The sequence below is a fragment of the Triticum urartu genome, chromosome 3A, assembly GCF_056163025.1.
Source record: "Triticum urartu cultivar PI428250 chromosome 3A, HENAU_Tu73, whole genome shotgun sequence".
Taxonomy (NCBI): domain Eukaryota; kingdom Viridiplantae; phylum Streptophyta; class Magnoliopsida; order Poales; family Poaceae; genus Triticum; species Triticum urartu.
The window spans coordinates 183,658,955-183,803,133 of record NC_141875.1 but is presented as its reverse complement, the minus strand read 5'-3'; the positions used below and the strand labels follow the sequence as shown (position 1 = coordinate 183,803,133).

Sequence of the window (144,179 nt, the reverse complement as noted above, 5' to 3'; positions counted from 1 at the left end):
ATGCCAACACCAAGCTGGACGTCGAACTTAAAGATGTTCGTGGCTAGCTGTCGGATTCCACGAAGGAGAATCAGCAGCTTCGACGCGGCATTTTTAGTAAGTGCTTGAACGAACTTTGAAAAAAGAGTTCGCGAGGAAGTCGACTAACAGAGTAATGTCTGTAGGTATGCTCATAGGTCGTCCTGCAGAGGAGATGCCCGGTTCTACGGGTGACCTTCTTCCCAAACTCATGCAACAGCACGAGCGAATTCGGCAGGCGATGCGAGGTGTTGCCCAAGCCTTATGGCCTGCCCACTCCATGCCCAAGGGCCTTGGAGAGCTTGCGGAGAAGCTGAAGGGAGCTCGGCGGCGCTTCCGGTTGTGGAAGATATCGACCTGCCGACAAGGCGCTAGGGAAGCCTGGGCCATGGTGAAGACCCGTTTTACAAAGTCTGACCCAAACCACATGGCCGAGGTCGGACCAGTGGGGCCTGACGGGAAGGAGATCCCGGTGAGCTTAGTGTACGGCCAAGTAGAGTTGGCCGCGAAGTATTCCCAGCAGGACTGTAAATTAGACAGCTTGTTAGATGGTATAGAAGAGGAATACAATCAGTCAGAATGACTATGTAATTTTGAATTGACATGTGTAATGCCTTCTAGACGGATTGTAGATCGTTTGTCGTTGCCGACCTTTTCGCTTCAACCTCGGGACCTGACGGTCCGGAGTGTGTCTGAATACCATAGCGGTTATATAAGAACCGTGGTATGCGTGGAGACCAGGCGTAGGGGTCATTAGTGCTTTATCAGACAAGTGCCCAACTAGTTATGTTATATTACATGGTTAGTAAGAAACATCTTCCAGAGAGAATAGTTCCGTTAGGGGTTCCTTTCACTGGGAGGCATGCCCTAAAGTGCATGTCCGGACTGCGTAAAAAGACACAGAAAAAAGCATCTGGGGGCGCATATAAAAAAAGAAAAAAGATCATCTTTTATCTCACCGACCGAATATTCCCTTAAGAATGCTAGCTTTCGGCTTCACCCAGTCTGAGGTACACATCCGGCTGACCCGGCAGTAACAATCGTAGAGGTGCTCCCTTTACCACCTAGCCGAACAATCGGGAACGTAGGGGTAAGCACAGGAGCCAGGCAACCCAGCTTAGCCAAAACTTAAGTCATATCGATGCATATAATGGTGAAGAAAAAGGTACATGCGGAAGTTTGACGCATGTGTTGGGCATGAAGCCCATATAAATAAGCTTCTGTTAAAGAAGCCCCCAGGTTTAATGAGCGCGAGTGGCGCGTCACTAGATAAGCCTTTAAGGGCTATAAAAGAAAAGAGGGGAAGGAGAGAAATGTAAGACAGAAAAATGCAAAAAATGGACAGAGGAAGGAGACGAACATAGAGTCCGGCGCTAGGCATAGAATCTTCGGAGACGGGTGGCGTTCCATGGGTTCGGCTCGAGTCGGTTATCCGACGCATCTCGCAGGCGGTACGCCCCGCCAGTCAGGACTTGGTCGATTATGAATGGACCTTCCCACTTGGGCTTGAGTTTGTCCTTTTTCTTATCCGGCAGGCGTAGAACTAGTTCGCCAACATTGTAATTTTTGGCCCGTACTTCTCTGTTTGATATCTTCGGGCCTGCTGTTGATAAAATGCAGAACGGGCTTTTGCCACGTCATGCTCCTCCTCCAGGGCGTCCAAGTTGTCCTGCCGATCGAACTCGGCTTATCTTTCTTCGTACATGCGCACTCTAGGTGAGTCATGAATTATGTCGCAGGGCAGAACTGCCTCTGCGCCGTACACCATAAAAAATGGTGTGTATCTGGTGGTGCGGTTTGGCGTGGTCCGCAGCCCCCATAGCATGGAGTTGAGCTCCTCTACCCAGTGCGTGTTAGATTCCTTGAGGGACCGCACCAGTCTGGGTTTAATGCCGCTCATTATAAGACCATTTGCACGTTCGACCTGGCCGTTGGTTTGTGGGTGATAGACGGAAGCATAATCGAGCTTGATACCCATGTTTTTGCACCAGAGTTTTTACCTCGTCGGCGGTAAAGTTTGTACCGTTATCGGTTATGATGCTGTGGGGGACGCCATAACGGTGTACAACCCCGGATATGAAGTCTATCACAGGTCCGGATTCGGCCGTTTTAACAGGCTTGGCTTCTATCCATTTGGTGAATTTGTCCACCATGACCAGTAAGTATTTTTTCCTATCGGTTCCACCTTTAAGGGGTCCGACCATGTCAAGCCCCCAGACTGCAAAAGGCCAGGTGATGGGTATAGTTTGGAGTGCGGTGGGTGGCATATGGCTTTGGTTGGCAAAAAGTTGGCAACCAGCGCATCATTGGACTAAGTCCTGAGCGTCTGCTCGGGCCGTCGGCCAATAAAAGCATGTATGGAAAGCCTTGCTAACAAGGGACCGAGCAGCGGCGTGGTGACCACCGAGTCCGGCATGAATTTCAGCCAGAAGGTTCCGCCCTTCCTCTTCGGAGATGCACCTTTGAAGGACTCCGGTAGTGCTTTTCTTATAAAGCTCTCCCTCATGGACTCTATAGGCTTTATATCGCCGCACTATGCGGCGGGCCTCGTTTTGGTCCTCCGGGAGTTCCTGCCTAGTAAGGTAGGCTAGGAATGGTTCTGTCCACGGGGCGATGACCGCCATTATTACGTGGGCTGAAGGTGTAATTTCATTGGCAGAGCCTCCAATTGTGTTAGATTGTTCGGCGTCGAGTGGTGCGGCTGGGTCTGGGCTGTTATTTCTGGGTTCCCCCTCCCATGCTACGGATGGCTTGAACAATCTTTCCAAAAAGATGTTGGGGGGGACTGCATCGCGTTTTGCTCCGATGCATGCCAGGACGTCCGCTGCTTGATTGTTTTCTCGGGCTATATGGTGAAACTCCAGCCCTTCGAACCGAGCTGACATTTTTAGGACGGCGTTGCGGTAAGCTACCATTTTTGGGTCCTTGGCATCGAAGTCTCCATTTATTTGGGATATCGCGAGGTTTGAATCCCTGCGTACCTCTAGGCGCTGGATACCCATGGATACTGCTATCCGAAGACCATGTAGGAGGGCCTCATATTCGGCTGCATTGTTGGAATCCATGTACATGATCTGGAGCACATATTGGACTGTGTCTCCTGTGGGGGACGTCAGGACGACGCCAGCCCCCAGTCCGGCCAACATTTTGGAGCCGTCGAAATGCATAATCCAGTTTGAATATGTGTCGTACTCTTTAGGGAGCTCGTACTCTTTAGGGATCCTTTGGGCAAGCCTTGTTAAGGTCTTTAAAATCGACACACAGGCGCCAGGATTTGTCCTTCTTTGGTACCATCACCAAGTTTGCTAGCCAGTCCGGATGTTTTATGTCTCTAATGAATCCGGCCTCCAATAGCTTGGCTAGCTCTTCTCCCATAGCCTGTCTCTTGGGTTCGGAAAAACGCCGAAGGGCTTGTTTGACAGGTTTGAATCCTTTTAGGATATTTAAGCTATGTTCGGCCAGCCTGCGTGGGATCCCTGGCATGTCTGAAGGGTGCCAGGCGAAAATGTCCCAGTTCTCTCGTAGGAACTCTCGCAGTGCGGCGTCTACATCAGGGTTCAGTCGTGCCCCGATGGAAGCTGTTTTATTGGGGTCCGTTGGATGGACCTGGAATTTGACTATTTCGTCAGCTGGCTTGAAGGATGTGGATTTGGATCTCTTATCGAGTATCACATCATCCCTGTTAACCGTGGAGCACAGCGCAGTCAGTTCTTCGTCCGCTAAGGCTTCGGATAGTGCTTCAAGGGCTAATGCAGCCATCTTGTTTTCGGCGCGGAGTGCTATGTCCGGATCACTAGCTAGAGTGATAATTCCGTTCGGCCCGGGCATCTTAAGCTTCATGTACCCGTAATGGGGTATTGCTTGGAAGATTGTGAATGCTTCCCGTCCCAGTAAAGCGTGATGTCCACTCTTAAACGGGGCCACCTGAAACGTGACTTCTTCGGACCTGTAATTATCCAGCGTGCCGAACACCACATCTAGTGTGATTTTTCCTGTGCAGCGCGCTTCCCGACTGGGGATTATTCCTCTAAAGGTTGTGCTGCCTCGCTCGACACGGTTCCAGTCTGTTTCCATTTTTTGAAGGGTTTCCTCATAAATGAGATTCAGTCCGCTGCCTCCATCCATGAGCACCTTGGTGAGGCGAAAGCCGTCCACTATGGGACTGAGGACCAATGCAGCTGGTGCTCGGGCTGTTCAGAATCTAGGTTCATCACTTGCGTTGAAGGTAATAGCAGTGTCGCTCCATGGATTTATTGTTGCAACTTGATAGACTTCGGCGAGGCTGCGGAGTGTTCTTTTTCGCACATTGTTTGATGCGAAAGTCTCGAAGACTGTGAGAACGGTACTGGTGTCCTCGGGCTGGCTTTCTGCGGCCTCCAGGATTAAGAGGTCCTCGCCAATTTTGGCCACCTGCCGGAGTATCCAACATGCTCTGAGGTTGTGAGTTGGTGTGGCGTCCTCTGTACTGTGAATTCTACAGGGTCCATCAAGCCACCTTTCCAGTACCGTTCCATGCCCCATAGAGGGTTTTGGCTTTTTGGTGTTTATCCCGGCTGTCCTATGATGATGCACCCTCTTAGTTCGGACGGGATTACTATTCAAGGCCGGATTATCCCAAAAGTTTATTTTAGTTTTCCAGGCGCTTTCCATCGCACAGTATTTTTCTACTATGGACGCCAAGTCAGCGAAGCATGTAATATCACGACGACTTACGGCATTAAGGATTCCCTTGTCCGTGCAATTACTGCAGAAAATTGAGATTGCGTCTCCCTCGCGGCAATTCTTTATCTTGTTCATAACCAGGAGGAATCTGGCCCAGTAATGATGTACTGTTTCCTCGGGCCTCTACCTAATTTGGGAGAGATCGCTTATGTTCGGGTGGGCGGGTGTCGTTGAACCTGAAACCTCACCCAATCCAAGATTCGGAGGCGGAAGAGTTTCTGAACTCTGAAGTTCGGACTCTTGGATGTTGTCCAATGAATCTATCCCGTTGCCTGATCCTAAGCTCAGGTCTTGAGTTACATCCTCCTCTCTGCGGGTATCCGGCTTGGAGGGTCGGGAATTCGGACGTAGCTAGTCCTTAAAATAGATGAAGGGTCGCCGCACTGCGCCTCTACCATGGCAACGTCGTGGGTGACTTGGGGAGAGTTAATTTCTCTTAGATCGGGTTTAAGCCCAACCTGGTCGTAATCCGTAGCGACCCCCAGGGCGGCTATGCGATCCAAGAGCTCGTTTACGGAAGAGAGCTCCATTGGATCTAGCTGCTCGACGAGCTCCGAGCTGACGTGTAGGTTGCTTTTGATGACCCGAGAGGTCACCATCGGCGCAACAGCCGAACAGGCGGTCATGAGGAAACCACCTAGCCGGAGGGTTTGGCCGACAGCCAAGGCTCCCTTAGCAACGGCGCCGTCTTTAAAGACGGGAGAAGGCATCCTTCCTGATTGTGACGGAACAGAGGAACTCTCAATGAAAGCACCAATGTCGGTGTCAAAACCAGCAGATCTCGGGTAGGGGGTCCCGAACTGTGCGTCTAGGCCGGATGGTAACAGGAGGCAGGGAACACTTTGTTTTACCCAGGTTCGGGCCCTCTCGATGGAGGTAATACCCTACTCATGCTTGATTAATATTGATGATATGGGTAGTACAAGAGTAGATCTACCACGAGATCAAGGAGGCTAAACCCTAGAAGCTAGCCTATGGTATGATTGTTGTGTATGGAATTGATCGCCTACGGACTACAACCCTCCGGTTTATATAGACACCAGATAGGGTTAGGGTTACACAGAGTCGGTTACAATGGTAGGAGATCTTGAATATCTGCATCGCCAAGCTTGCCTTCCACGCCAAGGAAAGTCCCATCCGGACACGGGACGAAGTCTTCAATCCTGTATCTTCATAGTCCAGGAGTCCGGCTGAAGGTATAGTCCGGCTACCCGAACACCCCCTAATCCAGGACTCCCTCAGCTGCGCTGGCGGAGTAGGGAGTGGCGGCGAGGTAAAGCACCAGGGGCTCTTGAGGGCGCGGAGCCACCATGACCGGTGGACTGGTCAGGTATCTCTTGAGATCCTGGAACGCCTTGTCGGCCTCTTCAGTCCACTCGAAGGGCACCTTTCTCTTCATTAGCTGGAAGAAGGGTAGCGCTCGCTCCCCCAACTTGGAGATGAAGCGCCCTAGCGCGGTCACGCGCCCCGTGAGCTTCTACATTTCTCTGAGGGTCTTTGGCGGGCTCATGTCTTCCACTGCCTTGACCTTCTCCGGGTTAGCCTCGATGCCTCGGTGGGACACAAGGAAACCCAAGAGCTTGCCCGAGGGGACTCCGAACACACACTTCTCTGGGTTGAGCCATAGGTTCACTGTGTTGAGGCTCGCAAAGGTTTCCTCCAGGTCTTGTATCAAGGTCCTGGCCTCCTGAGATTTTACCACGATGTCATCGACGTAAGCTTCAACATTCTTCCCGAGCTGCGGGCCCAAGGTGATGTGCATCAGCCGCTGAAAGGTCGCCCCCGCGTTACGCAGCCCGAATGGCATGCATGTGTAGCAGTACACCCCACACGGGGTTAGGAAGGCTGTCTTCTCGACGTCTTATACCGCCATCTTGATTTGGTGATACCCAGAGAAGGCATCCAGGAATCATAACAGGTCACATTCCGTAGTGGAATCGACGATCTGGTCGATGCGGGGGAGCAGGAACGGATCTTGCGGGCACGCTTTGTGGAGGTTGGTGAAGTCGACACACATGTGTTCCTTCCCTCCCTTCTTTGGCACAACGACAGGGTTGGCCTACCAATCTGGGTATCGGACCTCGCGAATGACCCCAGCGGCCTCTAATTTGCGGGTCTCTTGGACGATGAAGGCCTGCTTTTCTGTGGACTGCCGCCTGGCCTTCTGCTTCACAGGGCGCATGTTGGGGCACACGTTGAGGTGATGCTCGATTACACTCCTAGGGATCCCTGCCAACTGGTCTGGCTCCCAAGCGAATACCTTCTTGTTTGCGCGCAGGAACCCGACCAGGGCCTCCTCCTGCTCGGGTTTGAGGTGGGCGCCTATGGTGAAAGTGGCGTCGGTGGACCCGTCCTCATCGACGGGTATCTGCTTGGTTTCTGCCTTGTCTTGGGTGAACAACTGTTTCTTCTTGGCGGGCGCAGCTCCCTTGGGCTCGGGGGCCTCCGAGTCGGCGGGTTGTGCCGACGCCACTGTCTTGAAGACGAGCTTGAGCACCCGCAGAGCGTCCCCGGTGTCCCCGTGCACGGTGAGGACACCGCTGCTCCCGGGCATCTTCATGAGGTTGTACGCCGGGTGCGTCGCGGCCATGAACTGGGCCAGCGCTGGATAGCCGAGGATGGCGTTGTACGGGAGGCCAATGGGGGCGATGTCGAAGTCGACCAGCTCCGTGCGGAAGTTGTCGTAGGTGCCGAAGGTTACTGGGAGCCGGATCTGTCCCAAGGAGCTGGACGACTCGCCCCCAATGCCTGAGAAGGGCCGGCTGGGTTGCAGCCGTTCCAGGGGTATGCAGAGGAGGTTGAAGGCCTCGACCGAGAGCATGCTGAGGCCCGCGCCGCCATCAATGAGGGTTCTGGTGATGGCCACCTGGCAGATGGTGGGGGTGCACAACATGGGGAGCGCACCCGAGCAGGCCGAGTTGGAGGGGTGGTCCTTCGAGCTGAAGGTCAGGCTGGTCTCGGGCGCTGCCCGGTCCAGGGGAGCCCCCTGCCGTGTGGAGGCGGCGCTGACCCGGCGGATGAACGGCTTGACGTGGTGACTTGTAGGCGGCGCCTGCGAGCCGCCCAAGAGGGCCGTGACGACCGGGGGTGTTGGTGCAGCGGGATAGGCGGGGAGAGGTTGCGGGGCTCCATGGGCGCGCGGAGCACGCAGGACGAAGAACCAGCTGGGGTGAGCGAAGGAGTTGTGGTGCGGCCGTCTTGCTGCACGGACAGATGCTGGGATGATGCTTGCTGCTCGTCCCCCGCCGGGCCGGTGGTGGCGTTGACGGCAGGTGACGGGGAATGGCGAGGACGCCCGCCGACAGGGGCCGTCTGGGCGACGCGGGAAGCGGGTGCGGCCCGGCGCTAGGCGCGGGCCCGACGAGCGTCAGACATGGGCGTGATGGTCGGAAGAGAACGGGGTGGTGGAAGACGAATCCCGGCGCACCCCTACCTGGCGCGCCAAATGTCGGATTTCGGGTTCCGGCAGACCCTTGAGGTTCGAACACTGGGGTGTGCGCGGAGATTTCTCCTCCTACCAACCTACGCCCCTCCGCCATGCTAGGATCTAAACTATGGAAAGAACAACACAAGAGACACCGGGTTTATACTGGTTCGGGCCACCGTTGTGGTGTAATACCCTACTCCAGTGTGTGGTGTGGTGGATTGCCTCTTGGGCTGATGATGATGAACAATACAAGGAAGAACAGCCTCGTGAGGGTCTGTTCTTGGCTGGGGCGGTGAACTGCTCGGAGGAGTTCAGTCACCTTTCTCTCTCTCTCTCTCTCTCTGGCTGCTTCTCGGCCAAAAACTCTTCTCTTCTCTCCTGGCCGACCGAACCACACCCTTTTATGTGGGTGGCTGATCCTATTTATAGAGGCCCTGGTCCTCTTCCCAAATATCGAGCGGGAAGGGAGCCAACAATGGCGGGCTAATTTTGAAGGGGGACAGCAAGTACTAGCTACCCTGACAAAAGTAGTCTTCGCCTACACAAAGCTCTGGTGATGACGCCGTCTCGGGCTCCACGATGACCTCCATCTCGTAGTCCTCTTGGTCTTGGTCTCGTTGCTCCAAAATGGCAACCTTTGCCCGATGCCTCGGTACTCCGCGGCTGCGCTTGCCCACTTTGCACCAAAGAGGAAAGGAGGACACTGCGCGGGCTGGCACCTGCCTGGCGCCCTGAGTCGTCATGGTTTGCGTCACGGGCACCTCGTGAGGTACCCCGCCTTGATCTCTCCGCCTCCTCGTGAGCCAGCCTGACGAGGCCGTGCCTAAGGAAGCTCCGCGTCATCCGCCCCGCGAGGCTTGGCCCCTCGCGTGGGTCTTGGGTTTGTGTTGGTGAAGATGGGCCGTGCTGGGCCCCCTTTTGAGCCACGCCGCAGGCCGTAGGCAGGCAAGTCTGGGGACCCCCGTTCCCAGAACGCCGACAGGTTTAAGTGCTTCCTCCTCTAAACGGGGTAGCAACCTGCACTTAGGGTAGCTCTTGGAGGGGCGTTCGAGCCTGTATTCCTCGGCCGCAAGGACTTCTGTCCATCTGTCGGCTAGCAAGTCTTGGTCAGCTCTAAGATGTTGCTGTTTTTTCTTAAGGCTACTCGCCGCAGCCATAAGCCTGCGCTTAAAGTGCTCTTGTTCGACGGGATCCTCAGGCACAACAAATTCGTCGTCGCCGAGGCTTGCCTCGTCTTCGGAGGGAGGCATGTAGTTATCATCCTCTTCCTCTCTGTCTGCTGCTCTCTCAGGGGGGCTGGCTTCTCCATCCTCCTGCGCTGAATTTTGCTGGAGGGAGTTGTCTTCGGCACTGTCCGGGGTGTTATTATCTCCCGTGTCGGTATCACCGTTTTTGCTTTGGCAGGACTTAGAGCGGCGCCGCTGACGCCGGCGCTTGGGTTGCTTCTTGGAGGGGTCATCCCCCGTTGTTCTGTCGCCATTGTCTTCTTTGGGTGTATCCACCATATATATGTCATATGACGAGGTGGCTTTCCAGTGCCCTATAGGCGCTGGTTCATGTTCGTCTCCTACATCGTCGTCCATACCGTCGATGTCTTCGAAGTCAAAGTAGAGCTTGTCGGTTAAATCATCGACAGTGGCTACGAAGTGGGTGGTGGGTGGGCGTCGAATTTCTTTGTCGTCCGCATCCCAATCCTGTTGGCCATAGTCCGGCCAGGGCTCTCCTGACAAAGAGAGAGACCTTAGTGAATTCAGAATGTCGCCGAAGGGCGAGTGCTGAAAGATATCCGCCACGGTGAATTCCATGATCGGCGCCCAATCGGATTCGATTGGCAGGGGCGCGGAAGGTTCGGAGTCCGGAAAAGAGTCCGGCTACTTGGAGTCACGGGCTTCAAAGAGGATGAGGCTGGTGTTTGGCTCGATCGCCGTTGAGACTGCAGCCCCCGAGGCAGTGTCTAGCCACCCATCCTCGATCGGCGCAGTTGGCTCCGAGCTAAGGGTCGGAGCTGATGCGGGCGCAGCCTCCAGGGCACTGTTCGGTGGCAGAGTTAGGTCGTACCCATCATGACAGTGCGGCGCGCTCAGCTGTGGCTCGAATCCGTCAAAGATCAAGTCTCCGCGGATGTCAGCCGTGTAGTTCAAACTTCCAAATCTGACCTGATGACCAGGGGCGTAGCTTTCAATCTGCTTTAGATGGCCAAGCGAATTAGCCCGCAGTGCAAAGCCGCCGAGCACGAAGATCTGTATGGGGAGAAAGGTCTCACCCTGGACCGCATCATTGTTGATGATCGGAGGAGCCATCGGGCCTAAAAGTGATGACACAGAGGAACTCTCAATGAAAGCACCAATGTCGGTGTCAAAACCGGCGGATCTCGGGTAGGGGGTCCCGAACTGTGCGTCTAGGCAGATGGTAACAGGAGACAATGGACACAATGTTTTGCCCAGGTTCGGGCCCTCTCGATGGAGGTAAAACCCTACTCCTGCTTGGTTAATATTGATGATATGGGTAGTATAAGAGTAGATCTACCATGAGATCAAAGAGGCTAAACCCTAGAAGCTAGCCTATGGTATGATTGTTGTTCGTCCTATGGACTAAAACCCTCTGGTTTATATAGACACCGGAGAGGGCTAGGGTTACACAGAGTCGGTTACAATGGGAGGAGATTTACATATCCGTATTGCCAAGCTTGCCTTCCACGCCAAGGAAAGTCCCATACGGACACGGGACGAAGTCTTCAATCTTGTATCTTCATAGTCCGAGAGTTCGGCCAAAGGTTATAGTCCGGCTATCCGGACACCCCCTAATCCAGGACTCCCTCAAGTCGCTTCTCTCAAGATAGCATAAGTATTACGGTGGGTGAACAAATTACTGTCGAGCAATTGATAGAAAAGCGAATAATTATGAGAATATCTAGGCATGATCATGTATATAGGCATCACGTCCATGACAAGTAGACCAACTCCTGCCTGCATCTACTACTATTACTCCACACATCGACTGCTATGCCACATGCATCTAGAGTATTAAGTTCATAAGAACAGAGTAACGCATTAGGTAAGATGACATGATGTATAGGGATAAACTCAAGCAATATGATATAAACCCCATCTTTTTATCCTCGATGGCAACAATACAATACGTGTCGTTTCCCTTTCTATCACTAGGATCGAGCACCGCAAGATTGAGCCCAAAGCTAAGCACTTCTCCCATTGCAAGAAAGATCAGTCTAGTAGGCCAAACCAAACTGATAATTCGAAGAGACTTGCAAAGATAACCAATCATACATAAAAGATTTCAGAGAAGAATCAAATGTTGTTCATAGATAGACTTGATCATAAACCCACAATTCATCGGATCTCGACAAACACACCACAAAAAGAGTTACATCGAATAGATCTCCAAGAAGATCGAGGAGAACTTTGTATTGAGATTCAAAGAGAGAGAAGAAGCCATCTAGCTAATAGCTATGGACCCGAAGGTCTGAAGTAAACTACTCACACATCATCGGAGGGGCCATGGACTTGATGTAAAGGCCCTCCGTGATCGATGCCCCCTCCGTCGGAGCTCCGGAAAAGGCCCCAAGATGGGATCTCTTGGGTACAGAAGGTTGCGGCGGTGGAAATAGGGTTTCGTGGTGCTCCTCGATGTTTTCGTGGTATATGAACATATATAGGAGGAAGAAGTAGGTCGGTGGAGCCACGAGGGGCCCACGAGGGGGGAGGGCGCGCCCCCTGCCTCGTGGCCACCTCGTTTGTTGCTTGACGTCTACTCCAAGTCCTCTGGATCACGTTTGTTCCAAAAATAACTCTCCCGAAGGTTTCATTCCTTTTGGATTCCGTTTGATATTCCTTGTCCGCGAAACACTGAAATAGGCAAAAAAACAGCAATTTGCACTGGGCCTTGGGTTTGTAGGTTAGTCCCAAAAATAATATAGAAGTGTAAAATAAAGCCCATTAACATCCAAAACAGATAATATAAACAATCAAAAATTATAGATACGTTGGAGACGCATCAGCAGCCAAGCAGTAAAATACTAAATCTTTATGGCACGAAGGAACTGGGCATCGGAGCAACTATGTGCTCCGGAGTCCGGGTCCCTGATTTTTTTTCGCTGCATCGGCTCGCCAGTTCAGGGAACCGGTGCGAGATGTAGCAACAGTTGTCTTTACACCAGTTTTGGCATACATAGTGGACGACCTTTGTGCTATTAGTTCTATGTTACTGAATTTGTGCATGTACATACCTGTTAGTATCAATTTTCTGCCATCCAAACAATGTCGCTATGTTGTTGCGGTTATATTTACCTTCCTCATAAAATGTTCAATTTCTTATTTATTGTACATGAGTAAGAAGTTGTAGCGTCATTGTAGTTAATTATAGCTTCTGATGTTCCAGAATTTACTTGTTGTCTCAGTACCAATTATTTTATTTGCACATTGCTCTTTTTGAGAAGATATGTCATAATTAACATGTTCGTTCAATTTTTCAAAATAAGCATTGGTGATTTTCTATGTTTTTATAAACCCATTTCCCCTACAATTGTTACTGATCTAGTTTTAAATATTATAGGATGAACGGAAGTGTTCTTATTTGGAGTGGGTTGATCAAGAGTGGCCATAGTCTTTGAAGACGTGCCTAATGAAGCTCTGGAGCATGTATGAGGAAGTGAATACAGCTAGGCTTAGAGAAAGGCTTGTCAACGCTGAAGCATATTTCAAGATGCCGAATAAAATGTTGAAGGTGGAGAATGAGCTCAGATTTTTTTAAAGACTTTGCTAAGATGGTGTTGGCGAAGGAGGAGGCACTTTCCCAGTTGGCCCGTGCAAAACGGGTTCTTACTTAACTAAAAGCAGAGGTGGATAAGACGAGTCTGGATGATCTCGATTAGGGAAATGAATATATTATTCTTATGAAGTTGAACTAGCTACATGTTGTACTGTGTTGTTTTCATGTAGCTACCATACTATGATGTTATAATATATTTATGTGCCTGATATGAAATTTGCAAACAGCTGTTCGATATGAAATTTGAATTTGCGTAATACTGAAATTATTAATTATAAACTAATAAACCTGCTAAATGTGTCATGGACCTTTGCAAATGGTTCTAGTAGTAAAAGCGGCTGCGATGGATAGCCCAATGCCACACAGTTTTCTTCATCAAATCGTGTGTGATATAGTTGATAAAAGCAAACAGTTAACCAAGGAAGACCATGTGTGATAGTTACACCTTTCACACACGAGCCTACACATAAAACTGTGTGGGATTTACGTTCGACTGGAAACGTTTTCCCTGGATTGACTGTGTGGGATGTACATAAGAACGGAAACGTATTCCTTGGCTTGACTGCGTGTGATAGACATACGAACGGAAATGATTTTCTCGGATTACCATGTGGGGTGTACATACCTACGGAAATGATTTCTAGGATTCATCGTGTGGGAGGTACATACCTACGGAAATGATTGGGTTTCGATGCCTCGCCCAATCGCACACGGCCCCAGCCTGGGTCCCAAGAGGGCCTACCCTCGACGATTTCTGGGTCGTGTGGGAAGGACACCCTATCGCACACACTCACTTGGCGACGGTTCCAAATGTCGTCGCGGAAAGGGGTAAAAATTGTTTGTTTAGGACCGATGCGCACAAGTGTGTCCATTTTGCATCATGTTTTCTTACTATTATTTATGATGTTTTTATGCATAATAATGCTTTTTGGAGTAATTCTAATGCCTTTTCTCTCATAATATGCAAAGTACACACAAAGAGGGAGAATTCCGGCAGCTGGAAATCTAGAACTGGAAAAGCTACGTCAGGCTACCTACTTTGCACAACTCCAAACAAGCTGAAACTTCACGAGGATTTTTTATGGAATATTTGAGGAATATTGGAGCCAATAAGTACCAGAGTGGGCCCACCAGGTGGGCACAACCCACCTGGGTGCGCCAACGAGCCCAGGCGTGCCCTGGTGGGTTGTGCTCACCCAGGCCCACCTCCGGTGCCCATATTCTGGTACATAAGTCATTTTGACCTAGAAAAAATAAGGGAAAGACTTCCGGGACGGAGCGCCGCCGTCCCGAGGCGGAACTTGGGCAGGAGCACTTTTGCCCTCCGGCAGAGCGATTCCGCCGAGGGAACTTCCCTCCCGGAGGGGGAAATCATCATCATCATCATGACCAAAAACTCTCCCATCATGGGGAAGGCTATCTTCATCAACATCTTCAACAACACCATCTCATTTCAAACCCTAGTTCATCTCTTGTATTCAATCTTGTTACCAGAACTATAGATTCGCGCTTGTGGGTGACTAGTAGTGTTGATTACATCTTGTAGTTGATTACTATATGGTTTATTTGGTGGAAGATTATATGTTCAGATCCAATATGCTATTTAATACCCCCTCTGATCTTGAGCATGATTAACATTTGTGAGTAGTTACTTTTGTTCTTGAGGTCACGGGAAAAATCATGTTGCAAGTAATCATGTGAACTTGATATGTGTTCGATATTTTGATAGTATGTATGTTGTGATTCCCTTAGTGGTGTCATGTGAACGTCGACTACATGACACTTCACCATATTTGGGCCCAAGGGAATGCATTGTGGAGTAGCAATTAGATGATGGGTTGCAAGAGTGACAGAAACTTAAACCCCAGTTTATGCGCTATTTCGTAAGGGACCGATTGGATCCAAAAGTTTAATGCTATGGTTAGAATTTATTCTTAATACTTTTCTCATAGTTGCGGATTCTTGCGGGAGGGTTAATCATAAGTAGGAGGTTTTTTCAAGTAAGAACAACACCTAAGCATCGGTTCAACCACGTATCAAATTGTCAAAGTAGCAAACACAAATCAAACCAACATGATGAAAGTGACTAGATGAAAATCCCGTGTACCCTCAAGAACGCTTTGCTTATCATAAGAAACCATTTTGGCATGTCCTTTTCCTCAAAAGGATTGGGATACCTTGCTACACTTTTGTTACTACTATCGTTACTTGCTCGTTACAAATTATCTTGCTATCAAACTACTATGCTACTTACAATTTTAGCACTTGCAGACATTACTTTGCTGAAAACCACTTGTCATTTCCTTCTACTCCTCGTTGCGGTTAGTTAGAGCCCAACGCCTCACTCGGGTTCAGTTAGAGCCCAACGCCTCGCACACACGCGCGTACTTGTATGAGATAAACACGTAATCCCTCTGTGCATCGCTCGGCCCCGAACACCCACCGTTACCAGGAGCTCCCTAATATTTTCCTCGCCCTCGCTTCTACCACGATTTTTTCCCATGGGTGGCCCAAAGAATGTCATGCAGGTGCGTCTCCGGCCCACCCAGGATGAAAATCTCATTTTCTGTCATGATTTTTTGTCATAGAAGTAGGAGCCCACCACATCTATGATGATACTGGGTTTTGTCACAATTATCGTCATAAAAGTGTCATAAGCATGATGGGAAAAAAATTGTTCGGCCCAAAATGTCACGGATGTGTCATTTTTTTGTAGTGTTGGTTGGCAAGAAATGAAGCTAGGGATGGGAAGAAGATAGCGCCTCCACATGAAATCATAGGCACAGTGGTGTCTCACATGAATGAGTGGAAGGTTGGCCATGCATGTGATGTGAATCCAGCAGTGCCTCAAGTCAAAGAAAAGTGGCGGCCGCCTGATGATGGTTGGCTCAAGGTTAATTTTGATGGGGTTGTGTCAAGAGGTGGCAACAAGGGAGGAGCTGGAGCGGTCATTCGAGACCATGAAGGAGCGTTTAGATCTGGTCTTTGTCATGTTTTTTAAGTCATTGTGGACCCAGAATCGGTAGAAATCTTGGCATGCAAACATGATCTTCAAGTGGCGCAGGAGATCAACGCCGACAAGGTCCATATCGAGCTAGACTCTCAAAGTGTTGTCCACATGCTGAAGAATCAACAAAACGATATGTTGAATGCAGGTCCGTGGATACATGAAATCAAGATGATACTTGCATCTTTCTCTGATTTCAAAGTGTCTTGGGTTCGTCATTCTGCTAATGTTGCCATGCATAAGTTAGGTAGAGTCGGTGTTGGTGATGAACTTTGTAAGGTTTAGTTGGAGACTACCAGTGACTGTGTGCTTGATGTAATCCGGACGAGATTCCGAATGCATATGATTAAATAAAGCGGCAACATTGATCTTAAAAAATATATTTTCGAAAAGTTGGTACTTGCAGCATTTGACATTCCCAAACGTTGTTACTGTTGGTTGCTCATATGATTCCTAGGCTGAAATTATTTGCCGTGTTCAATGTCTGGTGAACATCGCAGGTAACAGGAGTTGTAGCAGTGCTTGTTATATGTCTACACATCGCTGAAGTTTACTCGATTGGCCCTAGTTTTGGCAGTGTGTGTAGTCGGTACACGCTGGAAGGATTTAAATAATTAGGAGTATTTTCCTTCGACTACACGCCTCTAATATGTAAGCCAGTGGCGAACCAATATGTGGTTGGATGGTTAGGTGGACAATGGTATCCCCAGCCTATCAGGGTTCAAGTCTTGGTGCTCGCATTTATCCTGGATTTATTTCAAGAATTCCGGTGATGCACATTCAGTGGGAGGAGACGTCCCCGTCGACTACGAGGTGCCTACGATGACTTCGTAAAATCTCAAGATGATATGTCAGCTCAGTCTATTGGAGGTGCTCATAGGGGTAGGATGTGCGTGTGTGCGTTCATAGGGGTGAGTGTATGCTGTGAGCGCTTGTGTCTGTACTGTGTTCAAAAATAATAATATGTAAGGTAGTGGCCCCTGACCCAGGTCCTTTGTTATTCCCACCCTCGCGCTACCCGCACCTCACTTTCTTCTTCCTCTCCAGTGCGGTGATTTGGTGCCCTTTCTATTTCAAATTGGGGTATTGTTCATCAGGCTCATCTAAGCACGGGCTCTGCCTTCAATTATCACTTTTGAGTGCGGCGATTTGGTGTCTGGGCTCAGATGAGCCCGGGCATGAACAGTACATTGATTTGACATAGAAAAAAGTTCAAAATATTTTAAATTTTTATAGGTGAAAGATGCTCATGTGTGTGACCTCCGTGCAAAATTTTGTGAAGTTTGGACATTCGAGAAGCTCATGGCAAAAAATTGGACATTCACGATGCTGCCACGCGTGCGAAGATTGCCACCTGTGCTTGCCACCACCACTTCCAGTCTGCCACTGCTGGTTGCAAGCTGGAGGGTTGGCAATCAATATGTCGTTGTCGTGGCTCTAGTCGTGTCGCACATAACCCGCTTGACCAAATTCCTCAATATGAGGAGGTCAATTTGAGATGCTTGGATGTGAAAGCGGGCAAATAAGGGCTCAAAGCAGACGCGCCGAGACACTGGCCGGGCACGTCAGCGGTCATTTAGGGGGTCCAAATTAGATGATTGTCGTTGTAGATGCTTTAAATATACTTCTCGAAAAGGTAGGATATTGCGAACCAATCGATGGTTGGATGGTTAGAGGGACTATGGTATCCCCAGCCCACCAGGGTTCAAATCCTAGTGCTCGCTTTTATTCCTGGATTTAATTTAGGATTTCCGGCGATGCACATTCTGAAGGAAATATGCCCTAGAGGCAATAATAAAGTTATTAATATTTCCTTATATCATGATAAATGTTTATTATTCATGCTAGAATTGTATTAACTGGAAACTTAGTGTATGTGTGAATACATAGACAAACAAAGTGTCACTAGTATGCCTCTACTTGACTAGCTCGTTGAATCAAAGATGGTTAAGTTTCCTAGCCATAGACATGAGTTGTCATTTGATTAACGGGATCACATCATTAGGGAATGATGTGATTGACTTGACCCATCCGTTAGCTTAGCACGATGATCGTTTAGTTTGTTGCTATTGCTTTCTTCATGACTTATACATGTTCCTATGACTATGAGATTATGCAACTCTCGAATACCGGAGGAACACTTCATGTGCTACCAAACATCACAACATAACTGGGTGATTATAAAGGTTCTCTACATGTGTCTCCGATGGTACTTGTTGAGTTGGCATAGATCAAGATTAGGATTTGTCACTCCGATTGTCGGAGAGGTATCTCTGGGCCCTCTCGGTAATGCACATCACTATAAGCCTTGCAGGCAATGTAACTAATGAGTTAGTTGCGGGATGATGCATTACGGAAGGAGTAAAGAGACTTGTCGGTAACGAGATCGAACTAGGTATTGAGATACCGACGATCGAATCTTGGGCAAGTAACATGCCGATGACAAAGGGAACAATGTATGTTGTTATGCGGTTTGACCGATAAAGATCTTCGTAGAATATGTAGGAACCAATATGAGCATCCAGATTCCGCTATTGGTAATTGACCGGAGACATATCTCGGTCATGTCTACATAGTTCTCGAACCCGTAGGGTCCGCACGCTAAAAGTTCGGTGACGATCTATTATGAGTTTTTGCATTTTGATGTACTGAAGGTAGTTCGGAGTCCAGGATATGATCACGGACACGACGAGGAGTCTCGAAATGGTCGAGACGTAAAGATCGATATATTGGACGACTATATTCGGACACCGGAAGTGTTCCGGGTGGTTTTGGAGAAAACCGGAGTGCCGGAGGGTTACCGGAACCCCTCGAGAGAAATAGTGGGCCTTATGGGCCTTAGTGGAGAGAGGTGCTTAGGCGAAGCCCTGCGTCGGCATCATCACCATCACTGTCATCACGCCGTCGTGCTGACGGAACTCTCACGTGAAGCTCTGGTGGATCGGAGTTCGTGGGACATCATCGAGCTGAACGTGTGCTGAACTCGGAGGTGCCGTGTGTTCGGTACTTGGATCGGTCGGATCAGGAAGACGTACGACTACATCAACCGCATTGTGCTAACGCTTTTGCTTCCAGTCTACGAGGGTACGTGGACACACTCTCCCCTCTCGTTGCTATGCATCACCATGATCCTGTGTGTGCGTAGGAATTTTTTTGAAATTACCACGTTCCCCAACAGTGGCATCCGAGCGTGGTTTATGCGTAGATGTTATATGCATGAGTATAACACAAAGGAGTTGTGGGCGTGGGTATATACATATTTCTTGCTATCACTAGTTGATTCTTGATTCAACGGCATTGTTGGATGAAGCGGCCCAGACCGACATTACGCGTACGCTTACGCGAGACTGGTTCTACCGACGTGCTTCGCACACAGGTGGCTAGTGGGTGTCTGTTTCTCCAGCTTTAGTTGAATTGGATTCAATGAACAGGGTTCTTTCTGAAGATCAAAAAGCAATCACTATACCGCGTTGTGGTTTTTGATGCGTAGGTAAGAACGGTTCTTGCTCAGCCTGTAGTAGCCACGTAAAACTTGCAACAACAAAGTAGAGGACATCTAACTTATTTTTGTAGGGCTTGTTGTGATGTGATATGGTCAAGACGTGATGAGATATAAATTGTTGTATGAGATGATCATGTTTTGTTTAAGTTATCGGCAACTGGCATGAGCCTTATGGTTGTCTCTTTATTGCATAAGATGCAAGCGCCAAATAATTGTTTTACTTTATCGCTATGCGATAGCAATAGTTGCAAGAGCAATAGTTGGCGAGACGACCATGTGATGACACGTTGATAGAGATCAAGATGATGGAGAAATCATGGTGTCATGCTGGTGACCATAGAGATCATGACGGTGTTTTGGAGATGGAGATCAAAGGCGCAAGATGATCATGGACATATCATGTAACATATTTTGATTACGTATGATGTTTATCCTTTATACATCTTATTTTTCTTAGTTCGAAGGTAGCATTATAAGATGATCTCTCACTAAATTTCAAGGTGTAAGTGTTCTCCCTGACTATGCACCGTTGCGACAGTTCGTCGTGCCGAGACACCACGTGATGATCAGGTGTGATAAGCTCTACGTTCACATACAACGGGTGCAAGCCAGTTTTGCACACGCGGAATACTCGAGTTAAACTTGACAAGCCTAGCATATGCAGATATGGCCTCGGAACACTGGAGACCAAAAGGTCGAGCGTGAATCATATAGTAGATATGATCAACATAGTGATGTTCACCATTGAAAACTACTCCATCTCACGTGATGATCGGACATGGTTTAGTTGATTTGGATCACGTGATCATTTAGATGACTAGAGGGATGTCTGTCTAAGTAGGAGTTTTTAAGTAATTTGATTAATTGAACTTTAATTTATCATGAACTTAGTCCTGATAGTATTTGCATATCTATGTTGTAGATCAATTGCTTGTGTATAGCTTCCCCGTTTTTTTTTGATATGTTCCTAGAGAGAAACTAAGTTGAAAGATGTTAATAGCAATGATGCGAATTCGATCCGTGATCTGAGGATTATCCTCATTGCTGCACAGAAGAATTATGTCCTTGATGCACCGCTAGGTGACAGACCGATTGCAGGAGCAGATGCAGATGTTATGAACGTTTGGCGAGCTCGATATGATGACTACTTGATAGTTTAGTGCACCATGCTTTACGGCTTAGAATCGGGGCTTCAAAGACGTTTTGAACGCCACGGAGCATATGAGATGTTCTAAGAGTTGAAATTAGTATTTCAGACTCATGCCCATGTCGAAAGGTATGAGACCTTTGACAAGCACTTTGCCTACAAGATGGAGGAGAATAGCTCAACGAGTGAGCATGTGCTCAGAATGTCTGAGTACTACAATCACTTGAATCAAGTGGGAGTTAATCTTCCCGATAAGATAGTGATTGACAGAGTTCTCTAGTCACTATCACCAAGTTACTAGAACTTCGTGATGAACTACAATATGCAAGGGATAACGGAAACGATTCCCAAAGCTCTTCGCGATGCTGAAATCGGCGAAGGTAGAAATCAAGAAAAAGCATCAAGTGTTGATGGTTGACAAGACCACTAGTTTCAAGTAAAAGGGCAAGGGAAAGAAAGGGAACTTCAAGAAGAATGGCAAGCAAGTTGCCACTCCCATGAAGAAGCCCAAAGCTAGACCCAAGCCTGAAACTGAGTGCTTCTACTGCAAAGGAAATGGTCACTGGAAGTGGAACTGCCTTAGATATTTGGCGGATAAGAAGGATGGCAAAGTGAACAAAGGTATATTTGATATACATGTTATTGATGTGTACTTTACTAGTGTTTATAGAAACCCCTCAGTATTTGATACTAGTTCAGTTGCTAAAGATTAGTAACTCGAAACAGGAGTTCCAGAATGAACAGAGACTAGTAAAGGGTGAAGTGACGATGTGTGTTGGAAGTGGTTCCAAGATTGATATGATCATCATCGCACACTCCCTATACTTTCGGGATTAGTGTTGAACCTAAATAAATCTTATTTGGTGTTTGCATTAAGCATGAATATGATTTGATCATGTTTATTGCAATACGGTTATCCATTTAAAGTCAGAGAATAATTGTTGTTCTGTTTACATGAATAAAACCTTCAATGGTCATACACCCAAGGTGAATGGTTTATTGAATCTCGATCGTAGTGATACACATATTCATAATATTGAAGCCAAAAGATGCAAAGTTAATAATGATAGTGCAACTTATTTGTGGCACTGCCGTTTAGGTCATATTGGTGTAAAGCGCATGAAGAAAATCCATGCTTATGGGCTTTTGGAATCACTTGATTATGTATCAGTTGATGCTTGCGAAACATGCCTCATAGGCAAGACGACTAAGACTCCGTTCTCCGGAACAATGGAGCAAGCAACTGACTTATTGGAAATAATACATACTGATGTATGCGATCCGATAAGTGTTGAGGCTCGCGGCGGGTATTGTTATTTTCTAACCTTCACAGATGATTTGAGCAGATATGGGTATATCTACAAAATGAAACATAAGTCTGAAACATTTGAAAAGTTCAAAGAATTTCAGAGTGAAGTGGAAAATCATCGTAACAAGAAAAATAAAGTTTCTACGATCTGATTGCGGAGACGAATATTTGAGTTACGAGTTTTGTCTTCATTTGAAACAATGCAGAATAGTATCGCAACTCACGCCACCTGGAACACCACAGCGTAATGGTGTGTCTGAACATCGTAACCGTACTTTATTAGATATGGTACAATCTATGATGTCTCTTACCGATTTACCAGTATCGTTTTGGGGTTATGCATTAGAGACAACTGCATTCACGTTAAATAGGGCACCATCTAAATCCGTTGAAACGACACCATATGAACTGTGGTTTGGCAAGAAACCAAAGTTGTCGTTTCTTAAAGTTTGGGATTGCGATTCTTATGTGAAAAAACTTCAAACTGATAAGCTCGAACCCGAATCGGAGAAATGTGTCTTCATAGGATACCCAAAGGAAACTATAGGGTACACCTTCTATCATAGATCCTAAGGCAAGACATTTGTTGTTAAGAATGGATCCTTTCTAGAGAAGGAGTTTCTCTCGGAAGAAGTGAGTGGGAGGAAAGTAGAAATTGATGAGGTAACTGTACCTGCTCCCTTATTGGAAAGTAGTTCATCACAGAAACCGGTTCCTGTGACATCTACACCAATTAGTGAGGAAGCTAATGATGATGATCATGAAACTTCAGATCAAGTTACTACCGAACCTCGTAGGTCAACCAGAGTAAGATCTGCACCAGAGTGGTACGGTAATCCTATTCTGGAAATCATGTTACTTGACCATGGTGAACCTATGAACTATGAAGAAGCGATGGTGAGCCCAGATTCCGCAAAATGGCTTAAGGCCATGACATCTGAGATGAGATCCATGTATGAGAACAAAGTATGGACTTTGGTTGACTTGCCCGGTGATCGGCAAGCCATTGAGAATAAATGGATCTCCAAGAGGAAGACGGACACTGATAGTAGTGTTACTATCTACAAAGCTCGAATTGTCGCAAAAATGTTTTCGACAAGTTCAAGGTGTTGACTACGATGAGATTTTCTCACTCGTCTCAATGCTTAAAAGTTTGTCTGAATCATGTTAGCAGTTGCCGCATTTATGAAATCTGGCAAATGGATATCAAAACTGCATTCCTTAATGGATTTCTTAAAGAAGAGTTGTATATGATGCAACTAGAAGGTTTTGTCAATCCTAAAGGTGCTAACAAAATGAGCAAGCTCCAGCGATCCATCTATGGACTAGTGCAAGCATCTCGGAAGTTGGAATATATGCTTTGATAAAGTGATCAAAGCATATGGTTTTATACAGACTTGCGGTGAAGGATGTATTTACAAGAAAGTGAGTGGGAGCACTACATCATTTCTGATAAGTATATGTGAATGACATATTGTTGATTGGAAATAATGTAGAATTTTTTGAAAAGCAGAAAGGAGTGTTTGAAAAGAGTTTTTCAAAGAAAGACCTTGATAAAGCTGCTTACACATTGAGGATCAAGATTTATAGAGATAGATCAAGACGCTTGATAAGTTTTTTTTCAATGAGTGCATACCTTGACAAGATTTTGAAGTAGTTCAAAATGGAACAGTCAAAGAAGGAGTTCTTGCCTGTGTTGCAAGGTGTGAATTTGAGTAAAGACTCAAAACCCGACCACGGCAGAAAATAGAAAGAGAATGAAAAGTCATTCCATATGCCTCAGTCATAGGTTCTATAAAGAATGCTATGTTGTTTACCAGTCCTATTATATACCTTAGCATCATTCTGGCAAGGGAGTACAATAGTAATCTAGGAGTAGATCACTGGACAGCGGTCAAAATTATCCTTAGAGGACTAAGGAAATATTTCTCGGTTATGGAGGTGATAAAAGATTTCGTCGTAAAGAGTTACGTCGATGAAAGCTTTGACACCGATCTGGATGTCTCTAAATACATATTTAAAGTGGGAGCAATTAGCTAGAGTAGCTCCGTGCAAAGCATTGTAGACATAGAAAATTTGCGAAATACATACGGATCTGAATGTTGCAGACCCGTAGACTAAACTTCTCTCACAAGCAAAACATGGTCACTCTTTGGGTGTTAATCACATAGCGATGAGAACTAGATTATTGACTCTAGTAAACCCTTTGGGTATTAATCACATGGAGATGTGAACTAATCACATAAAAATGTGAACTAGATTATTGACTCTAGTGCAAGTGGGAGACTGAAGGAAATATGCCCTAGAGGCAATAATAAAGTTATTAATATTTCCTTATATCATGATAAATGTTTATTATTCATGCTAGAATTGTATTAACCGAAAACATAGTAAATGTGTGAATACATAGAGAAACAAAGTGTCACTAGTATGCCTCTACTTGACTAGCTCGTTGAATCAAAGATGGTTAAGTTTCCTAGCCATAGACATGAGTTGTCATTTTATTAACGGGGTCACATCATTAGGGAATGATGTGAATGACTTGACCCATCCGTTAGCTTAGCACAATGATCGTTTAGTTTGTTGCTATTACTTTCTTCATGACTTATACATGTTCCTATGACTATGAGATTATGCAACTCCCGAATACCTGAGGAACACTTTGTGTGCTACCAAACGTCAGAATGTAACTGGGTGATTATAAAGGTGCTCTACAGGTGTCTCCAATGGTACTTGTTGAGCTGGCATAGATCAAGATTAGGATTTGTCACTTCGATTGTCCGAGAGGTATCTCTGGGCCCTCTCGGTAATGCACATCACTATAAGCCTTGCAAGAAATGTAACTAATGAGTTAGTTGCGGGATGATGCATTACGGAACGAGTAAAGAGACTTGCCGATAACGAGATTGAACTAGGTATTGAGATACCGACGATCGAATCTCGAGCAAGTAACATACCGATGACAAAGGGAACAACGTATGTTGTTATGCGGTTTGACCGATAAAGATCTTCATAGAAAATGTAGGAACCAATATGAGAATCTAGGTTCCGTTATTGGTTATTGACCGGAGACATGTCTCGGTCATGTCTACATAGTTCTTGAACCCGTAGGGTCCGCATGCTTAAAGTTCGGTGACTATCTATTATGAGTTTTTGTGTTTTGATGTACCGAAGGTAGTTCAGAGTCCTGTATATGATCACGGACATGACGAGGAGTCTCAAAATGGTCGAGACGTAAAGATCGATATATTGGACGACTATATTAGGACACTGGAAGTGTTCTGGATGGTTTCGGAGAAGACCGGAGTGCCGGAGGGTTACCGGAACCCCCCGGGAGAAATAGTGGGCCTTATGGGCCTTAGTGGAGAGAGAGAGGGCTGGCCTAGGGCAGGCCGCGCGCCCCTCCCCCTCTGGGCCGAATTGGACTAGGAGGGGGCGCCCCCCTTTCCTTCTCCCTCTCCCCCTTCCTTCACCCCTCCTAGTAGGAGTAGGAAAGAGGGGAGTCCTACTCCTACTAGGAGGAGGAACTCCTCCTCCTGGTGCGCCTACAGTGGGCGGCGGGCCTCCCCCCTTGCTCCATTATATACGGGGACAGGGGCACCTCTAGACACACAAGTTGATCTGTTGATCTCTCCTAGCCGTGTGCGGTGCCCCCCTCCACCATAATCCACCTCGATCATATTGTAGCGGTGCTTACTGCGTCGGTAGCATCATCATCACCGTCATCACGCCGTCGTGCTGACGGAACTCTCCCGTGAAGCTCTGCTGGATCGGAGTTCGTGGGACGTCATCGAGCTGAACGTGTGCTGAACTCGGAGGTGCCGTGTGTTCGGTACTTGGATCGGTCGGATCGTGAAGACGTACGACTACATCAACCGCGTTGTGCTAACGCTTTCGCTTCTGGTCTACGAGGGTATGTGGACACACTCTCCCATCTTGTTGCTATGCATCACCATGATTATGGGTGTGCGTAGGAAATTTTCTAAAATTACCACGTTCCCCAACACATTTAGTGGGAGGAGACGTTCCCGTCGATGACGAGGTGCCTACGGTGAGCTCGTAAATTTCAAGCTGATATGGCGGCTCAGCCTTTCGAAGGTGCTCATAAGAGTAGGGTGTGCGTGTATGCGTTCATAAAAATGAATATATGCACGTGTATCTGAACACTTGCGTCTGTATTATGTTAAAAAAAGATAGAATATTTGGCCGATTTGGTACTCTAAAATAGGTAATGGTTAGACATGCCTAAACCTGCAACAAACGTAGATATATAGTGGAAACATTTGTACCTCGATGCAACTAAACCATTTAACAAAATTTTCGATGCAACTAAATCATTTAACAAAATTTTCCCTTCCTGGACGTCGGTTCAGAGCATTTCTAACAAATGCCCAACGCGTCACGTGCTAAAAACTATTTTTCCGCGTGCCCATCATCTGGTTTGGCGCGGGCAACACTGGCTTCAGTAGCCGCGCTAAAATGCAGCATGCAAAAATACAGAACGTGCGATTTTCCAACAAACAACATATGCATTCCAAACACAAGCAAAAAGATCAAACACAAACAAAATAAATTAACAATAAATAGTTCAATTTCATTATTACAACTCAAACAAATAGTTTATCATTCAATACAACAAATAAATAAATTAACAATAAATAGTTCAATTTCATTATTACAACTCAAACAAATAGTTTATCATTCAATACAACAAATAGTTCAATAATACAACATCAAACACACAAATCATGATGCTCTTTGTCGGTCATTCCAAGACCACCACTTCTCAACAAGATCCTTCTGAAGATTATCATGCGTTGCGGGATGTCGAACGGCATAATAGGAGGCAACAAAACGGGCCACCCTTTCAGCCCTCCGTCACACTCGCACGGGATGTCCCAAGAGCTCATATTGAGAGTAGTTTATATCTTGACCACGCTCATTCTCGATGATCATGTTGTGCATGATCACACAAGCGTGCATGATGTACCAAAGCATCTTTTGATCCCAAAATCTAGCCGATCCTCTCATAATAGCAAATTGGGCTTGCAAAATCCCAAAAGCTATCTCCACATCTTTTCTAGCTGCCGCCTGAGCATTGTGGAAATCAAGATTTTTCTTTAGTTCCGGTTTTTTCAATGGCTTCACAAATGTTTGCCACTTTGGTTAGATGCCATACGGAAGATAGTAGCCATAGTTGTATGTACAAACATTTGCTACAAACTGCACCGGTGGCAAATTACCATTTGTAATCTTATTCATCAGTGGTGACCGGTTGACAACGTTGATGCGACGCCCGGATAATCATGTTACAGTAATCTCACGTTAATGGTGACACATCACCTCTGTCAGTTTAGTTAATCTCGGGTTAGTTCAAAACCGTTTCAAATTCAAAATTCAATTAAAGGCAAATAATAAAAGTTTTCAAACAATGAAACCAAAATGTTCAAGGTGGGTCAGATAAATCATGTGTAAATACGATGGAGAAACCAAACCTTAATAAAATGTTTAAGGGCTCTAAACTAATTAAAACAGTAGTGAAAACAATTAAACAAATACCTATTGGATTTTATAAAATATTAAAAATATTTTATTATGGGTTAAGAATTGATGTGACAGCAATTTGTTTATAAATACTACTTTAGATACTAGTGGTGATTTTTGTAAAAACTAAAGATTAAAAGAAACTAGAAATAAAACAGAAAAGAAAATAAATAAAAAGAAAAGGTCTAAACAAAAACAAAACAACAAAGAAAGAAAAGGAAGAAAGACTCCCCACCCACGCTAGGCCTCAGCCCAACTGGCCATCCAACCGGGCCGGCCCACCTAACCCCTCCATAACCCCCCCCACCCCACAGACGGAAACCCTAGCCCGGTCCATCCCCACCGCTCCCGCACGATCTCCACTCTTCCCCCCCTCCCCCCACGTCTCTCTCCCCCTTGTCCCGATCTAGATCGGGGTCGCGCCCGATCCCGACGCAGGAGCCATCCCCGACTGCGCCGACGCCGCCCAAGAACCTCGCGCGCCTGATGCTGCCGCCGACGCTCGTCACAGGGCCTCCTCCCCGCCGCCGCCCCGCCTCTGAAGCCGCTGGACCTCGCCGCCACCTCGCCCCGAAGTCACCCCGCATCCCTGACGCCGCGTCGCCGGACCGCCTGTCTTCGTCCTCCTCCACGACCGGCCTCCGCACGCCTCGTCGCCCCCTCTCCCCATCAACGTTGGTGAGGCCCCGGGCCTCTTCCCTTCTCTGCCTCGCCCCTCGCTCGCGGTCACCGCACGTTAGACCGCCTATGCGTGCACCTGCGGTGAGCACGCGCTCACCGCGCCCTCTGCGCCGTCCTCGCCGTGCGCCGCCTCCCCGTGCCCGCCCACTCCGGTCGCTCGTTGCGCTCGCGTGCCCGCCTCCGCCTTGAACCGCTCCCGCCGCCCCCGCCTTTACTGGTCGTCGCGTCGCACGCCGCAGCGGCGCGCCCCGCTGCTGCCCTCCTGGCCATGCGCACACGCGCTGGCCTCGCCGGCCTCGCCCACCGCGCGCAGCCCTGGCCGCCAGCACCTCGTCGTGGCAATCCCTCTGCCGCCTCCTCTGGCCCTGGCCGCCGGCGCCGGCGTGCGCCGTGCGTACCCAGCACCCCTCGGGCGTGCGCCCGATCGGGCAGCGCCCGTTCGCCCGCGCCCGTTTGGCCCTATGGGCCACTGCCCAGTGGGGCCCCCACCCACGCCCCTTTTAAAAAAAGAGAAGAATAAAAATATATAATTAAAATAATTAATTACTTAATTAGTTAACTTAATTAGGTCTGTTAAATTAACCTAATCACTGTTTAAACTAATTAATCTGTTTTAGATAAACTCAGTCAATGACAGTGGGACCCACGTGTCAGCTTGACCAGTCAACGGTCAGAGTTGACTGCTGATGACATGCTGACGTCATAAATGCAATTTTGAATTAAAATAATATGTTAATCCTAGAAAATGATATAAAACTTTAAAAATTAATATATAATAATCCGTAGCTCGGATGGAAAAACTTTGTACATGAAAGTTGCTCAGAACAACGAGACGAACCCGGATACGCAACCCGTTCGTCCGCCACACATCCCTAGCATAGCGAACACGCAACTTTCCCCCTCCGGTTCATCTGTCCGAAAACGCGAAACACCGGGGATATTTACCCGGATGTTTCCCCCCTTCACCGGTATCACCTCGTACCGCGTCAGGCCAAACCTAGCACAACGTAATGCCGCGTCTTGCTTTTTGTTACATTGATTGCTCTGTTATTTATTGTGTTCCCCCTCCGTTACTTCTTTCCGGTAGACCAAGAGACTGCCGGAGACCCCCAGTACGACTATGGTGTTGACGATCCCTTCTTGCCAGAGCAACCAGGCAAGCCCCCCCTTCGATCACCAGATATCGCCTACTCTTCTCTATACTGCTTGCATTAGAGTAGTGTAGCATGTTACTGCTTTCCGTTAATCCTATCCTGATGCATAGCCTGTCCTTGCTACTACTGTTGTTACCTTTACCGGCAATCCTAATGCTTAGTATAGGATGCTAGTTTATCATCAGTGGCCCTACACTCTTGTCCGTCTGCCATGCTATACTACTGGGCCGTGATCACTTCGGGAGGTGATCACGAGCATATACTATATACTTTACACTGTTACATTACCGATGATACTGTTTGGAGATTGGGGCTGAAGGGGCAGGTAGCTCCATCCAGGTAGTGGTGGGCCTGAGTTCCCGACGGCCCCCGACTGTTACTTTGAGGCGGAGCGACAGGGCAGGTTGAGACCACGTAGGAGAGAGGTGGGCCTGGCCCTGGTCGGCGTTCGCGGTTACTTCAAAATAACATGCTTAACGAGATCTGGGTATTTGATCTGAGTCTGGCTACTGGCCTATACGCACTAACCATCTACGCGGGGACAGTTATGGGCACTCGACGTCGCGGTATCAGCCAAAGCCTTCGTGACGTCAGCGACTGAGCGGCACGCGCCGGGTTGGACCGCGTAACGCAACTTCCTTTGTAATGGAGGTTGCTAGGTCTGCTCACCGGCCGCATTCGCAACGTGCAGGTGTGCAATGGGCGATGGGCCCAGACCCCTGCGCCATAGGATTTAGACCGGCGTGCTGACCTCTCTGTTGTGCCTAGGTAGGGCTGCGACGTGTTGATCTTCCGAGGCCGGGCATGACCCAAGAAAGTGTGTCCGGCCAAATGGGATCGAGCGTGTTGGGTTATGTGGTGCACCCCTGCAGGGAAGTTAATCTATTCGAATAGCCGTGTCCCTCGGTAAAAGGACGACCCGGAGTTGTACCTTGACCTTATGACAAATAGAACCAGATACTTAATAAAATACACCCTTCCAAGTGCTAGATACAACCGGTGATCGCTCTCTCACAGGGCGACGAGGGGAGGATCATCGGTTAGGATTATGCTATGCGATGCTACTTGGTGAACTTACCATCTACTCTCTTCTACATGTTGCAAGATGGAGGTGGCCAGAAGCGTAGTCTTCGACAGGACTAGCTATCCCCCTCTTATTCCGGCATTCTGCAGTTCAGTCCACATATGATACCCTTATTCCATTTGATACCAATGCATACATATGTAGTGTAGCTCCTTGCTTGCGAGTACTTTGGATGAGTACTCACGGTTGCTTTGCTCCCTCTTTTCCCCCTTTCTATACTCGATTGCTGCGACCAGACGTTGGAGCCCAGGAGCCAGACGCCACTGTCAATGACGACTACTACTACTCGGGAGGTGTCTACTACTACGTGCAGCCTGCTGACGGCGACCAGGAGTAGTTTAGGAGGATCCCAGGCAGGAGGCCTGCGCCTCTTTCGATCTGTATCCCAGTTTGTGCTAGCCTTCTTAAGGCAAACTTGTTTAACTTATGTCTGTGCTCAGATATTGTTGCTTCTACTGACTCGTCTATAATCGAGCTCTTGTATTCGAGCCCTCGAGGCCCCTGGCTTGTAATATGATGCTTGTATGACTTATTTTATTTGTAGAGTTGTGTTGTGATATCTTCCCGTGAGTCCTTGATCTTGATCGTACACATTTGCGTGTATGATTAGTGTACGGTCAAATCGGGGGTGTCACAGTTGATGCCATTCAAAGATCCAGGCATTCCAAAGAAAGCATACCAAATTCAAGTCTTTTGATCGACCATCGCTTCAAGGATTATAGTGGAACCCTTTTTGGCCGTGGAATTGCCCATGCCATTCCTTTGGACAATTCTTCCAACTCCAATGCATGCAATCTATTGAGCCAAGCATACCTGGGAAGCCGCGAGCTTTCTTCATCTCCAATAGCCTTGCGGCGTCTTCAGCATTGGAAGATCTCAAATACTCCTGGCCAAACACTTGAATAATTCCGACTGCGAAGCGCTTGACACACATGATGGCTTGGCTCTCACCCATGGCCAAGTGATCATCAACTAGATCAGCCGGGATACCGTATGCCAACATACACAAAGCGGTTGTCACCTTCTGAAAGGTGTTATGCCCGAGCTCTCCGACGGCATTCTTCCTTTGCTGAAAAAACCAATCATGGCTCGCTAGTTTCTCTGCAATGCGCCTGAACAACTCGGTGCTCATCCTAGACCGGCGACGAACGTACAACTCCGGGTATGTGGGATTCTCCGGCATTGATCCTATCCCTCCAAATTTTCTGCCGACCCATAATCGAACCACCGTGCTTCGGTTTTTTATTGATGTACATAGCTAGGATCATTGCAAGATCCTCCTCCTCTTCCATTTCAAATTCTTCTTCGGAAGAATCATACGACGAACTCATCTACAATGTTCAATACTAGGCTATAAAAACTACAATCAACATGCATCAAATTCATGAAGTTTGAGCAATACATGCCTTTCGGGCGTTTTGTCGAACACCTTGCGAGCGTCGAGCGGCAGTGAGCGGCCGGACGCTGTTCGTTGGAGGACTGCCGCGCGTGAGGGGCGGCGGTGACTAGAGGGAGACGGAGAAAGCCGCCGCAGCGCAGGGATAGGCCGAGGAAGCGCCGGAACGGTCGCCGGAATAAATGGGGTGGCGCGGGCAGCGGCGGCGCCGTGACTGGATGGGGTAGATGGAGTTGCGAGCAAGCGTTCGAGAGTCCAGCGCGCGGGAGCGGGTGCAGCAAATAAGCGGCATGCTATGGCGTTTCGGCCCGCGCGCTGAATTAGATATGCCGCGCGCGTGATTTTTACGCCTCGCCTGGAACGGTAGCTCGCACAAAAAACACTAATTTTTCAGCACGGTGCTTATATAACGCGGTTGTTGGAGACGCTATCAGAAAACAGACATGTCGGCTTGCAGTTAGGGAAGTTTTGAAGCACACGTGGACGGACCCGTTCTGACGGAGGTGGGGGGGCATATTCGACGGTGACCATGGAAGATGCCCACTTTTGCAGCAATGTCGAGGCAACCTTGCTTGTGTTTATCCTGCTGTTCCAAAGTGGGCGGCCGGACGGGACGTCACCGAGTTGCCAATTCCAGAGAATGCAACAAGATCACCAGATTCGACTTCACTCCCATCCTTCTCTGCTCGATTCCTATAAATTTTCCCACAAAATCGTCCCAATTCTCTCCATGCCAATCTCACCTCGCACTGCTCTCCTTTCGATCCCGACGAAAGAGGGAGCGCCCGCGGCACCAAACGACTATGGGGATTTGGAGGGGGTCGCTGCCGCTGCTTCTGCTCGCCGCCGCGGCGGCGGCTGAGCCGGCTTCGACGCTGGAGGGACCGTCGTGGCCGGTGACGGTGCCGCTGCGGGAAGACAGGGGCCACGCGGTGGACCTGCCGGACACGGACCCCCGGGTGCAGCGTCGGGTCACAGGCTGGGCTCCCGAGCAGATCGCCGTCGCGCTCTCCGCCGCTCCCACCTCCGCCTGGGTCTCCTGGATCACAGGTAGTTGAGCTAATTTCACTGGAATGTAATGCCTTTGGTCAGTTCTGAGATGGCATTGGCTGTTGGTTCCGCAGGGGATTTCCAGATGGGCGGCGCCGTCAAACCGCTGGACCCCGGCACGGTCGGCAGCGTCGTGCGCTACGGCCTCGCCGCCGATTCTTTGGTCCGCGAGGCCACCGGCGACGCGCTCGTGTACAGCCAGCTCTACCCCTTCGAGGGCCTCCAGAACTACACCTCCGGCATCATCCACCACGTCCGCCTCCAAGGTCGATCCCCTGCTCCACAATCCAAAAACAAACAAAAAATGCAGTTTTTACAGCTACCAGAAGCAAACGTGGGACTGAAATTCTCGCCGCAATGCAGGGCTTGAGCCTGGGACGAAGTACTACTACCAGTGCGGCGACCCAGCCATCCCGGGTGCGACGAGCGCCGTGCACGCGTTCCGGACGATGCCGGCCGTCGGGCCGCGGAGCTACCCGGGGAGGATCGCCGTGGTCGGGGACCTCGGGCTCACGTACAACACCACCTCGACCGTGGAGCACATGGCGAGCAACCAGCCCGACCTGGTCCTCCTCCTCGGCGACGTGAGCTACGCCAACCTGTACCTGACCAACGGCACCGGAACGGACTGCTACTCCTGCTCGTTCGCCAAGTCCACCCCCATCCACGAGACGTACCAGCCGCGCTGGGATTACTGGGGGAGGTACATGGAGTCCGTGACGTCGACCACGCCGATGATGGTGGTCGAAGGGAACCATGAGATCGAGCAGCAGATCGGCAACAAGACGTTCGCGGCTTACAGCGCGCGGTTCGCGTTCCCGTCCAAAGAGAGCGACTCCTTCTCCCCCTTCTACTACTCGTTCGACGCTGGCGGCATCCATTTCATCATGCTCGCTGCCTACGCTGCCTACAGCAAATCAGGTGCTCACACAATTCAATCCAGTTTAGTTCTGAACTGAACTGTATTTGATTAGTGAAAGGAAGCTGAAACTTGGTGGACTGAATCTTGTGCACAACAAATAAATTCAGGAGAGCAGTACAGATGGTTGGAGAAGGACCTGGCAAAGGTGGACAGATCGGTGACCCCGTGGCTGGTCGCCGGGTGGCACGCGCCATGGTACAGCACCTACAAGGCTCACTACAGGGAGGCAGAGTGCATGAGAGTGGCCATGGAGGAGCTGCTCTACTCCTACGGCCTCGACATCGTTTTCACCGGCCATGTATGTAACGTAACACCGTCTGACTTACAGTACCTCTGAAGTCTGAACATTAATTGGCAAGCAGCTGAGAGTGGCTTTGTGTGAGGTCTGGCAGGTGCACGCGTACGAGCGCTCCAACCGGGTGTTCAACTACACGCTGGACCCGTGCGGCGCCGTGCACATCTCGGTGGGCGACGGCGGGAACCGCGAGAAGATGGCCACCACCCACGCCGACGACCCAGGGCGCTGCCCGGAGCCACTGTCCACGCCTGACGACTTCATGGGCGGCTTCTGCGCCTTCAACTTCACGTCCGGCCCCGCCGCCGGCAGCTTCTGCTGGGACCGGCAGCCGGACTACAGCGCCTACCGGGAGAGCAGCTTCGGCCACGGCATTCTCGAGGTAACTGCTGCTCCGTGAAGAAATACCGAGAGTAGCTTCTGACCTTGTAGATACATACTGTACATAGTTGGGTGACTGAGGAGCTAATAATTTGTTGGTGCAGGTGAAGAATGAGACGCACGCTCTGTGGAAATGGCACAGGAACCAGGATCTGTATCAAGGTGCTGTCGGAGATGAGATTTATATCGTCCGGGAGCCGGAAAGATGCCTGCTCAAATCCAGCATAGCGGCATACTTTTGATCTAACACTAGCCAAATCAAATTCACGTGTATAATGTGTAGTACTAGCTGGTAGGTACTTCGACCTGTGGTCCAAGCGAACTCTCTATTCTTTCACGAGCTCTCTGCGAGCTCTGACGAGATTAAGATAGGTTGAGATTTGTGGGGTAGCATGAAAGACTTGTGATCTAGTATCAGTCTATACACTGATAAATAAAATTGGTACGTATCGTTTTTCAGATGAACAGGCGAACTTCGCCCTGCTTTTTCATTATTATAGCTGGGAACGGAACAGGCTACTGGGTTGGCACTTGGCAGTCACAGTTTACAAGGTGAATTGTACAGTATGATTTGTACCACAGGGCGGGACTTGGCTGCTGTTGGTAGAGTGGAAGAGGAAGAGGAGCGTGGCCAGCTTCGGTGGAGAGCACCGCGCAGGCGCAGCTGCTCGGCCGCTCGGACCGGAAATCGGCGCTCCGAGTCCGAGGGAAGCACGCCACGACCACCGTGGCAGCCATGAATATACCTACCCGGAGGGAGCTCTTCCTCCTTGCAAAGCTTTGGAGTTTTTTTTTTGAAAAGATAAAGCTTTGGAGTTGAAGAATGTAGAAGGTGAGATGAGAGTGCGAGTGGAAACGGAGCACACAGGCAGCTTGTCTTTAGTATTAGGAGGCCTACGCCATGAAGGAACACATAGTTTTTACAGGGAAGACAAAAAACAGAGGGGGGGGGGGGGGGGGGGGGATGATAGGTATTTCCAGCCGTAGGTACTCTCTGAACTAACCATGCAAAAAAAAGGTACTCTCTAAACTCTGAAAAATAGAGCTAATTGCATCTATAGTCCTCGTAGTCGATCACAACATCCAACTTGGTCATGGAGGTTGTAAAGTGCTCCAATACGGTCCTGGTACATGCAAATATGTGATCAATACAGTCTCTGAGGTTGAAACGCCAGTCCTGGCTCTACACGTTGCATATGTACTATGTATTCCGTCATATGCCACATCAGGCTGGCCCCGCTCGTCAGATTGGACCCACCCATCAACTCGAGGAGTTGGTTATTTTGCAATTGCCTCCCTATCTTTCTATCTTCTCGGTGCCTCTCCTCTTCCTCCCCCACCGCGAAACAGAGTGCATCCCTAGCGGTGAGGGGGTGCGATAGCGGATGATCGGCGTTCCGGCCACCCTCTATTCATAGTTCGTGCGGCGGCTGAAGCGAGTTGGATGACAGCTTGTCGAAGCCAGCGCTGTTTGGCGGCGATGCAGGTCCCTCGACGGTGGCCCGACGGTGAGGCGGCTCCGGCATACGGTACATCACTTTACAATGTCACTAGGTCGATTCGATGCACTTTTGGAGCGAAAAATGGTTCCTTATTGTGATTAGGCCGTTTTGCACATGCTATTTGTGTGAATATGTCGATTGGATGCAATTTTACCCCAATTATTCTAGTGTTTTAGTATCTTCAGTGCACAAATTTTAATTATTGTTGTATGTTCTATTTTTCAGAGAAAGGCAGTGGATTTTTCACTTTTGAGGAGGTTCTTTCTTCGGGAGTGGGCAGAATATGTGCTATTTGAATGGTCATAAGGTTTGCTATGATTACTATCATGTGGAAAGGGCGTATTACAAAATGTTTGAAGAAATAGTTGAGCACTTGGGTTATGAAAAGACAGGTATGAAGGAAATATGCCTTAGAGGCAATAATAAAGTTGTTATTTTATATTTCCTTATTCATGATAAATGTTTATTATTCATGCTAGAATTGTATTGACCGAAAACCTTAATACATGTGTGAATACATAGACAAACACTAAGTCCCTAGTAAGCCTCTACTTGACTAGCTCGTTGATCAACGATAGTTAAGGTTTCCTAACCATGGACATGAGTTGTCATTTGATAACGGGATCGCATCATTAGGAGAATGATGTGATGGACATGATCCATCCGTTAGCTTAGCATATTGATCGTTCAGTTTTATTGCTATTGCTTTCGTCATGTCAAATACATATTCCTTCGACTATGAGATTATGCAACTCCCGGATACCGGAGGAATGCCTTGTGTGCTATCAAACGTCACAACTTAACTGGGTGATTATAAAGATGCTCTACAGGTATCTCCGAAGGTGTTTGTTGGGTTGGCATAGATCGAGACTTGGATTTATCACTCCGAGTATCGGAGAGGTATCTCTAGGCTCTCTCGGTAATACACATCATAAGAAGCCTTGCAAGCAATGTGACTAATGAGTTAGTTGCGGGATGATGTATTACGGAACGAGTAAAGAGATTTGCCGGTAACGAGATTGAACTAGGTATGACGATACCGACGATCGTATCTCGGGCAAGTAACATACTGATGACAAAGGGAATAACGTATGTTGTCATTATGGTACGACCGATAAAGATCTTCGTAGAATATGTGGGAACCAATATGAGCATCCAGGTTCCGCTGTTGGTTATCGACCGGAGAGGTGTCTCGTTCATGTCTACATGGTTCTCGAACCCGTAGGGTCCGCACGCTTAACGTTCGATGACGATTTTGTATTATAAGAGTTATGTGATTTGGTGACCGAATGTTGTTCGGAGCCCCAGGTGAGATGACAGACATGACAAGGAGTCTCAAAATGGACGAGAGGTAAAGATTGATATATAGGACGATAGTATTCGGACACCAGAAGTGCTCCAGGGGTACCGGGTACATATTGGGTCATCGGAAAGGGGTTCCGGGCACCCCCGACAAAGATATGGGCCTAATGGGCCAAGAGGGAAAACGCAGCAGCCAGCATGGGCTGCTGTGCCCCCCATATAGGCCGAGCCTGGAAGGGAAGGAAAGAGGGGAAGAGAGAAGGAAGGGGAGGGATTCGGCCTCCCCCCTCCTTGCCCCTCCGGAAGTTATGGTAAGGGGGGCGAATTGCACTAGGGCCCCAAGTAGGATTCCTCCTACTTGGGCGCATGTCGGTGTCAAAACCGGCGGATCTCGGGTAGGGGGTCCCGAACTATGCGTCTAAGGTCGATGGTAACAGAGACAAGGGACACGATGTTTACCCAGGTTCGGGCCCTCTCTATGGAGGTAATACCCTACGTCCTGCTTGATTGATATTGATGAATATGAGTATTACAAGAGTTGATCTATCTCGAGATCATAATGGCTAAACCCTAGAGGTCTAGCTTGTATGGCTATGATAATGAGTATCCCCTATCCGGACTAAGTCCTCTAGTTTATATAGACATCGGAAGGATCTAGGGTTACATAAGGTCGGTTACAAAGAAGGCAATCTACATATTCGGTCGCCAAGCTTGCCTTCCACGCCAAGGAGAGTACCATCCAGACACGGGTGTTGTCTTCGGTCTTTGTATCTTCATAGCCCATCAGTCTGGCCCATAACTAACAGGCCGGACGCCCGAGGACCCCTTAGTCCAAGACTCCCTCAGTAGCCCCTAAACCTGGCTTCAATGACAAGGTATCCGGCGCGTAGTGCTGTCTTCGGCATTGCAAGGCGGGTTCCTCCTTCCGAACTCTAGAATAGTCTTCGGATGAATAGATCGTGTCCGGACCTGTAACACACACCACACACCACCGTAGAGAGAATATAATAATACACGAGTCCAATCCGTTGACAACTTTTACAACATGACATTACATCCATCCGGTCATAATTTCAAACTGTTTTTTGCCTGCCGCTCCATGTTTCGAGACGCGGTTGCCATTGGCACGTCTTGTCAAAGCAGAGATCATGTCCCCTTATTACGAGATTCTCATCAATACGGGCGTGGGTAACCCAACCGTGCCATTTACACAGCCCTTGGGAGTAGGCGAATTTTGAGGCGAGTGGGGTGGCGTTCAATATTCACTGCCCTTATGAGGAGATAAGATTCCTCCTTCTTCCACCACGCCTTCTTCTTGCCTTTCCCCATCCATTCTAGAGCTCCAGCGCCCAAGCCTTAGCTTCCTCCGCCTGAGAAAACGCTCCAACCATGTCCGGGTCCGAAGCTAGTGGCAAGTGGATGGCTTCTTCTGTCAAGGAGAAAGACATCAAGGAGCTTCGAGAGGCCGGATACCTGGCCAAGGAGATCGTTCACCGTCTCCCGGCCGAAGGACAGATCGTCCCTACCCCAGAGCCCCATGAGAGGGTTGTTTTTCTTGCACATTTCGTCTATGGGCTGGGATTCCCTCTCCACCCGTTTGTCTGTGGACTGATGTTTTACTACGGGCTGGACTTCCATGATCTAGCCCCCAACTTTATCCTCAACATCTCAGCATTTATAATCATTCGTGAGGCCTTCCTCCATATCCCGCCTCACTTCGTCCTATGGCTGAAGACTTTCAATGTAAAGCTGAAGGTGGTGAAAGGCCAATAGGCAGGGTGCGGAGGCGCCATGGTGGGCAAGATGCCCAACGTTATATGGCCCGAAGGTTCCTTCGTGGAGACGGTGAAGGGGTGGCAGTCGGGGTGGTTCTACATCACCGAGCCGCGCAACACCAACTGGGCAGCAGCCCCCGAATTTCGATCCGGAGCTCCACTGTGACTTACCTCCTGGCAAGAGAAGGGCCTCGCCTGGGGCTCTTCGAGCGAGCTGATTGGGCTCCAGACGTGCGTTCAGAACATGCTAACCAAGAGGACCAAACTTGTAAACGTGATCCAGGTTATGCTCATTCGTCAGATCCTTCCGTGCCAAGACCAGACTTTTTATTTGTGGGAATTCGATCCGGCCAAGCATCAGACGCTATGAGAGCTTTTCGGCACAACACACGAAGATATCTGGAAAGTGCTCTTCAAGGCCGGCGAGACACCACCGCCCACAACCGAAGATCATGGGCTCAGCTTAAAGCGCCAGGCCAATTCGGTAAGTAATTTCATGTATTCAAGGTATAGCCTTCACTGGCATATTTTGGGAAGGAGTCTAAGCCTTCGTATCAATTTTCAGGCCTGGATCAACATAGCGGAGCGGATTAATTGTCCCGCTCCACTCCCCGAAGACGAGGAAACCCCACTCCTAACGAAGATGCTATTTTCGACGCCTTATGATGTGCCGGAGAAGAAGGCCAAGAAGACGGCCAAAGGGAGCAGGAGTGACCTTCGCCGAAAGGGCGCTTCGGACATGTCGTCCGAAGAAGAGACTGACTCTTCGGTCGCTAAAGACGACGGCGAGGAGGAAGAAGAAAGCAGCTTCCCCCCGGAGGGGGGAAAGAAGAAAAGAGAGGCCTCCACGAATCTGGAGGCGAAGGCGTCCAAGAGGGGAAAGGGCTCCCTTGCGGATAACTTCGCATGGGACGTCGAAAGCAGTCCGGAGCGAATGCCCCGGACCAAGCCTCAGGCTTCCTCATAAGTACCAATACCCTACGCACCTCCCAATACCTGGCCTTTCCAGTTTATAATATTAATATCTTTAAACTGTGACATTACTGTCCGGCCCGCGATGGCTCCCCGCGATCCTCGACAGAGGATTCGCTAGACTCAAAGGAGATGGCTATCATGTCTCCGCCGCCCTCTCATTCTACCTCACCCAAGGGTGATGACGAGGTGGCGTCTCAAAGGATCTTCCCAGACCGGGGGGGGGGGAGATTCCAGAAATTGTCTAGGCGGCGCCGCAGGATGACTCCTCGGCTGCCGGACACGAGGGGAAAAAAGCCCCTATGGGGACTGGCAGTGGAGGCCAAGTTCTCTTCGTCCCTCAACCGAATACCATTCCGGAGACCTACACGGCTCCGGAGTCCGGCGAACGGCCTTCCCTGAAAGGAGGTGTGCCTGTCCCACTGATGACCTCTGTCCAACCAGAGGCATCGGACAATCTGTTGGAAGCGCTGCGAGGCGTCACCATTATGGATGAGCACTATGTCCTTATGGGTACGATGATCGAAAAGTTTCAGTCCGCCAAAAGCGAACCGACCGAGGCCTGCACTAGCCTTTTAACAGGTTTTGAGGTAACAATTGTAGAAAAAATATCACAATGTGGACAGTATCCCCTGATGATCTGTTCGGTGTCTGGAAAGGAAAAGCCGAACAAGGGATCAAAATAATTTCACAGGAGTCTAACATAATATGTCTATGTGAATAAGCAGGCGTCGCTGCTGGCTGCTGCCGCTCACACTGCGGAGGTCTCCAGACTGAAGCAGAACCTGGAACGGGCCGAGAAAGAGTTTGGCCTCGTGAAGAAACAACTGGAGGACAACAAAGGTATGCAGTAACCTGCGTGTATGTTTAGGAAGGATGAATGGTTCGTGCTGACTAAAGTGCCATGAACTTTATTAGGGGCCACAACTGAGGTGGCGGCCCTCAAGAAGGCATTAGAGAAGGCCGAGGACAAAGCGTCCAAGGAACACACCACGCGCGAGAAGCACGAGGCCCGGATCGGCGAGGTTCAGCAAGACCTCATGGACGCCGTCAAGAAGTGCGAGTCCTTGGACCGTGATTCTAAGACGCAAGCGTCCGAACTTGCGAAGGCCCTCCAGAGCACACAGGAGGCTCGAGCTGAAGCCCAGAGCGCCCTCCAGGAAATCCAGGTGGCCCGGAAGATCACGGTGGTAAGGCTTTCATTATGCAAAGCAAGTCTATGAAGGAAGCGTTCCTTTTACTTACCCGAATTTGGGGCTCTCCAGGGGCATTTACGGATTTGCCGCGCAGCGTATCAGATGCTGCCAAGTTCTATTGAGCCGGGGAGGGGAGTTCTATGGAGAAGCTGTTCTGGTCTCAATATCATGTGCCCGAAAATCCGGTGTCCTTCAGCGACCAGCTGAAATAGCTGGTCGAGCTGCACAAGGCGAACGAGCTAGCCATGAAGGAGCTGATAGTCCGACTATGGCCTGCCGCGCCGATACTGTAACACCCTCGATGCGGCTATATCTCCCACGTGTCGAAGCATGACTTAGAGGCATAACCGCATTGAAAGCAATGTCGCAAGTGAGGTAATCTTCGCAAACAACCCATGTAATACAATAGGGGAAAAGATACATAGTTGGCTTACAATCGCCACTTCACACAAATACATGAATACAGCATTACAACATCCAAATACAATCAAGGTCCGACTATGGAACCAAAATAAAAGAAGAGCCCCAAATGCGACAAGGTCCCCGATCAACCCCAACTGGGCTCCACTATTGATAAACTAGAACAAAACAACACAAAGGACAAGATCTTCATCGAGCTCCTCCTTGAGCTTGGTTGCGTCACCTGCTTAGTAACATCGGCACCTGCAAACTGGTTTTGGAAGTAACTGTGAGTCACGGGGACTCAGCAATCTTACACCCTCGCGATCAAGACTATTTAAGCTTATGGGTAAGGTAAAAGGTATGAGGTGGAGCTGCAGCAAGCGACTAGCATGTTTGGTGGCTAACATACGCAAATGAGAGCGAGAAGAGAAGGCAAGGCACGGTCGATAAAACTATGATCAAGAAGTGATCCTAGAACAACCTATGTCAAGCATTACTCCAACACCGTGTTCACTTCCCGGACCCCGCCGAGAAGAGACCATCATGGTAACACACGCGGTTGATGTATTTTAATTAAGGTCAACTTCAGGTTTTCTACAACCGGACATTAACAAATTCCCATCTGCCCATAACCGCGGACATGGCTTTCAAAAGTTCAAAACCCTGCAGGGGTGTCCCAACTTAGCCCATCACAAGCTCTCACGGTCAACAAAGGATATTCCTTCTCCCAAGACAACCCGATCAGACTCGGCATCCAGGTTACAAGACAACTTCGACAAGTTAAAACAAATCCAGCAACACCGCCCGAATGTGCCGACAAATCCCGATAGGAACTGCACATATCTCGTTCTCAGGGCACACTCAGATTGTCTAAACTTCCGGTAGGCCAGCCCAGAGTTGCCCCTGGTGGCCACTGGCGGCTGACGAGGTGGACCAACACTCAGAGGAGCACTGGCCCGGGGGGGGGGGGTTAAAATAATGATGACCCTTGAGTCTGCAGAACCCAAGGGAAAGAAAAGGCTAGGTGGAAAATGGTAAAACCAAGGTTGGGCATTGCTGGAGGAGTTTTATTCAAGGCGAACTGTCAAGGGGTTCCCATTATAACCCAACCGCGTAAGGAATGCAAAATCCGGGAAAATAACAGCGATATGACGGAAACTAGGGCGGCAAGAGTGGAACAAAACACCAGGCATAAGGCCGAGCCTTCCACCCTTTACCAAGTATATAGATGCATTAATTAAATAAGCGATATTGTGATATCCCAACAAGTAAACCTGTTCCAACAAGGAACAACATCTCCATATTCCAACAAGGAACAAACTTCAATCTTCACCTGCAACTAACAACGCTATAAGAGGGGCTGAGCAAAGCGGTAACATAGCCAAACAACGGTTTGCTAGGACAAGGTGGGTTAGAGGCTTGGTTCAACAATATGGGAGGCATGATAAGCAAGTGGTAGGTATCGCAGCATAGGCATAGCAAAAGAGCGAGCATCTAGCAAGCAAAGATAGAAGTGATTTCGAGGGTATGGTCATCTTGCCTGAGATCCCACAAGGAAGAAGAACGAGTCCATGAAGAAGACAACCGGACATAGTCGAACGGATCCTCACAAACGCGACGTTATCAGAACTAACCCGAAGAAGCAACACCAGAAAGAAGCAAACAACATAGTAAACAACCATCACATAAACATGGCATGATGCACAACCAAGTATGATGCATGTCTGGTTTAATGAAGCATGGCATGGCAAGGTGCACAAGCAACCCTACAAATTAAGTGGAGCTCAATATGCAACGGAGTTGCATATTGAAGAAAACACCACATGACTTATTTAGTTCTCTCTCATTTAGGTACCCAACAAGATTAAATGTTGTTACCATGGCAAGAGGTGAAGCACAACAAAACTACCTATCTAGGCAAGTTTAAATGAGGCCGGAAACAACGAACAACAAGTCCGGAAACTCCTCATGTGCATAATAATGAATTAGGTACTTTTTTGCCCTAAACACAATTTTAGGGTTGTTAAACATGCAAAGTGATGCCACCATGTTAAACTAGGCATTTTTCTACCCCATTTACATATAAAGATTATTAAATTTGGAGCTACGGTTAAATAGTTATGAATTAAATCATTTTAACATGGCAAGAGGCAAAAATATAGGCAAACATCACCTTAAACATTTTTTTAACATGGATGAAAGTTGCATATTTTTAAACTAGATGAAATTCTAAGCATGTTTCATATATGACATGTTTTATTTGGATGCACGGATATTTAGTTATGAACAAATCAAAATGACGGCATATTCTGTAAATATGCATGCCCTTGGAATTAGATAAATCGCAGCGAACAAAAAAAATGTGGGCTGAATGCTGCTCACTATGGAAGCCCAACAGCAGATCTGGCCACATCACCTTAAACATTTTTTTAACATGCATGAAAGTTGCATATTTTTAAACTAGATGAAATTCTAAGCATGTTTCATATATGACATGTTTTATTTGGATGCACGGATATTTAGTTATGAACAAATCAAAATGACGGCATATTCGGTAAATATGCATGCCCTTGGAATTAGATAAATCACAGCGAACAAAAAAATGTGGGCTGAATGCTGCTCACTGTGGAAGCCCAACAGCAGATCTGGCCACATCACCTTAAACATTTTTTTAACATGGATGAAAGTTGCATATTTTTAAACTAGATGAAATTCTAAGCATGTTTCATATATGACATGTTTTATTTGGATGCACGGATATTTAGTTATGAACAAATCAAAATGACGGCATATTCTGTAAATATGCATGCCCTTGGAATTAGATAAATCGCAGCGAACAAAAAAAATGTGGGCTGAATGCTGCTCACTGTGGAAGCCCAACAGCAGATCTGGCACGCGCTATTAACCAGATGGGCTACGATGGAAGTATGGTAAAAAGGTCTTATGCTCGAGATGAACCATACCCTGGCGCTGATCTGGCTTACCATGGGCTTGGCCCGTTCAAAAGAACATAGAGGAGGCCTGGCGCTGGAGGAGAGGTAGGCCGTGCGGGGCTCGCAGGAGAGCCAGCTGGGCCTTGCTCGACGCGGTGGGACGAGTCGATCTGGATCGGCTGCGGTCAATGCGAAAGAAACGAGCGAGTGACTCTGCTCTCGTCTCTGAAGAACGAACACTGCAGCGGGGGGTGGGGTTCAGAGGTAACAGCAGCAGCAGAGACGAGCGGGTCCAGGGCGGGGCGTCGTTCTCCGGTGAGGAGCAGGCAGATGGCGGCAGAAACAGGGCGGCGGTGCTGGTATCCTACTCCGGCGAGGTACTTGGCAGGGCGGCGGGTCTAGACGACGGGAACGGCGCGGATGGAGGTCGTAGGCGGCGGGGGCTCCTCCTGGATCCGCGCGACGAGGAGGAAGACGGGACGGCAGCGAGCACGGGAGGTGCAGAACCTTGAACCGGCGACCAGGACAGCAGGGGCGAGCTCCGTTTGTTTCCTGGCAGAGGAGAAAAACAACCGAGGGCGGGAGAGAATTTAGAGGAGGTAAGAGAGGAAAACAGGGGAGAGGACAAAGGAAGCCGGCGGCGACTCATCTGTTGGGTTTTTGCTGGCGACGAACGGTGCGCGGCTGTGGTCAGGGACGAAGGAGCTGCGTGCGGCCGAACTTGCTCAGGATGCAGGGGCAGAGGCGTGCGAGGTTGTGGCCTCGATCCATCCTGGATCGGGCGCCAACTGGTTGCGGGGAAGATCGAGCGTGGGGGGGGGGGAGGACCGAATGTTGGACCGGGGCGGATGAGACTAGTTGGTTCGGCGCTGAAAACAAAGGGAGTGGCGGCGGCGTGGGGATTGGATGGATGGGACAAGGTCCCTAGAATTTAGGGTTAGGGGCTATATATAGCATGTAGGTGAAAAGAGAGGGATCTAGATCATCGGATCGAAATTCGACGGACGAGAATAAATATGCTAAAGAGTCCAATAAATAAAATGATGATATTTTGTAGATGTTTGGGGATGTTCCCGACCCAACGGTGACGACTCCCCGGGTCGGGTTCGGGACAACTTCCGGGCGCGCGCGAGGAGGACCGCGGGCTGACGAGAGAGATTAGGTTGGGCCTAACGGTGGTAGTGGACTGTGAAGAAGGCCTCAGACTGAGAAAAGAGAAGAGCGAAAGGCCCGGCGACTGTTTCCGGAGACCGAAAATGTCCGACGATTGGCCGTCTATACTGCCGCTATAGTTTAACGGTTGGGCTATCAAACGAACTCCAAACGTGATGAAATTTGACAGGCGGTCTTCCTACACTAAAATAAGACCACACGCCAACTTTCATCCCATTCCGAGAACATTTTCTAGCCACTTATGAAATAATATTTCGGACATGCCACGGGCGCGTGCAAGTGTGGCTGGGCTCAGAACGGACAACAGAAGGAACTGGGGGAACCCGGACGAATGCAGGTTTTGAAAACATGATGATGCAATGCACATAATGACATGATATGGAATGCATGACACGCAAGCAATGACAAGGCAACAACAGCGAATAACCGCAAGACACCTGGCACATCGGTCTCGGGGCGTTACAACACTCCACCACTACGAGAGGATCTCGTCCTGAGATCTAGAATGGCATCGGAGGGAAAACGGAAGAGATAAAGAAAAGGTAAAACTAAGTTGCTCCTTTGACAAATGAGTGAAACCAACGAACCTTGAAAAGGTTAAGACATTTCGAGAAAAGAATACAATGGAGAAGAACGAAGCTGAAAAACACCCCGTTAAAAAAACAAGGAAGAACAAATTCGAACAGCTCTCCGGTTGGAAAGATATGCAAGGCTTGATAAAATGAAGAACTTGAGCAGCGGGCACACAATCCGGTTAAAAGTATAAGCACGAAAAGAACATGATATTTGAGCAAACGAGATGATGGGTGAATATAGCAGCAATACAAAGCCTCCGGAAGAAATGAAAGAATAGAAGATGGATCGTCAGAACAAAAGAACGGAGAAGAAAACAACATATTCTACCTCCGATGAGCTTGAAAAGCATTTTAAAGAGAAGGGTCGCACGGAGTTGTTGGAAAACCAACAACGAAAAGAATAAGCTTGATATGGTCTTAAGGAATACATCTCAAATTATGAGGTGACAACCTGCCACTCACGGGAAAAGAATTGGATTGATAAGAACAAGGAGACGAGAAAGCTATATCACCGGGAGGATAAAAGAAGAACTTGGGTCATTTATAAGCACCATAATAGCAACAAACCTTAGAGAAGGCTTTAGGTGAAGTATAAACCCAAAATAACTCCAAAGAAGAGATTGATGGATTTAGAATACCTCATTCTTAACAACATGTGAATCATGAGACATGAACTCAAATTATCAAGAATGACATAATACCACCTCGAATGATACGGTTGAAAGAATTGCACTTTAAAATGCAAGATAAAGAATACTTGAGCTCCTCTGAAAAGAATCTCGATGAACACTTCGAGAAGGAAATAAATCCTTGGTGAACCATCATGTAGAGCCTCCATGAAGAATTCCGGTAACAAAAGAATGATCAAACGAAAGGAAAGATAAGTAGAGAACACAAGGTGAAGCCTTGCAATGCTTAGATGGATCTTCGCAATGAAATAATTGAGAAAACTTGGAACTCCGGGAAAAGAATAGATAAAGCATCTCGAACCGAGAATTTGATGAGCCTCCGGAATAAAGAATTAATCATTTGGGTGAATCAAGAATAAGAATTATGTTATGCTCCTCCTTCACCAATTAAATTGATGACGAGCAAACGGATTGCATACAACTTATTCTCGAAGAAAGGATTAGGATAGATACGGTGCCAACTTGAGAAGGTCTTCAACTAACCACCGGTGGAATCGAAACAACGAATGAATTGGTATGATAAAGAAGGAAGATAAATCTTAAACGGACCACCGTAAGGATTGAAAAAGAACGAATAAAAGATAACGAATTACCGGGAAGAATTATGAAATGAACGAAGATGCTTGAGAGGATTTAGATACATGAGAACGAAGAGATCACGAGCCGATTAAAGATCACTTGAATGAAGCACCGGTAAAATTGGAGAATGATAGCTGAAAGCTGAGAATGAATAATACCGAAATGATGGCCTTCGGAGAATCAAACTGAAAAGACTCCTGAATTACTCCGGATGGGTGAGAAAGAATTCTGACAATCGAAAACAATTATGAGAGGATGGAAACAATCTCGAATGACGAATCTTGAAGAGAACGGAGCAAGGTTGAAAGAAGAATCTTCTTCGGTCTTCCAAATTGAGAATGACGACGAGAAATACCATCATGACTTATTTAGGCACTCCGGAAGAATCAAAACGAAGAGGTTGAGCCAACGATGAAAAGAATTTGAAAGATCTTGGATAAACCCTCTGACTGATGAAAATTCATTCTTACGTCACACTTCGAAAAGAAATTTGGATAGCTCCGGGAAAATAAGAAGAGTCAGGTAAGATCTTAGAAAAAGACCTGTGGGTTAGGGCCACTCAAAAGAAACACCGTAGAACGATTGCTTGGAAGAGAGATTTGTATCGGTTAAATAAAATGACTTGAATGAGATAACAACCTCGAAATAACTTGAATGGCTCGAGAATGTAACCGTGAGTCTTCTAAGATATCTTCAGCACTCCGGAACAATTGAATAACGAGAAGTGAATGATAAAGAGGTGCACCGGCATGAGAAGGTATTTGAAACGAGGAAAAAGGGATATGAGATCAACACCGAAAGCTTGATTTGAATCCACCGGAGAAGAAAACGAGTGAAGAGTGACGAACTTGAAGCTCCGTTAGAATCTTCATGAGAATCACCGGGTAAGAACATGAAGGAAAAGAATGGAGAGACTTCACATGAATAAAAAGATACTTGATTAAGAAATCCGAGTCCTTGAAGAAACATGGGTGGGAGGGCGGGAAAAACAAAGGCAACTTGGAGACGGATGAAACAAACACCGTTCAGAAGAAACTGATACTTGATCTTGCGGATGTTGAAATGATCGGATCCACTTGAAGAGAAGCACACCGGTGAAAAGGATTGACATGACAAACTCGATGATCGAGAAGGATTAGTATTCACATATAAATATGAGAACACCACTTAGGAAAAGTATGGAATCAACACTTGACTTCGAAGCAACTCGAATACCACAACTCAAAACAAAACAAAGGATTGACTTGCAAAATAAGCCGGAACAAACATATGATAGAGATTTCGTCCGAAATTTTCATGGTGGGGCCTACACGGGCTCGATCGTACAGCACCATCATGTACAAGGCAGTGCACATGACATACGAAGCGTCCCCGAGTCGGCATAGCCAAGGACTCTTTAAGACACAACGAGACCACTGTAAAACCAACCGTGAATAGGCGGACCACTAGACGTCGAACCCCAATTTCGTATCATACATATGTCGGAAAGATATCCTAAGAGCTACTTGAATTCCCACTTATAAACTTCCGAAATTTTCCGGTTATGCAATCAGGTGTTGGGGATACAGGGGAAGCATAATATCTCACCCAAAACTAGCAAATCCTACATCCAGCTGTATCCATCCTTCAACACATAACCAAGAAACCTTCGGAAATCGTTTACCTCAACCTTCGAAAAGCATCCGTTATACGAGTTATGGCAATACTCCCGAACTCCCGCCCCAGTACTCGGTGGCGTCGAGGTTATCTCACCAACAACTGCATAAAAGAGATTTTCGATGTCGACGAAACTAAACTCAGGTATTCCAGAACTGCAACGATAAAATTGTGCCGACAACACCTCGGAGCTCAACTCCCCGGGACACTGCCACAACCCCTAAATGTCAGGAGGCACCAAGAACAATGTTCTCGTCACAAAACCATCGGAATGATTCCAAGATACCCGCGTGATCCTAAATTTTTTTTTGTGAAAATTTGAGAAGAGAAGAGTCAAAACTCTACGTCAGGATGCTTTACCAGAGTGATGAGGGGACTGGGGAGTAAAAAGAATTCCTAAACTCTCCGATATATAATTCCTAAATGACTCAAAACATTTTCTAGACTCAACTCGTCCGCTAATTCAATCAAGCAGTGGGGCTCCTAAGGTTGGGGAAGGCTCTGATTACCAACTTGTAACGCCCTCGATGCGGCTATATCTCCCACGTGTCGAAGCACAACTTAGAGGCATAACCGCATTGAAAGCAATGTCGCAAGTGAGGTAATCTTCGCAAACAACCCATGTAATACAATAGGGGAAAAGATACATAGCTGGCTTACAATCGCCACTTCACACAAAAACATGAATACAACATTACAACATCCAAATACAATCAAGGTCTGACTACGAAACCAAAATAAAAGAAGAACCCCAAATGCGACAAGGTCCCCGATCGACCCCAACTGGGCTCCACTACTGATCAACTAGAACGAAACAACACAAAGGACAAGATCTTCATCGAGCTCCTCCTTGAGCTTGGTTGCGTCACCTGCTCGGTAACATCGGCACCTGCAAACTGGTTTTGGAAGTAACTGTGAGTCACGGGGACTCAGCAATCTTACACCCTCGCGATCAAGACTATTTAAGCTTATGGGTAAGGTAAAAGGTATGAGGTGGAGCTGCAGCAAGCGACTAGCATGTTTGGTGGCTAACATACGCAAATGAGAGCGAGAAGAGAAGGCAAGGCACGGTCGATAAAACTATGATCAAGAAGTGATCCTAGAACAACCTACGTCAAGCATTACTCCAACACCGTGTTCACTTCTCGGACCCCGCCGAGAAGAGACCATCACGGTAACACACGCGGTTGATGTATTTTAATTAAGGTCAACTTCAGGTTTTCTACAACCGGACATTAACAAATTCCCATCTGCCCATAACCGCGGGCACGGCTTTCAAAAGTTCAAAACCCTGCAGGGGTGTCCCAACTTAGCCCATCACAAGCTCTCACGGTCAACGAAGGATATTCCTTCTCCCAAGACAACCCGATCAGACTCGGCATCCAGGTTACAAGACAACTTCGACAAGTTAAAACAAATCCAGCAACACTGCCCGAATGTGCCGATAAATCCCGATAGGAGCTGCACATATCTCGTTCTCAGGGCACACTCAGATTGTCTAAACTTCCGGTAGGCCAGCCCAGAGTTGCCCCTGGTGGCCACCGGCGGCTGACGAGGTGGACCAACACTCATAGGAGCACTGGCCCGGGGGGTTAAAATAATGATGACCCTTGAGTCTGCAGAACCCAAGGGAAAGAAAAGGCTAGGTGGAAAATGGTAAAACCAAGGTTGGGCATTGCTGGAGGAGTTTTATTCAAGGCGAACTGTCAAGGGGTTCCCATTATAACCCAACCGCATAAGGAACGCAAAATCCGGGAACATAACACCGATATGACGGAAACTAGGGTGGCACGAGTGGAACAAAACACTAGGCATAAGGCCGAGCCTTCCACCCTTTACCAAGTATATAGATGCATTAATTAAATAAGCGATATTGTGATATCCCAACAAGTAAACCTGTTCCAACAAGGAACAACATCTCCATGTTCCAACAAGGAACAAACTTCAATCTTCACCTGCAACTAACAACGCTATAAGAGGGGCTGAGCAAAGCGGTAACATAGCCAAACAACGGTTTGCTAGGACAAGATGGGTTAGAGGCTTGGTTCAACAATATGGGAGGCATGATAAGCAAGTGGTAGGTATCGCAGCATAGGCATAGCAAAAGAGCGAGCATCTAGCAAGCAAAGATAGAAGTGATTTCGAGGGTATGGTCATCTTGCCTGAGATCCCGCAAGGAAGACGAACGAGTCCATGAAGAAGACAACCGGACATAGTCGAACGGATCCTCACAAACGCGACTTTATCAGAACTAACCCGAAGAAGCAACACCGGAAAGAAGAAAACAACATAGTAAACAACCATCACATAAACATGGCATGATGCACAACCAAGTATGATGCATGTCCGGTTTAATGAAGCATGGCATGGCAAGGTGCACACGCAACCCTACAAATTAAGTGGAGCTCAATATGCAACGGAGTTGCATATTGAAGAAAACACCACATGCCCAACAAGATTAAATGTTGTTACCATGGCAAGAGGTGAAGCACAACAAAACTACCTATCTAGGAAAGTTTAAATGAGGCCGGAAACAATGAACAACAAGTCCGGAAACTCCTCATGTGCATAATAATGAATTAGGTACTATTTTGCCCTAAACACAATTTTAGGGTTGTTAAACATGCAAAGTGATGCCACCATGTTAAACTAGGCATTTTTCTACCCCATTTACATAGAAAGGTTATTAAATTTGGAGCTACGGAGTTATGAATTAAATCATTTTAACATGGCAAGAGGCAAAAATATATGCAAACATCACCTTATACATTTTTAACCTAGATGAAAGTTGCATATTTTTAAACTAGATGAAATTCTAAGCATGTTTCATATATGACATGTTTTATTTGGATGCACGGATATTTAGTTATGAACAGATCAAAATGATGGCATATTCTGTAAATATGCATGCCCTTGGAATTAGATAAATTGCAGCGAACAAAAAAAATGTGGGCCGAATGCTGCTCATTGTGGAATCCCAACAGCAGATCTGGCCCGAAGTGGATGTGGCTGTGTGCGTGCAACAGTATACAGGAAAAACAAGTGGATGTGGCTGTGTGCGTGCAATAGTATACAGGAAAAACAGAGCAAAAATTGGGGCACGTGGGACTCGAACCCCAGACCCCTTGGATGTGTGCACGCGCTGTTAACCAGATGGGCTACGATGGAAGTATGGTAAAAAGGTCTTATGCTCGAGATGAACCATACCCTGGCGCTGATCTGGCTTACCATGCACTTGGCCCGTTCAAAAGAACATAGAGGAGGCCTGGCGCTGGAGGAGAGGTAGGTCGTGCGGGGCTCGCATGAGAGCCAGTTGGGCCTTTCTCGACGCGGTGGGACGAGTCGATCAGGATCGGGCTGCGGTCAACGTGAAAGAAACGAGCGAGAGACTCTGCTCTCGTCTCTGAAGAACGAACACTGCAGCGGGGGCGGGGTTCAGAGGTAACAGCAGCGGCAGAGACGAGCGGTTCCAGGGCGGGGCATCATTCTCCGGCGAGGAGCGGGCAGATGGCGGCAGAAACAGGGCGACGGTGCTGGTAGCCTACTCCGGCGAGGTACTTGGCAGGGCGGCGGGTCTAGACGACGGGAACGGCGCAGATGGAGGTCGTAGGCGGCGGGGGCTCCTCCTGGATCCGCGTGACGAGGAGGAAGACGGGATGGCGGCGAGCACGGGAGGTGCAGAACCTTGCACCGGCCACCAGGATAGCAGGGGCGAGCTCCGTTTGTTTCGTGGCAGAGGAGAAAAACAAACGAGGGCGGGAGAGAGTTTAGAGGAGGTAAGAGAGGAAAACAGGGGAGAGGACAAAGGAAGCCGGCGGCGACTCATCTGCTGGGTTTTTGCTGGCGACAAACGGTGCGCGGCCGCGGTCAGGGACGAAGGAGCTGCGTGCGGCCGGACTTGTTCAGGATGCAGGGGCAGAGGCGTGCGAGGCTGTGGCCTCGATCCATCCTGGATCGGGCGCCAACTGGTTACGGGGAAGATCAAGCGTGGGGGGAGGACCGAATGTTGGATCGGGGCGGATGAGACTGGTTGGTTCGGCGCTGAAAACAAAGGGAGTGGCGGCGGCGTGGGGATTGGATGGATGGGACAAGGTCCCTAGAATTTAGGGTTAGGGGCTATATACAGCATGTAGGTGAAAAGAGAGGGATCTGGATCATCGGATCAAAATTCGACAGACGAGAATAAATATGCTAAAGAGTCCAATAAATAAAACATTGATATTTTGTAGATGTTTGGGGATGTTCCCGACCCAACGGTGACGACTCCCCGGGTCGGGTTCGGGACAACTTCCGGGCGCGCGCGAGGAGGACCGCGGGCTAACGAGAGAGATTAGGTTGGGCCTGACGGTGGTAGTGGACTGTGAAGAAGGCCTCAGACTGAGAAAAGAGAAGAGCGAAAGGCCCGGCGACTGTTTCCGGAGACCGAAAACGTCCGACGATTGGCCGGCTATACTGTCGCTATAGTTTAACGGTTGGGCTATCAAACGAACTCCGAACGCGATGAAATTTGATAGGCGGTCTTCCTACACTAAAATAAGACCGCACACCAACTTTCATCCCATTCCGAGAACATTTTCTGGCCACTTATGAAATAATATTTCGGACATGCCGCGGGCGCGTGCAAGTGTGGCTGGGCTCAGAACGGACAACAGAAGGAACTGGGGGAACCCGGACGAATGCAGGTTTTGAAAACATGATGATGCAATGCACATTATGACATGATATGGAATGCATGACATGCAAGCAATGACAAGGCAACAACAGCGAATAACCGCAAGACACCTGGCACATCGGTCTCGGGGCGTTACAGATACGTAGCAGCTACTTCGGACTTGTGAAGCGGCTTGTTGATGCCTGCCCCCGGCTTGAGGTTATAAAGCGGTCGGTCTGTATCGAAGGTGCATGGATGGCCTTTGCCCGCGTCAAAATGCACTGGGCGAAGATGGATGCCCAGAAGCGAATGACCGAGGGGCCACCTGAGGGCAAGGAGCACCGCCGACCTGAGTTGTATTTTGATGGTGTCCTGGAGGGATCCCGCATTGTTGCGGATCACTGTACGAAAGACACTATCTTTGAATGAATGTATGCGATCTCCCTCTACCTTGTATGGTAAAACAAAGTGTTTATGCAATATAATGCTTGTTGTGTTTTTAAATTTTTACTTCCTGTGCGGCTGTGTCGTATAAAATCTGAGGCTTAACTAGTTGTCGGCTTCTGCCCCCACGTAGGTAGTACGGGGGTGTTCGGGATGGAATCTAAACAATCTTGATCCAATTAGATGGTCCTTGAAGGAGTTGTTTAGCGCGACGAACCAGGCAACCAGACTATGCGGCTGTAACGCCCTCACTTAGCCATAGGAGCGCGACAATAAAAACATGGGCGTAGCCCCTAGTATCCGAACTGGAGTGCTATAAGCACCTAATCGGGAAGTACCAATCCTTCGCGTAATGCGGAAGAAATCTCCAACGATTTGCAACCTCCGAACAGCTGACCGGCTCTCGCCGCATCATGACAGTCAGTTTTCGGCTTTCTCTATTGAGGTGCTCCTTTGGATAAATCAAGGCACAATCGCAGTAGTTCTCCCTTTACTACCTTAGCCGATGTAGCAGAACATAATGTAGCAAGCACAGGAGCCAGGCAACCCAACTATTGACCAAAGACATGATTCGGAGCCAATGCAAATAATGCTAAATTCGGGGTGCTGAACTATACTTATAAAAAGTGTTCGGACTTTTTTTGCCGTGATGTGGGGTGCTATGAAGCCCCTGGCAAGCATCGAGGGTACCAAAGTGTACAGGTGCTACCTGATTGGATTATCCATAGGGGAGCTGGAAAAAAAAGAAAACAGAAAAGGTACAAAGGTAAAAAGTTGGAGTCCTACAGCTCCAGCCGCAAACTATTCTCATTGTAATTTAATTAGTACGCCAAAGCACATTGATACAGGTAGTGCAATAAGCAATAGGGTATTTGACATGCCGAAACCAAGGGAGAGCTGCATGTGGGTCCTGAAAAACAGGTAAAGTTATCGTTAACGGAATCACCTAAAAGTCCCTCATATGTCTGCATTTCTCATCGTCTTGGTGTGTTTATCCTTCAAGAGGACCGATGACCATGCCATCGGATGGTGCCTATGGGATTGAGACCTGAAAAGGAAACAAGTAAAAGTGAAAGTATATGTGTATCCGACGTCGGTTGAGCCGTACTACGGACCACAAGCTAGCCATGCCTCCGCCGATGCCCATAGGATTTTGAGTGCGTAATTATGAACGCGTGGCACGAATGCCACCACTTGATCGGAACTGTGATGGAGGCCAGACTGCTAGTCGAGCTCCTGGCGAGCCGAGCTTTCCTGCAGCAGAGTAGTTCGGACCCTCTTAACGGTGTCCGCGGGCATGGCAGCCGAATTAAGGTTCTGCTTGAGAAGGCCGCTCTGTACTTCTGCTGCTAAGGCAGCTGTGTGCTCTTCTGTACGAAGGGAGCGTTCCGTATTTCCGTTGACTATTATGACGCCATGTGGACCGGGCATCTTGAGCTTGAGATAAGAATAATGCAGTACTGCGTTCAATCGAGCAAACGCGGTTCGTCCGAACAGTGCGTGATAGCCGCTGCGAAAGGGGACGATATCGAAGATTAGCTCCTTGCTTCGGAAGTTGTCCAGAGTTCCGAAGACAACCTCTAGTGTGATTGAGCCCGTACAGCAGGCCTCTACACATGGTATGACTCCTTTGAAGGTAGTCCTGGTGGGCTTGATCCGAGATGGGTTAATGCCCATTTTTCGCGTTGTATCCTAATAGAGCAAATTAAGGCTGCTACCTCCATCCATAAGGACGCGAGTCAGGTGGAACCCATCAATTATTGGGTCTAGGACCAGTGCGGCTGAGCCACTGTGACGGATACTGGTCGGATGATCCCGTCGATCAAAAGTGATCAAAAGTGATCGGGCATGACGACCATGGATTAAATTTTGGGGCGACTGGCTCTATCGTGTAGACGTCCCTGAGCGCCCGCTCCCTCTTGGGGATGTGGGTAGCGTATATCATGTTCACCGTTTTGACCTGAGGGGGAAACTTCTTCTGTCCCCCTGTGTTCGGTTGATGGGGCTCTTCGTCATCGTCCTCGCTTTGCGATCCCTTTTCCCTATTCTCAGCGTTTAATTTGTCGGCCTGTTTAAAAACCCAACAATCTCTATTTGTATGATTGGGTGGCTTGTCTGGGGTGCCATGAATCTCGCACGGACGATCGAGTATGCGGTCCAAGCTGGATGGGCCTGAATTGTTCTTTTGGAACAGCTTCTTCCGCTGACCGGACTTAGGGCCCTTGAATCCGGCATCGACTGCCGTGTCCTCGCTGTTATCACTATTGTTTCGACGCTTTTATCTATTGCGTCGAGACTTGGCTTTGCTAGTTTTAGCTTCAGGGGTGCTGGCGTCGCTTGCGTTGTTTTTGATATGGGCCAACCAACTGTCCTCCCCCGCACAAAAGCGGGTCATGAGTGTCGTGAGGGCTGCCATGGATTTTGGCTTTTCTTGGCCGAGGTGGCGAGCGAGCCATTCATCACGGATGCTGTGTTTGAAGGCTGCTAGGGCTTCGGCATTCGGACATCAGCGTCCGGAGGCCGAACATATTCACGGGTTTGAACCCTTTCAGGAATTCATGATCCAGGACCTCAGCAGTGAAGCAATGAGGGTGTGCGGCGCCTCTATATCGGGTCATATCACGACGTAGCTCTGATTGAGTCCGTCTACGGTTTTTGGCCCGCGCATGACTAAGTTTTTCACGTCCGAATAGATGGCCGTCGTCGCGTGTCGAGGCACGCCCTCGCGGTCCGTAGATTGATCTAGTATGTCCTGCTTTATTGTTCAGGTTTTGCCGGAGGTCATACGTATGACCGTGGGCTAATTTACCTCTACCTGTGCGCTGAGGCGGGGCTGGCTAGTGTTCAGCGTGAGTTGCCGTTTTGTCTCGGCCACGTGGTGGCCGGTCTACCGCACTGTACGATAGGGGGATGTATTTCGGCGCCTCCTCGTCAAACTGAGGTAGCAATTTGCGCTTTGGGTAGCTTTTGGTGGGCGCTTCAGGCCGTATTCTTCGGCTGCTAGGACATCGGTCCATTTATCATTGAGCAGATCTTGGTCAGCTTGAAGCTGTTGCTGCTTTTCTTTCAGGCTCCTTGCAGTGGCGATTAGCTAGCGCTTGAAGCACTCGTGCTCAAGAGGTTCCTCAGGCATGATGAAATCCTCGGTGCCAAGGCTCACCTCGTCCTCGGAGAGCAGAAGGTAATTATCGTCCTCCAAATCATTGTGCGTGGCCTGCTTGCCAGGGCTAGCCTACCCATCTTCCCGTTTATCTTGTTCATTAGCTGTTTCAACGGGGTCTTCGTTGTCTGTGCCACCTTCTGGAGTATTATCTTCTCCTGTGCCGGTGTTATTGTCTTTACTCCAGCGTGACATAGAGCGGCGGCGCTGCCGCCGACTTTTGGACTGTATTTCTGAAGGTTTATCCTCAGCTGGATCTTCCTTGTCCTCGCCGCTGTTCTCCTTTTGGTGCATCCACCATGTATACATCATACGAGGAAGTGGTCGTCCAGCGTCCGGTGAACGGTGGGTTCTGGGCCTCCTCTTCTCTGGCATCGTCGTCGGCGGCGCTGCCGCCGACGTTTGGACTGTATTTCTGAAGGTTTATCCTCAGCTGGATCTTCCTTGTCCTCGCCGCTGTTCTCCTTTTGGTGCATCCACCATGTATACATCATACAAGGAAGTGGTCGTCCAGCGTCCGGTGAACGGTGGGTTCTGGGCCTCCTCTTCTCCGGCATCATCGTCCATACCGTCGATGTCTTCGGAGTCGTAATCAAGTTCGCCGGTCAAATCCTTGACCGTGGCTATGAAGTGGGTGGCGGGTGGGAAGCAAAATTCTCCACCTTAGCCCCTAGTTCGAGCCAGATATAGTTCGGCTGTGAGTCCTCCGCGAAGGATAGGTTTTTTAATCAGTTTAGCACATCGCCCAAAGGCGAGTGCTGGAAGATGTCCGCGACGCTGAATTCGAAGATCGACAAACGATCAAGCTCGGCCTCCGCGAGCTCACGTGGTTCGGAACTTACGACCGGAGACGAGTCTGGGGTTCCGCTGACAAAAACGCCATGAGAGGTTAAGTCTATGTGCAGCTCCAACACCGTGGACTCTGTGGCCTCCGTAGTGGGGTTGATCCTCCCGTCCTTGGATGGCGCAGCTTGATATGTCTCCAACGTATCTATAATTTTTGATTGTTCCATGCTATATTATATCCTATTTTGGACATTATTGGGCTTTATTATACACTTTTATATTATTTTTGGGACTAACCTATTAACCGGAGGCCCAGCCCAGAATTGCTGTTTTTTTGCCTATTTTAGGGTTTCGCAGAAAAAGAATATCAATCGGAGTCCAAACGGAATGAAACCTTCGGGAACGTGATTTTTGGAACGAACATGATCCAGAGGACTTGGACCCTACGTCAAGCAATCAACGAGGAAGGCACGATGTAGGGGGCACGCCTACCCCCCAGGCGCGCCCTCCACCCTCGTGGGCCCCACATTGCTCCACCGACGTACTCCTTCCTCCTATATATACCTACGTACCCCCAAACAACCAGATACGGAGCCAAAACCCTAATTCCACCGCCGTAACTTTCTGTATCCACGAGATCCCATCTTGGGGCCTTTTCCGGAGCTCCGCCGGAGGGGGTATTGATCACGGCGGGCTTCTACATCAACACCATAGCCTCTCCGATGAAGTGTGAGTAGTTTACTTCAGACCTACGGGTCCATCGTTATTAGGTAGATGACTTCTTCTCTCTTTTTGGATCTCAATACAAAGTTCTCCCCCTCTCTTGTGGAGATCTATTCGATGTAATCTTCTTTTGCGGTGTGTTTGTTGAGACCGATGAATTGTGGGTTTATGATCAAGTTTATCTATGAACAATATTTGAATCTTCTCTGAATTCTTTTATGTATGATTGGTTATCTTTGCAAGTCTCTTCGAATTATCAGTTTGGTTTGGCCTACTAGATTGATCTTTCTTGCAATGGGAGAAGTGCTTAACTTTGGGTTCAATCTTGCGGTGTCCTTTCCCAGTGACAGTAGGGGCAGCAAGGCACGTATTGTATTGTTGCCATCGAGAATAACAAGATGGGGTTTACATCATACTGCATGAGTTTATCCCTCTACATCATGTCATCTTGCTTAAAGCGTTACTCTGTTCTCTTGAACTTAATACTCTAGATGCATGCTAGATAGCGGTCGATGTGTGGAGTAATAGTAGTAGATGCAGGCAGGAGTCGGTCTACTTGTTTTGGACGTGATGCCTATATACATGATCATACCTAGATATTCTCATAACTATGTTCAATTCTGTCAATTGCTCAACAGTAATTTGTTCACCCACCGTAATACTTATGCTCTCGAGAGAAGCCTCTAGTGAAACCTATGGCCCCCGGGTCTATTTTCCATCATATTAATCTTCCAATACTTAGTTATTTCCTTTGCCATTTATTTTACTTGCATCTTTATTTCTCTTTATCATAAAAATACCAAAAATATTATCTTATCATATCTATCAGATCTCACTCTCGTAGGTGACCGTGAAGGGATTGACAACCCCTTTATCGCGTTGGTTGCGAGGAGTTTATTTGTTTGTGTAGGTGCGAGGGACTCATGCGTGGCCTCCTACTGGATTGATACCTTTGTTCTGAAAAACCGAGGGAAATACTTACGCTGCTCTGCTGCATCACCCTTTCCTCTTCAAGGGAAAACAAACGCAGTGCTCAAGAGGTAGCAAGAAGGATTTTTGGCGCCGTTGCCAGGGAGCCTACGCAAAAGTCAACATACCAAGTACCCATCACAAACCCTTATCTCCTGCATTACATTATTTGCCATTTACCTCTCATTTTCCTCTCCCCCACTTCACCCTTGCCATTTTATTCGCCCTCTCTCTCCATCCTCCCTCTCTTTCTCTATTCGCCTCTTTTTGCCCGTTTCTTGTTTGCTTGTGTGTTGGTTTGCTTGCTTGTCGTTATGGCTAGTCCCCTATCTTCTCCGTTGTCTCCCGAAATTGAAGTTCTTAATTTTAAGCAAAGGGAAGGAGAAAACCTAAAAGATGCTTGGTATAGAATTTGCAATGCTCAAAATAGATCTACCAGGAAGCAATCTACTTATATTCTTCTTCGCAATTTTTATGTAGGTGCTATTCCTTGGCACAGATATGTCCTTGATACCATTACCAGAGGGAACTTCTTGGGTAGCCACACTTTTGATTCCTATACTGCTATGATAGATTTGTTTGGCTCACCCCCTCTTTTGGTTAATGGAACTATGTTAACTTTCGAGCATGTAATGCAAAAACTTGAAATTATTGAAAATAAAGTTGCTACCATAGAGTTAATTGAAAATTTTGATAAAAAGATCCACAACCAAATTACTCAATATGGATCTAAAGTAGGAGTCACTTTGAAAAATATTAAGGAGAAGGAACCCATAGTTAATGAAAGAATAAATCATGATTCCACTAGAATCGATAAACTTGAGGGTATCATTACCAACTTGGGAACCGCTCTTTCTTCCGTAAAGAATACCCCAAGTCCTCCAACTAAAATTTCCAAGCTTATGTATGTTCCTAAAAATAAGGGTGAATCCTCTAGCAAAGAAACTGCGGATCTCAAATCTATAAGTATTCATCCTAATATTTTTACTATCATTAAGGAACCATTTGCTACTAATGATTTTTTCGATTTTGTGCCTAGAAGTTTGATTATTGATAAAAGGAAAGAAACTCCTAAAGGGGATAGATGTCTCATTAAAGAATTACCAACTAAAGATACCTAGATCTATCTTCGCTTTTATGCCTAGCTAGGGGCGTTAAACGATAGCGCTTGTTGGGAGGCAACCCAATTTTATTTTTATTCCTTGCTTTTTGCTCATGTTTAGTAATAAATAATTTATCTAGCCTCTGTTTTGTTTTTGTTCTTTGTGTTTAATTAGTGTTTGTACCAAGTAGAACCGTTGGGAAGACTTGGGGGAAGTCTTTTTAATCTTGCTGTAAAAAACAGAAACTTTAGCGCTCACGAGAACTGCTGCCATTTTTATTTGGAAAGTGCTATTTAGTTAATTCGTTTTGCAGATGATTAATACATAAATTCCTCACGTCCAGGAATTTATTTTAGAATTTTTGGGGTTCCATATCTTGCGTTAGCTACAGATTACTACAGACTGTTCTGTTTTTGACAGATTCTGTTTTTCGTGTGTTGTTTGCTTATTTTGGTGAATCTATGGCAAGTAAAATAGTTTACAAAACATATAGAAGTTGGAATACAGTAGGTTTAACACCAATATAAATAAATAACGAGTTCATTACAGTACCTTGAAGTGGTGTTTTGTTTTCTTTCGCTAACGGAGCTCACAAGATTTTCTACTTTAAGTTTTTTGTTGTGAAGTTTTCAAGTTTTTGGTAAAGATTTGATGGATTATGGAACAAGGAGTGGCAAGAGCCTAAGCTTGGGGATGCCCATGGAACCCCCAAGATAATCTAAGGACACCTAAAAGCCAAAGCTTGGGGATGCCCTAGAAGGCATCCCCTCTTTCGTCTACTTCTATCGGCAACTTTACTTGGAGCTATATTTTTATTTACCACATGATATGTGTTTTTCTTGGAGAGTCTTGTATTATTTGAGTCTTTATTTTTTATTTTTCCACAATCATCCTTGCTGCACACACCTTTTTGAGAGAGACACTCATGATTCGGAACGTGTTAGAATACTCTATGTGCTTCACTTATATCTTTTGAGTTATATAGTTTTTGCTCTAGTGCTTCACTTATATCTTAGCACGTTGGTAGATTTGTTTTATAGAAACTTTTGTTCTCTCATGCTTCACTTAGATTATTTTGAGAGTCCTACAAAACAGCATGGTAATTTGCTTTAATTATGTTAGGCTTCAAGATTAATAATAAAATTTTCTTATGAGTGTGTTGAATACTATGAGAAGTTTCAAACTTGATAATTGTTTTGAGATATGGAGATGGTGATATTAGAGTCGTGCTAGTTGAGTAGTTGTGAATTTGAGAAATGCTTGTGTTGAAGTTTGTGATTCCCGTAGCATGCACGTATGGTGAACCGTTATGTTAAGAAGTCAGAGCATGATGTATTTATTGATTGTCCTCCTTATGAGTGGCGGTCGGGGACGAGCGCTGGTCTTTCCTACCAATCTATCCCCCTAGGAGCATGTGCGTAGTACTTTGATTCGATAACTAATAGATTTTTGCAATAAGTATGTGAATTCTTTATGACTAATGTTGAGTCCATGGATTATACACCCTTCCACCATTGCTAGCCTCTCTAATACCGCGCACCATTCGCCGGTATCATACACCCACCATATACCTTCCTCAAAACAGCCACCATACCTACCTATCATGGCATTTCCATAGCCATTCCGAGATATATTTCCATGCAGCTTTCCACCATTCCGTTTACTATGACACACTCCATCATTGTCATATTGCTTCGCATGATCATGTAGTTGACATTTTAGTTGTGGCAAAGCCACCGTTCATAATTCTTTCATATAAGTCACCCATGCATCATTGCTATCCCGGTACACCGCCGGAGGCATTCATATAGAGTCATACTTTCTTCTAGTATCGAGTTGTAATCATTGAGTTGTAAATAAATAGAAGTGTGATGATCATCATTCATAGAGCATTGTCCCAATAAAAAAAGAGAAAGGCCAACAAAAAGAAGGCCCAAAAAAAGAATAAATAAAAAGGGGCAATACTACTATCCTTTTTTCCACACTTGTGCTTCAAAGTAGCACATTGATCTTCATGATAGAGAGTCTCTTGTGCTATCACTTTCATATACTAGTGGGAATTTTTCATTATAGAACTTGGCTTGTATATTCCAACGATGGGCTTCCTCAAATGCCCTAGGTCGTCGTGAGCAAGCAAGTTGGATGCACACCCACTTAGTTTCTTTTTGTTGAGCTTTCATATACTTATAGCTCTAGTACATCCGTTGCATGGCAATCCCTACTCACTCACATTGATATCTATTGATGGGCATCTCCATAGCCCGTTGATATGCCTAGTTGATGTGAGACTATCTTCTCCTTTTTTGTCTTCTCCACAACCACCATTCTATTGCACCTATAGTGCTATGTCCATGGCTCACGCTCATGTATTGCGTGAAGATTGAAAAAGTTTGAGAACACCAAAAGTATGAAACAATTGCTTGGCTTGTCATCGGGGTTGTGCATGATTTGAATACTTTGTGTGGTGAAGATGGAGCATAGCTAGACTATATGATTTTGAAGGGATAACTTTCTTTGGCCATGTTATTTTGAAGAGACATAATTGCTTAGTTAGTATGCTTGAAGTATTATTATTTCTATGTCAATATTAAACTTTTGTCTTGAATCTTTCGGATCTGAATATTCATACCACAATTAAGAGAATTACATTGAAATTATGCCAAGTAGCATTCCACATCAAAAATTCTATTTTTTATCATTTACCTACTCGAGGACGAGCAGGAATTAAGCTTGGGGATGCTTGATACATCTCCAACGTATCTATAATTTTTGATTGTTCCATGCTATATTTTATCCTGTTTTGGACATTATTGGGCTTTATTATACACTTTTATATTATTTTTGGGACTAACCTATTAACCAGAGGCCCAGCCCAGAATTGCTGTTTTTTTGCCTATTTTAGGGTTTTGCAGAAAAAGAATATCAAACGGAGTCCAAACGGAATGAAACCTTCGGGAACGTGATTTTTGGAATGAACATGATCCAGAGGACTTGAACCCTACGTCAAGCAATCAACGAGGAAGGCACGAGGTAGGGGGCGCGCCTACCCCCCCCCCCCCAAGCGCGCCCTCCACCCTCGTGGGGCCCATGTTGCTCCACTGACGTACTCCTTCCTCCTATATATACCTATGTACCCCCAAACTACCAGATACGGAGCCAAAACCCTAATTCCACTGCCATAACTTTCTGTATCCACGAGATCCCATCTTGAGGCCTTTTCCGGAGCTCCGCCGGAGGGGGTATCGATCACGGAGGGCTTCTACATCAACACCATAGCCTCTCCGATGAAATGTGAGTAGTTTACTTCAGACCTACGGGTCCATAGTTATTAGCTAGATGGCTTCTTCTCTCTTTTTGGATCTCAATACAAAGTTCCCCCCCTCTCTTGTGGAGATCTATTCGATGTAATCTTCTTTTGCGGTGTGTTTGTTGAGATCGATGAATTGTGGGTTTATGATCAAGTTTATCTATGAACAATATTTGAATCTTCTCTGAATTCTTTTATGTATGATTGGTTATCTTTGCAAGTCTCTTCGAATTATCAGTTTGGTTTGGCCTACTAGATTCATCTTTCTTGCAATCGGAGAAGTGCTTAGCTTTGGGTTCAAACTTGCGGTGTCCTTTCCCAGTGACAGTAGGGGCAGCAAGGCACGTATTCTATTGTTGCCATCGAGGATAACAAGATGGGGTTTACATCATATTGCATGAGTTTATCCCTCTACATCATGTCATCTTGCTTAAAGTGTTACTCTGTTCTCTTGAACTTAATACTCTAGATGCATGCTGGATAGTGGTCGATGCGTGGAGTAATAGTAGTAGATGCAGGCAGGAGTCGGTCTACTTGTCTTGGACGTGATGCCTATATACATGATCATACCTAGATATTCTCATAACTATGCTAAATTCTGTCAATTGCTCAACAGTAATTTGTTCACCCACCGTAATACTTATGCTCTCAAGAGAAGCCTCTAGTGAAACCTATGGCCCCCGGGTCTATTTTCTATCATACTAATCTTCCAATACTTAGTTATTTCCTTTGCCATTTATTTTACTTGCATCTTTATTTCTCTTTATCATAAAAATACCAAAAATATTATCTTATCATATCTATCAGATCTCACTCTCGTAGGTGACCGTGAAGGGATTGACAACCCCTTTATCGCGTTGGTTGCGAGAAGTTTATTTGTTTGTGTAGGTGCGAGGGACTCGTGCGTGGCCTCCTACTGGATTGATACCTTGGTTCACAAACACTGAGGGAAATCGCTGCTCTGCTGCATCACCCTTTCCTCTTCAAGGGAAAACCAACGTAGTGCTCAAGAGGTAGCACAGCTTGCTCTGAATCTAGGGCCAGAGCGATTACAGGAGCAATCTCCTGGATGAGGCCTCATGACAGATTTAGGTCATGATCATCGGGGTGACCGGGAGCGGCTACCATGGTCTCGAATCCGTCGAAGATCAAGTCTCCATGGATGTCCACAACATAGTTCAAGATCCCAAATCTGACCTGATGGCCAGGGGTGTAGCTTTCGATCTTCTCCGGATGGCCAAACGAGTTGGCCCACAGTGCGAAGCCGCCGAACACGAAGATCTGTCTGGGGAGGAAAGTTTCTCCTTGGACAACGTCATTATTGACGATCGAAGGGGCCATTGAACCTTTTGGCGACAACACAGTGGAACTCTCAATGAAAGCACCAATGTCGGTGTCAAAATCGGTGGATCTCGGGTAGGGGGTCCCGAACTGTGCGTCTAAGGTCGATGGTAACAGGAGACAAGGGACACGATGTTTACCTAGGTTCAGGCCCTCTCTATGGAGGTAATACCCTACGTCCTGCTTGATTGATATTAATGAACATGAGTATTACAAGAGTTGATCTACCTCGAGATCGTAATGGCTAAACCCTATAGGTCTAGCTTGTATGGCTATGATAATGAGTATCCCCTATCCGAACTAAGTCCTCCGGTTTATATAGACATTGGAAGGATCTAGGGTTACACAAGGTCGGTTACAAATAAGGGAATCTACATATTCGGTCGCCAAGCTTGCCTTCAACGCCAAGGAGAGTCCCATCCGGACACGGGTGCTGTTTTCGGTCTTCGTATCTTCACAGCCCATCAGTCCGGCCCATAACTAATAGGCCGGACGCCCGAGGACCCCTTAGTCCAGGACTCCCTCAGCGCCCCCTTGGCTTCTCCATCTCCCTTCCACCTATATATATGAGGGGGGAGGCGCCTAGAACACACAACAACATCTGTTATCCATGTGCGGTGCTTCCCTCCACAGATTACACCCTCGGTCATATTCATGTAGTTCTTAGGCAAAGCCCTGCGTGGATCACTTCACCATCACCGTCACCACACCGTCATGCTGACGGAACTCGCCCTCGATACTTTGCTGGATCAAGAGTTCAAGGGACGTCATCGAGCTTAATGTGTGCAGAACTCGGAGGTGATGTGCATTCGGTGCTTGACCGGTCGGAACGAGAAGAAGTTCGACTACATCAACCGCGTTATCAAACGGTACGTATACACACACTCTCCCCTTCTCGTTGCTATGCATCTCCTAGATAGATCTTGCGTGAGCATAGGAAAATTTTGAAATTGCATGCTACGTTTCCCAACAGTGGCATCCGAGCCAGGTCTATGCGTAGATGATATGCACAAGTAGAACACAAAGAGTTGTGGGCTATGATCGCGATACTGCTTACCACCAATGTCTTATTTTGATTCGGCGGTATTGTTGGATGAAGCGGCCCAGACCAATCTTACATGACCACGTTCATGAGACCGGTTCCACCGATAGACATGCAACTAGTTTTGCATAAAGGTGGCTGGCGGGTGTCTGTTTCTCTAACTTTAGTTGAATCGAATTTGACTGCACCCGATCCTTGTTGAAGGTTAAGACCGCAAACTTGATAAATCACCATTGTGGTTTTGATGCGTAGGTAAGAACGGTTCTTGCTAGAAGCCCGTAGCAGCCACGTAAAACTTGCAACAACAAAGTAGAGGACATCTAACTTGTTTTTGCAGGGCATGTTGTGATGTGATATGGTCAAGACATGATGTGATATACGTTATTGTATGAGATGATCATGTTTTGTAAAAGTTATCGGCAACTGACAGGAGCCTTATGGTTCTCGCTTTATTTTATGAAACGCAAACACCATGTAATTGCTTTACTTTATCACTATACGTTAGTGATAGTTGTAAAAGCAAAAGTCGGCAAGACGACCACGACGCTATGATGGAGATCAAGGTGTCAAGCCAGTGACAATGGAGATCATGACGGTGCTTTGGAAATGGAGATCAAAGGCACAAGATGATGATGGCCATATCTTGTCACATATTTTGATTGCATGTGGCATTTATCTTTTATGCATCTTATTTTGCTTAGTATGGCAGTAGCATTATAATATGATCCCTCACTAAAATTTCAAGGTATAAGTGTTCTCCCTGAGTATGCAATGTTGCGACAGTTCATCATGCTGAGGCACCACGTGATGATCGGGCATGATAGGCTCTACGTTCACATACAACGGGTGCAAGACAGCTTTGCACATGCAGAATACTCGGGTTAAACTTGACGAGCCTAGAGTGTACAGACATGGCCTCGGAAAACTGGAGACCGAAAGGTCGAACGTGAATCATATAGTAGATATGATTGTTGGGGAACGTAGTAATAATTCAAAATTTTCCTACGTGTCACCAAGATCAATCTAGGAGACACTAGCAACGAGTGAGAGGGAGTGCATCTTCATACCCTTGAAGATCGCTAAGCGGAAGCATTACAAGAACGCGGTTGGTGGAGTCGTACACACAGCGATTCAGATCGCGGTCGATTTCGATCTAAGCGCCGAACAATGGTGCCTCCGCGTTCAACACATGTACAGCCCCGGGACGTCTCCTCCTTCTTGATCCAGCAAGGGGAGAGGATAAGTTAAGGGAGAACTCCGACAGCACGATGGCGTGGTGGTGATGGAGCTCGTGGTTCTTCGGCAGGGCTTCGCCAAGCGCTATGGAGGAGGAGGTGTAGGAGAGGGGGAGGGGCTGCGCCAGGGGAAGGGTGCGGCTTCCTTCTCTCTCCCTCACTATATATAGGGGAAAGGGGGAGGAGGAGGCACCCTAGGGTTCCCCAGGGGAGGGGCGGCGGCCACAGCGGAAACCCTAGATGGGTTTGGGCGCCCCCCCTAGGAAACTTGCCCCCCAAGCCGGGAGGGGCGGCTGCCCTAGGAGAGGCGCCCCCACCTCTCTAGGTTACGTGAGATGGGGTGGGAGGGGTGCACAGCCCCTTAGTGGGCTGGTGTGCCCCCTCCCCTTGGCCCATAAGGCCCCCCAACTCTTGCCGGGGCCTCCGAAACTCCTTTCGGTCACGCCGGTCGTCACCCGGTACTCCCAGAACAATTCCGGACTCCAATACCCTTCATACAATATATTGATCTTCATATCCGGACCATTCCGGAGTTCTTCGTCACGTCCGGGATCTCATCCGGGACTCCGAACAACCTTCGGTAACCACATACTATTCCCATTACAACTCTAGCGTCACCAAACCTTAAGTGTGTAGACCCTACGGGTCCAGGAACAATGCAGACATGACCGAGACACCTCTCCAACCAATAACCAATAGCGGGATCTGGATACCCATATTGGCTCCCACATGTTCCACGATGATCTCATTGGATGAACCACGATGTCCGGGATTCAATCAATCCCGTATACAATTCCCTTTGTCCATCGGTATGTTACTTGCCCGAGATTCGATCATCGGTATCCCCATACCAATCCCATTATTGGAAAGTCTCTTTACTCGTTCCGTAACGCATGATCCCGTGGCTAAATCCTTAGTCACATTGAGCTCATGATGATGATGCATTACCGAGTGGGCCCAGAGATACCTCTCCATCATACAGAGTGACAAATCCCAGTCTCAATTCGTGCCAACCCAACAGACACTTTTAGAGATACTTGTAGTGCACCTTTATAGCCACCTAGTTACGCTGTGACGTTTGATACACCCAAAGCATTCCTACGGTATCCGGGAGTTGCACAATCTCATGGTCTAAGGAAATGATACTTGACATTAGAAAAGCTCTAGCAAACGAACTACACAATCTTGTGCTATGCTTAGGATTGGGTCTCGTCCATCACATCATTCTCCTAATGATGTATCCCGTTATCAACGACATCCAATATCCATGGTCAGGAAACCATAACCATCTATTGATCAACGAGCTAGTCAACTAGAGGCTTACTAAGGACATGTTGTGGTCTAAGTATTCACACATGTATTACGGTTTCCAGTTAATACAATTATAGCATGAACAATAGACAATTATCATGAATAAGGAAATATAATAATAACCATTTTATTATTGCCTCTAGGGCATATTTCCAACAATGATCAACATAGAGATGCTCACCATTGATGAGTACTCTATCTCACGTGATGATCGGACATGGTTTAGTTGATGTGGATCACGTAATCATTTAGATGACTCGAGGGATGTCTATCTAAGTGGGAGTTCTTAAGTAATATGATTAATTGAACTTAATTTATCATGAACTTAGTCCTGATAGTATTTGCATATCTATGTGGTAGATCAATAGCTCGCAATATAGCTCCTATATATTTTTGATATGTTCCTAGAGAAAAGTTGAAAGGTGATAGTAGAAATGATGCGGACTGGTTCCGTGCTCTAAGGATTATCGTCATTGCTACACAGAAGAATTATATCCTTGATGCACCGCTATGTGACAGACCTATTGCAGGAGCAGAAGCAGACGTTATGAACGTTTGGCAAGCTCGATATGATGACTACTTAATAGTTTAGTGCGTCATGCTTTACGGCTTAGAACCGGGACATCAAAAACGTTTTGAACACCACGGAGCATATGAGATGTTCCAAGAGATGAAATTGGTATTTTAGACTCATGCCCGTGTCGAGATGTATGAGACCTTTGACAAGTACTTTGCCTACAAGATGGGGGAGAACAACTCAACCAGTAGGCATGTGCTCAGAATTTCTGGGTACTACAATTGCTTGAATCAAGTGGGAGTTATCATCCAGATAAGATAGTGATTGATAGAGTTATGTAGTCACTATCACCAAGCTACTAGAACTTCATGATGAACTATAATCGACGAAGGTAGAAATCAAGACAGAGCATCAAGTGTTGATGGTTAAAAAACCACTAGTTTCAAGAAAAAGGGGCAAGGGACAGAAAAGGGAACTTCAAGAAGAACATCAAACAAGTTGCCGCTCCCATGAAGAAGCCCAAAGCTAGACCAAATCCTGAAACTGAGTGCTTCTACTACAAAGGGACTGGTCACTGGAAGCGGAACTTCCCCAAGTATTTGGTGGACAAGAAGGATGGCAAAGTGAACAAAGGTATATGTGATATACATGTTATTGATGTGTACCTTACTAATGCTCATAGTAGTGCCTGGATATTTGATACTAGTTCAGTTTTTCATATTTGTAACTCGAAATAGGGGCTACGGGTTAAATGAAGATTGGCTAAGGACGAGGTGACGATCTGCGTCAGGAATGGTTCCAAGGTCGATGTGATCAGTGCCGGCACGCTACCTCTACATCTACCTTTGGGATTAGTTTTAGACCTGAATAATTGTTATTTGGTGCCAGCGTTGAGCATGAACAGTATATTTGGATCTTGTTTGATGCAAGACGGTTATTCATTTAAATCGGAGAATAATTGTTGTTCTATTTATATGAGTAATATCTTTTATGGTCATGCACCCTTGAAGAGTCGTCTATTCTTATTGAATCTCGATTGTGGTGATACACATATTCATAATATTGATGTCAAAAGATGCAAAGTTGATATGATAGTGCAACATATTTGTGGCACTGCCGTTTAGGTCATATTGGTGTAAAGCGCATGAAGAAACGCCATGTAGATGGGCTTTTGGAATCACTTGATTATGAATCATTTGATGCTTGCGAACCATGCCTCATGGGAAAGATGACTAAAACTCCGTTATCCGGAACAATGGAGCGAGCTACTGACTTATTGGAAACAATACATACCGATGTATGTGGTCCGATGAGTGTTGAGGCTCGCAGCGGGTATCGTTATTTTCCGACCTCCACAAATGGTTTGAGCAGATATGGGTATATCTACTTAATGAAACACAAGTCTGGAACATTTGAAAAGTTCAAAGAATGTAAGAGTGAAGTGGAGAATCATCATAACAAGAAAATTAAGTTTCTACGATCTGATCGCAGAGGCGAATATTTGAGTTACGAGTTTGGTCTTCATTTAAAACAATGTGGAATAGTTTTACAACTGACGCCACCTGAACACCACAGCGTAATGGTGTGTCCGAACGTATTAACCGTACTTTATTAGATATGGTGCAATCTATGATGTCTCATCCCGATTTACCACTATCATTTTGGGGTTATGCATTGGAGACAGCTGCATTCACTTTAAACAGGGCACCGTCTAAATCTGTTGACACGACACCGTATGAACTGTTGTTTGGCAATAAACCTAAGCTGTTGTTTCTTAAAGTTTGGGGTTGCGATGCTTATGTGAAAAATCTTCAACCTGATAAGCTCGAACCCAAATCGGAGAAGTGCGTCTTCATAGGATACCCAAAAAAACTGTTGGGTACACCATCTATCACACATCCGAAGGCAAGAACTTTGTTGCTAAGAATGGATCCTTTCTAGAGAAGGAGTTTCTCTCAAAAGAAGTGAGTGGGAGGAAAGTAGAACTTGATGAGGTAATTGTACCTTCTCTCAATTTGGAAAGTAGCGCGTCAGAGAAATCCGTTCCCGTGATGCCTGCACCGACTAGAGAGGAAGTTAATGATGATGATCATGAAACTTTGGATCTAGTTACTACTGGACCTCGTAGGTCGAACAGAGCATGTTCCGCACCAGAGTGGTATGGTAATCTTGTCCTAGAAGTCATGTTACTAGACCATGACGAGCCTATGAACTATTAAGAAGCTATGGTGAGCCCAGATTCCGATAAATGGCTTGAGACCATGAAATCTGAGATAGGATCCATGTATGAGAACAAAGTGTGGACTTTGGTGGACTTGCCCGATGATCGGCAAGCCACTGAGAATAAATGGATCTTCAAGAAGAAGACAAACATTGATGGTAATGTCACCATCTACAAAGCTCGACTTGTCGCGAAAGGTTTTCGACAAGTTGAAGGGGTTGACTACGATGAGACCCTCCCATCCGTAGTGATGCTAAAGTTAGTCTGAATCCTGTTAGCAATTGCCGCATTTTATAATTATGAAATTTGGCAAATGGGCATCAAAACTACATTCCTTAATGGATTTCTTAAAGAAGAGTTTTATATGATACAACCAGAAGGTTTTTCGATCCTAAAGGTGCTAACAAAGTGTGCAAGCTCCAGCGATCCATCAATGGACTGGTGCAAGCATCTCGGAGTTGGAATATACGCTTTGATGAGGTGATCAAAGCATATTGTTTTATACAGACTTACGGTGAAACCTGTATTTGCAAGAAAGTGAGTGGGAGCTCTGTAGCATTTCTGATATTATATGTGGATGACATATTGTTGATCAGAAATGACATAAAATGTCTAGATAGATACTTGAATAGGAATTTTTCAATGAAAGACCTCGGTGAAGCTGCTTATATATTGGGCGTCAAGATCTATAGAGATAGATCAAGACGCTTGATAGGACTTTCACAAAGCACATACCTTGATAAAGTTTTGAAGGAGTTCAAAATGGATCAGTCAAAGAAAGGATTCATGCCTGTGTTACAAGGTGTGAAGTTGAGTAAGACTCAAAACCTGACCACGGCAGAATATATAGAGAGAATGAAAGTCATTCCCTATGCCTCAGTCATAGGTTCTATAAAGTATGACATGCTGTGTACCAGACCTGTTGTGTGCCTTGCCATGAGTTTGGCAAGGGGGTACAATAGTGATCTAGGAGTAGATCACTAAACAATGGTCAAAATTATCCTTAGTTACCTAAAGAGGACTAAGGAAATGTTTCTCGGTTATGGAGGTGATAAAGATTTTGTCATAAAGAGTTACGTCGATAACTCTGAGTCTCGATCTAGATACATATTGAAAGTGGGAGAAATTAGCTAGAGTAGCTCCATGCAGAGCATTGTAGCCATAGAAATTTGCAAAATACATACGGATCTGAATGTGGCAGACCCATTGACTAAACCTCTCTCACAAGCAAAACATGATCACACCTTAGTACTCTTTGGGTATTAATCACATGGCGATGTGAACTAGATTACTGACCCTAGTAATCCTTTTGGATGTTGCTCACATGACGATGTGAACTATGGGTGTTAATCACATGATGATGTGAACTATAGGTGTTAATCAAATGGCGATGTGAACTAGATTACTGACTCTAGTGCAAGTGGGAGACTGGAGGAAATATGCCCTAGAGGCAATAATAAAGTTGTTATTTTATATTTCCTTATTCATGATAAATGTTTATTATTCATGCTAGACTTGTATTGACCTGAAACCTTAATACATGTGTGAAAACATAGACAGACACTGAGTCCGTAGTGAGCCTCTACTTGACTAGCTCGTTGATGAAAGATACTTAAGGTTTCCTAACCGTGGACATGCATTGTCATTTGATAACGGGATCACATCATTAGGAGAATGATGTGATGGAAATGACCCATCTGTTAGCTTAGCATATTGATCGTTCAATTTTATTGCTATTGCTTTCTTCATGTCAAATACATATTCCTTCGACTATGAGATTATGCAACTCCCAGATACCGAAGGAATGCCTTGTGTGCTATCAAACGTCACAACATAATTGGGTGATTATAGAGATGCTCCACAGGTATCTCTGAAGGTGTTTGTTGGGTTGGCATAGATTGAGACTAGGATTTGTCACTCCGAGTATCGGAGAGGTATCTCTAGGTCCACTTGGTAATATACATCATAAGAAGCCTTGCAAGCAATGTGACTAATGAGTTAGTTGCGGGATGATGTATTACGAAACGAGTAAAGAGACTTGCCGGTAACGAGATTGAACTAGGTATGAAGACACCGACAATCGAATCTCAGGCAAGTAACATACCAATGACAAAGGGAATAATGTATGTTGTCATTACAGTACGACCGACAAAGATCTTCGTAGAATATGTGGGAACCAATATGAGCATCCAGTTTCCGCAGTTGGTTATTGACCGGAGAAGTGTCTCGGTCATGTCTACATAGTTCTCTAACCCGTAGGGACCGCACGCTTAACGTTCGATGACGATTTTTTATTATATGAGTTATGTGATTTGGTGACGGAATGTTGTTTGGAGTCCCGGACGAGATCACGGACATGACGAGGAGTCTCGAAATGGTTGAGAGGTAAATATTGATATATAGGACGATGGTATTCGGACACCGGAAGTGTTCCGGGGGTATAAGGTACATATCGGGGCACCAGTAAGGGGTTCCGGGCACCCCGACAAAGATATCGGCCTAATGGGCCAAGAGGGGAAACGCAGAAGCCAGCATGGGCTGCTGCGCCCCCCATATAGGCCGAACCTATATGGGAAGAAAAGAGGGAAGAGGGAAGGAAGGGGAGGGATTCGGCCTCCCCTTCCTTCCCTCCTCCCTCCTCCTTCCTTCCCCCTCCGAAAGCTATGGTAGGGGGGCGAATTGCACTAGGGCCCCAAGTAGGATTCCTCCTATTTGGGCGCCCCCTTGGCTGCTCCCTCTCCATCCCACCTATATATATGAGGGGGGCGCCTAGAACACACAACAACATCTGTTAGCCGTGTGCGGCGCCTCCCTCCACATATTACACCTTCAGTCATATTCACGTAGTGCTTAGGCGAAGCCCTGCGCGGATGATGTCTACTACGCAACTTTATTCTTGTATACACATGTTGGGCCTCCAAGCGCAGAGTTTTGTAGGACACTAGCAATTTTCTCTCAAGTGGATAACCTAAGGTTTATCAATCCGTGAGAGGTGCAGGATGAAGATGGTCTCTCTCAAACAACCCTACAACCAAATACAAGATATCTCTTGTGTCCCCAACACACCCAATTGTAACATCCCAAAATTCTAAATTTTGGAATGTTATATTAAATAAATAGTTTTGATTGATTATTTGATTTGTGGTGTGGTTGCTCGAGTGCAATTGAGTGAAATTTGAAACTTCGGAAAGTTAAATGAGAGGGAATAAAAGGACTTTCCGAAACTTTCACTTTGCATTTTGATCTCCATGAATTCAAATTTTTTTCATCACAAAACCCTAGAGAGAAGATGACATGACTTCTTCCATTTAAATAAATGTAAGGGGTTTTGAAAAGATTTGAATTTTATTTGGAAATATTTTTCCAATTCAGAAACTTTAAGCAACTCAATGATTTTCATGAGAGAAGATAAAATGACTTCTTCAAATCATACGGAATATGAGTTGGGAGTTAAAAGAATCAAATTGGAAGTCCCTTTTGAAATTATTCTCGTTTTGGAGTTATTTGGATTTTATTCAAATTATTTTTCTCCAAAAATAAAATATATGGAAATTAGGGTAAAATGATTCCCTACATTAGAAAATTGGAGAGAAATAAATTTGAATTTATTTAGGTATTTTTAAAATGATTTTTATGAGGTTTTATTGCAGCAGTAGCACTATTGGAGTTATTTGAATTTTTATGGATTTTATTTTGCACTAGAAAAATGTTCATGTTGTAGAAAATCTATTTCTAAAATTTTTGTTATATAATATGCCTATATAAAATTTTATTTTTCGTTATTTTGTTTTCCTTCTATTTCTATTTTTTTAAATGTATGCGTGGCCCATAATTATTTGTCGCCCACACGCGTAGCATGGGTGCCTCATCTTATTTTTTTCTCCTAAATGGGCTAGGCCCAGCCAACCATAATCCCTTCCAGTTTTTTTTCTTTTCTTCTTTAGCCAAAAAAAAACCTGCAGCGCGCAGTGTATGCCTGCGGCCGACCCGTGTTGCTTCTTAGCCCATGCGGTTCCTTTTTTCTTTTCTTTTCATCTACTTTTAGTTCCACATTGCCTAGTCTTTGACCCCTAAACCTCTTTTCCACTTATAAATATAGACCTATGGAGCCTCCAAAAATCATCCGATTCGGGTTAAATCAATATTTTAATTTGACTAGATTCATTAAAGAAAAATATTTTTTCTTCTCTCCGGTGGGACTTCTAAAAATTGTCTCCTCTCTCCAAAGTCGTCTTTTCTCTACCTTATAAAGCTATCTTTCTTCGTTTTTTTATACTTCCATAGTTTATTATTTTCCAGACTAGTACGGTAGAATAATTAGATTATTAATTAGTCTCTCTGTTTATATATTAGACTTAGAATTTTTTTTTAGCCATACATATTTTTCCTCCGTAAAACAGCTTGGCCCTGATTTTTCAAATAGCCATAACTTTTCACTCGTTTTATCCAAATTAGATGAAACCAACGCCTATAGCTTCGTCTTATTCTCATCTATCCAGTGAACCTGTCACATCAACTTTTTGAAAATTTCAAATTTCGAAATTTGTTCAGATTCATATTCAAACTTCTTTTTATCATAACTTGAGTTTTATAACTCTGTTTGAGTTGATTCTTTTTGCAAATCGAAACTCTTGACCTAAACTTTCTAATAAGGCCAAATACACCTAATTTTGGTACCGTTAGAAATTGTTTTATGTTGCAAGAGTTATTTGCTTGTTTTTGAAGTTTTTCCAAGATCTTTTCTTCGATTCTTTTGCATGAGTGCTTATGTATGCAACTGCTTGCTCACGATAGATTGAACGGAGTGTGACGAGTAAAACTAGCAGGAGTTATGAGTGCGAATCATCTTCATCAACAGTACAAGGAAAGTTCACACTTTGATCATATCCCTTTCATACCTAGTTTTTATGCATTAGTTTCACCCTCAAACATTGCATGAGTATGATTGATAACATGTGGGTATTGGGAAGTAGTTGATGAGGTAGGAACCTATTGTCTTGCATTCAAACCCTGGGAGTTACTATGTTACGCTTATTGCCATGCTATGCTCGTAGACGTGGATTGGGTTTGAGTGTATCCATGACAGATGTGAGATTGTTAATTAAGGTTTAACTTAAGGTGGATACTTTAATACACATATGGGTGGATTGGTTGGGGCACCTTGGAGTACCAGTGGTTTGCCCGGGCACCTGGAGAACCCAGTTCTTGCCCAAGGGGATCCCGGAGTACCCGTGTGATCACACTATGGAATGCCACCCAGGCTCAAAGGGATCATAAGATTATTCATGCTAGAAAATTCCGTGTGCAGCCTATTATGGGCTCTAGCATAGTTGAGTAAGTTTCATGACCTCTTCCAGTGGTAGTCTAGCAAATGTAGGGGATGTAGGTTGGTACGGTCTACCAGGGATTAGAGTTAATACTTCTGAAAGACTGTGTCTCGGTCATCCGTTTCTCAAACTCCATGTAGTGCGAGAAATCTAATGGAGGAGATCGAGTCTTGTGTGGAAAAGTGCGCAAATCTCTGCAGAGTGTACAAACTAATCATGGTTAACCGTGTCCGTGATTGTCGGTGTACTAGAGTAGGGGTACCCTTGTACCCCGAACTTGTGCACGTGCAGTCGCAGCGTCCCGCGACAAGGCCTGCCAGGTCACCGCCAAGATTCCCCGTGGTCCCTCTGAAGACCATTCAAGAACAAAGTACTCAAGACAAGACCCCGGCAAGAGGAGCTTGCCGGGAAGAAGGCAAGACCCCGGCAAGAGGAGCTTGCCGGGAAGGCCATCAGAAGCGTCCCAAGACCCCGGCAAGAGGCGCTTGCCGGGAAGGCCGTCCGAGGCATTCCAAGGAACTTGCCGCGGCGCGCTACGCGCCCCAACAAGGCCCGGTGAGCGACAAGCTCCCGGAAGCGACAAGTCGACGGCCGCGACAAGGCGCTTGCCACGGCAAGCCCCCACTCCACGCCCGCGCTCCAGCACATCCACCCACGTATCGCTCCGGGGCCCCTCCCAAGCGCACGTGGCAGGAGGCTGTGCAGCTAGGGGCGTGCGGTGGCACGCAGGCGCTGACAAGACTACCATCGTGGCAAGACGGTGGCGTCCCTAGCGGTCCCTTTCAGTGCCGTCTAGGCGACACAGACGGGCATTTAATGCCCTTGTCCCCTGCCGTCAGGGTTAGGTACGATAACACTGTAGCAGCTAGCTGTGCCTACTACAGCACCTAGCTGTGCCTACCCACGGCACCCTTTCCATTTTTGCCCTTGGCCCCCGTTGCTCTATGTCGGTAACCCCTTGAGTATAAAAGGAGGCCCGTGTGCAACATAGAGGGGGTCGGCCACCTCGAGAGCTCTCGCGAGGTTCAGCAATTCCACACACTCACGCTCGCTCCCGAGCTAGAAATCAATACCAATCCACAAAGCAGGAGTAGGGTTTTACGCATCCTTGCGGCCCGAACCTGGGTAAATCGCTCGCGTGCTTCGTCCTCGATTTACTCCTTGCACGACCAACCGCCCGCTTGCTTCGCCTCGATCTGCTCTTTGCGCAACCTCCGCCCCCCGCCGAACCAAAAGGGACCCGGTTCGCCGGTCCCATAGGTGCCCGTGGATCAGAAACCCCGGCATCTCTGGCGCGCCAGGTAGGGGGCGTCGAAGTTGTGTGAATCAGATCTGGCGTTCTTGCGGGCTAGATCTTTATCTTCTTCATCGATCTTCACCATCTTCATCAACATGCCGCCGAAGAAGAAAGTTTCGGAGGCAGCTGCTCCGTCCGCGCCGAGCCACCCACCGCCGGAGCAAACGGACGGTGGGGCAGGCGCCGGCGGAAGGGCACGCATCGACGAGGGAACTCTTGGTGTTGCCAGGTCCCAGGGCAAGGCTGCGCTGCCCATCGGCGGCGTGGCCGGCTCCCACAACGACCGAGCGCCCTCCAAGACCTCGGCGTCCGTGCATGCACCGCGCCCATCTCAGGAGGCGCGGGACCGGCAGCGTCATGGTACTCACGGTACCATGCGCTCGCTGGATCAAGATCGAGCTGGTGGATCCCGGAGCACCCAGGACCACCATGCGCGTCAACAAGCCGGCGCGAGCGAGGCACGGTCGCCTGGACGGGATACTGCTCCTTCTAACGTGGTTAGGAGTCCGAGCGTATCCCGCTCCTCGCACCGTTCGCTACCGCCGCCCGCCACCGCAGCGGAAGCTCTGGCACGAGCTCAGCTGCTCCTAGACTACCCTCCAGCGGCGGACAAGATCGACGACTGGAGGGCCACTATCCAGAGTCTCATCGGCTTCGCCAACGGCGACACTCCTCGGCAGCTGAGCACGTTGCAGCCGCAGCGAGTCAGCCAGGCGCGAACCGGCGGAGACAAGACTGGTGGGGGTGCAACTACTATGCACTCCCCACCCCGAAGGCCAAGATCGCCGACCCGCCAGATCCGCCACGACAGCGACTCCACCGCGTCGTCGGATCCGCGAGCTCGTCGCGACCAACGACAAGTTCTTCAAGAACGGCAGCGGGAAGACGCTCCTACACGCATCGAGCGCCGGAGAGAAGCGCGACGTCAGTCAGACCAGCGCGCTGGGCCCTCTGTCGACATGCATGCACCAGGGGAACCAGGCGACCTGCCGTACCCGGTAGGTTGCCCTGCGGTCACTCGTGAGCTGCGGCAAGTCCAGTGGCCCAGTACGAAGAACTTCAAGCCCGACGTACCAGAGAAGTACGACGGCAAGTTGCATCCGTCAGAGTTCCTCAGCATCTACACCATCGCGGTGCAGGCTGCTGGGGGGTGAGACGACAAGATCCTTGCCAACTACTTCCTGCTGGTACTCAAGCCCAACGTCAGGTCCTGGCTCATGCACTTGCCGGACAACTCCATATCCTCTTGGGCTGAGCTGTGCCATCAGTTTGTTGGCGCCTTCACAGGCGGCCACAAACCTCATGGCCAAGAGAGCGATCTTCATCTGCTCGTCCAGAAGGAAGGAGAGCCCCTGCGCCAATACATCCAGAGGTTCAGCCGTGTACACCACAACATCCCAAATATCCACCCCGTCACGGTAATCAGCGCGTTCCATCAGAACGTGCGTAACCGCAGGATGCGGGAGGAGCTGGCGATGTGCAAGATTCGGGACGTCAGCGAGCTTTATGCCCTGGCCGACAGATGTGCACGCGCTGAGGAGGGGAGGAAATTCCCCGGAGAAAGCACTGGAGCAGGAGGATCTGATAGTGAGGATGCCGCCCCGGCAAAGAGAAGCCGGCGGCGCAACAACAGGAAGAAGCAGAACAATGAGGTGCTGGTCGTTGAGCAGTCCGGCAATGAAGGTGACGCCACGAAGGCTACAGTTGGTAGCTCCGGCAAGGAAGTTGCCGCGCGCACCAACTGTCAGGCCGTGGCGGTCACCGACAAGCGGGACGGCTCCGGCAAGAGATACTGTAAGATTCACCGCACCAAGGGCCATGACCTCCAGAACTTCAAGAAGGTCGAGCAGCTCGTCCAGCAACAGAGGGCTGAGTACGAGCGGCGCGACAAAGAGAGAGCCCAAGGGGGTGCCGAGAAACCTCGCCAGAAGCGCACCGGCCAGGAAGGACGCCGCGGCAAGGCCAAGCAGCGGCAAGGAGACAGACCTCCCCGCGGTCGCGACGACGACGACGGCGAGGATGAAGACATGGATGACGTTGAGACCAGTGAGCAGGAGTTTCAGAAAGCGACAGAGGTCTTGTGCGTTGACGGGGGTGCTTCCCTGCATACCTCGCACCGCCAACTCAAACAGTGGGTGCGGGAAGTCAATGCAGCGGAGCCACCCATCGAATCGCGCAAGCTTCTGAAGTGGTCCAGCACGCCTATCATCTTTGACATTGAGGACCACCCTGATCGCACAACCGCGGTCGGGTGTCTGCCGATGTTGGTTTCACCAACCATCCGCAACCTCAAGGTCACCAAGATGCTAGTCGATAGCGGGGCCGGCTTAAACCTGATCTCCTCCGCTGTGCTCCGAAAACTCCAGATCCCTGACGGCGAGCTCGAAGAGACCGGCACATTCCAAGGAATCAACCCGGGAAGGAGCAAGCCGAAGGGGAAGGTCACGCTACCGGTAACATTCGGCAGCGAGTTAAACTTCAGGACTGAGAGGGTCACGTTCAACGTTGCCGATATCCCGTTGCCTTACAATGGGATACTTGGCCGTCCAGCGCTCGCCAAGTTCATGGCGGCCTCTCACTACGCGTATAACGTGCTGAAGATCCCAGGCCCGATAAGCGTCATTTCTGTCCCTGGCGACAAGAAGGACGCTCTTATCTGTGCCGACAAGATCTACCGGGAAGCAGCAGCCACGGCAGACCGCGATCCACTTGCCGCTGAAGCTCCCGGGACCAAGAAGACCAAGTCCGGCAGGGACTCTGGTGCCCACTCCGGCAAGCGCACCTCTTCGGAGTGCTGCGCTGCCGTCGAGGACGCGCCATCGAGCTCCACCGGCAAGAAGACCAAGTCCGGCAGGGACTCTGGTGCCCACTCCGGCAAGCGCACCTCTTCGGAGTGCTGCGCTGCCGTCGAGGACGCGCCATCGAGCTCCACCGGCAAGAAGACCAAGTCCGGCAGGGACTCTGGTGCCCACTCCAGCAAGCGCACCTCTTCGGAGTGCTGCGCTGCCGTCGAGGACGCACCATCGAGCTCCACCGGCAAGAAGACCAAGTCCGGCAGGGATTCTGGTGCCCACTCCGGCAAGCGCACCTCTTCGGAGTGCTGCGCTGCCGTCGAGGACGCGCCATCGAGCTCCACCGGCAAGAAGACCGAGTCTGGCAAAAGCTCTGGTGCCCACTCCGGCAAGCGCGCCTCTTCGGAGTGCTGCGCTGCCGTCGAGGACACACCATCGAGCTCCGCCGGCGAGCACAAGAAGACGATGGCGGCTCCGCCAGAGACGAAGAAGGTGTCCGCCAAGGAGGATAGCGCTGGTGGTACCTTCACCATCAGTGCCACGCTTGACCCTAAATAGGAAAGCGCGCTCGTTGCTTTCCTGCGGGCGAACGTCGACGTGTTTGCATGGCAACCGTCTGACATCCCCGGTGTTCCCAGGAAAGTGATTGAGCACCACCTTGCCGTCTGTCCTCATGCGCGGCCCGTCAAGCAGAAAGTCCGGAAGCAGGCGGTGGAGCACCAAGAATTCATTACGGAGGAAATCAAGAAACTGGAAGCAGCAGGCCTCGTCAGAGGAGTGCTCCATCCCACGTGGTTGGCCAATCCTGTAGTCGTGCGCAAGGCAAACGGGAAATGGAGGCTTTGCATCGATTTCACCAATGTTAACAAAGCTTGTCCCAAAGACCCATTTCCTTTGCCGCGCATTGACCAGATTGTTGACTCCACAGCTGGGTGTGATTTGCTTTCATTTCTTGATGCATACTCCGGGTATCATCAGATCTTCATGGCAGAGGAGGATGAAGAGAAACCGCATTTATTACTCCATGTGGCACGTACTGCTTTGTACGAATGCCTTTCGGATTAAAAAATGCCGGTTCAACATTTGCAAGAGTAGTCCATATTGCTCTTGAGCCACAAATACACAGAAATGTGGAAGCCTACATGGATGATATAGTGGTCAAGAGCAAGGACAGAGCAACCCTGATCCAAGACTTGGATGAGACTTTTGCAAATCTGCGCAAGATTAGCCTCAAGCTCAACCCAGAGAAGTGCGTGTTCGGAGTTCCCTCCGGCAAGCTTCTCGGGTTCTTCGTGTCTCAGCGGGGAATTGAAGCCAACCCCGACATGATCAGGGCCGTTGAGCAGATTGAAGCCCCGAAGCGCGTCAAAGATGTTCAGAAACTTGCCGGTTGCGTGGCTGCCCTCAGCAGGTTTATCTCTCGGTCTGCTGAGCGCGCCCTGCCGTTTTTCAAACTATTGAAAAAGGCAGGTCCAATGAAATGGACTCCGGACGCGGAGGCTGCGCTGCAAGACCTGAAGAGATACCTGTCCTCCCCTCCAATACTTGTCGCGCCTAAGCCACAAGAGAAGTTGCTGCTGTACATAGCGGCAACCAATCAAGTGGTTAGTGCTGCGCTAGTGGCAGAGAGGGAGGCGGATGATGAGCCAGCAACCGCGGCAAGCGCATCCAGCGACAAGCAGGGGGCTTCCCCGACAAGCTCTGGTCCCGACAAAGATGAACCCGCGCTGATACACGAGGAGATACGGAAGAAAACGGTGCAGCGCCCAGTTTACTTTGTCAGTTCCCTCTTGCAGGGGGCTAGGTCAAGGTACTCTGGTGTGCAGAAACTGCTTTTCGGACTTCTCATGGCCTCGAGAAAGCTGCGCCATTACTTCCAAGCACATGAGATCACAGTGGTCACTCGCTTTCCGCTGAAGAGGATACTACAGAATCCTAAAGCAACAGGCAGGATTGTTGAGTGGGCACTGCAACTGTCAAGCTTTGGTCTCAAGTTTGAAAGCACTTCAACTATCCAGAGCAGAGCATTGGCAGAATTCATAGCGGAATGGACGCCAACTCCGGACGAAGAAATCCTGGAGACGAGCATCCCCGACAAAGAAGCGAGCAAAGAGTGGCTGATGTACTTTGATGGTGCTTTCTCGCTGCAAGGCGCCGGCGCTGGTGTGCTGCTTATCGCGCCCACCGGAGAGCACCTCAAGTACATAGTCCAGATGCACTTTCCCAAGGAGCAAGCAACAAACAATACTGCAGAGTATGAGGGACTGCTTGCCGGTCTCAGGATCGCGGCAGACCTTGGGATTAAGAAGCTCATTGTCCGGGGTGACTCACAGCTTGTCGTCCGCCAAGTAAACAAGAATTATCAGAGTCCGTTGATGGAAGCTTACGTCGACGAAGTGAGAAAGCTAGAAGAGCGCTTTGACGGCCTGCAAATGGAGCACGTTCTGAGAACTCAGAACGCCATTGCTGATGGCCTGTCAAAGTGCGCCGCACTTAAGCTACCTGTGGAACCAGGGACCTTTGTGCTCAAGCTGACTCAACCGTCCGTAACACCATCAACTGGACAAAGCAAGAAGAGGAAGTTGATTCCTAGTGACTACCTGCCGGCAGAGCTTCCCGAAGCCGCCGCCAAGGAAGTCCCCAAGATCAACACTGAAGGCGCTGGTGAGCCAGATGCTCCGGCAAGCCCTAGGGTTTGTTCCGTTGAAGCTGAAGCTCCCGGCAAGCTTGTCGCGGGATATCACGCTCCGGCAGAGACACAGCTTCTCGCCGTCGAAGCAGATATTCCCGCAACAACCTCCAAGATCAACGCCAAGAGCGCCGGTGAGCCAGATGCTCCGGCAAGCCCTAGGGTTTGTTCCGTTGAAGCTGAAGCTCCTGGCAAGCTTGTCGCGGAACGTCAAGCTCCGGCAGAGACACAACTTCTCGCCGTAGAAGCGGACATTCCCGCAGCAGCAGAGTTGCCTTTAGTCCTTGTTGTCGAGCCACAGGCTCCAACATGGGCGCAGCAGATTGTCCGTTTCCTTCAGACGGGAGAACTTCCCGAAGAGCAAGAAGAAGCCGAAAGAGTAGCCCGGCAGTCAAGTATGTACCAGTTCGTCAACAAGATGCTGTACAGAAGAAGACTCAACGGTGTGAAATTGAGGTGCATTCCCCGGGAAGACGGACAAAAGCTGTTGGCAGAGATACACGGAGGCATATGTGGTCACCACATTGGCGCAAGAGCACTCGTCGGCAAAGCATTCCGGCAAGGTTTCTTCTGGCCAACAGCCCTCCAGGATGCAACTGCACAAGTAACCAAGTGTGAAGCATGCCAGTTCCATTCCAAGCAGATACACCAGCCAGCTCAAGCTCTCCAAACGATCCCTTTATCCTGGCCATTTTCGGTCTGGGGGCTCGACATCCTCGGCCCCTTCCCCCGAGCTGTCAGGGGCTTTGAGTACTTGTACGTCGCAATCGACAAGTTCACAAAGTGGCCGGAAGTGGAACCAGTGAGGAAGGTGACCGCACAATCAGCCGTCAAGTTCTTCAGGTCGATTGTTTGCCGCTTCGGGATCCCTAACCGGATAATCACCGACAACGGCACACAGTTCACGAGCCACGCCTTCATGCAGTACACCCAAGATCTCGGCGCCAAAGTCTGCTTTGCCTCTGTTGCTCACCCAAGGAGCAACGGTCAAGCAGAGAGGGCAAACGCCGAGGTGCTGCGCTGGCTCAAGACCAGAACTTTCGACAGGCTGCACAAGTGTGGAAGAAACTGGATCGAGGAGCTACCGGCGGTTCTTTGGTCGATCAGAACGACGCCAACTCGAGCCACTGGACAGACACCCTTTGCTCTAGTCTATGGAGCAGAGGCAGTTACCCCCACGAAACTCGTATATGGGTCACCTCGAGTGCTCGCTTATGATGAGCTTGAGCAAGAGCAGCTGTGGCAAGAGGACGCGCTGCTCCTTGAGGAAGATCGTCTCCAGGCTGTTGTGCGAGCTGCTCACTACCAGCAAGCTCTGCGCCGCTACCACAGCCGCAGAGTCAATGCCAGGAGTCTCGAGGAAGGCGACCTTGTTCTTCGGCGCGCTCAGTCCGCCAAGAATTCCAACAAGTTGACGCCGAAGTGGGAAGGCCCTTACCGGGTGAGACGAGTCACCAGGCCTGGCGCTGTCCGCCTGGAGACCGAAGACGGTATTCCAGTGAGCAACTCCTGGAACATCGAGCATCTTCGCAAGTTTTACCCGTAAGGCGCGGTTGTCGGACCCCGTCCGGCAACCACCTCTCTGTGCAAGTCTTGCCGCTGCTGCATGTAATCCTTTGTACAGAGCCAGGCGCAGACCCTGGAGCAGGAACAGATATCCTCACGGAACTCGTATACGGGTCACCTCAAGTGCTCGCTCATGATGAGCTTGAGCAAGAGCGGCTGCGGCAAGATGACGCGCCGCTCCTTGAGGAAGATCGTCTTCAGGCCGCTGTGCGAGCCGTCGCTCCCAGCCCGTGCCAGAAGCTTCGAGGAAGGCGACCTTGTTCTTCGGCGCATTCAGTCGGCCAAGATCCAAACAAGTCGACGCCGAAGTGGGAAGGCCCTTACCGGGTGAAATGAGTCACCAGGCCTGGCGCTGTCCGCCTGGAGACCGAAGATGGCACGCCAGTGAGCAACTCCTGGGACATCGAGCCTCTTCGCAAGTTTCGTTCGTAAGGCGCGGTTGTCGGACCCCGTCCGACAACCACCTCTCTGTACGAGTCTTGCCGCTGTTGCATGTAAACCTCTATACAGAGCCAGGCGTAGACCCTGGCACCAGAAAATGAAGCGCCGCATACCCCGGGGGCTATAGCATGCATGCTAGATTGAGTCTGAGTCTCGTCCTTGGTTAGGGTCGATAGTCCCTAACAGCGGCTAACCCCTAGCTTAGAGGTCGAGTGCCCGTCCCTTTGCTTTTCCTTCGTTCGCAGGGCTCGCACGTCCTGGCCAGGCCACCTGGAGGCGAAAAGGAGAAGAAGGGCGTGCCGGCACCCGGGCCCCGGCAAGAACGCCGGGGGCTGCGAATGCCAAGATGTCCCCCCCGGCAAGCCAGAGTTGCCGGGGGCTGCAATATCAGATAAGTCTTTTATCCCACTTCATGCATCCTCTTATGGACTGGGGAATGCGAAACCCCGTTTCTTCCCGGAAACTGCCGTGCTCCCCCGACACTAGGCCCTGGAGCGCGTTCCCGGGGCCAAGTTTGGTCGTAGTCGCGGCAGCAGAAGGGACGAAACGAGGAGGCCGCGCCCACCTCGTTCCCACCTCCGTCAAAGGCATGAGGAAGGTTGAGCGGCGTGGGAAGGCGGCGGGGCTTGTTGTCGGGGAATGGAATGCCTGTCCGAGAGATACCAAGGATTTGCTCCTTGGCGTGGGTTCGACCCGCGAGGCAAATAACCCGGCAAACATCCCCTTTTCATCAAAAAACATCCCGTACAGGTACAGTCCATAGAGGATGAAAAACATGAAAGAGAGGATTACAAGATACAGCTAAAGGCCCGAAGGCTTACAATTAAAAAGATAAGGTGCCCGTAATCCTTTTCCTGTCCCTCTCTTCAGGAGGTAGAACAAGTAGGCGAAAAGGGGAAAGGGGCGCCAAGGCGAGCTACAGGTGCCAGAAGACACCAAGAGAACATCCGGGGGCCGGGCGGTGATGGCGACGCCGGGAGAAGGGTGCGAAGGAGGGGCGGTAGGACGTCAGCACGCTGTCGAGGGCACCACGCCCTCGTACTCCGACCTGACGGCCTTGTCGCCAACCCTCTTCCCCTTCCGCGACCTCCCTACGCCAGCCGCCCAAGGAGACGCCCCCGGGGAGTTCAAGAAGCCGGCGCCGCGGATGATAGGGTCGCCGGTGCCGCATGAGACGGCGTCCGACACCTAGTAGGAGCCGCCGTCCTGCCGGCCGCCACCCTCACCATCACTGCCGCTCTCCTCCTCGTCACTATCGCTCGAGGAGGAGCCTTCGCTATCGGAGGAGCTGTCCACGCAGCACTTCGCCCGGGTGCCGAAGCACCCGAAGACCTTGACGGAAAGGAGATCGCCCTCCACCAGCTTAAGATGGAGGGTGAGTCCCCCCATCAAGCTGTGGATGCGGGCGAACGTCTTCCACCCTCGATCGAGATACATCACACCAGGGGCTGGGAACGCCACGCGGACTCGCGTGCCGCTGATCCCACAGCCCCTCATGTCTAATCTCAGAGCCTCTTGCGGGTCCGACTCCATCGCGCCCGCGAACGGAGCCGGAAGCCGGAGGCGACGACGAGGCGCCCGGCACAGCTTGACGAAGAACTCGCAAGGGTTGTCCCCTATATGGACCGCCGCGGGGGAAGGAGCCGCCGGCGGGGGCGAAGCTGGCGCGTCGCCCCGTCCGCCTCTTCCCCGAGCGCCTCGACCTCGTCCTCGACCCCGTCCACGACCTCGCCCCCTCCCTCTTCCCCTTACGGCTGGCTCTGCCACCACGAGCGAGGAAAAGGGGAGGGTGCGCTGTCTGGCGGCGACCCTCGCCGCCACCGATGAAGGCCCAGGATTCCCTTTCTCCATGGCGAATGAGAGAAAGGGGAGCAGAAGCTGAAGAAAGGAGGAGACGGGAGAGTGCAAGCTTCGGTGCTCCCTTTCCGCTCCTTATAAAGGAGCGAAGTGGGAGCCCAGCCGCCCCGCTCAGCGAATCAAGGCACAGGAAGAGCAGGGAGGCGGGCCGACCCGTCCCCTCTGCTCGCAACGGCCCAGGTTCCCGCTCCCGCCGTCCGCGATCCCAAATGCATGGGAGCCGCGTGGCGGAGATGCAGAACTGAGGCGACGGATGGGGCGGCCTCACCCTACCCCGTGATCTCGGGGAGTGGGCACTTCGGAAATCGCGCACCGGCCCCGTCCAGTGAATGCGCCACGCCCCCACGCCTACCTCCGTTTGGAGAAGAGGGCGTGGGCCGTTCCCCTTCATCATGGTTTGACGCACGCTCGCGGGGCTTAGCCCCACACGCGCGCGCCGCCCGCGTCACCCACGACGCCGCGTTCGATGCGCGCCGTTACAGGCGTGCGCGATGGAAGCGGAGAGATATGCGGCACGACCTAGGCCGCGCGTGCCCGTGCACTGTTTTGGGCCTGGCCCAACAGCGCTCGGCACCGTGTCTGGCCCAGGCCCGGGGGCTCCTGTCGGTGTACTAGAGTAGGGGTACCCTTGTACCCCGAACTTGTGCACGGGCAGTCGCAGCGTCCCGCGGCAAGGCCTGCCAGGTCACCGCCAAGATTCCCCGTGGTCCCTCTGAAGACCATTCAAGAACAAAGTACTCAAGACAAGACCCCGGCAAGAGGAGCTTGCCGGGAAGAAGGCAAGACCCCGGCAAGAGGAGCTTGCTGGGAAGGCCATCAGAAGCGTCCCAAGACCCCGGCAAGAGGCGCTTGCCGGGAAGGCCATCCGAGGCATTCCAAGGAACTTGCCGCGGCGCGCTACGCGCCCCGACAAGGCCCGGTGAGCGACAAGCTCCCGGAAGCGACAAGTCGACGGCCGCGACAAGGCGCTTGCCGCGGCAAGCCCCCACTCCACGCCCGCGCTCCAGCACATCCACCCACGTATCGCTCCGGGGCCCCTCCCGAGCGCACGTGGCAGGAGGCTGTGCAGCTAGGGGCGTGCGGTGGCACGCAGGCGCTGACAAGACTACCATCGTGGCAAGACGGTGGCGTCCCTAGCGGTCCCTTTCAGTGCCGTCTAGGCGACACAGACGGGCATTTAATGCCCTTGTCCCCTGCCGTCAGGGTTAGGTACGATAACACTGTAGCAGCTAGCTGTGCCTACTAAAGCACCTAGCTGTGCCTACCCACGGCACCCTTTCCATTTTTGCCCTTGGCCCCCGTTGCTCTATGTCGGTAACCCCTTGAGTATAAAAGGAGGCCCGTGTGCAACATAGAGGGGGTCGGCCACCTCGAGAGCTCTCGCGAGGTTCAGCAATTCCACACACTCACGCTCGCTCCCGAGCTAGAAATCAATACCAATCCACAAAGCAGGAGTAGGGTTTTACGCATCCTTGCGGCCCGAACCTGGGTAAATCGCTCGCGTGCTTCGTCCTCGATTTACTCCTTGCACGACCAACCGCCCGCTTGCTTCGCCTCGATCTGCTCTTTGCGCAACCTCCGCCCCCCGCCGAACCAAAAGGGACCCGGTTTGCCGGTCCCATAGTTGCCCGTGGATCAGAAACCCCGGCAGTGATTATGGACATTTTGAGTATGTGGATCTTGGATTATCATGTTGATCTCATCACTTTACTTAATTAATTTGGTGGGTTGATAACTTTTAAATGGGATTGAGTTGGAGGAACCTTCTTAATAATTTTTCAACCAACTTGGTAGTTAAATAAAATATATTCCTTTGAGGTAGGGAAATATTGGCTTTATGAAAAAAATAACCTTAGAGCCTCCACCAGCCAAATATGCATGTAGTGATAGCTATTATTTCCTCATTGCTCTATGGTGTGAATTTTCTAGTACATTCAATGTACAAACCCTTTATGGATGCAACGTCTCATGTTGCAGGATTATCTTACGACAAGTAAGTGATACGTTAGGGTTAAGATTTCTACACTCAACTTTGCCGTTGGTGTTGATGGGAATCCACAACCTTGTTGTTATTTCCACTATTTGGATTGAGGTAATAGTATTTACGTTACTTTATACGTGTGGTTTACCTCTGTTATAATCCTCGAGTACTGTGTGTGTCAGCATACCGATCTAGGGATGACACTTAAGCATAGAGACTTGACCGTCTGAGGTCGGGTCGCTACACCAATACAATGGCAAATTGTATAGGTGCACTAGTTCGGTGAAGAGATGGTGATAAAAATATAACATTGATGGTAGAAATATATTTTTATAATCTGAATAAATAAAAACAGCAAGGTAGCAAATAGTAAACAGGCACAAAAACGGTATTGCAATACTTGAAAACAAGGCCTAGGGTCCGTACTTACACTAGTGAAATTTCTCAACATTGCTAATATAATTGGATCATATAACCATCCCTCAATGTGCAACAAAGAATCACTCCAAAGTTCCTATCTAGCGGAGAACATAAGACGGAATTGTTTGCAGGGTACGAAACCACGTCAAAGCTATTATTTCCGATCAATCTATCCTAGAGTTCATACTAAAATAACACAAAGCTATTCTTTCTGATCGATCTAACCAAGAGTTCGTACTAAAATAACACCAAAGCAAATTCAGATTCATAATATTCAATCCAACACAAAGAACTTCAAAGAGTTCCCCAAGATTTCTACCAGAGAAACAAAGACAATAACGTGCATCAACCCCTACGCATAGATTACCCCAATGTCACCTCGGGAATCCGCGAGTTGAGTGCCAAAACATATATCAAGTGAATCAATACGATACCCCATTGTCACCACGAGTATTCAATTGCGATACATATATCAAGTGTTCTCAAATCCATAAATGTATTCAATCCGATAACAACGAAATCTCAAAGGGAAAAACTCAATTCATCACAACAAGATAGAGAGGGGAAAGCACCATATGATCCGACTATATTAACAAAGCCCGCGATACATGAAGATCGTGACATCTCAAGAACACGAGAGAGAGAGAGATTAAACACATAGCTATTGGTACAAACCCTCAGCCCCGAGGGTGGACTACTCCCTTCTCATCGTGGTGGCCGCCGGGATGATGAAGATGGCCACCGGTGATGATTTCCTCCTCCAGCGGAGTGCCGGAACGGGGTCTAGATTGGTTTTCGGTGGCTACAAAGCGTTGCGGCAACAGAATTTCTGATCTAGGTTAACCCCCAGGGTTTTTGGAATTTTTGTGAATATATAGGGTAAAGAGGGGGTGCGGGAGGCCACCAAGGTGGGCACAACCCACCTGGGTGCGCCTGGGCCCCCAGGCGCGCCCTGGTGGGTTGTGCCCCCCTCGGGGCACCCCCAGGCGCGCCCTGGTGGGTTGTGCCCCCTCGGGGCACCCCCCAGATGCAGCTCTGGTCCATAAAAATTCTCCAAAAAGTTGCGCGGTGTTTGGACTCCGTATGATATTGATTTTCTGCGATGTAAAAAACAAGCAAAAAATAGCAACTGGCACTGGGCACTGGGTCAATAGGTTAGTCCCAAAAAATGATATAGAGTTGCTATAATGATTGTAAAACATCCAAGAATGATAATATAACGGCATGAATACTTCATAAATTATAGATACGTTGGAGACGTATCAGCATCCGCAAGCTTAATTCCTACTCGTCCTCAAGTAGGTAAATGATAAAAGAAATAATTTATGAAGTGTGAATGCTAGCAAAGTGCACAAGTTTGATCAATGACAATTTCAATCACTTTTCCTAGCATCGTGACAACAATTCTTTTCTCATAAAATTTTCTCATGTTAAAGTAGCAACCAATTCACATGTTAAGGTTCAAACAATGAATTCTATTGAAACCCAACAACCTATGTTCTCAGTCACCAAGCAATTGCAATTCAACTTATTCAACAGAGTCTAAGTAAGGGCTCCACATACTCAACCATCATATAGTCTTCTATGACTGCTAACACTCACCGCATACACATGAGCAAAACGTTTCAACCGGACACATAAAAAGATAGGGGCTTATAATTTAGCCTCCCAACGTATTCACTTCAAGGGTGATGTCAATAATAATAATTCATGCTACCCATATCCAACTGGATATATGTGCCTAGATCTTTCCTCACCACATGAAGCTTGCCAAAAGAGAAAAATAAAAAGTAATAGCAAGAAAAATGAAAATAAAATGACATTCTAAGAATAGCACAACTCATGTCAAGAAGCAAAAACTTAGGCTCAACCGATACTAACCGATAATTTTGGAAGAAGAAAGGTGGGATGCTGATACGTCTCCAACGTATCTATAAGTTTTGATTGTTCCATGCCGTTTTATTATCAATCTTGTATGTTTTATAATCATTTTATATCATTTTTGGTACTAACCTATTGACATAGTGCCAAGTGCCAGTTGCTGTTTTTCCCATGTTTTTACATCGAAGAAAATCAATATCAAACGGAGTCCAAATGCCATGAAACTTTATGGAGATTTTTTATGGACCCGAAGGAAGATGTTGGGCCCTGGTTGCACCTGGGGGGACTCCCGAGGAGGGGACAACCCACCAGGGCACGTTAGGAGGCCCAGACGCGCCCTGGTGGGTTGTGCCCACCTCGGGTGCCCCCGGGACCGCCTCTTTCTTCTATAAATACCCTAATATTCCAGAAACCCTAGCGGAGTCGACGAAATATTCATCCAGCCGTCGCAGAGTCAAGAACCACCAGATCCAATCTAGACACCATCACGGAGGGGTTCACCACTTCCATTGGTCCCTCTCCGATGATGCGTGAGTAGTTCTTTGTAGGCCTTCGGGTCCGTAGTAAGTAGCTAGATGGCTTCATCTCTCTCTCTTGATTCTCAATTGTAAAGCCCTCGATGCGGCTATATCTCCCACATGTCAAAGCACGACTTAGAGGCATAACCGCATTGAAAGCAATGCCGCAAGTGAGGTGATCTTCACAACAACCCATGTAATAAATAAGGGGAAAAGATACATAGTTGGCTTACACTCGGCACGTCACACAAATAGCGTAAATAACATTAAATTCATCTAGTTACACTCAAGGTCCGACTACGGAACCAAAATAAAGATAAACCCCAAATGCAACATAGTCCCCGATCGCCCCAACTGGGCACCACTACTGATCATCAAGGAAAGACATGTAGTATCGTCCCGAGTCCTCATAGAACTCCCACTTGAGCTCAGTTGAATCACCTGGAGCGGCTAATCGGTCCCTGCATCTGGTTTTGGAAGTAATCTAAGTCACGGGGACTCAGCAATCTCACACCCTCGCGATCAAGACTATTTAAGCTTATAGGAAGGGTAAAAGTATGATGTGGAGCTGCAGCAAGCGACTAGCATATATGGTGGCTAACATACGCAAATGAGAGCGAGAAGAGAAGGCAAAGGCACGGTCGAATAACTATGACCAAGAACTGATCCTAGAACAACCTACGATCAAGCATAACACGAGACCGTGTTCTCTTCCCGGACTCCGCCGAAAAGAGACCATCATGGCCACACACTCTGTTGATTCATTTTAATTAAGTTCAATTTAAGGTTTTCTACAACCGGACATTAACAAATTCCCATCTGCCCATAACCGTGGGCACGGCTTTCGAAAGATCAAATCCCTGCAGGGGTGTCCCAACTTAGCCCATCACAAGCTCTCACGGTCAACGAAGGATATTCCTTCTCCCAGGACATTCCGATCAGACTCGGCATCCCGATTACAAGACATCTCAACAATGGTAAAACAAGTGCAGCAACACCGCCCGAATGTGCCGACAAATCCCGATAGGAGCTACTCATATCTCATTCTCAGGGCACACTCAGATAGGTCAAGCTACGAGTAAAACCAACCCTCGAGTTGCCCCGAGGTGGCCCCGCAGGCTGCCTAGTTTGGACCAACACTCAGAGGAGCACTAGCCCAGGGGGGTTTAAATAAAGATGACCCTCGGGCTCCGGAAACCCAAGGGAAAAAGAGGCTAGGTGGCAAATTGTAAAAACCAAGGTTGGGCATTTCTGGAGGAGTTTTATTCAAGGCGAACTGTCAAGGGGTTCCCATTATAACCCAACCGTGTAAGGAACGCAAAATCAAGGAACATAACACCGGTATGACGGAAACTAGGACGGCAAGAGTGGAACAAAACACCAGGCATAAGGCCGAGCCTTCCACCCTTTACCAAGTGTATAGGTGAATTAAGATTAACAAGATAATATGATGATATCCCAAGAATAAACATGTTCCAACAAGGAACAAAACTCCAATCTTCACCTACAACTAGCAACGCTATAAGAGGGGCTGAGCAAAGCGGTAACATAGCAAAACAACGGTTTGCTAGGACAAGGTGGGTTAGAGGTTTGACATGGCAATTTGGGAGGCATGATAAGCAAGTGGTAGGTATCGTAGCATAGGCATAACAAAAGAGCGAGCATCTAGCAAACAAAGATAGAAGTGATTTCGAGGGTATGGTCATCTTGCCTACAAAGTTCTCCGAGTTCACTTGATCCTCGTAAGCGTACTCAACGGGCTCCTCAATCACGTACTCGTCTCCCGGATCTACCCAAAGCAAGACAACAAGCAAAAGGGAACACAATCAACCACGTGCAATGCTCAAACAATATGATGCAAACATGGTATGATATGCGGGATGCGATATGTGATGCATATGCATGATTTGGAAAGGAAAGATTGAACCTAGCCTCGACTTGGAAAACCAAGAGTGCCACTGGAAAGGTGAGTTGATTTCGGTCAAAATCGATATAAAGATCATCGGAATCGGATGCACGGTTTGGAAAAGGCAAGCAAAACAAATATGGCACCGGTCTGCGATTAACAGCACGAGACCATCTAAATGCATCAAGAACAACACGCTATAGCACTCTAACATAGCAACAAAATAAATGGCAGGGATCCACTCAAGATGCTTGACAAAAGATGAACACTGAGCTATGGCTAATTCACTCAATAGCAGGTTCAAGCAAGCATGTCAAAAGTGCAAAAGATTACAGGTTTCAGACTTAGTGAAAATAACAAGTCAGGAATTTAACATTAGGAAGCAATCTTTAGAGTAAGATAACAACATGCTACAGGAACATATCATGGCAAAGCAAGGAATGGCATGAAGCTACTCAAAGCATACAACAAAAGTCCCTTCCTGACCATAAGCCAAAACGGATCAGAAAATACAATTGCAACCACATGAACATAGTAATTATCGTTAACAGATTCAGACTTAGTGAAAAACTGGAACATGGCAAAACAGATAACATGTAGGCATGTTTACGAGCTCGATGCACTCACTACGAGGCAAAACATGACAAACTAAGCATACACCCAGCAAGTAGACATGGCATAGAAGCTAGACATGGCAAGAACAACAACATAGCATGCACGGATCAACTACAACAAGCTCGACAAAATTGCTAAAAATTGTTAACAATCTGCCAGGAACATTTTATAGCAAAAGTAGAGCTCGATTGACTCAAGATAGGGTGCTCCATAAATGCAAACAAAGACATGGATGGATAGAGCACCACAATATCTAAAAAACAACCTTACTGATCATGCTCAAAAGAGACACGGATCACTAGGTATCAACATGAACATATGGCATAAAAATAATGACATGGCAGAGACTTGGAATATTTCTAAGTCCTTGAAATCAGCAACATTAGGTAAGCTACTTTGCGTGGTTGTGCTAGTCACCACAGAGATCACAAAAATACATGGCATACACCCCTGTAAAGATGACACGACATACTTCAAAACTCATTTAGAGCTCAGGATCATAGCATGCACACATTAATCGTGGCAAAAATGACAAAAGTGCATATGCTGATAAGGAACTGAAACTAACATCACATAGCCCTCTTCCAACAGCATTTCGGGCATCAAGATGAGCTCAAATGACAATGATGCAATGAGATAAAATGGAGTACTCGTCGAGACGAACATTTTGATATGCTACACGCACGAATCGGAGCAACGGTGATGAAGTTATGATGCGTCAAAGTATGCAAAATAATTAGGGTTTCGGACGAAAAAGTCAACCGAGGGGATGGATCTGGATCTGGATGTCGCCGGAACTGTAGCAGCGGGGATTTTGAGGATCGCCGGAACAGTAGACGACGGCGGCCGGAGTTGTACTTGGCGCCGGAGTTGGCCGGAGTTCGTCGCGGAACTTGGAGATCCAGCCGGAGGAGGAGAATACGGAGAGGCTCGCCGCGGTGGTGGCTCCGAGCGGCGATGTTTGGCGCGGCGGGGCGGCGATGGTCGGGTTCCGGCCAGGTGGCCGGCGAAGCGGCGTCGGGCGGCGGGGCGAACGAAGGAGGAGGCGGCGCGGTGAGGAGAGGAGGCGCGGGCTCGCGCGGGCTCCCGGGGGCGCGGACTGGGCTTCGCGGGCCTCGGGCGGCGGCGCGATGAAGTGGTACCCGCCCGGGACAGGTGTCGAGCTCTCAGTGGCTGCGGGGTGGAACGGACACGTCCCGCGCCGGCGGACGTTGTCCGGCGCGCGGAGGAAGAAGGAGGCTAGGGTTTCGAGGAAGAAATCCGAAATTTGGAAAGGGGGGCTTTTATATAGAGGTAGAGGGAGCTAGGAAGCTCCAAATGAGGTGCGGTTTGCGGCCACGCGATCGTGATCGAATGACATAGGTGATGGAGGAGGTTTACGTGGGTTTTGGGACACTTTGGAAGGGTGTTGGGATGCAACACACACGAGGCCTTTTCGGTCCCTCGATTAACCGTTGGAGTATCAAACGAAGTCCAAATGGCACAAAACTTGACAGGCGGTCTATCGGTAGTAAACCAAGGCTGCATGACAAGTCTCGGTCCAATCCGAAAGAGTTTAACACCCGCACAAGAAAAGAGGTAGAAAGGGACACCGGAGGACATAGGAGCGCCGGAATGCAAAACGGACAACGGGGAAAATGCTCGGATGCATGAGACGAACATGTATGCAAATGCAATGCACATGATGACATGATATGAGATGCATGACAAAGACAAAACACACGGAGACAAAAACCCAACAACGAGGAAATAACATAACTTAGTGCCAAAAATGGCAAGAGTTGGAATACAGATAAGGCAAGTTACATCCGGGGTGCTACAACACTCCACCACTACGAAAGGATCTCGTCCCGAGATCTAGGACAGGAAAAACTCCGGGTACTCAGAACGGAGGTGATCCTTGCATTCCCAGGTGGCTTCACAGTCCGAATGATGTGACCACTTGACTTTGAGGAATTTGAAAGACTTGTTGGGAGTCTAGCGCTCAGTTTCTTCAAGAATAGCAACGGGGTGCTCACGATAAGAGAGGTCTTCTTGGAGATCAATGTCTTCAAAGTTGACGGTGCGGTCAGGAGTCTTGAAACACTTGCGGAGTTGAGACACGTGAAACACGTCGTGCACGTTTGCAAAGTTGGACGGAAGCTCAAGTTGATAGGCGATATCGCCTCTTTTGCTCAAGATCTTGAAAGGACCCACGTATCTAGGGGCAAGCTTCCCTTTGATACAGAAGCGACGAGTACCTTTCATTGGAGAGACACGAAGGTAGACATGGTCTCCGATCTCGAAAGCCAAGTCACGATGCTTGCTATCATAGTAACTCTTCTGGCACGATTGCGCGGCTTTGAGATTAGCACAAATGACTTTGCACATTTCTTCTGCCTCTGTGATCAAGTCATTTCCGAGAAGTTGACGTCCACCAGTCTCTGACCAGTTAAGACGAGTACGACACTTCCTGCCATAGAGAATCTCGAATGGGGCCTTGCCCGAACTCTCTTGGAAACTGTTGTTGTAGGAGAACTCAGCATATGGAAGACAATCTTCCCACTTCATACCGAAAGAGATGACACATGCCCTGAGCATATCTTCAAGAATTTGATTGACACGCTCAACTTGGCCACTGGTTTGAGGATGAAAAGTTGTGCTGAAGCGAATGTTGGTGCCCATGGCCTTCTGAAAAGAATCCCAGAAATTAGATGTGAAGATGCTGCCACGATCTAAAGATATCAACTGCGGAATGCCGTGCAGAGAGACAATCCTGGAGGTATATAGCTCTGCCAACTAAGCTGCTGTGATAGATTCTTTGATAGGTAGAAAATGAGCCACTTTAGTGAGTTTGTCGATGACAACGAAGATAACATCATTGCCGCGTTTGGACTTTGGAAATCCAGTCACGAAGTCCATCTCGATATGGTCAAACTTCCATTCTGGAATGGCAAGAGGTTGGAGGAGACCAGCTGGTCGTTGGTGTTCTGCTTTCACTCTTCTACAAACATCACATTCATTCACGAACTGAGCAATCTCACGCTTCATTCGAGTCCACCAATATGACTATTTGAGGTCCTGGTACATCTTTGTACTTCTAGGGTGAATAGAGAGGAGTGAATTGTGAGCCTCGTTCATAATTACTTTACGAAGGTCACCTTTAGGCACAACAATGCGATCCTCGAAGAATAGCGTATCCTTGTCATCAAGACGATAGCACCTGTACTTGGGTTGACTCTTGGCAATCCCAATCTTGACCTTCTTCACCATAGCATCAAGAAGTTGAGCCTCGCGAATCTGATCTTCCAAAGTAGGAGAGACTTGGAGGTTGGCGAGAAATCCTTGAGGAACAACTTGTAGATTGAGTTTGCGGAAAGCTTCACAAAGCTCGGGTTGGTAAGGCTTGAGAATCAAACTGTTGTAGTAAGCCTTCATGCTCAATGCGTCAACAATTACATTGGCCTTGCCTGGAGTATATTCGATACTCGGATTATACTCTTGAATCATTTCGACCCAACGAGTCTGCCTGAGGTTGAGATTTGGCTGAGTGAAGATTTACTTGAGACTCTTATGATCAGTGAAGATGTCCACTTTTCTTCCCAATAAGAGATGTCTCCAAGTTAAAAAAGCATGGACAACTGCCGCCAACTCGAGGTCATGAGTGGGGTAGTTCTTTTTATCGGGCTTCAACTGGCGAGAGGTATAGGCCACAACTTTCTTCTCTTCCATCAACACTGCACCAAGACCTTGAAGGGAAGCATCACAAAAGACCTCGAACGGTTTGGATTCATCAGGAGGAGTCATAACTGGAGCAGTTACTAATTTCTCTTTCAGGGTGTTGAAAGCAATGATACATTCAGGAGACCAGACATACTTCACGTGCTTCTGGAGAAGGTTGGAAAGAGGCTTCGCGATCTTTGAGAAGTTCTCAACAAACCTTCGACAATAGCTTGCGAGCCCAAGGAAGCTGCAGAGTTGCTTCACATTCTGAGGTGGTTCCCAATTCACAATTGTAGACACCTTCTCAGGATTAACCGCTATGCCCTTGGCGGAGATGATATGCCCAAGGTAGAGTACCTCATCGAGCCAAAACTCGCACTTAGAAAACTTCGCATAGAACTGATGTTCTCTGAGTTTATCCAGCACGAAACGCAAGTGCTTGGCATGATCCTCCTTGTTCTTGGAAAAGACCAAAATGTCATCGAGGTAGACCAAGACGAAGTCATTTGTGTAGGCGTTGAAGACGGAATTCATCATGCGAGAGAATGTTGGAGGAGCGTTGACGAGGCCGAAATACATGATAGTGTATTCATATGAACCATAGCTTGTTCTGAATGTTGTCTTGGGGATACCTTCTTCACGAATGTGAATCTGATGATAGCCCATATGGAGATCAAGCTTGGGGAATACTTGAGCACCTTTGAGTTGTTCAAACAGCTCGTTGATGTTGGGAAGTGGGTACTTGTTCTTTATGGTCTTGTTGTTCAATGGACTGTAGTCGACACATAGTCGGTTCGTTCCATCCTTCTTCTTCACAAAAGGAATACCACAACCCCATGGAGAAGAACTTGCTCGGATGAGACCCATTCTCTCTTGAATATCGAGTTGCTTCTTCAGCTCTTTCAACTCTTTAGGTCCAAGCTTGTAAGGACATTTGCAAACAGGTTCCGTGCCAGGCTCAAGATCGATGACGAATTCAACTGGCTGGTGCGGAGGCACTCCTGGAAGCTCTTCTGGAAAGACGTCTTGATATTCGCAAACGACTGGAATCTGCAAGATGGCATCCAGCTCGCCCTTCTCGTTGAGAGAAAACAGTCGGATGGTATCATCCCGAGCGGCAAAGACAATTACATCCTCAGACGAATGTGTCAATTGAATCTGCCTGGCAGCATAGTCAAGCTGAGCCTTGTGCTTAGAAAGCCAGTCCATTCCGAGAATAAGATCAATATCCGAGTTACCAAGGACCATTGGGGAAGAAAGAAACTTATAGTCGCCCAACGTGATAGTAACATCTGGAACCACCAAACTGGCACTCAAACATTTATCCGAAGAAACGATATCCATTGATTTGCCCAAATGAGAAGAAACAAATTCATTCTTGGCAAAAAAATGGCTTTGACATGAAACAATGCGATGCACCAGTGTTAAAAAGAACTTTTGCAGGAACAACGTTAACAGGAAGGTTACCCATGATGACATCTGACGAGTCCTCTGCCTGAGCTGCATTCATCATGTTGACCTTGGCGTGCTTGGGATTATGCTTGACCACTGCAGTACTGACAGATCTCACAGGAGTAGGAGGAAGACGCCTCTGATTGAAGCATTTGTTGGCATAGTGACCCTTCTGCTGACACTTGTTGCACGTGAACTCTGAGAGCAAACGGTGATACGGAGCACTTGATCTTGGAGGTTGAGATGAAGTCTTGTTCTGAAAGCCTGGGTTGGGTGGGTGGGAAGATCCATTGCCACCTTTGCTCTTCTGCTAATAAGGCTGACGGAACGGAGGAGGAGGCAGCCAATACTTTTGCTGCTTAGCCACTTAAGTTGAGGAAGAAGGAGTTGCATCTCTGACTCGCTTCTTGGAAGCATCGCACTTGAGTTGAGTAGTCTCTTGTTTCAGTGCCATGTTGTAAAACTCATCGTACTTCTGAGGCTCGAAAAGCACGAGAGCAAGTTGGAGATCTTCTCTGAGGCCACCTCTGAACTGGTAAATCATGCTCTTCTCGTCGGGGACGCCCTGCTTGGCGAAACGAGCGAGCTTCTGGAACATGATGTTATACTGGTAAACATACAAGCTGCCTTGCTTCAGGTTGCGGAATTCCTCACGCTTACTCTCAACAACACTCTGAGGAATGTGGTGAGCTTTAAAGTCTTGACGGAATTCATCCCAGGTAATCACACGGCCTCCTCTGGAATCTTTGTATTGCTAAAACCATTCTGCAGCTTGGTCTTTGAGTTGGAAGGAGGCAAACTTGACAAAGTCCTCAGGCCTGACATTGTTGCACTCGAAATGCTTGCAGATATCCATGAGCCAATCATCAGCGTCTGTTACTTCAACACAGTTGCTGAAGGTCTTTGGCTGGTTAGCGAGGAACTTGTTGAGTGTGGCAAACTGATTCTGATTGTTGCCATGGCCATGATTCCCTTGGTTGCGCTCTTGCAAGAGTTGCATGATCAGCCGCGTGTTTGCATTGGTAGCGGCCATCATAGCTTTCCATGCCTCCAGAGGTGGAGGTGGTGGTGGAGGATCAGGATTCAGAGTCGTACGCGTTGGAGGAGCCATCCTGGAGAGGGTGACATCTGTTAGCATGTTGACAGACATATATTCAAGCTGAATCAAACGGATTGAAATTGCAACATATAGTCTTAACATCCGAACAAAATGAACGAATGCATTCCAATTGAAATGGTCACACTTCCATAAATTGAGAAGCCACTTAGATAGAGGTAGAAGAATAAACCAACAAGGTACGGACAAGAACAAATACTTGGTGAGGATTACCCAATCACAAACCAAATATCCGCAGAAGAATTACTAGAGCTACAAGAATTCCCACCTATGAAACTCCTGAACCTTTCCGGTTATGCAATCAGGTGTTGGGGATACAGGGGAAGCATAATATCTCACCCAAAGCTAGCAAATCCTACATCCAGCTGTACCCATCCTTCAACACATAACCAAGAAACCTTCGGAAATCATTTACCTCAACCTGAGAAAAGCATCCGTTATATGAGTTATGGCAATACTCCCGAACTCCCGCCCCAGTACTGGGTGGCGTCGAGGTTATCTCACCAACAAATGCATAAAAGAGATTTTTGATGTCGGCGAAACTCAGGTATTCCAGAATTGCAACGATAAAATTGTGACGACAACACCTCGGAGCTCAACTCCCTGGGACACTGCCACAACCCCTAAATGTCAGGAGGCACCAAGAACAATGTTCTCGTCACAAAACCATTAGAACGATTCCAAGATACCCACGTGATCCTAAAAAAATTTAGTGAAATTTGAGAAGAGAAGAGTCAAAACTCTACGTCAGGATGCCTCACCAGAGCGACGAAGGGACTGAGGAGTAAAAAGAAGTCCTACTCTCTGATATATATAATCCTAAATGACTCAAAACATTTTTCTAGACTCAACAATGCCAACGATTCGATCAAGCAGGGGGCTCCTAAGGTCGGGGAAGGCTCTGATTACCAACTTGTAACGCCCTCGATGCGGCTATATCTCCCACGTGTCAAAGCACGACTTAGAGGCATAACCGCATTGAAAGCAATGCCGCAAGTGAGGTAATCTTCACAAGAACCCATGTAATAAATAAGGGGAAAAGATACATAGTTGGCTTACACTCGCCACATCACACAAATAGCATAAATAACATTACATTCATCCAGTTACACTCTGTGACGCCCCCGATTCAACCATACACTAATCATACACGCAAACGTGTACAATCAAGATCAGGAACTCACGGGAAGATATCACAACACAACTCTAACAATAAAATAAGTCATACAAGCATCATATTACAAGCTAGGGGCCTCGAGGGCTCGAATACAAGAGCTCGATCATAGACGAGTCAGCAGGAGCAACAATAGCTGAGTACAGACATAAGTTAAACAAGTTTGCCTTAAGAAGGCTAGCACAAACTGGGATACAGATCGAAAGAGGCGCATGCCTCCTGCCTGGGATCCTCCTAAACTACTCCTAGTCGTCGTCAGCGGGCTGCACGTAGTAGTAGGCACCTCCCGAGTAGTAATAGTCGTCGTTGACGGTGGCGTCTGGCTCCTGGGCTCCAATGTCTGGTCGCAGCAATCGAGTATAGAAAGGGGGAAAAGAGGGAGCAAAGCAACCGTGAGTACTCATCCAAAGTACTCGCAAGCAAGGAGCTACACTACATATGTATGCATTGGTATCAAATGGAATAAGGGTATCATATGTGGACTAAACTGCAGAAAGCCGGAATAAGAGGGGGATTGCTAATCCTATCGAAGACTACGCTTTTGGTAACCTCCATCTTGCAGCAGAAGAAGAGAGTAGATGGTAAGTTCACCAAGTAGCATCGCATAGCATAAACCTAACCGATGATCCTCCCCTCATCGCCCTGTGAGAGAGCGACCACCGGTTGTATCTGGCACTTGGAAGGGTGTGTTTTATTAAGTATCCGGTTCTAGTTGTCATAAGGTCAAGGTACAACTCCGGGTCGTCCTTTTACCGAGGGACATGACTATTCGAATAGATCAACTTCCCTGCAGGGGTGCACCACATTTCCCAACACGCTCGACCCCCTTTGTCCGGACACACTTTTCTGGGTCATGCCCGGCCTCGGAAGATCAACACGTCGCAGCCCTACCTAGGCACAACAGAGAGGTCAGCACGCCGGTCTAAATCCTATGGCGCAGGGGTCTGGGCCCATCGCCCATTGCACACCTGCACGTTGCGTGGGCGGCCGGAGCGCAGATCTAGCAACCTCCATTAAAAAGGAAGTTGCGTTACGCGATCCAACCCGGCGCGCGCCGCTCAGTCGCTGACATCACGAAGGCTTCGGCTGATACCACGACATCGAGTGCCTATAACTGTCCCCGCGTAGATGGTTAGTGCGTATAGGCCAGTAGCCAGACTCAGATCAAATACCAAGATCTCGTTAAGCATGTTATTTTGAAATAACCACAGACGCCGACTAGGGCCAGGCCCACCTCTCTCCTAGGTGGTCTCAACCTGCCCTGTCGCTCCGCCACAAAGTAACAGTCGGGGGCCTTCGGGAACTCAGGCCCACCTCTACCGGGATGGAGCCACCTGCCCCTTCATCCCCCAACATCGGAATCACTCGCGGGTACTCCTACGAGCCGACCCGACTTTAACCACCACCTGTATAGCATGTATATATGTATAAGTATATACCCGCGATCACTACCCGAGTGATCACGGCCCAATGGTATAGCATGGCAGACGGACAAGAATGTAGGGCCACGGATGATAAACTAGCATCCTATACTAAGCATTAGGATTGCAGGTACAGGTAACAACAGTAGTAGCAAGGACAGGCTATGCATCAGGATAGGATTAATGGAAAGCAGTAATATGCTACACTACTCTAATGCAAGCAGTATAGAGAAGAGTAGGCGATATCTGGTGATCAAGGGGGGGGGGGGGGCTTGCCTGGTTGCTCTAGCAAGAGAGAGGGGTCGTCAACACCGTAGTCGTACTGGGTAGCAGCGGCGTCGGTTTCGGTGTCTAGCGAGAGAAGAGGGGGAATAAACAATAAATATAATGCAAACAAATGCATGACGATACATGACATGACAAAGCGTGATGCTAGGTGTGCCCTAACGCGGTACGAGGTGGTACCAGTGAAGGGGGAAGTCATCCGGGAAAGTATTCCCAGTGTTTCGCGTTTTCGGATAGATGAACCGGAGGGGGAAAGTTGCGTGTTTGCTATGCTAGGGATGCGTGGCGGACGAATGGGTTGCGTATCCGGATTCGTCTGGTCGTTCTGAGCAACTTTCATGTACAAAGTTTTTCCATCCGAGCTATGGTTTATTTTATATTAATTTTAAAAGATTTAAATCATTTTTAGGATTTATTTAATTAATTAAATCAACATTATCCAGAATAGTGTTTGCTACCGTCAGCATGACGTCAGCGGTCAACAGTCAGTTGACTTGGTCAAACTGACGCGTGGGTCCCATTCATCATAGGTACAAAAACCTAATTAACCTATTAATCAATTTAATTAGTTAATTAGGTACCTAATGTTTAATTAGTTTAATTAAACATGATTAATTAAGTTAGCTAATATAGTTAATTAATTAATATTTTTGTTTACTTATTATTTATTTAGTTATTTAATTAACATTTTTATTTACTTAATTTTAATTTCCTTTAAAAAATCGTTCTCAGGGCGCTGGGCCCACATGTCATAGGCCCGAGGGTGGCCAAACGGGCGCGGGGTTAACGGGCGTGGGCGCAATTGCGGGCGAAGCCCTAGGGGTGCGGGCGTGGGCGCTGGGCGCCCGAGTGTGGTCAGGCGTGGCCCGCCGGACAGTAGCCGCGGTAGGGCGCCGACGAGGTTCGGCTGGGCGGCGCAGTCGGCCGGAGCGATGCGGCTGGGGTCGGTGGCCAAGGGCGGCGGCGTGCAGGGTTATGGGCGGGGCGGAGCCGACGAGCCGCGGGCAGAACCGGCGAGCCCTCGGAGCGGCGAGCAGCGGGGCCAGGCGGCACGCGGCGACGGCGCGTCGGAGCGGGCCGGAGGGGGCGGACAGGTGCAGTTGGGAGCGGCGGGCAGAGGCGAGCAGCAGCGCCGAGGCGCGGCCACGGTGGAGGGGGGGCCGCGGCGAGCGCGGAGGCGGAGGGGAGAGAGAAGGCGGCGGCTCACGGTGGGGAGTAGGGATCGGGGCAGCAGGGCGCGAGGAGGGCGACGGAGACGACGACGTCGGAGAGGAAGCAGGCCGGCGAGGAGGAGCTCCGGCGATGGACGGCGTCGGGCGACGGTTCGGTGACGGAGAGGACGACAACGGTGGTGGCGCACGCCGACAACGAGCGGTGCAGCCCGGTGACGAGGGGACGGCGGAGCGGATAAGAAGATGGGGTGGTCCGACGGGCGGCGCCGGCGAACGGCGAGGCGGCGGGGTCGAGCCGGGGCGTTCGGGGCGATCTCGATCCAGCAGGGGATCGGGAGAGTGGGGGAGAAGTGGGCATCGTGGGGTGGGTTAGGGTTTGCGGGGGGGGGGGGGGGGGGGTAACGAGGCCATATAGGCCAAGGGGTTGGGGTGGGCCAGCCTGGCTGTTGTCTGGGCCAAGGCCCAGGGAAAAAGGGGGTTTCCTTTTCTCTTTTGTTTTCTGTTTAGGATTTTCTTTTATTTTTTTCTTTTAGTTCCTACTTACTTTAGTTTTAATAAAATACCAAGGTTGTATCTAATTTAGTATATGTAAATATGCCACAACCACATTTAACTTGGCACATAATGTAAAATAGTTTGTGATGGTTTATTATTATAAAAGCTTTTAAATAATTTTTTTTGCTACTATTTTGTTCACTCTAGGGTATTTAATATTTTATAAAAAAAATTTCTCCACCAATAATATCCATGATTTACTTGTCACATTAAGAACATTTTAGTTTTGACTTTTGATAACTTTAATTGTTTGACTTGATTTTAAATTTAAATTTGAACGGGATTTGAATCATCACAAGATTAACAACAGTAATCGTGGTGACGTGGCATCATTAGCGGAGGGTTACTGTAGCATGACTATCCGGGCGTCACATACTCAGGGTCCGACTACAGAACCAAAATAAAGATAAACCCCAAATGCAACATAGTCCCCGATCGCCCCAACTGGGCACCACTACTGATCATCTGGGATAGACACGTAGTATCGTCCTGAGTCCTCATCGAACTCCCACTTGAGCTTAGTGGAATCACCTGGAGCGGTCTCATCGGTCCCTGCATCTGGTTTTGGAAGTAATCTGTGAGTCACGGGGACTCAGCAATCTCACATCCGCGCGATCAAGACTATTTAAGCTTATAGGAAGGGTAAAAGTATGATGTGGAGCTGCAGCAAGCGACTAGCATATATGGTGGCTAACATACGCAAATGAGAGCGAGAAGAGAAGTCAAAGGCACGGTCGAACAACTATGATCAAGAAGTGATCCTAGAACAACCTACGATCAAGCATAACACGAGACCGTGTTCTCTTCTCGGACTCCGCCGAAAATAGACCATCACGGCCACACACTCTGTTGATTCATTTTAATTATGTTCAATTTAAGGTTTTCTACAACCGGACATTAACAAATTCCCATCTGCCCATAACCATGGGCACGGCTTTCGAAAGATCAAATCCCTGCAGGGGTGTCCCAACTTAGCCCATCACAAGCTCTCACGGTCAACGAAGGATATTCCTTCTCCCAAGACATTCCGATCAGACTCGGCATCCCGGTTACAAGACATCTCGACAATGGTAAAATAAGTCCAGCAACACCGCCCAAATGTGCCGACAAATCCCGATAGGAGCTGCACATATCTCGTTCTCAGGGCACACTCAGATAGGTCAACCTACGAGTAAAACCAACCCTCGAGTTGCCCCGAGGTGGCCCCGCAGGCTGCCCAGTTTGGACCAACACTCAGAGGAGCACTGGCCCAGGGGGGTTTAAATAAAGATGACCCTCGGGCTCCGGAAACCCAAGGGAAAAAGAGGCTAGGTGGCAAATGGTAAAAACCAAGGTTGGGCATTGATGGAGGAGTTTTATTCAAGGCGAACTGTCAAGGGGTTCCCATTATAACCCAACCATGTAAGGAATGCAAAATCAAGGAACATAACACCGGTATGACGGAAACTAGGGCGGCAAGAGTGGAACAAAACACCAGGCATAAGGCCGAGCCTTCCACCCTTTACCAAGTGTATAGGTGCATTAAGATTAACAAGATAATATGATGATATTCCAACAATAAACATGTTCCAACAAGGAACAAAACTCCAATCTTCACCTGCAACTAGCAACGCTATAAGAGGGGCTGACCAAAGCGGTAACATAGCCAAACAACGGTTTGCTAGGACAAGGTGGGTTAGAGGTTTGACATGGCAATTTGGGAGGCATGATAAGCAAGTGGTAGGTATCGTAGCATAGGCATAGCAAAAGAGCGAGCATCTAGCAAACAAAGATAGAAGTGATTTCGAGGGTATGGTCATCTTGCCTGCAAAGTTCTCCGAGTTGACTTGATCCTCGTAAGCGTACTCAACGGGCTCCTCGATCACGTACTCGTCTCTCGGATCTACCCAAAGCAAGACAACAAGAAAAAGGGAACACAATCAACCACGTGCAATGCTCAAACAATATGATGCAAACATGGTATGATATGCGGGATGCGATATGTGATGCATATGCATGATTTGGAAAGGAAAGATTGAACCTGGCCTCGACTTGGAAATCGCCACTTCACACAAATACATGAATACAACGTTACAACATCCAAATACAATCAAGGTCCGACTACGGAACCAAAATAAAAGAAGAACCCCAAATGCGACAAGGTCTCCGATCGACCCCAACTGGGCTCCACTATTGATAAACTAGAACGAAACAACACAAAGGACAAGATCTTCATCGAGCTCCTCCTTGAGCTTGGTTGTGTCACCTGCTTAGTAACATCGGCACCTGCAAACTGGTTTTGGAAGTAACTGTGAGTCACGGGGACTCAGCAATCTTACACCCTCGCGATCAAGACTATTTAAGCTTATGGGTAAGGTAAAAGGTATGAGGTGGAGCTGCAGCAAGCGACTAGCATGTTTGGTGGCTAACATACGCAAATGAGAGCGAGAAGAGAAGGCAAGGCACGGTCGATAAAACTATGATCAAGAAGTGATCCTAGAACAACCTACGTCAAGCATTACTCCAACACCGTGTTCACTTCCCGGACCCCGCTGAGAAGAGACCATCACGGTAACACACGCGGTTGATGTATTTTAATTAAGGTCAACTTCAGGTTTTCTACAACTGGACATTAACAAATTCCCATCTGCCCATAACCGCGGGCATGGCTTTCAAAAGTTCAAAACCCTTCAGGGGTGTCTCAACTTAGCCCATCACAAGCTCCCACGGTCAACGGAGGATATTCCTTCTCCCAAGACAACCCGATCAGACTCGGCATCCAGGTTACAAGACAACTTCGACAAGTTAAAACAAATCTAGCAACACCGCCCGAATGTGCCGACAAATCCTGATAGGAGCTGCACATATCTCGTTCTCAGGGCACACTCAGATTGTCTAAACTTCCAGTAGGCCAGCCCAGAGTTGCCCCTGGTGGCCACTGGCGGCTGACGAGGTGGACCAACACTCAAAGGAGCACTAGCCCGGGGGGGGGGGGGGGTTAAATAATGATGACCCTTGAGTCTGCAGAACCCAAGGGAAAGAAAAGGCTAGGTGGAAAATGGTAAAACCAAGGTTGGGCATTGCTGGAGGAGTTTTATTCAAGGCGAAATGTCAAGGGGTTCCCATTATAACCCAACCGCGTAAGGAATGCAAAATCCGGGAAAATAACACCGATATGACGGAAACTAGGGCGGCAAGAGTGGAACAAAACACCAGGCATAAGGCCGAGCCTTCCACCCTTTACCAAGTATATAGATGCATTAATTAAATAACCGATATTGTGATATCCCAACAAGTAAACCTGTTGCAACAAGGAACAACATCTCCATATTCCAACAAGGAACAAACTTCAATCTTCACCTGCAACTAACAACGCTATAAGAGGGGCTGAGCAAAGCGGTAACATAGCCAAACAACGGTTTGCTAGGACAAGGTGGGTTAGAGGCTTGGTTCAACAATATGGGAGGCATGATAAGCAAGTGGTAGGTATCGCAGCATAGGCATAGAAAAAGAGCGAGCATCTAGCAAGCAAACATAGAAGTGATTTCGAGGGTATGGTCATCTTGCCTGAGATCCCGCAAGGAAGAAGAACGAGTCCATGAAGAAGACAACCGGACATAGTCGAACGGATCCTCACAAACGCGACGTTATCAAAACTAACCCGAAAAAGCAACACCAGAAAGAAGCAAACAACATAGTAAACAACCATCACATAAACATGGCATGATGCACAACCAAGTATGATGCATGTCTGGTTTAATGAAGCATGGCATGGCAATGTGCACAAGCAACCCTACAAATTAAGTGGAGCTCAATATGCAACGGAGTTGCATATTGAAGAAAACACCACATGACTTATTTAGTTCTCTCTCGTTTAGGTACCCAACAAGATTAAATGTTGTTACCATAGCAAGAGGTGAAGCACAACAAAACTACCTATCTAGGCAAGTTTAAATGAGGCCGGAAACAAGGAATAACAAGTCCAGAAACTCCTCATGTGCATAATAATGAATAAGGTACTTTTTTGCCCTAAACACAATTTTAGGGTTGTTAAACATGCAAAGTGATGCCACCATGTTAAACTAGGGATTTTTCTACCCCATTTACATATAAAGATTATTAAATTTGGAGCTACGGTTAAATAGTTATGACTTAAATCATTTTAACATGGCAAGAGGCAAAAATATAGGCAAACATCACCTTAAACATTTTTTTAACATGGATGAAAGTTGCATATTTTTAAACTAGATGAAATTCTAAGCATGTTTCATATATGACATGTTTTATTTGGATGCACGGATATTTAGTTATGAACAAATCAAAATGATGGCATATTCCGTGAATATGCATGCCCTTGGAATTAGATAAATCGCAGTGAACAAAAAAATGTGGGCTGAATGCTGCTCACTGTGGAAGCCCAACAGCAGATCTGGCCCGAAGTGGATGTGGCTGTGTGCGTGCAACAGTATACCCGAAAAACAGAGCAAAAATTGGGGCGCCTGGGACTCGAACCCCAGACCCCTTGGATGTGTGCACGCGCTGTTAACCAGATGGGCTACGATGGAAGTATGGTAAAAAGGTCTTATGCTCGAGATGAACCATACCCTGGCGCTGATCTGGCTTACCATGGGCTTGGCCCGTTCAAAAGAACATAGAGGAGGCCTGGCGCTGGAGGAGAGGTAGGCCGTGCGGGGCTCGCAGGAGAGCCAGCTGGGCCTTGCTCGACGCGGTGGGACGAGTCGATCTGGATCGGGCTGCGGTAAACGCGAAAGAATAGAGAGAGCGACTCTGCTCTCGTCTCTGAAGAACGAACACTGCAGCGGGGGGTGGGGTTCAGAGGTAACAGCAGCGGCAGAGACGAGCGGGTCCAGGGCGGGGCGTCCTTCTCCTGTGAGGAGCAGGCAGATGGCGGCAAAAACAGGGCGGCGGTGCTGGTAGCCTACTCCGGCGAGGTACTTGGCAGGGCGGCGGGTCTAGACGACGGGAACGGTGCAGATGGAGGTCGCAGCCGGCGGGGGCTCCTCCTGGATCCGCGCGACGAGGAGGAAAACGGGACGGCGGCGAGCACGGGAGGTGCAGAACCTTGAACCGGCGACTAGGACAGCAGGGGCGAGCTCCGTTTGTTTCCTGGCAGAGGAGAAAAACAAACGAGGGCGGGAGAGAGTTTAGAGGATGTAAGAGAGGAAAACAGGGGAGAGGACAAAGGAAGCCGGCGGCGACTCATCTGCTGGGTTTTAGCTGGCGACGAACGGTGCGCGGGCGCGGTCAGGGACGAAGGAGCTGCGTGCGGCCAGACTTGCTCAGGATGCAGGGGCAGAGGCGTGCGAGGTTGTGGCCTCGATCCATCTTGGATCGGGCGCCAACTGGTTGCGGGGAAGATCGAGCGTCGGGGGGAGGACCGAATGTTGGATCGGGGTGGATGAGACTGGTTGGTTCGGCGCTGAAAACAAAGGGAGTGGCGGCGGTGTGGGGATTGGATGGATGGGACAAGGTCCCTAGAATTTAGGGTTAGGGGCTATATATAGCATGTAGGTGAAAAGAGAGGGATCTGGATCATCGGATCGAAATTCGACGGACGAGAATAAATATGCTAAAGAGTCCAATAAATAAAATTATGATATTTTGTAGATGTTTGGGGATGTTCCCGACCCAACGGTGACGACTCCCCGGGTCGGGTTCGGGACAACTTCCGGGCGCGCGCGTGGTGGACCGCGGGCTGACGAGAGAGATTAGGTTGGGCCTGACGGTGGTAGTGGACTGTGAAGAAGGCCTCAGACTGAGAAAAGAGAAGAGCGAAAGGCCCGACGACTGTTTCCGGAGATCGAAAACGTCCGGCGATTGGCTGGCTATACTGCCGCTATAGTTTAACGGTTGGGCTATCAAACGAACTCCGAACGCGATGAAATTTGACAGGCGGTCTTCCTACACTAAAATAAGACCGCATGCCAACTTTCATCCCATTCCGAGAACATTTTCTGGCCACTTATGAAATAATATTTCGGACATGCCGCGGGCGCGTGCAAGTGTGGATGGGCTCAGAACGGACAACAGAAGAAACTGGGGGAACCCAGACGAATGCAGGTTTTGATAACATGATGATGCAATGCACATAATGACATGATATGGAATGCATGACACGCAAGCAATGACAAGGCAACAACAGCGAATAACCGCAAGACACCTGGCACATCGGTCTCAGGGCGTTACAACACTCCACCACTACGAGAGGATCTCGTCCTGAGATCTAGAATGGCACCGGAGGGAAAACGGAAGAGATAAAGAAAAGGTAAAACTAAGTTGCTCCTTTGACAAATGAGTGAAACCAACGAACCTTGAAAAGGTTAAGCCATTTCGAGAAAAGAATACAATGGAGAAGAACGAAGCTGAAAAACACTCCGTTAAAAAAAACAAGGAAGAACAAATTCGAACAGCTCTCCGGATGGAAAGATATGCATGGCTTGATAAAATGAAGAACTTGAGCAGCGGGCACACAATCCGGTTAAAAGTATAAGCACGAAAAGAACATGATATTTGAGCAAACGAGATGATGGGTGAATATAGCAGCAATACAAAGCCTCCGGAAGAAATGAAAGAATAGAAGTTGGATCGTTAGAACAAAAGAACGGAGAAGAAAACAACATATTCTACCTCCGATGAGCTTGAAAAGCATTTTAAAGAGAAGGGTCGCACGGAGTTGTTGGAAAACCAACAACGAAAAGAATAAGCTTGATATGGTCTTAAGGAATACATCTCAAATTATGAGGTGACAACCTGCCACTCACGGGAAAAGAATTGGATTGATAAGAACAAGGAGACGAGAAAGCTATATCACCGGGAGGATAAAAGAAGAACTTGGGTCATTTATAAGCACCATAATAGCAACAAACCTTAGAGAAGGCTTTAGGTGAAGTATAAACCCAAAATAACTCCAAAGAAGAGATTGATGGATTTAGAATACCTCATTCTTAACAACATGTGAATCATGAGACATGAACTCAAATTATCAAGAATGACATAATACCACCTCTAATGATACGGTTGAAAGAATTGCACTTTAAAATGCAAGATAAAGAATACTTGAGCTCCTCTGAAAAGAATCTCGATGAACACTTCGAGAAGGAATTAAATCCTTGGTGAACCATCATGTAGAGCCTCCATGAAGAATTCCGGTAACAAAAGATTGATCAAACGAAAGGAAAGATAAGTAGAGAACACAAGGTGAAGCCTTGCAAAGCTTAGATGGATCTTCGCAATGAAATAATTGAGAAAACTTGGAACTCCGGGAAAAGAATAGATAAAGCATCTCGAACCGAGAATTTGATGAGCCTCCGGAATAAAGAATTAATCATTTGGGTGAATCAAGAATAAGAATTATGTTATGCTCCTCCTTCACCAATTAAATTGATGACGAGCAAACGGATTGCATACAACTTATTCTCGAAGAAAGGATTAGGATAGATACGGTGCCAACTTGAGAAGGTCTTCAACTAACCACCGGTGGAATCGAAACAATGAATGAATTGGTATGATAAAGAAGGAAGAGAAATCTTAAATGAACCACCATAAGGATTGAAAAAGAACGAATAAAAGATAACGAATTACCGGGAAGAATTATGAAATGAACGAAGATGCTTGAGAGGATTTAGATACATGAGAACGAAGAGATCACGAGCCGATTAAAGATCACTTGAACGAAGCACCGGTAAAATTGGAGAATGATAGCTGAAAGCTGAGAATGAATAATCCCAAAATGATGGCCTTCGGAGAATCAAACTGAAAAGACTCTTGAATTACTCCGGATGGGTGAGAAAGAATTCTGACAATCGAAAACAATTATGAGAGGATGGCAACAATCTCGAATGACGAATCTTGAAGAGAATGGAGCAAGGTTGAAAGAAGAATCTTCTTCGGTCTTCCAAATTGAGAATGACGACGAGAAATACCATCATGACTTATTTAGGCACTCCGGAAGAATCAAAACGAAGAGGTTGAGCCAACGATGAAAAGAATTTGAAAGATCTTGGAGAAACCCTCTGACTGATGAAAATTCATTCTTACGTCACACTTCGAAAAGAAATTTGGATAGCTCCGGGAAAATAAGAAGAGTCAGGTAAGATCCTGGAAAAAGACCTGTGGGTTAGGGCCACTCAAAAGAAACACCGTAGAATGATTGCTTGGAAGAGAGATTTGTACCGGTTAAATAAAATGACTTGAATGAGATAACAACCTCGAAATAACTTGAATGGATCGAGAATGTAACCGTGAGTCTTCTGAGATATCTTCAGCACTCCGGAACAATTGAATAACGAGAAGTGAATGATAAAGAGGTGCACCGGCATGAGAAGGTATTTGAAACGAGGAAAAAGGGATATGAGATCAACACCGAAAGCTTGATTTGAATCCACCGGAGAAGAAAACGAGTGAAGAGTGACGAACTTGAAGCTCCGTTAGAATCTTCATGAGAATCACCGGGTAAGAACATGAAGGAAAAGAATGGAGAGACTTCACATGAATAAAAAGATACTTGATTAAGAAATCCGAGTCCTTGAAGAAACAAGGGTGGGAGGGCGGGAAAAACAAAGGCAACTTGGAGACGGATGAAACAAACACCGTTCAGAAGAAACTGATACTTGATCTTGCGGATGTTAAAATGATCGGATCCACTTGAAGAGAAGCACACCGGTGAAAAGGATTGACATGACAAACTCGATGATCGAGAAGGATTAGTATTCACATAGAAATATGAGAACACCGCTTAGGAAAAGTATGGAATCAACACTTGACTTCGAAGCAACTCGAATACCACAACTCAAAACAAAACAAAGGATTGACTTGCAAAATAAGCTGGAACAAACATATGATAGAGATTTCGTCTGAAATTTTCGTGGTGGGGCCTACACGGGCTCGATCGTACAGCACCATCATGTACAAGGCAGTGCACATGACATACGAAGCGTCCCCGAGTCGGCATAGCCAAGGACTCTTTATGACACAACGAGACCGCTGTAAAACCAACCGTGAATAGGCGAACCACTAGACGTCGAACCCCAATTTCCTATCATACATATGTCGGAAAGATATCCTAAGAGCTACTTGAATTCCCACTTATAAACTCCCGAAATTTTCCGGTTATGCAATCAGGTGTTGGGGATACAGGGGAAGCATAATATCTCACCAAAAACTAGCAAATCCTACATCCAGCTTTATCCATCCTTCAACACATAACCAGGAAACCTTCGGAAATCGTTTACCTCAACCTTCGAAAAGAATCCGTTATACGAGTTATGGCAATACTCCCGAACTCCCGCCCCAGTACTGGGTGGCATCGAGGTTATCTCACCAACAACTGCATAAAAGAGATTTTCGATGTCGGCGAAACTAAACTCAGGTATTCCAGAACTGCAACGATAAAATTGTGACGACAACACCTCGGAGCTCAACTCCCCGGGACACTGCCACAACCCCTAAATGTCAGGAGGCACCAAGAACAATGTTCTCGTCACAAAACCATCGGAACGATTCCAAGATACCCGCGTGATCCTAAAATTTTTTTTTGTGAAAATTTGAGAAGAGAAGAGTCAAAACTCTACGTCAGGATGCTTTACCAGAGCGATGAGCGGACTGGGGAGTAAAAATAATTCCTAAACTCTCCGATATATAATTCCTAAATGACTCAAAACATTTTCTAGACTCAACTCGTCCGCTAATTCGATCAAGCAATGGGGCTCCTAAGGTCGAGGAAGGCTCTGATTACCAACTTGTAACGCCCTCGATGCGGCTATATCTCCCACGTGTCGAAGCATGACTTAGAGGCATAACCGCATTGAAAGCAATGTCGCAAGTGAGGTAATCTTCGCAAACAACCCATGTAATACAATAGGGGAAAAGATACATAGTTGGCTTACAATCGCCACTTCACACAAAAACATGAATACAACATTAAAACATCCAAATACAATCAAGGTCTGAGTACGAAACCAAAATAAAAGAAGAACCCCCCAAATGCGACAAGGTCCCCGATCGACCCCAACTGGGCTCCACTACTGATCAACTAGAACGAAACAACACAAAGGACAAGATCTTCATCGAGCTCCTCCTTGAGCTTGGTTGCGTCACCTGCTCGGTAACATCGGCACCTGCAAACTGGTTTTGGAAGTAACTGTGAGTCACGGGGACTCAGCAATCTTACACCCTCGCGATCAAGACTATTTAAGCTTATGGGTAAGGTAAAAGGTATGAGGTGGAGCTGCAGCAAGCGACTAGCATGTTTGGTGGCTAACATACGCAAATGAGAGCGAGAAGAGAAGGCAAGGCATGGTCGATAAAACTATGATCAAGAAGTGATCTTAGAACAACCTACGTCAAGCATTACTCCAACACCGTGTTCACTTCCCGGACCCCGCCGAGAAGAGACCATCACGGTAACACACGCGGTTGATGTATTTTAATTAAGGTCAACTTCAGGTTTTCTACAACCGGACATTAACAAATTCCCATCTGCCCATAACCGCGGGAACGGCTTTCGAAAGTTCAAAACCCTGCAGGGGTGTCCCAACTTAGCCCATCACAAGCTCTCACGGTCAACGAAGGATATTCCTTCTCCCAAGACAACCCGATCAGACTCGGCATCCAGGTTACAAGACAACTTCGACAAGTTAAAACAAATCTAGCAACACCGCCCGAATGTGCCGACAAATCCCGATAGGAGCTGCACATATCTCGTTCTTAGGGCACACTCAGATTGTCTAAACTTCCGGTAGGCCAGCCCAGAGTTGCCCCTGGTGGCCACCGGCGGCTGACGAGGTGGACCAACACTCAGAGGAGCACTGGCCCGGGGGTGTTAAAATAATGATGACCCTTGAGTCTGCAGAACCCAAGGGAAAGAAAAGGCTAGGTAGAAAATGGTAAAACAAAGGTTGGGCATTGCTGGAGGAGTTTTATTCAAGGCAAACTGTCAAGGGGTTCCCATTATAACCCAACCGCGTAAGGAACGCAAAATCCCGGAACATAACACCGATATGACGGAAACTAGGGCGGCACGAGTGGAACAAAACACCAGGCATAAGGCCGAGCCTTCCACCCTTTACCAAGTATATAGATGCATTAATTAAATAAGCGATATTGTGATATCCCAACAAGTAAACCTGTTCCAACAAGGAACAACATCTCCATGTTCCAACAAGGAACAAACTTCAATCTTCACCTGCAACTAACAACGCTATAAGAGGGGCTGAGCAAAGCGGTAACATAGCCAAACAATGGTTTGCTAGGACAAGGTGGGTTAGAGGCTTGGTTCAACAATATGGGAGGCATGATAAGCAAGTGGTAGGTATCGCAGCATAGGCATAGCAAAAGAGCGACCATCTAGCAAGCAAAGATAGAAGTGATTTCGAGGGTATGGTCATCTTGCTTGAGATCCCGCAAGGAAGACGAACGAGTCCATGAAGAAGACAACCGGACATAGTCGAACGGATCCTCACAAACGCGATTTTATCAGAACTAACCCGAAGAAGCAACACCGGAAAGAAGAAAACAACATAGTAAACAACCATCACATAAACATGGCATGATGCACAACCAAGTATGATGCATGTCCGGTTTAATGAAGCATGGCATGGCAAGGTGCACAAGCAACCCTACAAATTAAGTGGAGCTCAATATGTAACGGAGTTGCATATTGAAGAAAACACCACATGAATTATTTAGTTCTCTCTCGTTTAGGTACTCAACAAGATTAAATGTTGTTACCATGGCAAGAGGTGAAGCACAACAAAACTACCTATCTAGGAAAGTTTAAATGAGGCCGGAAACAACGAACAACAAGTCCGGAAACTCCTCATGTGCATAATAGTGAATTAGGTACTGTTTTGCCCTAAACACAATTTTAGGGTTGTTAAACGTGCAAAGTGATGCCACCATGTTGAACTAGGCATTTTTCTACCCCATTTACATATAAAGGTTATTAAATTTGGAGCTACAGTTAAATAGTTACGAATTAAATCATTTTAACATGGCAAGAGGCAAAAATATATGCAAACATCACCTTATACATTTTTAACATGGATGAAAGTTGCATATTTTTAAACTAGATGAAATTCTAAGCATGTTTCATATATGGCATGTTTTATTTGGATGCACGGATATTTAGTTATGAACAGATCAAAATGATGGCATATTCTGTAAATATGCATGCCCTTGGAATTAGATAAATTGCAGCGAACAAAAAAAATGTGGGCCGAATGCTGCTCATTGTGGAAGCCCAACAGCAGATCTGGCCCGAAGTGGATGTGGCTGTGTGCGTGCAACAGTATACAGGAAAAACAGAGCAAAAATTGGGGCGCATGGGACTCGAACCCCAGACCCCTTGGATGTGTGCACGCGCTGTTAACCAAATGGGCTACGATGGAAGTATGGTAAAAAGGTCTTATGCTCGAGATGAACCATACCCTGGCGCTGATCTGGCTTACCATGGGCTTGGCCCGTTCAAAAGAACATAGAGGAGGCCTGGCGCTGGAGGAGAGGTAGGCCGTGCGGGGCTCGCAGGAGAGCCAGCTGGGCCTTGCTCGACGCGGTGGGACAAGTCGATCTGGATCGGGCTGCGGTCAACGCGAAAGAAACGAGCGAGCGACTCTGCTCTCGTCTCTAAAGAACGAACACTGCAGCGGGGGCGGAGTTCAAAGGTAACAGCAGTGGCAGAGACGAGAGGGTCCAGGGCGGGGCGTCGTTCTCCGGCGAGGAGCGGGCAGATGGCGGCAGAAACAGGGCGGCGGTGCTGGTAGCCTACTCCGGCGAGGTACTTGGCAGGGCAGCGGGTCTAGACGACGGGAACGGCACAGATGGAGGTCGCAGCCGGTGGGGCTCCTCCTGGATCCGCGCGACGAGGAGGAAGACGGGACGGCGGCGAGCACGGGAGGTGCAGAACCTTGCACCGGCGACCAGGACAGCAGGGGCGAGTTCCGTTTGTTTCCTAGCAGAGGAGAAAAACAAACGAGGGCGAGAGAGAGTTTAGAGGAGGTAAGAGAGGAAAACAAGGGAGAGGACAAAGGAAGCCGGCGGCGACTCATCTGCTGGGTTTTTGCTGGCGACAAACGGTGCGCGGCCGCGGTCAGGGACGAAGGAGCTGCATGCGGCCGGACTTGTTCAGGATGCAGGGGCAGAGGCGTGCGAGGCTGTGGCCTCGATCCATCTTGGATCGGGCGCCAACTAGTTGCGGGGAAGATCGAGCGTGGGGGGAGGACCGAATGTTGGATCGGGGCGGATGAGACTGGTTGGTTCGGCGCTGAAAACAAAGGGAGTGGCGGCGGCGTGGGGATTGGATGGATGGGACAAGGTCCTTAGAATTTAGGGTTAGGGGCTATATATAGCATGTAGGTGAAAAGAGAGGGATCTGGATCATCGGATCAAAATTCGACGGACGAGAATAAATATGCTAAAGAGTCCAATAAATAAAACGATGATATTTTGTAGATATTTGGGGATGTTCCCGACCCAACGGTGACGACTCCCCGGGTCGGGTTCGGGACAACTTCCGGGCGCGCGCGAGGAGGACCGCGGGCTAATGAGAGAGATTAGGTTGGGCCTGACGGTGGTAGTGGACTGTGAAGAAGGCCTCAGACTGAGAAAAGAGAAGAGCGAAAGGCCCGGCGACTGTTTCCGGAGACCGAAAACGTTCGACGATTGGCCGGCTATACTGTCGCTATAGTTTAACGGTCGGGCTATCAAACGAACTCCGAACGCGATGAAATTTGACAGGCGGTCTTCCTACACTAAAATAAGACCGCACACCAACTTTCATCCCATTCTGAGAACATTTTCTGGCCACTTATGAAATAATATTTCGGACATGCCGCGGGCGCGTGCAAGTGTGGCTGGGCTCAGAACGGACAACAGAAGGAACTGGGGGAACCCGGACGAATGCAGGTTTTGAAAACATGATGATGCAATGCACATGATGACATGATATGGAATGCATGACATGCAAGCAATGACAAGGAAACAACAGCGAATAACCGCAAGACACCTGGCACATCGGTCTCAGGGCGTTACAGATACGTAGCAGCTACTTCGGACTTGTGAAGCGGCTTGTTGATGCCTGCCCCCGGCTTGAGGTTATAAAGCGGTCGGTCTGTATCGAAGGTGCACGGATGGCCTTTGCCCGCGTCAAAACGCACTGGGCGAAGATGGATGCCCAGAAGCTAATGACCGAGGGGCCACCTGAGGGCAAGGAGCACCACCGACCTGAGTTGTATTTTGATGGTGTCCTGGAGGGATCCCGCATTGTTGCGGATCACTGTACGAAAGACACTATCTTTGAATGAATGTATGCGATCTCCCTCTACCTTGTATGGTAAAACAAAGTGTTTATGCAATATAATGCTTGTTGTGTTTTTAAATTTTTACTTCCTGTGCGGCTGTGTCGTATAAAATCTGAGGCTTAACCAGTTGTCGGCTTCTGCCCCCACGTAGGTAGTACGGGGGTGTTCGGGATGGAATCTAAACAATCTTGATCCAATTAGATGGTCCTTGAAGGAGTTTTTTAGCGCGACGAACCAGGCAACCAGACTATGCGGCTGTAACGCCCTCACTTAGCCATAGGAGCGCGACAATAAAAACATGGGTGTAGCCCCTAGTATCCGAACTGGAGTGCTATAAGCACCTGATCGGGAAGTACCAATCCTTCGCGTAATGCGGAAGAAATCTCCAACGATTTGCAACCTCCGAACAGCTGACCGGCTCTCGCCGCATCATGACAGTCAATTTTCGGCTTTCTCTATTGAGGTGCTCCTTTGGATAAATCAAGGCACAATCGCCGATGTAGCAGAACGTAATGTAGCAAGCACAGGAGCCAGGCAACCCAACTATTGACCAAAGACATGATTCGGAGCCAATGCATATAATGCTAAATTCGGGGTGCCGAACTATACTTATAAAAAGTGTTCGGACTTTTGTTGCCGTGATGTGGGGTGCTATGAAGCCCCTGGCAAGCATCGAGGGTACCAAAGTGTACATGTGCTACCTGATTGGATTATCCATAGGGGAGCTGGAAAAAAAAGAAAACAGAAAAGGTACAAAGGTAAAAAGTTGGAGTCCTACAACTCCAGCCGCAAACTATTCTCATTGTAATTTAATTAGTATGCCAAAGCACATTGATACAGGTAGTGCAATAAGCAATAGGGTATTTGACATGCCGAAACCAAGGGAGAGCTGCATGTGGGTCCTGAAAAACAGGTAAAGTTATCGTTAACGGAATCACCTAAAAGTCCCTCATATGTCTGCGTTTCTCGTCGTCTTGGTGTGCTTATCCTTCAAGAGGACCGATGTCCATGCCATCGGATGGTGCCTATGGGATTGAGACCTGAAAAGGAAACAAGTAAAAGTGAAAGTATATGTGTATCCGACATCGGTTGAGCCGTACTACGGACCACAAGCTAGCCATGCCTCCGCCGATGCCCATAGGATTTTGAGTGCGTAATTATGAACACGTGGCACGAATGCCACCACTTGATCGGAACTGTGACGGAGGCCAGACTGCTAGTCGAGCTCCTGACGAGCCGAGCTTTCCTGCAGCAGAGTAGTTCGGACCCTCTTAACGGTGTCCGCGGGCACGGCACCCGAATTAAGGTTCTGCTTGAGAAGGCTGCTCTATACTTCTGCTGCTAAGGCAGCTGTGTGCTCTTCTGTATGAAGGGAGCATTCCGTATTTCTGTTGTCTGTTATGACGCCGTGTGGACCGGGCAGCTTGAGCTTGAGATAAGCATAATGCAGTACTGCGTTGAATCGAGCGAACGCGGTTCATCCGAACAGTGCGTGATAGCCGCTGCGAAAGGGGATGATATCGAAGATTAGCTCCTCGCTTCGGAAGTTGTTCGGAGATCCGAAGACAACCTCTAGTGTGATTGAGCCCGTACAGCGGGCCTCTACACATGGTATGACTCCTTTGAAGGTAGTCCTGGTGGGCTTGATCCGAGATGGGTTAATGCCCATTTTTCGCGTTGTATCCTAATAGAGCAGATTAAGGCTGCTACCTTCGTCCATAAGGACGCGAGTCAGGTGGAACCCATCAATTATTGGGTCTAGGACCAGTGCGGCTGAGCCACGGTGATGGATACTGGTCGGATGATCCCGACGATCAAAGTGATCGGGCATGACGACCATGGATTAAATTTTGGGGCGACTGACTCTATCGTGTAGACGTCCATGAGCGCCCGCTTGCGCTCCCTCTTGGGGATGTGGGTAGCGTATATCATGTTCACCGTTTTGACCTGAGGGGGAAACTTCTTCTGTCCCCCTGTGTTCGGTTGATGGGGCTCTTCGTCATCGTCCTCGCTTTGCGATCCCTTTTCCCTATTCTCAGCGTTTAATTTGTCGGCCTGTTTAAAAACCCAACAATCTCTATTTGTATGATTGGGTGGCTTGTCTGGGGTGCCATGAATCTCGCACGGACGATCGAGTATGCGGTCCAAGCTGGATGGGCCTGAATTGTTCTTTTGGAACAGCTTCTTCCGCTGACCGGACTTAGGGCCCTTGAATCCGGCATCGACTGCCGTGTCCTCGCTGTTATCACTATTGTTTCGACGCTTTTATCTATTGCGTCGAGACTTGGCTTTGCTAGTTTTAGCTTCAGGGGTGCTGGCGTCGCTTGCGTTGTTTTTGATACGGGCCAACCAACTGTCCTCCCCCGCACAAAAGCGGGTCATGAGTGTCGTGAGGGCTGCCATGGATTTTGGCTTTTCTTGGCCGAGGTGGCGAGCGAGCCATTCATCACGGATGCTGTGTTTGAAGGCTGCTAGGGCTTCGGCATTCGGACATCAGCGTCCGGAGGCCGAACATATTCACGGGTTTGAACCCTTTCAGGAATTCATGATCCAGGACCTCAGCAGTGAAGCAATGAGGGTGTGCGGCGCCTCTATATCGGGTCATATCACGACGTAGCTCTGATTGAGTCCATCTACGGTTTTTGGCCCGCGCATGACTAAGTTTTTCACGTCCGAATAGATGGCCGTCGTCGCGTGTCGAGGCACGCCCTCGCGGTCCGTAGATTGATCTAGTATGTCCTGCTTTATTGTTCAGGTTTTGCCGGAGGTCATACGTATGACCGTGGGCTAATTTACCTCTACCTGTGCGCTGAGGCGGGGCTGGCTAGTGTTCAGCGTGAGTTGCCGTTTTGTCTCGGCCACGTGGTGGCCGGTCTGCCGCACTGTACGATAGGGGGATGTATTTCGGCGCCTCCTCGTCAAACTGAGGTAGCAATTTGCGCTTTGGGTAGCTTTTGGTTGGGCGCTTCAGGCCGTATTCTTCGGCTGCTAGGACATCGGTCCATTTATCATTGAGCAGATCTTGGTCAGCTTGAAGCTGTTGCTGCTTTTCTTTCAGGCTCCTTGCAGTGGCGATTAGCTAGCGCTTGAAGCACTCCTGCTCAAGAGGTTCCTCAGGCATGATGAAATCCTCGGTGCCAAGGCTCACCTTGTCCTCGAAGAGCGGAAGGTAATTATCGTCCTCCGAATCATTGTGCGTGGCCTGCTTGCCAGGGCTAGCCTGCCCATCTTCCCGTTCATCTTGTTCATTAGCTGTTTCAACGGGGTCTTCGTTGTCTGTGCCACCTTCTGGAATATTATCTTCTCCTGTGCCGGTGTCATTGTCTTTACTCCGGCGTGACTTAGAGCGGCGGCGCTGCCGCCGACGCTTGGACTGTATTTCTGAAGGTTTATCCTCAGCTGGATCTTCCTTGTCCTCACCGCTGTTCTTATTTTGGTGCATCCACCATGTATACATCATACGAGGAAGTGGTCGTCCAGCGTCCGGTGAACAGCGGGTTCTGGGCCTCCTCTTCTCCAGCATCGTCGTCCATACCGTCGATGTCTTCGGAGTCGTAATCAAGTTCGCCGGTCAAATCCTTGACCGTGGCTATGAAGTGGGTGGCGGGTGGGAAGCAAAATTCTCGACCGTTAGCCCCTAGTTCGAGCCAGATATAGTTCGGCTTTGAGTCCTCCGCCAAGGACAGGTTTTTTAATGAGTTTAGCACATCGCCCAAAGGCGAGTGCTGGAAGATGTCCGCGACGTTGAATTCGAAGATCGACAAACGATCAAGCTCGGCCTCCGCGAGCTCACGTGGTTCGGAACTTACGACTGGAGACGAGTCCGGGGTTCCGCTGACAAAAACGCCATGAGAGGTTAAGTCTATGTGCGGCTCCAACACCGTGGACTCTGTGGCCTCCGTAGTGGGGTTGATCCTCCCGTCCTTGGATGGCGCAGCTTGATACGTCTCCAACGTATCTATAATTTTTGATTGTTCCATGCTATATTATATCCTGTTTTGGACATTATTGGGCTTTATTATACACTTATATATTATTTTTGGGACTAACCTATTAACCGGAGGCCCAACCCAGAATTGCTGTTTTTTGCCTATTTTAGGGTTTCGCAGAAAAAGAATATCAATCGGAGTCCAAACGGAATGAAACCTTCGGGAACGTGATTTTTGGAACGAACATGATCCAGAGGACTTGGACCCTACGTCAAGTAATGAACGAGGAAGGCACGATGTAGGGGGCACGCCTACCCCCCAGGCGCGCCCTCCACCCTCGTGGGCCCCACGTTGCTCCACCGACGTACTCCTTCCTCCTATATATACCTACGTACCCCCAAACAACCAGATACGGAGCCAAAACCCTAATTCCACCGCCGTAACTTTCTTTATCCACAAGATCCCATCTTGGGGCCTTTTCCGGAGCTCCGCCGGAGGGGGTATCGATCACGGCGGGCTTCTACATCAACACCATAGCCTCTCCGATGAAGTGTGAGTAGTTTACTTCAGACCTACGGGTCCATCGTTATTAGCTAGATGGCTTCTTCTCTCTTTTTGGATCTCAATACAAAGTTCTCCCCCTCTCTTGTGGAGATCTATTCGATGTAATCTTCTTTTGCGGTGTGTTTGTTGAGACCGATGAATTGTGGGTTTATGATCAAGTTTATCTATGAACAATATTTGAATCTTCTCTGAATTATTTTATGTATGATTGGTTATCTTTGCAAGTCTCTTCGAATTATCAGTTTGGTTTGGCCTACTAGATTGATCTTTCTTGCAATGGGAGAAGTGCTTAACTTTGGGTTCAATCTTGCGGTGTCCTTTCCCAGTGACAGTAGGGGCAGCAAGCCACGTATTGTATTGTTGCCATCGAGAATAACAAGATGGGGTTTACATCATACTGCATGAGTTTATCCCTCTACATCATGTCATCTTGCTTAAAGCGTTACTCTGTTCTCTTGAACTTAATACTCTAGATGCATGCTAGATAGCGGTCGATGTGTGGAGTAATAGTAGTAGATGCAGGCAGGAGTTGGTCTACTTGTTTTTGACGTGATGCCTATATACATGATCATACCTAGATATTCTCATAACTATGTTCAATTCTGTCAATTGCTCAACAGTAATTTGTTCACCCACCGTAATACTTATGCTCTTGAGAGAAGCCTCTAGTGAAACCTATGGCCCCCGGGTCTATTTTCCATCATATTAATCTTCCAATACTTAGTTATTTCCTTTGCCATTTATTTTACTTGCATCTTTATTTCTCTTTATCATAAAAATATCAAAAATATTATCTTATCATATCTATCAGATCTCACTCTCGTAGGTGACCGTGAAGGGATTGACAACCCCTTTATCGCGTTGGTTGCGAGGAGTTTATTTGTTTGTGTAGGTGCGAGGGACTCGTGCGTGGCCTCCTACTGGATTGATACCTTTGTTCTGAAAAACCGAGGAAATACTTACGTTGCTCTGCTGCATCACCCTTTCCTCTTCAAGGGAAAACAAACGCAGTGCTCAAGAGGTAGCAAGAAGGATTTTTGGTGCCGTTGCCGGGGAGCCTACGCAAAAGTAAACATACCATGTACCCATCACAAACCCTTATCTCCCGCATTACATTATTTGCCATTTGCCTCTCATTTTCCTCTCCCCCACTTCACCCTTGCCATTTTATTCGCCCTCTCTCTCCATCCTCCCTCTCTTTCTCTATTCGCCTCTTTTTGCCCGTTTCTTGTTTGCTTATGTGTTGGTTTGCTTGCTTGTCGTTATGGCTAGTCCCCTATCTTCTCCGTTGTCTCCCGAAATTGAAGTTCTTAATTTTAAGCAAAGGGAAGGAGAAAACCTAAAAGATGCTTGGTATAGAATTTGCAATGCTCAAAATAGATCTACCAGGAAGCAATCTACTTATATTCTTCTTCGCAATTTTTATGTAGGTGCTATTCCTTGGCACAGATATGTCCTTGATACCATTACTGGAGGGAACTTCTTGGGTAGCCACACTTTTGATTCCTATACTGCTATGATAGATTTGTTTGGCTCACCCCCTCTTTTGGTTAATGGAACTATGTTAACTTTCGAGCATGTAATGCAAAAACTTGAAATTATTGAAAATAAAGTTGCTACCATAGAGTTAATTGAAAATTTTGATAAAAAGATCCACAACCAAATTACTCAATATGGATCTAAAGTAGGAGTCACTTTGAAAAATATTAAGGAGAAGGAACCCATAGTTAATGAAAGAATAAATCATGATTCCACTAGAATCGATAAACTTGAGGGTATCATTACCAACTTGGGAACCGCTCTTTCTTCCGTAAAGAATACCCCAAGTCCTCCAACTAAAATTTCCAAGCTTATGTATGTTCCTAAAAATAAGGGTGAATCCTCTAGCAAAGAAACTGCGGATCTCAAATCTATAAGTATTCATCCTAATATTTTTACTATCATTAAGGAACCATTTGCTACTAATGATTTTTTCGATTTTGTGCCTAGAAGTTTGATTATTGATAAAAGGAAAGAAACTCCTAAAGGTGATAGATGTCTCATTAAAGAATTACCAACTAAAGGTACCTAGATCTATCTTCGCTTTTATGCCTAGCTAGGGGCGTTAAACGATAGCGCTTGTTGGGAGGCAACCCAATTTTATTTTTATTCCTTGCTTTTTGCTCATGTTTAGTAATCAATAATTTATCTAGCCTCTGTTTTGTTTGTGTTCTTTGTGTTTAATTAGTGTTTGTGCCAAGTAGAACCGTTGGGAAGACTTGGGGGAAGTCTTTTTAATCTTGCTGTAAAAAAACAGAAACTTTAGCGCTCACGAGAACTGCTGCCATTTTTATTTGGAAAGTTCTATTTAGTTAATTCGTTTTGAAGATGATTAATACATAAATTCCTCACGTCCAGAAATTTATTTTAGAATTTTTGGGGTTCCATATATTGCGTTAGCTACAGATTACTACAGACTGTTCTGTTTTTGACAGATTCTGTTTTTCGTGTGTTGTTTGCTTATTTTGATGAATCTATGGCTAGTAAAATAGTTTACAAAACATAGAGAAGTTGGAATACAGTAGGTTTAACACCAATATAAATAAATAATGAGTTCATTACAGTACCTTGAAGTGGTGTTTTGTTTTCTTTTGCTAACGGAGCTCACAAGATTTTCTACTTTAAAGTTTTGTTGTGAAGTTTTCAAGTTTTTGGTAAAGATTTGATGGATTATGGAACAAGGAGTGGCAAGAGCCTAAGCTTGGGGATGCCCATGGAACCCCCAAGATAATCTAAGGACACCTAAAAGCCAAAGCTTGGGGATGCCCCAGAAGGCATCTCCTCTTTCGTCTACTTCTATCGGCAACTTTACTTGGAGCTATATTTTTATTTACCAGATGATATGTCTTTTGCTTGGAGCGTCTTGTATTATTTGAGTCTTTATTTTTTAGTTTTCCACAATCATCCTTGCTGCACACACCTTTTTGAGAGAGACACTCATGATTTGGAACGTGTTAGAATACTCTATGTGCTTCACTTATATCTTTTGAGTTATATAGTTTTTGCTCTAGTGCTTCACTTATATCTTTTAGAGCACGTTGGTAGATTTGTTTTATAGAAACTTTTGTTCTCTCATGCTTCACTTAGATTATTTTGAGAGTCCTACAAAACAGCATGGTAATTTGCTTTAATTATGTTAGGCTTCAAGATTAATAATAAAATTTTCTTATGAGTGTGTTGAATACTATGAGAAGTTTCAAACTTGATAATTGTTTTGAGATATGGAGATGGTGATATTAGAGTCGTGCTAGTTGAGTAGTTGTGAATTTGAGAAATGCTTGTGTTGAAGTTTGTGATTCCCGTAGCATGCACGTATGGTGAACCGTTATGTTAAGAAGTCAGAGCATGATGTATTTATTGATTGTCCTCCTTATGAGTGGCGGTCGGGGACGAGCGCTGGTCTTTCCTACCAATCTATCCCCCTAGGAGCATGTGCGTAGTACTTTGATTCGATAACTAATAGATTTTTGCAATAAGTATGTGAATTCTTTATGACTAATGTTGAGTCCATGGATTATACACACACTCACCCTTCCACCATTGCTAGCCTCTCTAATACCGCGCACCATTCGCCGGTATCATACACCCACCATATACCTTCCTCAAAACAGCCACCATACCTACCTATCATGGCATTTCCATAGCCATTCCGAGATATATTTCCATGCAACTTTCCACCGTTCCGTTTACTATGACACACTCCATCATTGTCATATTGCTTCGCATGATCATGTAGTTGACATTTTAGTTGTGGCAAAGCCACCGTTCATAATTCTTTCATATAAGTCACCCATGCATCATTGCTATCCTGGTACACCGTCGGAGGCATTCATATAGAGTCATACTTTGTTCTAGTATCGAGTTGTAATCATTGAGTTGTAAATAAATAGAAGTGTGATGATCATCATTCATAGAGCATTGTCCCAATAAAAAAAGAGAAAGGCCAACAAAAAGAAGGCCCAAAAAAAGAATAAATAAAAAGGGGCAATACTACTATCCTTTTTTCCACACTTGTGCTTCAAAGTAGCACATTGATCTTCATGATAGAGAGTCTCTTGTGCTATCACTTTCATATACTAGTGGGAATTTTTCATTATAGAACTTGGCTTGTATATTCCAACGATGGGCTTCCTCAAATGCCCTAGGTCGTCGTGAGCAAGCAAGTTGGATGCACACCCACTTAGTTTCTTTTTGTTGAGCTTTCATATACTTATAGCTCTAGTACATCCGTTGCATGGCAATCCCTACTCACTCACATTGATATCTATTGATGGGCATCTCCATAGCCCGTTGATATGCCTAGTTGATGTGAGACTATCTTCTCCTTTTTTGTCTTCTCCACAACCACCATTCTATTGCACCTATAGTGCTATGTCCATGGCTCATGCTCATGTATAGCGTGAAGATTGAAAAAGTTTGAGAACACCAAAAGTATGAAACAATTGCTTGGCTTGTCATCGGGGTTGTGCATGATTTGAATACTTTGTGTGGTGAAGATGGAGCATAGCTAGACTATATGATTTTGAAGGGATAACTTTCTTTGGCCATGTTATTTTGAAGAGACATAATTGCTTAGTTAGTATGCTTGAAGTATTATTATTTCTATGTCAATATTAAACTTTTGTCTTGAATCTTTCGGATCTGAATATTCATACCACAATTAAGAGAATTACATTGAAATTATGCCAAGTAGCATTCCACATCAAAAATTCTATTTTTTATCATTTACCTACTCGAGGACGAGCAGGAATTAAGCTTGGGGATGCTTGATACATCTCCAACGTATCTATAATTTTTGATTGTTCCATGCTATATTTTATCCTGTTTTGGACATTATTGGGCTTTATTATACACTTTTATATTATTTTTGGGACTAACCTATTAACCAGAGGCCCAGCCCAGAATTGCTGTTTTTTTGCCTATTTTAGGGTTTTGCAGAAAAAGAATATCAAACGGAGTCCAAACGGAATGAAACCTTCGGGAACGTGATTTTTGGAACGAACATGATCCAGAGGACTTGAACCCTACGTCAAGCAATCAACGAGGAAGGCACGAGGTAGGGGGCGCGCCTACCCCCCCCCCCCCAAGCGCGCCCTCCACCCTCGTGGGGCCCATGTTGCTCCACTGACGTACTCCTTCCTCCTATATATACCTATGTACCCCCAAACTACCAGATACGGAGCCAAAACTCTAATTCCACTGCCATAACTTTCTGTATCCACGAGATCCCATCTTGAGGCCTTTTCCGGAGCTCCGCCGGAGGGGGTATCGATCACGGAGGGCTTCTACATCAACACCATAGCCTCTTCGATGAAATGTGAGTAGTTTACTTCAGACCTACGGGTCCATAGTTATTAGCTAGATGGCTTCTTCTCTCTTTTTGGATCTCAATACAAAGTTCCCCCCCTCTCTTGTGGAGATCTATTCGATGTAATCTTCTTTTGCGGTGTGTTTGTTGAGATCGATGAATTGTGGGTTTATGATCAAGTTTATCTATGAACAATATTTGAATCTTCTCTGAATTCTTTTATGTATGATTGGTTATCTTTGCAAGTCTCTTCGAATTATCAGTTTGGTTTGGCCTACTAGATTCATCTTTCTTGCAATCGGAGAAGTGCTTAGCTTTGGGTTCAAATTTGCGGTGTCCTTTCCCAGTGACAGTAGGGGCAGCAAGGCACGTATTCTATTGTTGCCATCGAGGATAACAAGATGGGGTTTACATCATATTGCATGAGTTTATCCCTCTACATCATGTCATCTTGCTTAAAGCGTTACTCTGTTCTCTTGAACTTAATACTCTAGATGCATGCTGGATAGTGGTCGATGCGTGGAGTAATAGTAGTAGATGCAGGCAGGAGTCGGTCTACTTGTCTTGGACGTGATGCCTATATACATGATCATACCTAGATATTCTCATAACTATGCTAAATTCTGTCAATTGCTCAACAGTAATTTGTTCACCCACCGTAATACTTATGCTCTCAAGAGAAGCCTCTAGTGAAACCTATGGCCCCCGGGTCTATTTTCTATCATACTAATCTTCCAATACTTAGTTATTTCCTTTGCCATTTATTTTACTTGCATCTTTATTTCTCTTTATCATAAAAATACCAAAAATATTATCTTATCATATCTATCAGATCTCACTCTCGTAGGTGACCGTGAAGGGATTGACAACCCCTTTATCGCGTTGGTTGCGAGAAGTTTATTTGTTTGTGTAGGTGCGAGGGACTCGTGCGTGGCCTCCTACTGGATTGATACCTTGGTTCTCAAAAACTGAGGGAAATCGCTGCTCTGCTGCATCACCCTTTCCTCTTCAAGGGAAAACCAACGCAGTGCTCAAGAGGTAGCACAGCTTGCTCTGAATCTAGGGCCAGAGCGATTACAGGAGCAATCTCCTGGATGAGGCCTCATGACAGATTTAGGTCATGATCATCGGGGTGACCAGGAGCGGCTACCGTGGTCTCGAATCCGTCGAAGATCAAGTCTCCATGGATGTCCACAACATAGTTCAAGATCCCAAATCTGACCTGATGGCCAGGGGTGTAGCTTTCGATCTTCTCCAGATGGCCAAACGAGTTGGCCCACAATGCGAAGCCGCCGAACACGAAGATCTGTCTGGGGAGGAAAGTTTCTCCTTGGACAACGTCATTATTGACGATCGAAGGGGCCATTGAACCTTTTGGCGAAAACACAGTGGAACTCTCAATGAAAGCACCAATGTCGGTGTCAAAACTGGTGGATCTCGGGTAGGGGGTCCCGAACTGTGCGTCTAAGGTCGATGGTAACAGGAGACAAGGGACACGATGTTTACCTAGGTTCGGTCCCTCTCTATGGAGGTAATACCCTATGTCCTGTTTGATTGATATTGATGAACATGAGTATTACAAGAGTTGATCTACCTCGAGATCGTAATGGCTAAACCCTATAGGTCTAGCTTGTATGGCTATGATAATGAGTATCCCCTATCCGAACTAAGTCCTCCGGTTTATATAGACACCGGAAGGATCTAGGGTTACACAAGGTCGGTTACAAATAAGGGAATCTACATATTCGGTCGCCAAGCTTGCCTTCAACGCCAAGGAGAGTCCCATCCGGACATGGGTGTTGTTTTCGGTCTTCGTATCTTCACAGCCCATCAGTCCGGCCCATAACTAACAGGCCGGACGCCCGAGGACCCCTTAGTCCAGGACTCCCTCAGCGCCCCCTTGGCTTCTCCCTCTCCCTTCCACCTATATATATGAGGGGGGAGGCGCCTAGAACACACAACAACATCTGTTATCCGTGTGCGGTGCTTCCCTCCACAGATTAAACCCTCGGTCATATTCACGTAGTGCTTAGGCAAAGCCCTGCGTGGATCACTTCACCATCACCGTCACCACACCGTCATGCTGACGGAACTCGCCCTCGATACTTTGCTGGATCAAGAGTTCAAGGGACGTCATCGAGCTTAATGTGTGCAGAACTCGGAGGTGATGTGCATTCGGTGCTTGACCGGTCGGAACGAGAAGAAGTTCGACTACATCAACCGCGTTGTCAAACAGTACGTATACACACTCTCCCCTTCTCGTTGCTATGCATCTCCTAGATAGATCTTGCATGAGCATAGGAAAATTTTGAAATTGCATGCTACGTTTCCCAACAGTGGCATCCGAGTCAGGTCTATGCGTAGATAATATGCACAAGTAGAACACAAAGAGTTGTGGGCTATGATCGCGATACTGCTTACCACCAATGTCTTATTTTGATTCGGCGGTATTGTTGGATGAAGCGGCCCAGACCAATCTTACATGACCATGTTCATGAGACCGGTTCCACTGATAGACATGCAACTAGTTTTGCATAAAGGTGGCTGGCGGGTGTCTGTTTCTCTAACTTTAGTTGAATCGAATTTGACTGCACCCGATCCTTGTTGAAGGTTAAGACCGCAAACTTGATAAATCACCGTTGTGGTTTTGATGCGTAGGTAAGAACGGTTCTTGCTAGAAGCCCGTAGCAGCCACGTAAAACTTGCAACAACAAAGTAGAGAACATCTAACTTGTTTTTGCAGGGCATGTTGTGATGTGATATGGTCAAGACATGATGTGATATACGTTATTGTATGAGATGATCATGTTTTGTAAAAGTTATCGGCAACTGACAGGAGCCTTATGGTTCTCGCTTTATTTTATGAAACGCAAACACCATGCAATTGCTTTACTTTATCACTATACATTAGTGATAGTTGTAAAAGCAAAAGTTGGCAAGACGACCACGACGCTACGATGGAGATCAAGGTGTCAAGCCAGTGACAATGGAGATCATGACGGTGCTTTGGAAATGGAAAGGCACAAGATGATGATGGCCATATCTTGTCACATATTTTGATTGCATGTGGCATTTATCTTTTATGCATCTTATTTTGCTTAGTATGGCAGTAGCATTATAATATGATCCCTCACTAAAATTTCAAGGTATAAGTGTTCTCCCTGAGTATGCAATGTTGCGACAGTTCATCGTGCTGAGGCACCACGTGATGATCGGGCGTGATAGGCTCTACGTTCACATACAACGGGTGCAAGACAGCTTTGCACATGCAGAATACTCGGGTTAAACTTGACGAACCTAGAGTGTACAGACATGGCCTCGGAAAACTAGAGACCGAAAGGTCGAACGTGAATCATATAGTAGATATGATTGTTGGGGAACATAGTAATAATTCAAAAATTTCCTACGTGTCACCAAGATCAATCTAGGAGACACTAGCAACGAGTGAGAGGGAGTGCATCTTCATACCCTTGAAGATCGCTAAGCGGAAGCGTTACAAGAACGCGGTTGGTGGAGTCGTACACGCAGCGATTCAGATCGCGGTCGATTCTGATCTAAGCGCCGAACAATGGCGCCTCCGCGTTCAACACATGTACAGCCCCGGGACATCTCCTCCTTCTTGATCCAGCAAGGGGAGAGGATAAGTTGAGGGAGAACTCCGACAGCACGACGGCGTGGTGGTGATGGAGCTCGTGGTTCTCCGGCAGGGCTTCGCCAAGCGCTATGGAGGAGGAGGTGTAGGAGCGGGGGAGGGGCTGCGCCAGGGGAAGGGTGCGGCTGCCCTCTCTCTCCCTCACTATATATAGGGAAAAGGGGGAAGGATGAGGCGCCCTAGGGTTCCCTAGGGGAGGGGCGGCGGCCACAGGGGGAACCCTAGATGGGTTTGGGCGCCCCCCCTAGGAAACTTGCCCCCCAAGCCGGGAGGGGCGGCTGCCCTAGGAGAGGCGCCCCCACCTCTCTAGGTTACGTGAGATGGGGTGGGAGGGGCGCACATCCCCTTAGTGGGCTGGTGTGCCCCCTCCCCTTGGCCCATAAGGCCCCCCAACTCTTGTCGGGGCCTCCGAAACTCCTTTCGGTCACGCCGGTCGTCACCCGGTACTCCCAGAACAATTCCGGACTCCAATACCCTTCGTACAATATATTGATCTTCATATCCGGACCATTCCGGAGTTCCTCATCACGTCCGGGATCTCATCCGGGACTCCGAACAACCTTCGGTAACCACATACTATTCCCATTACAACTCTAGCGTCACCAAACCTTAAGTGTGTAGACCCTACGGGTCCAGGAACAATGCGGACATGACTGAGACACCTCTCCAACCAATAACCAATAGCGGGATCTGGATACCCATATTGGCTCCCACATGTTCCACGATGATCTCATCGGATGAACCACGATGTCCGGGATTCAATCAATCCCGTATACAATTCCCTTTGTCCATCGGTATGTTACTTGCCCGAGATTCGATCATCGGTATCCCCATACCAATCCCATTACTGGAAAGTCTCTTTACTCGTTCCGTAACACATGATCCCGTGGCTAAATCCTTAGTCACATTGAGCTCATTATGATGATGCATTACCGAGTGGGCCCATAGATACCTCTCTGTCATACGGAGTGACAAATCCCAGTCTCAATTCGTGCCAACCCAACAGACACTTTTAGAGATACTTGTAGTGCACCTTTATAGCCACCCAGTTATGCTGTGACGTTTGATACACCCAAAGCATTCCTACGGTATCCGGGAGTTGCACAATCTCATGGTCTAAGGAAATGATACTTGACATTAGAAAAGCTCTAGCAAACGAACTACACAATCTTGTGCTATGCTTAGGATTGGGTCTCGTCCATCACATCATTCTCCTAATGATGTATCCTGTTATCAACGACATCCAATATCCATGGTCAGGAAACCATAACCATCTATTGATCAACGAGCTAGTCAACTAGAGGTTTACTAAGGACATGTTGTGGTCTAAGTATTCACACATGTATTACGGTTTCCAGTTAATACAATTATAGCATGAACAATAGACAATTATCATGAATAAGGAAATATAATAATAACCATTTTATTATTGCCTCTAGGGCATATTTCCAACAATGATCAACATAGAGATGCTCACCATTGATGACACTCCATCTCACGTGATGATCGGACATGGTTTAGTTGATGTGGATCACGTAATCATTTAGATGACTTGAGGGATGTCTATCTAAGTGGGAGTTCTTAAGTAATATGATTAATTGAACTTAATTTGTCATGAACTTAGTCCTGATAGTATTTGCATATCTATGTGGTAGATCAATAGCTCGCAATATAGCTCCTATATATTTTTGATATGTTCCTAGAGAAAAGTTGAAAGGTGATAGTAGAAATGATGCGGACTGGTTCTGTGCTCTAAGGATTATCGTCATTGCTACACAGAAGAATTATATCCTTGATGCACCGCTATGTGACAGACCTATTGCAGGAGCAGAAGCAGACGTTATGAATGTTTGGCAAGCTCGATATGATGACTACTTAATAGTTTAGTGCGTCATGCTTTACGGCTTAGAACCGGGACTTCAAAAACATTTTGAACACCATGGAGCATATGAGATGTTCCAAGAGATGAAATTGGTATTTTAGACTCATGCCCGTGTCGAGATGTATGAGACCTTTGACAAGTACTTTGCCTACAAGATGGGGAGAACAACTCAACCAGTAGGCATGTGCTTAGAATTTCTGGGTACTACAATTGCTTGAATCAAGTGGGAGTTAATCTTCCAGGTAAGATAGTGATTGATAGAGTTCTGTAGTCACTATCACCAAGCTACTAGAACTTCATGATGAACTATAATCGACGAAGGTAGAAATCAAGACAGAGCATCAAGTGTTGATGGTTAAAAAACCACTAGTTTCAAGAAAAAGGGGCAAGGGACAGAAAAGGGAACTTCAAGAAGAACATCAAACAAGTTGCCGCTCCCATGAAGAAGCCCAAAGCTAGACCAAATCCTGAAACTGAGTGCTTCTACTACAAAGGGACTGGTCACTGGAAGCGGAACTTCCCCAAGTATTTGGTGGATAAGAAGGATGGCAAAGTGAACAAAGGTATATGTGATATACATGTTATTGATGTGTACCTTACTAATGCTCATAGTAGTGCCTGGGTATTTGATACTGGTTCAGTTGTTCATATTTGTAACTCGAAATAGGGGCTACGGGTTAAATGAAGATTGGCTAAGGATGAGGTGACGATCTGCGTTAGGAATGGTTCCAAGGTCAATGTGATCAGTGCCGGCACGCTACCTCTACATCTATCTTTGGGATTAGTTTTAGACCTGGATAATTGTTATTTGGTGCCAGCGTTGAGCATGAACAGTATATTTGGATCTTGTTTGATGCAAGACGGTTATTCATTTAAATCGGACAATAATTGTTGTTCTATTTATATGAGTAATATCTTTTATGGTCATGCACCCTTGAAGAGTGGTCTATTCTTATTGAATCTCGATTGTGGTGATACACATATTCATAATATTGATGTAAAAAGATGCAAAGTTGATATGATAGTGCAACATATTTGTGGCACTGCCATTTAGGTCATATTGGTGTAAAGCGCATGAAGAAACGCCATGTAGATGGGCTTTTGGAATCACTTGATTATGAATCATTTGATGCTTGCGAACCATGCCTCATGGGAAAGATGACTAAAACTCCGTTATCCGGAACAATGGAGCGAGCTACTGACTTATTGGAAACAATACATACCGATGTATGTGGTCCGATGAGTGTTGCGGCTCGCGGCGGGTATCGTTATTTTCTGACCTCCACAAATGGTTTGAGCAGATATGGGTATATCTACTTAATGAAACACAAGTCTGGAACATTTGAAAAGTTCAAAGAATGTAAGAGTGAAGTGGAGAATCATCATAACAAGAAAATTAAGTTTCTACGATCTGATCGCAGAGGTGAATATTTGAGTTACGAGTTTGGTCTTCATTTAAAACAATGTGGAATAGTTTTACAACTGATGCCACCTGAACACCACAGCGTAATGGTGTGTCCGAACGTATTAACCGTACTTTATTAGATATGGTGCAATCTATGATGTCTCATCCCGATTTACCACTATCATTTTGGGGTTATGCATTAGAGACAGCTGCATTCACTTTAAATAGGGCACCGTCTAAATCTGTTGACACGACATCGTATGAACTGTTGTTTGGCAAGAAACCTAAGCTGTCGTTTCTTAAAGTTTGGGGTTGCGATGCTTATGTGAAAAATCTTCAACCTGATAAGCTCGAACCCAAATCGGAGAAGTGCGTCTTCATAGGATACCCAAAAAAACTATTGGGTACACCTTCTATCACACATCCGAAGGCAAGATCTTTGTTGCTAAGAATGGATCCTTTCTAGAGAAGGAGTTTCTCTCGAAAGAAGTGAGTGGGAGGAAAGTAGAACTTGATGAGGTAATTGTACCTTCTCTCAATTTGGAAAGTAGCGCGTGAGAGAAATCCGTTCCCGTGATGCCTGCACCGACTAGAGAGGAAGTTAATGATGATGATCATGAAACTTTGGATCTAGTTACTACTTGACCTCGTAGGTCGAACAGAGCATGTTCCGCACCAGAGTGGTACCGTAATCTTGTCCTAGAAGTCATGTTACTAGACCATGACGAGCCTATGAACTATTAAGAAGCTATGGTGAGCCCAGATTCCGATAAATGGCTTGAGACCATGAAATCTGAGATAGGATCCATGTATGAGAACAAAGTGTGGACTTTGGAGGACTTGCCCGATGATCGGCAAGCCACTGAGAATAAATGGATCTTCAAGAAGAAGACAAACATTGATGGTAATGTCACCATCTACAAAGCTCGACTTGTCGCGAAAGGTTTTCGACAAGTTGAAGGGGTTGACTACGATGAGACCCTCCCACCTGAAGTGATGCTAAAGTTAGTCTGAATCCTGTTAGCAATTGCCGCATTTTATAATTATGAAATTTGGCAAATGGGCATCAAAACTACATTCCTTAATGGATTTCTTAAAGAAGAGTTGTATATGATACAACCAGAAGGTTTTGTCGATCCTAAAGGTGCTAACAAAGTGTGCAAGCTCCAGCGATCCATCAATGGACTGGTGCAAGCATCTCGGAGTTGGAATATACGCTTTGATGAGGTGATCAAAGCATATTGTTTTATACAGACTTACGGTGAAACCTGTATTTGCAAGAAAGTGAGTGGGAGCTCTGTAGCATTTCTGATATTATATGTGGATGACATATTGTTGATCAGAAATGATATAAAATGTCTAGATAGATACTTGAATAGGAATTTTTCAATGAAAGACCTCGGTGAAGCTGCTTATATATTGGGCGTCAAGATCTATAGAGATAGATCAAGACGCTTGATAGGACTTTCACAAAGCACATACCTTGAAAAAGTTTTGAAGGAGTTCAAAATGGATCAGTCAAAGAAAGGATTCATGCCTGTGTTACATGGTGTGAAGTTGAGTAAGACTCAAAACCTGACCACGGCAGAATATATAGAGAGAATGAAAGTCATTCCCTATGCCTCAGTCATAGGTTCTATAAAGTATGACATGCTGTGTACCAGACCTGCTGTGTGCCTTGCCATGAGTTTGGCAAGGGGGTACAATAGTGATCTGGGAGTAGATCTCTAAACAACGGTCAAAAATTATCCTTAGTTACCTAAAGAGGACTAAGGAAATGTTTCTCGGTTATGGAGGTGATAAAGATTTTGTCATAAAGAGTTACGCCGATGACTCTGAGTCTCGATCTAGATACATATTGAAAGTGGGAGAAATTAGCTAGAGTAGCTCCATGCAGAGCATTGTAGCCATAGAAATTTGCAAAATACATACGGATCTGAATGTGGCAGACCCATTGACTAAACCTCTCTCACAAGCAAAACATGATCACACCTTAGTACTCTTTGGGTATTAATCACATGGCGATGTGAACTAGATTACTGACCCTAGTAAACCTTTTGGATGTTGCTCACATGACGATGTGAACTATGGGTGTTAATCACATGATGATGTGAACTATAGGTGTTAATCAAATGGCGATGTGAACTAGATTACTAACTCTAGTGCAAGTGGGAGACTGGAGGAAATATGCCCTAGAGGCAATAATAAAGTTGTTATTTTATATTTCCTTATTCATGATAAATGTTTATTATTCATGCTAGACTTGTCTTGACCTGAAACCTTAATACATGTGTGAAAACATAGACAGACACTGAGTCCCTAGTGAGCCTCTACTTGACTAGCTCGTTGATGAAAGATACTTAAGGTTTCCTAACCGTGGACATGCGTTGTCATTTGATAACGTGATCACATCATTAGGAGAATGATGTGATGGAAATGACCCATCTGTTAGCTTAGCATATTGATCGTTCAATTTTATTGCTATTGCTTTCTTCATGTCAAATACATATTCCTTCGACTATGAGATTATGCAACTCCCAGATACCGAAGGAATGCCTTGTGTGCTATCAAACGTCACAACATAATGAGATGCTCCACGGGTATCTCTGAAGGTGTTTGTTGGGTTGGCATAGATTGAGACTAGGATTTGTCACTACGAGTATCGGAGAGGTATCTCTAGGTCCTCTTGGTAATATACATCATAAGAAGCCTTGCAAGCAATGTGACTAATGAGTTAGTTGCGGGATGATGTATTACGAAACGAGTAAAGAGACTTGCCGGTAACGAGATTGAACTAGGTATGAAGACACCGACGATCGAATCTCAGGCAAGTAACATACCAATGACAAAGGGAATAACGTATGTTGTCATTACAGTACGACCGACAAAGATCTTCGTAGAATATGTGGGAACCAATATGAGCATCCAGTTTCCACAGTTGTTTATTGACCAGAGAAGTGTCTCGGTCATGTCTACATAGTTCTCTAACCCGTAGGGACCGCACGCTTAACGTTCGATGACGATTTTGTATTATATGAGTTATGTGATTTGGTGACCGAATGTTGTTTGGAGTCCCGGATGAGATCACGGACATGACGAGGAGTCTCAAAATGGTTGAGAGGTAAATATTGATATATAGGACGATGGTTTTCGGACACCGGAAGTGTTTCGGGGGTATAGGGTACATATCGGGGCACCAGTAAGGAGTTCCGGGCACCCCGGCAAAGATATCGGCCTAATGGGCCAAGAGGGGAAACGCAGCAGCCAGCATGGGCTGCTGCGCCCCCATATAGGCCGAACCTAGATGGGAAGGAAAGAGGGAAGAGGGAAGGAAGGGGAGGGATTCGGCCTCCCCCTTCCTTCCCTCCTCCCTCCTCCTTCCTTCCCTCCTCCCTCCTCCTTCCTTCCCCCTCCGGAAGCTATGGTAGGGGGGCGAATTGCACTAGGGCCCCAAGTAGGATTCCTCCTACTTGGGCGCCCCCTTGGCTGCTCCCTCTCCATCCCACCTATATATATGAGGGGGGCGCCTAGAACACACAACAACATCTGTTAGCCGTGTGCGGCGCCTCCCTCCACATATTACACCTTCAGTCATATTCACGTAGTGCTTAGGCGAAGCCCTGCGCGGATGATGTCTACTACGCAACTTAATTCTTGTATACACATGTTGGGCCTCCAAGCGCAGAGTTTTGTAGGACACTAGCAATTTTCTCTCAAGTGGATAACCTAAGGTTTATCAATCCGTGAGAGGTGCAGGATGAAGATGGTCTCTCTCAAACAACCCTACAACCAAATACAAGATATCTCTTGTGTCCCCAACACATCCAATTGTAACATCCCAAAATTCTAAATTTTGGAATGTTATATTAAATAAATAGTTTTGATTGATTATTTGATTTGTGGTGTGGTTGCTTGAGTGCAATTGAGTGAAATTTGAAACTTCAGAAAGTTAAATGAGAGGGAATAAAAGGACTTTCCCAAACTTTCACTTTGCATTTTGATCTCCACGAATTCAAATTTTTTTCATCACAAAACCCTAGAGAGAAGATGACATGACTTCTTCTATTTAAATAAATGTAAGGGGTTTTGAAAAGATTTGAATTTTATTTGGAAATATTTTTCCAATTCAGAAACTTTAAGCAACTCAATGATTTTCATGAGAGTAGATAAAATGACTTCTTCAAATCATACGGAATATGAGTTGGGAGTTAAAAGAATCAAATTGGAAGTCCCTTTTGAAATTATTCTCATTTTGGAGTTATTTGGATTTTATTCAAATTATTTTTCTCCAAAAATAAAATATATGGAAATTAGGGTAAAATGATTCCCTACATTAGAAAATTGGAGAGAAATAAATTTGAATTTATTTAGGTATTTTTAAAATGATTTTTATGAGGTTTTATTGCAGCAGTAGCACTATTGGAGTTATTTGAATTTTTGTGGATTTTATTTGGCACTAGAAAAATGTTCATGTTGTAGAAAATCTATTTCTAAACTTTTTGTTATATAATATGCCTATATAAAATTTTATTTTTCATTATTTTGTTTTCCTTCTATTTCTATTTTTTTTAAATGTATGCGTGGCCCATAATTATTTGTCGCCCACACGCGTAGCATGGGTGCCTCATCTTATTTTTTTCTCCTAAATGGGCCAGGCCCAGCCAGCCATAATCCCTTCCAGTTTTTTTCTTTTCTTCTTTAGCCAAAAAAAACCTGTAGCGCGCAGTGTATGCCTGCGGCCGGCCCGTGTTGCTTCTTGGCCCATGCGGTTCCTTTTTTCTTTTCTTTTCATCTACTTTTAGTTCCACATTGCCTAGCCTTTGACCCCTAAACCTCTTTTCCACTTATAAATATAGACCTATGGAGCCTCCAAAAATCATCCGATTCGGGTTAAATCAATATTTTAATTTGACTAGATTCATTAAAGAAAAATATTTTTTCTTCTCTCTGGCGGGACTTCTAAAAATTGTCTCCTCTCTCCAAAGTCGTCTTTTCTCTACCTTATAAAGGTATCTTTCTTCGTTTTTTTATACTTCCGTAGTTTATTATTTTCCAGACTAGTATGGTAGAATAATTAGATTATTAATTAGTCTCTCTGTTTATATATTAGACTTAGAATTTTTTTTAGCCATACATATTTTTCCTCCGTAAAACAGTTTGGCCCTGATTTTTCAAATAGCCATAACTTTTCACTCGTTTATCCAAATTAGATGAAACCAACGCCTATAGCTTCGTCTTATTTTCATCTATCCAGTGAACCTGTCACATCAACTTTTTGAAAACTTCAAATTTCGAAATTTGTTCAGATTCATATTCATACTTTTTTTGATCATAACTTGAGTTTTATAACTCTGTTTGAGTTGATTCTTTTTGTAAATCGAAGCTCTTGACCTAAACTTTCTAATAAGGCCGAATACACCTAATTTTGGTACTGTTAAAAATTGTTTTATGTTGCAAGAGTTATTTGCTTGTTTTTGAAGTTTTTCCAAGATCTTTTCTTCGATTCTTTTGCATGAGTGCTTATGTATGCAACTGCTTGCTCACGATAGATTGAACGGAGTGTGACGAGTAAAACTAGCAGGAGTTATGAGTGCGAATCATCTTCATCAACAGTACAAGGCAAGTTCACACTTTGATCATATCCCTTTCATACCTAGTTTTTATGCATTAGTTTCACCCTCAAACATTGCATGAGTATGATTGATAACATGTGGGTATTGGGAAGTAGTTGATGAGGTAGGAACCTATTGTCTTGCATTCAAACCCTGGGAGTTACTATGTTACGCTTATTGCCATGCTATGCTCGTAGACGTGAATTGGGTTTGAGTGTATCCATGACAGATGTGAGATTGTTAATTAAGGTTTAACTTAAGGTGGCTACTTTAATACACATCTGGGTGGATTGGTTGGGGCACCTTGGAGTACCAGTGGTTTGCCCGGGCACCTGGAGAACCCAGTTCTTGCCCAAGGGGATCCCGGAGTACCCGTGTGATCACCCTATGGAATGCCACCCAGGCTCAAAGGGATCATAAGATTATTCATGCTAGAAAATTCCATGTGCAGCCTATTATGGGCTCTAGCATAGTTGAGTAAGTTTCATGACCTCTTCCAGTGGTAGTCTAGCAAATGTAGGGGATGTAGGTTGGTACGGTCTACCAGGGATTAGAGTTAATACTTCTGAAAGACTGTGTCTCGGTCATCCGTTTCTCAAACTCCATGTAGTGCGAGAAATCCAATGGAGGAGATCGAGTCTTGTGTGGAAAATTGCGCAAAACTCTGTAGAGTGTACAAACTAATCATGGTTAGCCGTATCCCCGATTATGGACATTTTGAGTATGTGGATCTTGGATTATCATGTTGATCTCATCACTTTAGTTAATTAATTTGTTGGGTTGATAACTTTTAAATGGGATTGAGTTGGAGGAACCTTCTTAATAATTTTTCAACCAACTTGGTAGTTAAATAAAATATATTCCTTTGAGGTAGGGAAATATTGGCTTTATGAAAAAAATTAACCTTAGAGCCTCCACCAGCCAAATATGCATGTAGTGATAGCTATTATTTCCTCATTGCTCTATGGTGTGAATTTTCTAGTACATTCAATGTACAAACCCTTTGTGGCTGCAACATCTCATGTTGCAGGATTATCTTACGACAAGTAAGTGATACGTTAGGGTTATGATTTCTACACTCAACTTTGCCGTTGGTGTTGATGGGAATCCACAACCTTGTTGTTATTTCCACTATTTGGATTGAGGTAATAGTATTTACGTTACTTTATACGTGTGGTTTACCTCTGTTATAATCCTCGAGTACTGTGTGTGTCAGCATACCGATCCAGGGATGACACTTAAGCATAGAGACTTGACCGTCTGAGGTCGGGTCGCTACACCAATACAATGGCAAATTGTATAGGTGCACTAGTTCGGTGAAGAGATGGTGATAAAAAT

The 144,179-nt window shown here is 47.1% G+C and overlaps 1 protein-coding gene across 1 annotated transcript; it reads left to right on the top strand.

Annotated features, from left to right (window-relative positions):
- Positions 1–32,267: 32,267 nt before the first annotated feature.
- Positions 32,268–34,883, top strand: LOC125552357 (purple acid phosphatase 15-like). Its single transcript, XM_048715871.2, has 6 exons — positions 32,268–32,826; positions 32,901–33,092; positions 33,190–33,747; positions 33,856–34,046; positions 34,141–34,425; positions 34,529–34,883. Exons 1-6 carry the CDS (start codon positions 32,313–32,315, stop codon positions 34,664–34,666), a joined length of 1,878 nt encoding a protein of 625 aa, XP_048571828.1. The 5' UTR covers positions 32,268–32,312; the 3' UTR covers positions 34,667–34,883.
- The last annotated feature ends 109,296 nt before the right edge of the window (positions 34,884–144,179 follow it).

Bases quoted from the DNA above. Each gene is read 5' to 3' on its own strand.
- LOC125552357 (XM_048715871.2), top strand. From the start codon at position 32,313: ATGCCCACTTTTGCAGCAATGTCGAGGCAACCTTGCTTGTGTTTATCC. The intron at 32,827-32,900 runs GTAGTTGAGCTA...TTGGTTCCGCAG, and splicing joins CTGGGTCTCCTGGATCACAG to GGGATTTCCAGATGGGCGGC. The intron at 34,426-34,528 runs GTAACTGCTGCT...TTGTTGGTGCAG, and splicing joins TCGGCCACGGCATTCTCGAG to GTGAAGAATGAGACGCACGC.